Here is a 144,179-nt window from a genome sequence, read left to right as displayed (position 1 = left end):
TTTTTATTATATTATAAAAATTCTAATTTTTTAATTCGAGTATTCATTTTAGTATCAAACCATAAAACTAATTTCGATGTCATCGTATAATGGATCGGAACGTCTGAGACCTCGAAGAAAAATTTAATATTATCTTCGAAGATCTCTAAGGTAAAGAAAGGTACGGAGCGGCCGGATAGAACGAATCTTTAGAATATTATTAACAAAACGACATTTCGTTTTATGGACAACTTTGTTCGTATTTCTAACGCATTGCATTCAGACAATCCGAAACTGTAAATAGATTGTTAGCTGGTATTTGAAGATTATTAGAGCCCATCAATATTACACAGTGAATTTATTACTGGTGGTAGGACCTCTTTTGAGCCGTGGGTATCCGTACTGGTTGGTAGTTATTATCGTTAAAGGATAACATACTCCGCGGTTCTGTACAATCATCGTACCGATTTTAGTTCGTAGTCTGAAGGTGAGTGTTATTTTATTATTCTGTTATTGTTCACTACGTGATATTATTTTGTTGTTTTTCCTTTATCGTATCACTCTTGTCAGAGCGGTCGGGGTTGTCATTCAGTATCATTGCTGTAGGCAGATGTTATATGCCTCATGAGCAATCGCCACTTTTCCCGGTTTGTGGTGAGTCTGGTACACTCATGTAAACAACCGCCAACTGCCGGCTTGACTTGGTCGGTTCATTAACAAAATTCTGTTATTATTCATTTTTAATTTTTTTTTACTTATATGGGTGGACGAGCTCACAGTTCACCTGGTGTTAAGTGGTTACTGGAGCCCATAGACATCTACGACGTAAATGCGCCACCCACCTTGAGATATAAGTTCTAAGGTCTCAGTGTAGTTACAACGGCAACTTTTCAAACTGAAACGCATTACTGCTTCACGGCAGAAATAGGCAGGGTGGTGGAACCTACCCGTGCGGACTCAGAAGAGGTCCTACCACCAGTAATTACGCAAATTATATTTTTTGCGGGTTTGATTTTTATTTGTTTGATTCATTAGAAAAATTGGTACCCGCCTGCGGGATTCGAACGCCGTTGCATCGCTAGATACGAATGCACCGGACGTCTTATTCTTTAGGCCACAACGACTTTAGCAATATTACGATTTCGGTGTTGTTAATCTTCCTGAATCACGCTTAAATTAAATAACTATTGGAACGATTGATAAGACTCATCGCATGAAAGAAGTCGTATCGAAATTTAGGTACATATCAGATTTAGGAAAATCGGATGCGAAAATTGGTGTTTTAAATTCCTTTTTTTGTCGTTACGTTCCATTCTAACTCCCCACCACGATTGTCGTGGGATTGTGAATTGTGAAAAAGTCACGAATCCGAACGTTTTGTCTAGACAAGAGATGACGAGAGAGGCGGCGACGTTGCAGAGGACACTACGCCCGTGTTATTAGATTTTGATGAGTTGTTCACGGCCATTTTTACTTTTATATACACTACATTTTTATTGAGCTGTTCGCGTCGAAGTTCGAATCAATTTTGATCTAATATAACGAAGTTACGTGCGAATTTACATGTTTATTGATCAATTTAAGAGTTTTATTACGATGATTTTTATTTTTATGCGTATTTGACGCATTTTCACTTTCTTATTATGCTTTGAAACTTTTAAACTAAATTGCTGAATAGTTTCTACCATCGTTAGTTGTTAATTTTAGTTTTTCGCAATTTGTATAGTTCTCAATACTCCCAAATACCAATGATTATTATGCAAGGGAGTTGAGACGACTGACTTAGGTAAGGAAACCAAATGTCAAAATATATAAAAATTGAGACGGTGAGGGTGGTAGTATCTGGTAATAGCTGTTCACAACTGCGAGCCCGATAGGCAATAATTTTTATACTAATAATAATATGATTGCTATAAAAACTCAGCCTATTAACAATTTATGTAAAAAAAATGGATAATATGACACACAAAAAATATAAACTAGTTATCGCTTCAAGATATTTCTTCCAGCAAAATCGCTAGAGAAGTATTAAATTTAAAAGCGTTGACTGTATATTAATTAAAGCTTAGTTACACACAATAGTAAATGGACCGATGCAAATAAATAAATGCATAAATTCATGTTTATGTTATTGTTAAAAGGTTAACTTACAGAAAACTCCAAGCACCAAAGAAGTGTCGGGAGATATCACTGAATAAAATAAAAAATTGACCTAAAACCGGTATTATATTAATGAAAATTTCAAGATAATCTATTCTTTAATATCTAGCAAACGCTCCAAAGAACAGTGATCTGAAGCGACTATGAGAAGCAATAACGCCCGCTTGATTATATACATTCGTTTTTCCATTCCCTGTACCAGTTAAGTTAAGCTGCTACGCATTCCTTGGACAGCTATGAGAACTAATGTCTCCATCCTCAAAGAGCTGAAGGTCACCAAGCGCCTGCTGACTACGTGCCAGGAAAGGAACCGGAGTTTCTTTGGGCACATAATGCAATCCCCATTGCACAGCCTGGAGAAACTCATCACTCTCGAATAAAAGGAGGGGAAGCGCGCTAGAGGAAGAGCGCCAATTAGATGGGTGGACCAACTCAAGAAGGTGACTGGAGGCCAGATACGGGGAGCGGTACATATGGCGCAGAAGCGGACCGAGTGGAGAAGATTGACATACAGTCACGATCCTCAGCATTGAGGGAACGACCGAAAAGAAAAAAAGGTACCAGTTAACATTGTCACTGCAGATGTCAAATTTAATTAATATTAATACGTTATCAATTTCCGTAAAAGCCCACATCATGCAAACCCATTAAACCAGCGGTGACCTGTAATTATTTTTTCAATAACAAAACCGAATCCATCAAACGTACGATCCCCTCGTAATCACGACGTTACAAATCATATCAAAGTAAAAGCGTTCGAAGCACGTACATGTATTCGTCTAATACTCGAGGCCGTAAACTTTCCCTGGCCCATGAAAAGTGAGCTTAGTCACGAATGGGTCATTAATTCTATATAAACCTGGCCACTCTGAAGACCAAGCTTGTAAGTCTTGTGAGGCAGTAATCGGTTGGACGCGATCGGATTTTATGAGTCTGAGCTTCTTTACACACTCGAGTAAAGCTTTTGATATTATATCATATTGTGAGCCCCACGTGTAGCGTTGTCGTGATACAAGCTTAATATCCACGTATTTTTGTCCAAAATTTTTTTTATTGCTTAGATAGGTGGACGAGCTCACAGCCTACCTGGTGTTAAGTGGTTACTGGAGCCCATAGACATCTACAACGTAAATGCGGCACCCCCCTCAGGTATAGTTCTAAGGTCTCAAGTATAGTTACAAATGAACTGATTCTTGAACTCAAATCGCGTAGGTGAAGTATTTGTGATTTTCAGATTTCAGTCAGACACAAAACGCTTCTTAATGCCTTACAACAAAACCTCCAACATTTGATGTCGGTAAAAGCGAGGCGAACTGTCTGTCCCAACTCCGCCGAGCCGAATGTTTGGAGAATAAAATAAACAGTGAGCGCACTAATACGCGAGTGGATGTTAGAGAGCTGCGCTGGTACCCGCATTGACAAGTTTTTGAACGTTTATGAATAAGTAATCGTCTCCCGTCTGCAGCATCAATAGTCGTTCCTGAATACCGCTGAACGCGGTCCGTGACATATTTCACTTTCGCTATATTTTTTTAATTTTTTTTTTTGCGAAATCCGCACACGTTTCGTTTCGTGTGGCTTCTAATTTCCGCGCGAGACGGGAGGTCGCGTTTTTTTTTTTTTTTCATGTAACAATTTAGTTATTGGCAGACGGAAATAGCACAGCCCCGTTTCAATGCAAAATGGGTTTTTTTAAACGGAATTTTTAATTATTATTATATAAGTGGTTTTTAGTTCAAATGCGTTTTATTAACTCTATACTTATTTTTAGGGAATAAATACCGTGTGGCTAATTTCCGCGCGAGATGGGAGGTCGCGTTTTTTTTCTTTTTCATGTAACATTTTAGGTATTGGCAAACGGAAATAGCACAGCCCCGTTTCAATGTAAAAGGCTTATTTAAATGCAATTTTTTTATATTATTATATGGGTGGTTTTTAATTCAAATGCGTTTTATTAACTCTATACTTATTTTTAGGGAATACCGTGCGACTAATTTCCGCGCGAGACGGGAGGCCGCGCATTTTTTTTTTCATGTAACATTTTAGGTATTGGCAAACGGAAATAGCACAGCCCCGCTTCAATGTAAAAGGCTTATTTAAATGAATTTTTTTAATATTATTGTATGGGCGGTTTTTAATTTAAATGCGTTTTATTGATTCTATACTTATTTTTAGGGAATACCGATAGTTTGTCGTTCGAATCGCAAACTTTTGCATTGAAAGTTAATTTTCGGTAATGAATGTACAATGACCGTTAATTAATGATCAAATACCGAAATATTAAGACTCTGTCTAATCATTAGGGTTTCCAAATTCAAAATGAATCCTGAAATAAGTGTCAAAACTTGCTATATTCGAAGTAGGTACATATTTAGAATGACTGCATTAAGCGCATCTCCCTACCCGCAGTCGTCTGCAGGTCTGTTCCCATTATATCACACTAAGTACTTGACACCGAAAATGCAGACGACTTGTAGGGAAAACCATTTAAATAATGGATGCTTTCAAAAAAATGTAGTATGTTTTTCTAAAAAGCAGGAATGTACTATCTATAACATAAATAGTACTTTTGAAAAATCGTTAATAGTATATGGATTACTTTGAATTAGATAGTTGTTGTAGTAGAGTCTATTAATTTCGTACCTAGTGGTGTCGACAACCATGTACTACAAGGCAATCATGTATTCCAGTTTAAAGGTTATCACAGCTTTGAAAACTTTTTTTTGTGCTGGGTATGTGATGGGTATGTGAACTTACGACTCATCTATTTCCGGCTCCGACTACCGGAGGTCCAAGTCTTAGTTTTTTTATGGTACAATAGCTGCCCCACCCTTGAAATCAAAACGCATTACTGCTTCATCGAAGGAATTGGTAGGGTATTGGTACCCGAGCGGACTCAAAAGACGAACTGCCAACAGTAAGAAGACTTTTTTTTATTGCCCTTGTTGGCAGACGAGCATACGGCCCACCTGATGGTGAGTGGTTACCGTCGCCCATAGACTTCAGCAATGCCAGGGGCAGAGCCAAGCCGCTGCCTACCGCTATTATATAGACTATTGAGAAAAAAAGTAATGAAACTACTGGGACATCAATCTAATGTGCCAAGACGAACGGCGGTATTCGCGTGACGGTGTTCATAGGCTTATGAACTGAGGAATCATTTTAGAGTTTAGAGCAAAGAGTTTGGGCAGTTTTAGACGAGAAGTCTACAACCTTGCTCAATGAGCTTTTTCAATTAAAGTAATAGCGTATTTGGTAGTAAATGTGTAATAATGTAAGGTCTTCATGTGATGTGTAATTATGTTAGCATTTAGTGTGAAATCAATGTATATGATACCTGTAATGTTCTGTGCTGATGTATAATATGTTGGTAACTAATAAATAAAATAAAATAAAATAAATAAAATGGACCGGGAGGAAGGTTGATTTATTTCTCGATCTAAGAATGCACAGCAACTAACACCCACTAACACCCATCCTAAGCTTTGGCTGAATCGAGAACGCATAGAACACGAACAAACAAAATCACAAATCTTCATTTTATAGAATTTATAGAAACAATTACAATAAAATAAAATATCTATATTCTCCAGTAATAGTGTAATATTTGGTTTTGTGTCTAGCAAATTCCATTAAAAGAGGATCCAATTCAAAAGGATTTGTTTTCAATTTTGAGGCTTAAAACTCATAGCAGAATCTTTGGCCGGTCTAATTCGAATTATAAATTGATTGTATGTGTATTGTATGCTGAATTAATATAAGTTTGAAATTAAACTTGAAATGAAAATTAATGTATTAAATTTTTTAATATTTGAATCCAATGCCGTCTGGAAAGTTTTCAACTTTTAAAAATACGCTCTTAATTTATTCAGATTTAATCGTTTTCTAATTGCTTTTTTAATGACATTCGAATTGACAACGGATCTATTTTTGAGATTGCTATTTAGCACTGAAGTATGAAACTATTTAGTCGTTGCCATTTAAATTATGGTAATTAAAATGTGTCTGACACATACTCTTGATACGAGAAGTGTGTTTATGGTAGGCAACAGCTTGGCTCTGCCCCTGGCATTGCTGACGTTCATGAGCGACGGTGACCACTTACCATCAGGTGGGCCATATGCTCGTCTGCCTACAAAGGCAATTAAAAAAAGTGTGTGTAAAATTTGATGCTGTTCATAGAATAATATTCATTGCCTTCATAGGTTATTTTGGCTGACAAGGGCTAAGTTAAGAAAGGTAGGACTTGCTTACTGCCCCAACGCCTTAGAAGGAGACTTGACAGCTCAAAAATAGCTGCTTCGCGAATACAACTACTACCGGATTGGAGTCGCGACCCGCTAAGTCGACCCAATGAAACTCAGCGACTATGGCTACTGCTATGAGCTGGTTTCGCGTTGAGCCCGTGTTGTGCCTAGTAGCGATGAATTGGATTCCGTGAGGGCGTGTAGTAGGCATTAATGGTGACTTGAGCTGGAATAGGTAGCTCACAGCTACTTCTAAGTGACGCTTCTACACTAATTTTGTTTGTTCCCTGCTGGGCTGGAGACCTATCGTGAAAATTCAACCTCATAGGTTTGCGATCTGTATACTTAAATCTACGATAACGAATTCCCCCTCTTTCATCCGACGTAGCTCTACTCTAAGTAGGTCTTACTCGTGGTAGGACCTCTTGTGAGTCGGCACGGGTAGGTACCACCACCCTGCCTACTTCAGCCGTGAAGCAGTAATGCGTTTCGGTTTGAAGGGTGGGGCAGCAGCTGTAACTATACTGTCACCTTAGAACTTATATCTCAAGGTGGGTGGCGCATTTACGTTGTAGATGTCTATGGGCTCCAGTAACCACTTAACACCTGACTGTGAGCTCGTCCACCCATCTAAGCAATAAAAAAAAATAAAAAAAGGAATTCCTAAAAATAAGTAAGTCCAAGATCAATTGTCGAAGTTTTTCTTGGTATTATATAACACACTTGAAAAATAAAACGTACAAAATATCCTCAAGTCGAGATTAACGGACAAAGTAGATGAAAATAAAACGACAAGCTTTGTGTTTTGTGAAGTTGATACCGCTTGTCCTGACGTGGCGGTGCACGTCGTAGCCTCGTATACTTTGTCGTAAAGGGCTCCAGTTACTTTGTCGTTTCGACTGACGGTCAGTTACTTTGTCGTACAAACGAGTTACTTTGTAAAATACATAGAAGATCGCGCTAAATTATTGTAACGGGTACATATTATGTTGTGTGTTTACAATTCTTTTTGTATTGTTGACGTAATGGATAAGACGTCTGGTATTCTCGTATCTAGTGACGGAGCTCACAATCTGGGTGTTTTTAATTTATAAACGTGTGGAGTGGCCCGTTTGGTGTTAAGTGGCTACTTTGTCTGACCGCAACATGAATCCCCTAACCCAGTTTGAGACATAAGCCCAAATCTCAATTGTTTAGTATAACAGCTGCCCCACCCTACAAACCACAACACATTACTTCTGCGCGGCAGAAATAGTAGGGGGTATATATTTGTGCAGACTCATAAGACGCCCTAACACCAGTTAGCAGACATCAAGTTTGCTGTAAATATGTATCTAATACGGTGTGTTTATATACCAATAAAAATATAACGCATCGCGTCCACATACAGGGTGTCCTAAAATTCAACGATAAGCCGATACCAGTGTATGGTCGGGTAAATAACTATCCATGGAAAAATTATTAAAAAAATCCAGCTCTTTTTTTAAAGTTAATGTAACTTTGAAAAAAAAGCGAGATTTTTTGTAACTAGTTAATGTAACTTTGAAAAAAAAGCTGTATTTTTTATTTCATTTTTCCATGGGTAGTTATTGACCCGACCATACACCGGTACCGGCTTGTCGTTGAATTTTGGGACACCCTGTATATCTGGCTCGAAGCAGTCATGCGTTCCAGTTCAAATAGTGAGACGGTCGTTCCAATGCGTTTAAGACTTCGAGCTCAACTTAGAAGAATTTAGATACTTAAATATTTTTTAGAAATATATATTTTTAAAGCCACAACGCATCAGACGAAACCTAACTTTAATATCCACTGAAAAGATAACCAATAAATTTAAACACTGTTTATTATTCGCGCGGTGGCTTCGAGAAAAACATTTAAGGTTTAATCGTGTTAGTTTTTGAGGAGAATAAAAAAAAATGCATCACCTGAAATCTAAATTTAACTCAAAGTGGAAAACCGAAGTTTATGAATAAATAAATCGGAGCAAGTCTCGCTTCGAACGATCGATAGACGTTAAACTCTCGGCGGGGAACTCTTTCAACGTTCTATAAACTCAATAAATAAAAAAACGTCATTTATTACAAGTATAGAAAACTAAATCAGACTTTCACGTCTGTGTGAAATAAAAAGGACTAGAGGTCCCGCAGTAGTCGAAATTCGACTATAATTAATTGGAATAGTAAGTTTGTACACTATTACGATACAATATTTAATCTATTCTCAATTTGACCACAGATGTCAAGAACAAAAGTTTGAAAATAAATAGTATGCATGCGTGTGTGCGTCAAATACATGGTATGTAGTGTGTGTAATGTTTTCTTTATTGATTTAATGTATGTTTTATGCATTATTTAAAAAAAAATTTAGCATTGTGCACTTGTTCTCTATATCTATACTATCTATACTAATATGATAAAGAGGAAAGATTTGTTTGTTTGTTTGTTTCGAATAGGCTCCGAAACTACTGGACCGATTTGAAAAATTCTTTTTCCATTAGAAGCCGACATTGTCCCTGATGAACATAGGCTACTTTTTTTATTTTTTTTTTATTTTATTTTTTTGGTTTCATGTGTGTTTTAATGTTTCCGAAGCGAAGCGAGGGCGGGTCGCTAGTTCTTTATAAGTGTGGAAAATTTCATACTCCTCCGTCCGCGCAATTTTCGTGAAAAGGGATACAAAGGTTTTGCTTCACGTATTAATATATAGATTAAGACATTGTCTGACTCGGTGGTGCAGTAGTCATCGGACCTGTCTATCGCGCCGATGGTCGTGGGTTCGATTCTCACATCGAGCCAACGTGATGAACAGGTTTGTTTGAACACGAAATGAGCTAATCAGTCCGCTTAAGAGACACATAAAAAATATTTACACGATTGAGAGATATGCGCATTCAAAAACTACATTTATATTCACTACAATTCATATTTCTATCATAAATCTTTTTCAAAATAATCATTTCTAATAACCGTAGCATTTTATAAGCAGATTCTTATCTAATTGCAGACGTTTGGTTTGACGCAGGTAAAAGTTTCGAAACATTTGTTAGATGAAATGATAAAACACCCCACAGTCGCACAAACACTCGTTATTCTTCTGCATTTCAGTTTTTTTCTTTGAGTTCATTTACAAGAGTTACAAGCGCTTTCAGTTATGAGAACTATTCGCTGTCAGTAATAGCAATAGTAAACAAAGTTTTTCCATTTAAACGCGAAACGTGAAAGCTGTAGTAAAATTTGTTTAGTGCTTTCGATTCTCCAATAGCAAAATTGTATTGAAGAAGAGTGTGTTAAAGGCCAGTAAATAAATAATAATAAAATAAAATAAAAAGCCTTTTATTTCTCGCATTTTAAAAAAAAGTGACATTGCAAAACTTATTCAAATTGTTAATAAATAGATGATGACCGAGCTATGCTCGTTTTTTTTTTGTAACGCCATCTTGTTGTGTCTTTAAAGCAGTAAAAATAGTATTATTATTCGTCAATAGATGTCGGGAAAAGTCATAAAGTTGATTATCGATAAAGTTGATTATTGAAAACACGAATAAAACAACATTTTCTGAAAATAAATCGTAGCTAGACCGATTTATCAGCCCCGAAATCCCCTGTATGCTTAATTTTATGAAAATTGTTGGAGCCGTTTCCGAGATTCAGATTATATATATATATACAAGAATTGCTCGTTTAAAGGTATAAGATACATAAATAATAATAGATACTAATTAGAATTCATAATATAATGTGTACAGTATTAGTCGCATCGCTTAAATTCATAAGATTATAATAAAATATATAAAAAAGGTTATATTAATTTAGCGTGCAGACATCCAAGAATCCCTCTTATGTGAAGGTGAAGGCCTCCTCCAGACTTTTCCATTTGTCTTTATCTTTAGCAACTGTCTTCGAGTTTTTACCAGCAATTTTTATTATATCGTTATCCCAACGAGTTACCGGTCTTCCTTTCCTTCTAATACCTGCAGACCCCCGCAATAACGTGAGTCTAGAGGTTCAACGGTCCAACGGTAAAGGCTGGTATCATGTTATAATTGTTATTTGCGCATCTGGCATAATATACATATATTATAATATACCTTAGTTCGCAAAGTAAATTCTGCCGCTATGAAGTGGAAAAATAAATTTGAAATCTAAAATAGTTTTCTAATCATTCAGATACGAATGCATAAAGGTTTATAAAAAATTCTAAACGAAATTTTACGACGATTGCTACACTAAAACCGGCTTGTAAAGCGCTCCACTACAAAAAAAATGGAATATGTGACATTGGGGTTCTTCTTCTGTTGCACTGCATCAATGACGATGGTGAAGGCAACACTAATGATATCACGTTATAACCAATAAGTTTTGAATTTAAAATTGGAATGATAGCTAATAACTTTTCCAAGAAACAATAGGAAACGTCCGCTTGACGCATGAATAAAACAAGCTAAAACTAAAACATTTTGAAAATAACATAATAAATTGTTTGTTTTATTAGTAAATAAGAATTTCGTTCAGATAAAGTATGTACAATTTGTAAGTATAATGAACATGTAAGAAGTTTGTGAATAAATTCAAGAACTTTGTGAAATACAAGAACAACCTCCATATATAAGTTTAAGTTAAAAAGTTTTCATATAAACTAGCTGCGTACTTAGATTTCGCATAATTATAATGCTTTAATAGTTTCGAACTATGTTCTAGCATCTCAATTATGTTTCCAATTGGTTTATTTCAATTTTATTACTCTACACTTGGTATTTTGAAAATAATTGGAATGCTTGAAGACGTGGCGTAGCTTAGGAGTTGTTTTAATGAAAACCTAAAATATTTTTTCTAAAATGTTTTAAAATATTTAAAATTTCAAGCCTGTTATGAGCTTTATATTGATGCTCACACGTCTACGCTTATTTTTTTTAATACTTTTTACAATATTCATTTTCATGTTACTAAAATATAATATAATGTAATAAAATTACCATTTTATCTATTAATTTACTTTACATTAAACATTACTAGTATTAATAAGTAAGGAATGTACTAGACTGTATAATAATTGATGGCGAATTAAAACAATTATTCAAGTGTCATTTTCCGGGGGCAAAAAGCGCAAAAACTTTTCTACGAACTAGTGCTAGCTCACGTTTCTTCTAAAACAAAGTACAAAATACTTTGTTTTTTTTTCTTATATGGGTAGACGAGCTCACAGCCCACCTGGTGTTAGGTGGTTACTGGAGCCCATAGACATCTACAACGAAAATGCGCCACCCACCTTGAGATATAAGTTCTAAGGTCTCAGTATAGTTACAACGGCTGCCCCACCCTTCAAAACGAAACGCATTACTGCTTCACGGCAAAAATAGGCGGGGTAGTGGTACCTACCCGTGCGGACTCACAACCTACCACCAGTAAAACTCGACATTTTTATAATTAATTTGCTAAGCAGAGTATAGTATTGCACAAAATGACTTGATGTTGAATAAGAACCACAGAGTCGCGTTTCACGACGTTGGGAATTGAACATTCGGTATGTCAGGCAGTTAGACAAGATTTCAGACGCATTGTTTAAGTTATTCCCGGCATCCGACCGGTCGTTTTCCCGGGAAAACTGTTCTTAGGGCTGTCTGACTAGAATTTAAAAAGGCGTAATTTTAAATTTGTTTGTTCTATGCACTTAAATACCTATCTTGAATTTACTAATGTATCTCTCATCGCAAGTTATACATAATATTATGTTTTTCGTTAATAGAATTATGTTTATTTGATAAAATACATTTATGTGTAATATGTCATTCATGCAGTTGCGTTATTTGAGTAATAAATTGAATATTTGAACTTTTGTACAGTTTTAAATCCAAAAATATAAGAAATGTTAAATCTCATGTTGATTTAATATATTTTTTCTTGTAATAAAACTATTATACCCACCAGTCTACTATATCTACCAATATACGCCCGCAAATAACTTACTTATGGCTATTTTGAAAACATAAGTAGCAAAAATCACATTGAAATGTAAATGAATGTTCATTGGAACTTTTTTTTATTGCTTAGATGGGTGGACGAGCTCACAGCCCACCTGGTGTTAAGTCGTAATTGGAACCCATAGACATCTGCAACGTAAATGCGCTACCCACCTTGAGATATAAGTTCCAAGGTATCAAGTATAGTTACAACGGCTGCCCTACACTTCAAACCGAAACGCATTACTGCTTCACGGCAGAAATAGGCAGGGTCGTGGCACCCACCCGTGCGGACTCACATGAGGTCCCACCACCAGTAAAAAACGAGGTTAAATCTATGCGTTAACATAAACACAGCTCCATCTCGAATCTTCGGCATATTTTTGGTTTGGTATGAATATAAAAACCCAATCGTTACAACCATTTAAATTTCAATTGAATCCCTGAAGTGTCCATTAAATGATCAACAAAGTAAAACTAATGATAATTCCAACACAAGCTTATCCAAGAATAAACACTAAAACAATGTATAATATTAACATTAAAAACGAACGTAGTTTAAATTACGCCGTATTCCATGTGTTTATTTTCTCGAATAATTCGATGAGTCAAGCGACGTGCGACGCTATCAAACTTGACCTCGGGCTTCCGATGATTCACCGGCGATAAGCAACTCGTGAATCAGACGACAAAAAATACACACTCAATCTTCATTTAATGCAATTTCAAATGTCTCTTCGTTATTTAGTGCTGCAGAAGAAAATTGTTGAGGCTAAAAATGAACGTGTAATTGATCTCAATTTATTTAAAAAAAAAACCGCTTCTCTAAAAAAAAATGCTTGCGAGCAACTTTATTTCCGTTCTTCATGCAGTAATATAATTAGAAACATCGAAAAGATTAAAACTATATGTACGAAATTCGTATAGCGTCTTCATTGAGGACGAGGAGTGATTGCTTTAACTTCCTTGTCTATTTTGAAGCCGTCGCCTCTCGACTGATATCGACCGTCAATTCAGCGGACCGATTGATTCCGAATGTGGAGGAGCTCTTTACCCTATTGCCTATGCATAGTTGTCTGGTCAATGAAAGGAAACTTCCATTCAACACATCAGACTGACCCGTCTTACTGGTGGTCATATCGTAACCGGTGACTTGATTAGCGTTCCTGAGGGCTGGAGTAATAATTTATGCTAGCGTTAACGGACTTTTTTACTAGTGGTCGGACCTCTTGTGAGTCCGTACGGGTAGGTACCACCACCCTGCCTATTTCTGCCGTGAAGCAGTAATGCGTTTCGGTTTGAAGGGCGGGGCAGCCGTTGTAAGTATACTGAGACCTTAGAATTTATATCTCAAGGTGGGTGGCGCATTTACGTTGTAGATGTCTATGGACTCCAGTACCCACTTAACACAGGTGGGCTGTGAGCTCGTCCACTCATCTATGTAATAAAAAAAAAGGATCGTTATCTTTGAATCGAAGCTTTGCTTATGTCAGATTAAGCATATCATATGTCATATGAACTGATATTAATTATCGGCTGCATAATCTATTCAGTTCTCTTGCAGCCATCCCTATGTGCTATTCCGGAGTTTGCCACATAAACGCTTTTGACTGCGGTTTTATGCTTCAAAGCAAGCTTCAAAAACCTAAGATAATCTATTGATCATATTAAAACAAAAACAAAATCTACACGTAGTATGATAATAATAAGAGTACAAAAAGTAACTGGTAAAATACACTATGTATTAAAAGCTTAGCACACAGCTAATAAATAGTGTAAGTTAAACAGATTCTAATTTTTTATTGGCCATTTTAAGCATTTTGACAATACGTATTATAGCAATACAGGAAGTAAAAACACATAGAATCAAATTATTCAACATTTAGAAAATTAAGCCTGTAACTATCAAGTGTTTTTGGATTAATATAACTCTTAACACTTATCTACATTTAGAACAAAAAAGGCTAAGCGTTTTAAGAATAAAATATGCAACCAAATTAAAAAAATAATTGTCAAACCAGCTTAATCTCTCGTTAAATTTCCGGAATGTCTCTATGTTTTTATTTTCATATAACCTTGTAATACTTTATGTTCTTCTTTTAAACAGTTCAAGTTATAATCTATACTAATATTATAAAGAGGAAAGATTTGTTTGTTTGTTTGTTTCGAATAGGCTCCGAAACTACTGGACCGATTTGAAAAATTATTTTTCCATTAGAAGCCGACATTGTCCCTGGTGAACATAGGCTACTTTTTTTTTATTTTTTTTATTTTATTTTTTTGGTTTCATGTGTGTTTTAATGTTTCCGAAGCGAAGCGAGGGCGGGTCGCTAGTTACATAATAAAGCTAATCTGGATTCCTAGTCACCAAGGCATATCTGGAAATGAAAGAGCTGACACAGAAGCTATGAGAGCCACAAAGCTAGCCCAATGTAATTACCTTATTTCTAATATACAGGATCTTAAAAAACACATTAAATGGAAGACTCAAACACTCTGGAACAGCTATTGGGTAAAATATAATAAAAGTGCTTTATATGATATAAGAAAATCAGTTTTTGAAAGAAGGAAATTTCAGATTAATATTAGAAAAGATCAAGTAGTTTTAAATAGGTTAAGAATAGGTCACTGTAACATTACTCACATCCATCTTATTACAAAAGAAGAAATAAAGAAATGTAGTCGATGTGATAGCAATATATCTATTAAGCATTTACTAATTGAGTGCCCAATGTTTAATGCAGAGAGACACACTGCTGCCTTGCCTAAGTGTTTGTTTGTCTCTTTAAATAATAATGTAAAATGTACTTTAAAATTCCTGAAAATTATAGATTACCATAGATTAATTTAATTATAAGGTTACAGTGGTCGTTAATGAACATTGCTGTTAAAAAGCGACCTTAAATAAATAAATAAATAAATAAAAGTTCAAGATATACAATTGAAACGCATAGTAGCTAATTAAACGGTTTCAGTCATAACGCTGATGCGTGATCCTATTTCATTGTCTCGCGCCCAGCGATATCTTGCCGATCCCAAAACAACCAAAAAAGGTAGCCACAAAGTTCAAGATATGCTGTGAAGGAGTGTTTGTGTGACGCTTTTATGAGAAAGTACCAAACAACCAATGCTACGTTTTGTTCAAATTTAATTCATATTTTTTTTCATTAGAATATGGACTTGACATTGGACTAAGTTCACATTCCATATTTTATTGGTGTTCATAGAACTCTTTCTTCAAGCCTGAACGGATGAGTGCCTCGCAGCAGATATAGGTGCCACGGAGTCACCTACTCATGCCAGTTCATAAATCCACCCTAGCAAAAGTAAAAATTCAATTCTGTTTTATACATTTTTCAAAACATTAAAAAAAATGAATGAATGCACAATAAAATTCAACATACAAAACTCTTATAAATGTTTCTTCAATCCACAAGGCACAATGAACAAAGCCGAGCTTAGAGTTTCTTCAGTATTTCTTCTTTTTACACTGTATACTAAATAGTGTTTGGGAAAATAAGGCTTCTGAAATGTAAATAAAGAAGAATTGTTCACAGCGATCAAAGGAATAAATAGACACGAATTGAATAAAGCGCTATACGAATGAACTCTGTTTACTTTCAGTGTGTTGTTACACTATATTCATGTTTAATATCGTCTTCTTATTGCTCTTATCCCATATAATGGGGGTCGATGATGCAGCATAGACTCTGATCATGCTGTAGAGGGATTTGGCATGGGTTTTACCTTCATATTAGAGGTTAAAGTATGAAATTGCCGATTTGTACTGACAAATTGAAATTCGTTTTTTTTTTCATTTAACACGTTTATGATGTATGAAGATTCCGCAGGACGTCGTCTTGGGAGACACATCCTGAGCGGAGCACAGGAGCCACCTTGCGCCGCCTCACCACCGGACCGATAGCCAAGTACCGGGCGCCCCCGCACCTGACACCCGACAGCCCCTACGAGAAGCCACCTTGCACAGCCTTACCACCGGACCAATAGCCGAGTACCGGGCGCCCCCGCACCCGACACCCGACAGCCCCTACGAGAAGCCACCTTGCGCCACTTCACCACCGGACCGACAGCCGAGTACCGGGCGCCCCCGCACCCGACACCCGACAGTCCCTACGAGGAGCCACCTTGCATAGCCTTACCACCGGACCAATAGCCGAGTACCGGGCGCCCCCGCACCCGACACCTGACAGCCCCTACGAGAAGCCACCTTGCCCCGCTTCACCACCGGACCGACAGCTGAGTACCGGGCGCCCCCGCACTCGACACCCAACAGCCCCTACGAGGAGCCACCTTGCGCCGCTTCACCACCATACCGATAGCCGAGTACCGGGTGCCCCCGCACCCGGCACCCGACAGCCCCTATGAGAGATGAACGGGATCTTCGCGCCCATGCCGCCCACTCCACCTTCTTCGCTGAGGAACCGAAGAGGGATCCCACTCCCTTTCCATCCTGCTTTTATTATACTAATTTATAACCAACTACATTGTAAAGTTTTATGGAAAATCGTCCAGTGGTTTTTGTTTGGAGAGTTACAATCTATGAGCTCACAAGCTTTATAATAATAATAAAGTCGTTACCATTTATTTCTTAGTAAGTTCTGCTACAAAACTTGATTTAACCTGTTCCAGATAGAATATAAATATGTTGTTATGATATTACAAGAGTTAGTAGACATAACGTGAATACCGCCACATAATTTGAGACAAATCACGCGAAAATTACACTGGTATAACGATTAACCTACTCTTTGAACAGGGATGCACGATTGTTGTTGTATAAATTCTCAAAAAACATTTTATTCTCACAAAATTTCGAAGTTATTTTTAATATGTGTATGCGTTATTTTTATACAACACCAATGAATTTCGGCCAGCTTTTGTACTGATTGTATGCAGCATTGTTTTTATGGTCAAAAATACTAGCTCTCCACCTGATGCAAGTTGATATTGGGACAAAAACCTATCCTGTAGCGCGAAAGCATAGATTACAAGCAAAAAAAAACAACAAAAACCCTTTATTTCATATAAAGAATTTAAGAAAAAATTCTAATGCTTAGATGGGTCGAGTGCTCACGCTCCACCTGGTATTAAGTGGTTACCGGAGCCCATAGACATCTACAACGTAAATGCCGCCACAAACTCGAGACATGAGTTATAAGGTCTCAATTTTTTCAGTACAACGGCTGCTCTACCCTTTAAAACGAAATGCATTACTGTACCTACCCATGCATACTCACAAGACGTCCTACCGTCAGTAAATAAAATAAAAATGTATATTAAATTCAAATGTTTAATTAAAATTCACTACACTTCTATATTATTACAGACATTTCAAATACTTTACTAGTTGACCGTGACCACCGTAAATTTAATTATATTTACAACCCGCGAAAACCAGAAAGAAAATACTAAATAAAAATGTATCTTAGCCATATAATGTTACAGACAAAAAAAAAACGAAAACCAAACCAAAAGTATGAAAAGCATAGCGAGATAAAGAGCAGACGGTCAGACTGTAATCATAACGCCTGTATTACTGATATAAATTAGGATGTTAACGCGCGTGTCCACTCAAATAACCGTAAACCCTACGTAGTGCCTACTGAGTACTGGTCATTCTGCACACTTGCCATCCGCTAACTTACGTTCTGCATTATCCACTTTATTTTTCTTTTGTCTGTATAATATGTATTATTATCCATAAATTCCTTTTTATTTTTGCCTGATGTCAATTGGAAACTATAGACATCACATTTAGAAATCTCAATATATTATAATGTATTTAAATTAACAGAACCGGATAATAGGCATTGTCGCGGCAGATGTAGGTAAGACGGTGTTACGCGTCAGTGCGATCTTTTACTGTGCGGCAGAAATTATTCGGAAAAGAGAAATTGATACAAAAGGGTTGCTGCAATTATTTAGTTTTTAATCTATGTAATGTATTTTATAAGTCATCTCTTTGATATTTTGGTTGTAGCCTTGTGTCATTAAGTTAAAAATAATTTGTTTTGTCATTATTTGATAAGCCAATATGTGCTCGTATTTTACTTTCATCCCAAACTCGCATCCGGTAAGCCATTCAATATCTATTAACTCACATTGATATTGCCTTATACAAATAGAAAATACACGTAATAGAAGTGGTAGTAATGGTATTGAGTCTGGCTAGACATCTCGGCGAAGCATCAGCCGCAGAACCTAGGTATGTGATGCATACTTATTGCACGATTTTCCACTGAGCTGTTTCAATTGTCCCCGCACATTAGTAGAATGCGATCGCTTTGTGCTGTAGCTGAATTGGAATTCCTTTAGATGACGCCACGACCATTTTATTTTATTGTGTGATATTAGTTTAGACAGCTATATATTATACAAAAATTGCTCGTTTAAAGGTATAAGATAGATGACTTTATTCTATCGTCAATAGTTTTCGCAGCGCACGCGATGTAAAAGAATATTTTCGTTAATTTTTTTTAAACCTTGCGTTACATTATTGGAGTTTTAGCACGGATCCCTAATTAAAAAAAAGGAATATAGCCTATGTCACTCAGGGATAGTGTAGCTTCCAAATAGTGCAAGAATTTTTAAAATCGGTTCAGTAGTTTCGGAGCCTATTCAATACAAACAAACAAACAAATCTTTCCTCTATATAATTTTTTTTTTATTGCTTAGATGGATGGACGAGCTCACAGCCCACCTGGTGTTAAGTGGTTACTGGAGCCCATAGACATCCACAACGTAAATGCGCCACCTACCTCGAGATATAAGTTCTAAGATCTCAGTATAGTTACAACGGTAACCCCACCCTTCGAACCGAAACGCATTACTGCTTCACGACGGAAATAGAGGGGGTGGTGGTACCTACCCGTGCGTACTCTCAAGAGGTCCTACCACCAGTGGAAATAGTAGTATAGATAGATATTTTTTATGTTCTATAGTTTCTTCGTTTAACTTTTCAGTGAGTAAACTTAACTATGAGCTATTATTAGCTATAAGAAAAACCTCTTAAACAATAATGAATACAACTAAATTCAGTGCATGACAAAATTACATTTGTCAATAAATTGTTTGATTACGATTTCGGAGACTACATCTATTGCCATTGTTATAAGTTAGTCTTTTGGTTCGAAAATCTTCAAATGACGCACGTTAAAGCCTTTTGTATGGAACGCAATTAGCACCGTCTGGGTTAGCACGAGTTGAAAGCAATACGGAGGCCATAAAAATGATAGTTTCTAATAAACACATATATATACCTACATACATATACCTTTTATAAATAAGACGTTTCACCTTTGATGTCGGGTTCAGATTCACGTTATTAAAGACAAGCCATACCCGAGACGTAGGTATGCACATAAAGCAAAGCCTTGCCCCCTTGATTCTTTCTTTTCTTGCCAAGCTCCTTCTCGATCTTCACGAATAACAATTAACTATACCTAATATGCGATTAACTAACTATATAGTAACAAGCATAATGGAGATTTGTAGCAAAGATCGGTCTCGGTATTCGGTCTAAGCCATGAGCAATTTGCAACAGACTGAAGTACCCTCGGCCTTGTGAAATCTTATCTTAATCCGAAATAAATTATTATAACAACTTTACTACTTACATTGTTTTCTTCATGAAATATATTTTGGACTAGATTTTCCGTGAAAACGAGTGTGTTGCGTTGTGTAATTTTATAATTTCTTTCTTACTGGTGGTAGGGCTTCTTGTGAGTCCGCACGGGTAGGTACCACCGCCCCGCCTATTTCTGCCGTGAAGCAGTAATGGGTTTCGGTTTGAAGGGTGGGACAGCCGTTGTGACTATACTGAGACCTTAGAACTTATATCTCAAGGTCGGTGGCCCATTTACGTTGCAGATGTCTATGGGCTCCGGTAACCACTTAACACCAGGTGAGCCGTGACCTCGTCCACCCATCTTGCAATAAAAAAAACCCTTTATCGTATATCATTTTTGATTATTGATAAAAAAATTATATGATAATTATGGCAGAACTTCCAGGGCGCGATAACCGAAGAAAATATTGTTTATTTCTAAACTATTCTATTTTTCGCGAGTCGTAAAGATAATATTTAACACAAAAATTACACAAACTAATGAAATATCTTCGAATAATAATATTAGTCGTTGGTGACCACGAAAGTTCTAAAGTATTCGAAACATTATATAATGACAGTAAAAAGATAGGGTTCCGAGAGGGCCGCTCAACGGTGGACGCGATCCTTCGCGTGCGGGCCCTCTCGGAGGAGGCCATCTCCAGGGGCGGGGTGGCTTTGGCGGTGTCACTCGATATCGCCAATGCATTTAACACCCTGCCCTGGTCCGTGATAGGGGCGGCGCTAGAAAGACACGGAGTGCCCCCCTACCTTCGCCGGCTGGTGGGTTCCTACTTGGAAGACAGATCGGTCACATGTACCGGACACGGTGGGATCGTGCACCGGTTCCCGGTCGTTCGCGGTGTTCCACAGGGGTCGGTGCTCGGCCCTCTTTTGTGGAATATCGGGTATGACTGGGTGCTAAGGGGTGCCCTCCTCCCGGGCCTGAGCGTAATCTGTTACGCAGACGACACGTTGGTCGTGGCCCGGGGAGGGAGTTTTGCTGAGTCTGCCCGTCTTGCCACCGCTGGGGTGGCGCATGTCGTCGGCAAAATCAGGAGATTGGGCCTCGACGTGGCGCTCAGTAAATCCGAGGCCATGTGGTTTCACAGGCCCCGGAGAGTGCCACCTGTCGATGCCCATATCGTGGTTGGAGGCGTCCGTATCGGGGTCGGGGTGCAGCTGAAGTATCTCGGCCTCATTCTGGACAGTCGTTGGACCTTCCGTGCTCACTTTCAGAACCTGGTCCCTCGTTTGTTGGGTGTGGCCGGCGCGTTAAGCCGGCTTCTGCCCAACATCGGGGGGCCTGACCAGGTGACGCGCCGTCTCTATACAGGAGTGGTGCGATCAATGGCCCTATACGGGGCGCCCGTGTGGGGCCAGTCCCTGGCCGTGGGGGTGGCGAGGCTGCTGCAAAAGCCGCAACGCACCATCGCGGTCAGGGTCATTCGTGGTTATCGCACCATCTCCTTCGAGGCGGCGTGTGTACTGGCTGGGACGCCGCCTTGGGTTCTGGAAGCGGAGGCGCTCGCCGCTGACTATCAGTGGCGGGCTGACCTTCGTGCCCGGGGCATGGCGCGTCCCAGCCCCAGTGTGGTCAGAGCGCGGAGGGCCCAATCTCGGCGGTCCGTGCTGGAATCATGGTCCAGGCGGCTGGCCGATCCTTCGGCTGGTCGTAGGACCGTCGAGGCGATTCGCCCAGTCCTTGTGGATTGGGTGAATCGTGACAGAGGACGCCTCACTTTCCGGCTCACGCAGGTTCTCACTGGGCATGGTTGCTTCGGTGAGTTCCTGCACCGGATCAGAGCCGAGCCGACGGCAGAGTGCCACCATTGTGATTGCGACTTGGACACGGCAGAGCATACGCTCGTCGCCTGCCCCGCATGGGAGGGGTGGCGCCGTGTCCTCGTCGCAAAAATAGGAAACGACTTGTCGTTGCCGAGTGTTGTGGCATCGATGCTCGGCGACGACGAGTCGTGGAAGGCGATGCTCGACTTCTGCGAGTGCACCATCTCGCAGAAGGAGGCGGCGGGGCGCGTTAGAGACGCGCAAGCCCGCCGCCGTCGAGCGGGGGCCAGGGAGGCGGATATCGCCCAAGCCCTGGCCCTCTAAGTGTTTCGGGTCCCCCTCATATGTCGGTCTGGGGACCGGCGAGGGGGACCTAAGAAGACGTCGTGCAAGCTGCTCTGCACGCGTTTTACGCAAGAGCATCCGGGTGATGGAAGGCCGGCTATCCTGGACCCACGCTGGTTCTGACCCAGCGGGGTATTCCGTAGGATAGCTCACTCTAACCGGCGCCATCTAGGCGGGCTCCGGATAGCCTGCCGACCGAGAGGGCTGGTGGTCGTGGCGCCGACGACCGCCAGTCCGGCGTCCCGAGGGGGAGGGTGATGGGAGAGATGTGCTCCGCACTAAACACTTCACTTTCCCCCCTTTGCCTTTTCATGAGTTCTGTCTCATGTGAGGTTTGGACGTTGGTTGTTGAGCGACAGGAGGTTTTAGTCGGTTCGACTCCGACATGCTCCGCCCGCCGTCCCCAGTGGAGGGCGGAAGTCCGGCGATTTCCTCCTGACAAAAAAAAAAAAAAAAGGTAAAAAAAGTAAAAAGTAAAAAGATAGGGTATTAATCCGTGAAAGTAATCTTATAAATATATAATGTACTAGCTGACCCGGCAGACTTCGTATTGCCTCAATCGATAAGTTAAAGACCTAAACCTTTGTATAAAATAAACATAAAACAAACAAAAGGTATTCGTCCGACGGGGGATACATCAAAGGGAAACAAAATTGTTATTTTTATTTAATTCCGAGCATTTTCATATTTATTTACCTTTTAAAACTTCTCTGGACTTCCACAAATAATTCAAGTCCAAAATTAGCCAAATCGGTCCAGCCGTTCTCGAGTTTTAGCGAGACTAACGAACAGCAATTCATTTTATATAAATACTAGCTGACCCGGCAAACGTTGTTTTGCCATATATGCGCCATCTATTGATTACTTACTCAACCCAGTCGAAAGGTATCGACATCTGTTAGAATCATTTGGAGTTAACAGATAATTGTGACTGTCAAATAATAACAGACAAATAATTAGCAATAAATTAAAATTGCGACTATAATTTGAGATTTAAACTATCCTATCTCTCAAGTTGGATCGAACTGCACATGGTGTGCGAATTTTATTATAATCGGTTAAGTGGTTTAGGAGTCCATTGAGGACAAACATTGTGACACGAGATTTATATATATTAAGATATTTCATGTCATTTTTAACTAAGAAGATTTTGACGTGGTCGTCGTGGAGTTGTCGACGTCATATATGCGTTCGACAACTCAGTGTCGAAGGCATGAATCGTTAAATTGTAAATGCGCTGACATTAAGAATAAGCGGAATATAAATTTGACGCTACTGGGTTTGATGAGTTCGCCAGTGTTCTCAGTTCTTTATGTAATCTTTTGGAGGAATAATAATCCTCATATAAATACGCAAACATAAAGGGTTCCGTTTCTAATTGAGAGTTGACAAGCGTTCTCCCGAAAGAAAATTCCTTTAGTAAATATTTATTTCAATTAATGACACCCCTTCTGTGTTTGACGTGAAAGAAACTGTGACATCCGAGAAAAAGGGGTGTGCTGCTAAAAGGAGAATCAGTTTGATTGAGTGACACTTAAGAAGTACCTATACAACCTTTTTAAGTCGTGTCTAATTAACAAGGTAACAAGCTAATTGAGAACGTATCTGAGATAACGTTATTTCCAAAGCAAATAACACCAAATGCTTGTTGTGCTTTTGAGAATTTTCGAGAGAGAGAGAGAGAGAAAATATTCTTTATAGCACACCAAAGAACAATTAACATTAAAAAAAGTCAACAAGCAGATATAAGTAGTTGTATAATAGGCTCTCTTATCACTAAAGGCGATCTATTCCAGACAACCATTTTATTTACTGATACTCTGAAAAGATAAAGATTTTAATATGTACTTTGTCTACTGAAGGTTTTTTTTCTGTCAGGGGGAAATCGCCGGACTTTCGCCCTTAACTGGGGATGGATGGCGGGGCATGTCGGAGTCGAACCGACTAAAACCTCCTGTCGCTCAACAACCAGGATCCAAACTTCGCATGAGACAGAGCTCATGAAAAGGCAAAGGGGGGGAAAGTGAAGCGTTTAGTGCGGATCACATCTCCCCCATCACCCTCCCCCTCGGGACGCCGGACCGGCGGTCGTCGGTGCCACGACCACCAGCTCTCTCGGTCGGCAGGCTATCCGAAGCCCGCCTAGATGGCGCCAGTTAGAACGGTCTATCCTACGGAATACCCCGCTGGGTCAGAACCAGTGTGAGTTGAGGAAAGCCGGCTTTCCATCACCTGGATGCTCATGCATAAAACACGTGCAGAGCAGCTTGCACGTCGTCTTCTTAGGCCCCCTTCGCCGGTCCCCAGCCCGACATGTGAGGGAGACCCGAAACACTTAGAGGGCCAGGGCTTGGGCGAGATCCGCCTCCCTGGCTCCCGCTCGACTGCGGCGGGCCTGTGCGTCTCTCACGCGCCCCGCCGCCTCCTTCTGCAAGATGGTGCACTCGCAGAAGTCGAGCATCGCCTTCCACGACTCGTCGTCATCGAGCATCGATTCCTCAACGCTTGGCAATGACAAGTCGTTTCCTATTTTTGCGACGAGGTCACAGCGCTACCCCTCCCATGCAGAGCAGGCGACGAGCGTGTGCTCCGCCGTGTCCAAGTCGCAACCACAATGGTGGCACTCTGCCGTTGGCTCGGCTCCGATCCGGTGCAGGAACTCACCGAAGCAACCATGCCCAGTGAGTACCTGCTTGAGCCGGAAAGTGAGGCGTCTTCTGTCACGATTCACCCAATTCACCAGAACTGGGTGAATCGCCTCGACGGTCCTACGACCAGCCGAAGGATCGGCCAGCCGTCTGGACCATGACTCCAGCACGGACCACCGAGATTGGACCCTCCGCGATCTGACCACACTGGAGCTGGGACGTGCCACGCCCCGAGCACGATGACCAGCCCGCCACTGATAGTCAGCGGCGACGCCTCCGCAGCAATACTCGTAATACCTACATGCATTTTCAATGCAAAAGTTCAAAATGGGTCGTTTGACCCGTTATAGTATATTTAATGTTAAGGAATACGATACGAAACCAGTGGAGTTGCGAATTAAATAAGTATTTACATAAATTTAAGTATATAAGCAACAAAACCTTTGCTTGATCAATTTTATGGTTGACCGCATTTGAAACGAATAACGCCTTCGGCTCTCTCTGGTCAATGAGGCAGGGTTGTTATCCATGTGAACAGTTTTTGTATTTCCACAAACCGCTTTGTTACAAACGTGCTGTGTTTAAATGGAACTGAAAAATATTCACATTCGACAAATCATTAGAACACTAATGAGTTACGGAATGCTAAGCGTGTTTCATTTTTTAAGCCAGGCTATTTATTCTATAACTATACTTGAGACCTTAGAACTTGTATCTCAAGGTGGGTGGCGCATTTACGTTGTGGATGTCTATGGGCTCCAGTAACCACTTAACACAAGGTGGGCTGTGAGCTCGTCCACCCATCTAAGCAATAAAAAAATAATAAAAAATCCAATTTATACGCGGTAATATATGCTCATTCATTATTTATTTATTTCCACTGCATGCAAATGTAATTTTACATTTATTACTCAGGAAATGAGAAGTCAAATGTAAAAGCATTTTCGAGCATTCCCGAAGCGTAGTGATAACTTCATAAATATAACATTTTAAGGGCACACATAGTTTCAAATTCAGTCGCATTCTGGAAGGTATATTGAGGATTACACAATTAAAACGGGCGGCGGGCTGGCGCGATGCCACGTCACCAGACTGCGGTTTACTATTTTAGTGAAATTGGCACCCATTTGTAGGGATGGTAAAGATTTTTACGCAAACGATTTACATATTTAATCAAATCTATATATATAAAAATGAATTGCTGTTCATTAGTCACGCTAAAACTCGAGAACGTCTGGACCGATTTGGCTAATTTTGGTCTGGAATTATTTGCGGAAGTCCAGAGAAGGTTTAAAAGGTCGATAAATATGAAAATATTCGGTATTAAATAAAAATATCAGGCACTAAGAAATCTATCGGGTCAGCTAGTATATAGTAAAATTTCATTGTCTCGTTGGTCTATTGGCGATACGGAATATAAGTTTGAGGTCTAAGTTCGGTTTTCTAACGTAGTGTAAGCTCTGTAAAATTTTTGATATTCGTGATCGATACATGTACTTATGTGTGTTTCCGTAGTACATGAGTGACTCTTGGATTGGAGGCAGGAGGCATTGATGTAGGAACGATTAATATTAATGCAATTATGGAATATATGCCGAAGATGTGAACTTATAGAATGTAAGAATCAAACTACAATCCTAATGATGTAGTCATGTCCGACTATCTATACCATAGCTATTTCATTTGGAGATTACAAGCAGTTTATAGAAGAAAAGTTTCAATAAATTTATTCGATTTAATTGTGTAAAATGTGGAGAATGAAAAAAAATCGAGTACATAAGTTTGTGAAGTATTAATAAGCACAAAGTGGATCTATGAGATTTTTTTTATTATTGTGAATATAAAGATTTTTGTAATATGCTCTAAACGGCTCTCAGAACAATCATGGCGTTTCGACACCACATTTACATAGTTCGAGAAGCACTTTTACATTAGAAATTTGCGGACCGGAGGAGCTTGACTTCATCAAGTTAGTTAGTTATTAGTTTATTAATGGAAAACGAATTATTTTAATGAACAATTACATGTATCATTCTATTAAAAAAAATTTTATTGAAGATTTGCAAAAAATATAACCTTGTGAAGAGCGGGAACTGTTGGCCTTAAAATTATTCTACCTTTGTTATAAATAATAATGTTTTGAATTTCTCAAAATACTTCTTTTTTTGTAATAATTGTAATTAGTTTTTTATTGTTGGAAATAAATATATAAAGTTTTGGTATGATTAGAATTCGATATTATAACATAACGACATATGTCCATTACGTCCACTAAGTCTGCGAGGACAGAAGTATATATTTAATTAGTACCTACAAACATCCTGACCGCAGACACCGGGTCCAAACTTAGCAATTATTCTTGGAGGAGGGTTAAAGAAGCTAGGCTGACCCCTGATAGACCCTTCCTTCACCACACTCGTCTTGGCAAATGGATTCTTGTGACAAGTCAGTCAGTTATCGGACAAGAAGTCGTGCGAAAACGGCGTACGTGCAGTAATTACGCAAATTATAATTTTGCAGGTTTGATTTTTATTACACGATGTTATTCCTTCACCGTGGAAGTCAATCGTGAACATTTGTTGAGTACGTATTTAATTACAAAAATTAGTACCCGTTCAGATTCGAACACCGGTGCATCAAGTGCCGGTGCAACACGAATGCACCGGACGTCTTTTCCTTTGGTCCACAAATACTTCATTTAATTTTAAATTTGGCGTTTTTTATTGTCTATTTATTTTGTTTTTTATGGCTCTTGTAGGCAGATGAACATCAGCAATGCCAGGGGCAAAACGAAGCCGCTGCCTATCGTAAAAATGAGTAATTGTGTAATTATGAATACGCTTTTATTAGCTTCAGACGTATGTATGTTAGTATGTATGTTTGTAACGGAATCTTTGAACATGATTTTGGCCCCCTTCAAAACGTCGGATTAACTCGAAACTTGGTATACTTATTAAGGATCCACGACAATTCAATATTTAACAAAAAAATTGAAAAACATGTGTTTGAAAAAATAGGAATTCAACTAAAAATGAAAAATAAATAATAGATAAAAAAAGCTAACAAAATACGCTTTTACAGAAAATCCAACTAAAAAACAGAATTTTTTTTTAATAAATTTGAATTAAAAATAGTGTAAGAAAAAATTATTTTATTGTAAAAAAAGCGAGGGGTGCATGGTATCAGTAGTTATAAATATTTTATGAACAGATATGAGTACAAGGGTCATTTTCATCATATCCTGAAAAGCACGCCACGCTTTTTTACAATAAAATCATTTTTTCTTACACTATTTTTAATTCAAAGTTATTAAAATTTATTTTCTATTTTTTAGTTGGATTTTCTATAAAGGCGTCTTTTGTTAGTTATTTTTTAAACTATTATTTATTTTTTATTGTGGTGACGGACGACTAGTTAGTCGGTTAGTTATGTCTACTGTTTAAATACTATACAGTATGATGTTTTCCACATAATTATACAAAGTTCTTTTGACTGTCGGCAGAGCTTTGCGCGTAAAATAAATAACGTCGTTTTCCAGGTGGCAGACGGCACTAAGCTTAATTTGAATGAGGGTAAATCCGTTCGTTTACGACAAATTTACATAATCGCCGGGGGCTGATTAAATTTGTACGAATACTCCTGAATCTGCGCTTAGCTGTTTGCAGAATTGTAGTTGATTATTTAAAATGTAATAACTATCAGAAACATTATAGGGTGCACGATCGACAGCTCGAACTTAAACAATTAATGTACATAATGTACATTATTTTGAAGTCGTTGTGGCTTAAAGGATAAGACGTCCGTCCGGTGCATTCGTGTTGAGCGATGCACCGATGTTCGAATACCAGGCGGGTACCAATTTTTCTAATGAAATACGTACTCAACAAATGTTCGCGATTGACTTCCACGGTGAAGGAATAACATCGTGTAATAAAAATTAAAGCGGCAAAATTATAATTTGCAGAAGTACTAGTGGTAGGACCTCTTATGAGTCCGCGCAGGTAGGTACCACCCCCTGCCTATTTCTGCCGTGAAGCAGTAATCCGTTTCGGTTTGAAGGGTGGGGCAGCCGCTATAACTATACTTGAGACCTTGAACTTATATCTCAAGATGGGTTGCGCATTTACGTCGTAGATGTCGATGGGCTTCAGTAACCCACTTAACACCAGGTGGACCCATCGTCCACCCATCTAAGCAATAAAAAAAACTTCGCTGAGATAGTTCTAGGAAAAGGCTAGGTTGCCCTTTACTATCTCATCTCACACAAGCAGTGGTGAGTTCCTGTTTAATGGCAAGGACATTCGTACATGGGAATGGAGTAGACTTCACGTACACTGTGATATTACCTACATTAACTTCGACTATGATCATTTGAATTTAATATAGGTAAGGTCACGTCATATCAGTCATATTAACAAATTTCAAAATTGCAAAATAATAAATGTATATACGTACTTTGTATTCACGCAATAATCAGTTTTCGGTTGTGTACGGAGATTAATTTCTGTGGTTCGATAAGGGCCATTTAATTAACAAGCTCTTGTTGACCCTCTTCGGAATAGTTCCTGTAAGGTTTCTTGGGTTTCGGACAAGATTTTTGCAGAGCCGTGGTTCAAAGTATAAGAGAATGCGGGTTTCGCTGCATTTAACAGACGTAATTAATTTATTGTAAAACGTAGATTACGTAAAAAAGTTTTTAAATTTTTAAAGGAATTTGATTGAATAATCTCTCTGCGAATGATAAAAAATCCATTATCGTCTGATTTTTAGTCTTTTATGTTCGCGTATTTTTTTTCAAGTAAAACTAGTACTGAGCTAGCAAAATGTCAGGAAAAGACTTATATAGCTGAGTACATATTTTGGAAACCTATTTGTAATTTTAATGGAAGCACAGATTAGTAGCGTTTTTATTTACAATGCCCGTTTGTTCGTCTCTTTAGATAATTGCGATCGAATATTCCTAATATTACTATTTATCGATTTCTTTTACTACTTACGTTCATATTTCTGCGCGCGTTCTGATGTGAAGGTTTGTTCAGCTGTAGTAATAGAATCGGGATTTTTAAGTCTCCTAAGTCTTCGTATCTCAAATCGAGGGGCAGCGTCTACAGTAGATATTTAAAAATTCAATTAATTGTGGGTCGTAAGCTCGTTTTCCAATCCATGTAAACAAAATCGATAGGGATGTCTCATTTTCAAAACAATAACTAATAAAAAATGTTCGTAATGATGAATTATTCGATATGGTCCCTACATTTTCTTATATAGCAGCTCCCGCCACCGATGGAAAACATGGACGACCATAACATCTAGAACCCCTGCGTTCATCGGCAGTGCGTTTCCAGAGATCTTTTTTCTCCGAACCATTCGGTATTAAAACTACCATCCGGGGTGTTTCCCGAGCGCTGTGACGTATACTTCTTCAAATGAGAGTTGCGGGGAGAACTCAACGTCATACAGCCACTTGACTGCTCCCTTGGTATTGCTGAATCCATGAGCGACGGTACCCACTTATCATCAGATGGGCCGTATGCTCGTATGCTTACAAACGTCATAAATAATAGCAATAATAATAATAACACCAATTAAATTTTCTATTTATGGAATGGCAGGAAAAATCCTGTAAATACACAAAATACCTATTATTAAATGAAAACGCTACATGCTTTTCTATAGACCAAAACACAGGGTGTCGGAGCCGACACCTCCGTCAGTGGTCATTGAGGAATTATTCGCTCTGGGCCAAACTGAAAGGGAAAAGGTCGTGATCATTCAGACTGTGTTAAATTGAGTGACCTCGTCCAAAACTATTTCGCTTATAATTTTTTATATTCTCATTAAATTACGGACTAAATATATTTTAAAACTTTTTATGATACAATGGATTTTGTAACAAAAACTACTAATTTTAATTCAAACGTTTGATTACTATGATAAAATTTCGCCATTACTAAAAAAAGCACTATTCACATATGTTTAAAAAAAACAGAGTTTATCGATCGAGATCTTATGTATATCGAGAATATATAGTGTATATAATTGTAGAATAGTAGTAGTAGAGTCATGGTAGTATATATAAGAAATATCTATAGACGAAATGAAAATAATGTATGTACATACTCAATATAATTGGAAATAAATGTTTTATGGAACTAATAGCATTCTACAATGCTAACGGACTCGCGCGACAACGCGATCAAATTTACGAATTCCTCCGCGACAATCTTGTAGATATTCTGCTAGTGCAGGAGACCTGCCTGAAGCCCTCGCGTCGTGACCCGAAAGTCGCGAATTACGTCATGGTTAGGAATGACAGACTCACCGCCTCCAAAGGCGGGACTGCCATTTACTATAGGCGGGCCCTGCACGTTGTCCCTCTCGATACCCCCTCGCTCTCACATATCGAGGCGTCAGTGTGCCGTATCTCGCTGACGGGACACCAGCCGATCGTCATCGCATCCGTTTATCTCCCCCCGGACAAGCCCCTTCTGAGCAGTGACATCGAGTCACTGTTCGGCATGGGAGACTCCGTCATCCTGGCAGGCGATTTAAATTGCCACCACACTAGGTGGAACTGCCACAGTTCAAACATAAACGGTAGGCGTCTCGACGCGTTTATAGACGACCTTACCTTCGAAGTAGTCGGTCCCCCAACTCCAACATGTTATCCGTATAACATCGCGCTCCGTCCGAGCACTATAGACCTGGCACTGCTGAGGAACGTAACTCTGCGCTTACGTTCCATCGAAGCAATGTCAGAGCTCGACTCAGACCACCGACCTGTCGTTATGCAGCTGGTCGCCCCCACAACCCAGTCACAGCTACGAGGACCATGGTGGACTGGAAGAAGCTGGGCAAATGCTTAGCCGATACCGCTCCACCAATCCTCCCCTGCGGCCCGGATTCAACTCCATCCCCCGAGGACACAGTCGAATCCATAAACATCATCACGGATCACATCTCTTCCGCGATCATAAGATCCTCAAAAGAAGTCGATGTGGAGGATAGCTTTCACCGCATCAGACTGTCCCCCGAACTTAGGAACCTCCTAAGAGTTAGAAACGCGGCAATCCGGGCCTACGATCAACTTCCCACGCACTCAAACCGGATTCGGATGCGTCGACTACAGCGGGATGTAAAATCTCGCCTAAGCGACGCCCGAAATGAGAATTGGGATAGTTACTTAGAAGGACTCGCGCCCTCTCATCAAGCATACTGGCGACTAGCAAGGACTCTCAAGTCCGAAACTACCGCTACTATGCCTCCTCTCGTACGCCCTTCAGGCCAACCACCGGCTTTCGATGACGATGACAAGGCAGAGTTGCTGACCGATGCACTGCAAGAGCAGTGCACCACCAGCACTCAATACGCGGACCCCGAACACTCCGAGGCAGTCGACAGGGAGGTCGAGCGCAGAGCTTCCCTGCCACCCTCGGACGCGTTACCCCCCATTACCTCTGACGAAGTTAGAGAAGTAATAGATAACCTTCAACCTAAGAAGGCACCCGGCTCCGACGGCATCCGCAACCGCGCGTTAAAACTCTTACCAGTCCAACTGATAACAATGTTGGCTACCATCTTAAATGCTGCTATGACGCACTGCATCTTTCCGGCGGTATGGAAAGAAGCGGACGTTATCGGTATACACAAGCCGGGCAAACCGAATAATGAAACCGCTAGTTACCGTCCGATTAGTCTCCTCCCAGCGATAGGCAAAATTTACGAACGACTCCTTCGGAAACGCCTCTGGGACTTCGTTACCGCGAATAAAATTCTAATAGACGAGCAGTTTGGATTCCGCGCCAAACACTCGTGCGTACAACAAGTGCACCGCCTCACGGAGCACATCTTAATAGGGCTAAATAGGCGTAAACAAATCCCGACCGGCGCCCTCTTCTTCGATGTAGCGAAGGCGTTCGACAAAGTCTGGCACAACGGTTTGATCTACAAACTGTACAACATGGGAGTGCCAGACAGACTCGTGCTCATCATACGAGACTTCTTGTCGAACCGTTCGTTTCGATATCGAGTAGAGGGAACTCGTTCTCGTCCCCGTCATCTGACTGCCGGAGTCCCGCAAGGCTCCGCACTCTCCCCGTTACTATTTAGTTTGTATATCAACGATATACCCCGGTCTCCGGAGACCCATCTAGCGCTCTTCGCCGATGACACGGCTATCTACTACTCGTGTAGGAAGATGTCGTTGCTTCATCGGCGACTCCAGACCGCAGTAACCACCGTGGGACAGTGGTTCCGGAAGTGGCGAATTGACATCAACCCCACGAAAAGCACAGCGGTGCTATTCAAAAGGGGTCGCCCTCCGAATACCACTTCGAGCACCCCACTCCCCAATAGGCGCGTAAACACCTCCGCCGTTAGCCCCATCACTCTCTTTGACCAGCCCATACCGTGGGCCTCGAAGGTCAAATACCTAGGCGTCACCCTCGACAGAGGGATGACATTCCGTCCCCACGTAAAAACGGTACGCGATCGCGCCGCGTTTATACTAGGACGACTCTACCCAATGCTTTGTAGACGAAGCAAACTGTCCCTCCGTAACAAAGTAACCCTCTACAAAACTTGCATACGCCCCGTCATGACGTATGCAAGCGTAGTGTTCGCTCACGCGGCCCGCACCAACTTGAAACCCCTTCAGGTTATACAATCCCGATTCTGCAGGATAGCCGTCGGAGCACCATGGTTCCAGAGGAACGTGGACCTCCACGATGACCTGGAGCTCGACTCCCTTAGTAAGTATCTACAGTCGGCATCGCTGCGCCACTTTGAGAAGGCGGCACGACATGAGAACCCTCTTGTCGTGGCCGCCGGAAACTACATACCCGATCCTGTAGACCGTTTGGTAAACCGTCGACGTCGCCCAAAGCACGTCATCACGGATCCTCCTGATCCATTAACGGTGCTTTTAGGCAATACAAGCACCGGTCGCCGTCCTCGCCGAACCCGTCGCTTGCGACGAAGGGCTCGACGAGCGAATTAACCCACAGACACAGCCCACTGAGTTTCTCGCCGGATCTTCTCAGTGGGTCGCGCTTCCGATCCGGTGGTAGATTCTGCGAAGCACTGCTCTTGCTAGGGCGGTGTTAGCAATTCTCCGGTTTGAGCCCCGCGAGCTCACCTACACAAGCTAGGGTACGCTGAAATAGCCTCTCAAGGCTATCAGCATAGGTAGGGAAAAAAAAAAAAAAATGGAACTAAGAAGTAATATTGAACTATACTCGATGTTTGAATTATACTTTTTTTAATACAAAATATTGTCTAATCCGATTATCCAGAAACAAGACATTGAGCGGACCTTCACCAAATGTGCACGAGATCTTGGATTTCACCGGTCAACAGTAATTCAGTACAAGTCAAACTGCGTGCAGTACCAAAACTATAAAAGGCAACTTGTAAAGTATTTTCAGTGTCTCTCTAAGAACGATTTTCTTACACCATAATAATTAAATATTTTTTTAAAATTAAAATACCTATCATAATTTAAATACTTATACTTACAGTGTTTAAAAAATCAACAAAATAAATCCATGGAGACAATTTAAGCAAACCTTTATGTTGCTCAGCTTTTTAAAGTGACAAGTGACAACAGAATATTAAAATCGTCTTGAAGTTTAGACCAAATCTACTGCTCACGCAAGAAATTAATGGAAAAAATGCGCAGGTAATATTATCTGTTTATTTTCCTTTCTAAGTTTGCATATTTTATTATTACACTTGTAGTTGCATTCTATTAATCATTAGTAAGATATAGTACAGATATGAAATAGATACATGTACAATATTTCATTCTCAGTGCTAGAATTTCCATATTTGTATCAAATGGTGATATTTAGTCGAAACATAATGAACAATATAATTATAAAAAATCGCCAAGTCTTAGTTCCTGCAAATGACGTTGGTGATTACAATTTAATAAGCTAAAGCTTTAATTTCATTTTGGTTTAAACGCAGTTGAGTTTTAAATTTTATAAAATATTTATAGGCTTTGAGACTATATTAGGTATACAATAACGTTTATGACCAATAGGCTAACAACGGATGAAATCTACAAGAAGCGCTTAGAAAAAAACAAACTACGGGCTTTATCAGCAATTTGCAGTGATGAAAACGAAAAAGAAAATGAAAATCCGAAATTCAAAGTTAATAACACCAAGAACGCAAAAGTCAGCGAACAGGAAATCCATAAAATTGAACATAACCCGTTTAATTTGGCTAGTCATATGCGACTTTTTACGTTAAGAAAAAGTGAAAAGAAATCAAGTATGCCAGAACCTTTCATCACCAACGATCCAAGAACAATATGTGATATTGACAAAACTTTTTATAAAATAATCGAAGGGAGGCCTCTGAGACAGTTCAGTGAAATAAAAGTTTATATGAGGAATATAAGGGACATAACATTATTCAGAGCAAACATTGCTTATCGGAGAGATCAAATAATTAAGATAGATACGGCTTTACGAGATGAATATACTGAATACGAAAAAATTGAGACTTTTTTTACTGAAACAAAATCTAACTTTGTTCGATTCGCCCAAGAATGCTATGAGAGAGGAAAAATTGTTGAAGCCTTGGCCAACGCAAAGTCTATTGAACTAGACAAAATGGTCGATCAATTAGAAAATTACAGCTTCATTTGCGTTAAAATACGAAATCAGTTGTCTGGCTTACTAGCAACGTTTGAAAATTTAGATAAATATCGCGGATTCTTATTTTCGCTGAGCCCTATGTCTTGGCAAAATAAGTTCATGTCACACTTTAACGAAAATATTATTGACGTAAACTACCTACAAGAAAATATTACATCAGCAGAAACAATTGATGGTTTAAAAGTAACACTTCTCAAACTTCAAAAAGTAAGTCCGGAGCTATTTTTCGATGAACCTAAACAACTTATGACTATTTGCGATGATTTGGGTAAACAATGCTTAAATTATATGAAAATAAATGTTTTTGCAAATAACATTATTGTTCAGGTGATGAAATATCGTGGCTTTTATAGAAAGATAGTACAAGATGAAGTATTTGAACTAGAAGAATTTATTGAGATTTTCCAGAAATATGTAGTTTGGATGGAAGACAAAGAAAAAGAGAACAAAGCTATTTTTGAAAGGATATTATTAAATGAGTTCCATGAATTGTTCGCTTCATATGATACCGCTAAACTTTTCACTTGTGTACAATACGTCAATACCCGTCTCTTTGAAACGCCAGAAGATCCAAAAGACAGTCTGTCACTTCTAACGGGTCAATTAGAACTACAATATTTAGAACTTACATCACAACTGGACTGTTTAGATCAAGAAATAGTAAAGGCAGCAACGAATGAACTCTTCGCTGAAGATATAAAAATGATGAAGATGGCACACAAGGCGCAAAGGGAACTCAAAGAGTGTGATTTACTTAGTAAAGCTTTGTATACTAGTTTCGAACCGCCGCGATATAAACGTAAATAATTGTAATTCCAAGCACTGTCTCAATAATTAAATCATATTAGCTGCTTACAATAGTGTGGTAAGAGTATTTTGCTTTGGGCGGTTTACTCCGAATGTAATTATCATAAGTTAAAGCATACGCAGCTGGGCCAATTCCACATGATTATTCTCGCCCTTCGAGACTCAACGTTTACTTTCATGAGCACCTTAATATAACAAACGATACGGGGCTACAACTTACCAGCGGCAATGTGAATTTAACCACATTTCTCGATGTGAATTTGTTGTTTCATCTTAATATGTAGAATTACGTCAGTACCCACGTGGGACATTTAATACTCACTTAATTTTTTATTATGTTCAAATGTTTAATCTTATCTTTTGTTTGAAATAAAATGTTTCTTTTTAATATCGGTGTTTTTTTTATTATCAAAATATCTGTACACTCAATTTGAAGGTTTTTTTTCTCCTACCTATGCTGATAGCTTTGAGAGACTATATCAGCTTCTACTTGACGTGTAGGTGAGCTCACGGGGCTCAAACCGGTTTTGCTAACACTGGCCCTAGCAAGAGTAGTGCTTCGCAGAATCTACCACAGGATCGGAAACGCGACCTACTGAGAAGATCCGGCGAGAAACTCGGTGGGCTGTGTCTATGGGTTAAATAATAATAATAAATAATGAATATTTTAATAACAATCACGCCACGTTAACTGGTCCCGTGCTAAGTTCGTAAAGAACTTGTGTTACAGGTACCAGATAACGGAAATAAATGTAAGATTTTTATTATACACGTACATATATTTAAAATACATCCATAACCCTGGAAAAGACATTTGTATTTATCATACAAATATCTTCCCTTGGCGGGATTCGAACCCGCGACCCCCTTGTGTAGTGACCATGTCACTTACCACTACACCAGACGGCCATTGTAAATGAAAGTTTAGTATTGGATCCTGGCACACAAAGAGCTGGTTCCAAAATGATTCATGTTTAAAGTTGTTTAAGCAGATAAATATTATCATTAGAGGCTGATCGGTAAATGAATTCATACAAAAGTGATATTATAGTGGTACCATTTAGAACATTAATAATAAATTATTTATAAACATAATATGCACCAGGCTTCGAATCGTTGATTTAGTCACTTGCGTTAAGAATTCGTAATGAAAAACGATTTATCTCGTTTCGATTTGTTGGGAACGCAAAAACTTCATATTGTGTCAATTTAACTTCTAATCACTTTTTAAATACGTTAGCGCGCCCGATCAACGAATAAATTTGAATTTATTAACAGACTGAATCGCTCCGCCCTTTTCTCTGTCAGTCCGAGGGGAAATAAATTGATTTTAGACGAATTTCTATTCACTTTTATAATACCGTTTTTTATCACAATGAATATTTCTGGGATACTATTAAAATTTAAAATTCAATAGATTCATTGACGTAATGACACAAAACAATATTGTTATAAACGAGTATGAATAACGTGGTCGCATTTCATTATTATTCTAAAATGAACTGAGACATACATACATATCGGGAAGTCGAAAAGAAAAGCGTTGTTTTCATGTAGTGTACTCCTTTTAGACAGAAGTACCGTTTCTCTAGTATTTGGAATAGAGATGTGTCATTCTAAAACAGACTTTTTTATTATTGCTAAGATGGGTGGACAAGCTCACAGCCCACCTGATGTTAAGTGGTTACTGGAGCACATAGACATCTTTTTTTTTTTTTTAAAACAATCACGCCACGTTAACTGGTCCCGTGATAAGTTCGTAAAGAAATTGTGTGACAGGTACCAGATAACGGAAATAAATGTAAGATTTTTATTATACACATACATACATATATTTAATATACATCCATAACCCTGGAAAAGACATTTATATTTATCATACAAATATCTTCCCTTGGCGGGATTCGAACCCGCGACCCCCTTGTGTAGTGACCATGTCACTTACCACTACACCAGACGGCCGTTAACAACTACAATCTACAACGTAAATGCACCACCCACCTTGAGATATAAGTTCTAAGGTCTCAATATAGTTACAACGGCTAGCCCACCCTTCCAACCGAAACGCATTACTACTTCACGGCAGAAATAGGCAGGGTGGTGGTATCTACCCGTGCGGACTCATAAGAGGTCCTACCACTATTAAAAAAATACTAATATGATTTGGCATTATTTTCCAAAATATTACAATAAAATAAAATCTTATTACATGAAGCATTATACCACGTACACACTACACGAAACAACTTATAATAATTCCTGCTAAAACGATGCCCTCGCAATGAAAATGCCTCATTGTTCTGCTTTGACTGCTAAGCCTCACAAAAGACGCAACGAGCTGTCAATTGGTAATTAATATTGTTTTATTATATTGCTCGGTATCTCGACGAGGCACAACTCTCATTCTGAACCAACGGAGCATAATAATTCTCTAATGCTATTAGATGTTTATATAGCTTTTAATTAGGAATTGTTGGAATATAAACGGAAGCGAATCCCCCATGGTATTTTTACACTCGCTTGGAGAAGAGCTTGTTAGTATGAAGGATATTAAATTTATTAATATCCCTTTTTATTCTGATTTTCCATTGAGAAATATAATTTAGAAAGGCATAAAAAACTTTGATAAAAGCACAAATCTATGGCAAGTAAATCGCAAACTTTTTTTATTGTCCTTGTAGGCAGACGAGCATACGGCCCACTTGATGGTGAGTGGTTACCGTCGCCCATGGACTTCAGTAATGCCAGGGGCAGAGCCAAGCCGCTGCTTACCGTAAAGTAACATTGTTCCAATATTAATAGAGATGATCATTTTGTATTACGCTTTGATGAAAATAAATAGATGTGCTTTACTGATTTAATTGTAGTTCGGTCAATTTGGGAGCGCATAAACATCACATCGTATACCACTACCAGCCAACCTGGGAACGTCGAGATCCAAATCTCAACTATATTGTCTAACGTTCCAACTTTAGACAGAAATGCACTGCTCATTACATGTATGTATTATTAGTTACAATACAAACGCATGAGTGTTGTTACAATAATATGTCGAAATAGAATAAATATTGGCAACAGTAATTTATTAATGTACAGATTTTATTTTAAGATATGCGCTTTTGATTTGATTTCTTTTTAATTAATACCAGCCTTAGTTTCTTAATCACGGCATCGTCGCAATATTTAAAAGATTTTAAATAAACAAGCTAGTCTTATTAGATTAGATATCTCAACCGCCTCACCCAGAGTCTATAGATACAATAACGTCACAGTCTACTATTAGACGTTTGAAGTGATATGTGTGATGTACATTTCCATTTTATTAGAGAAAAACTCTTGTACACTTAATTAGTTCACGATCGTTTCGCGATAGAAATTGGTTTGTTTGTGCGTTATTTATAGAAGTGATGAAATGAAATTACTCTTAAATACGTACCGTACATACGTATATTATTTCTTCGATTTCCACTTCGATAAAGCGGCACGACACGAGAACCCTCTCATCGTGACCGCCGGTAACTACATTCCCGATCCTGCGGAAAGAATGGAAAGCAGTCGACGTCGCCCAAAACACGTCATTTCGGATCCTCCCGATCCACTAACGGTGCTTTTAGGTACTTCGAGCACCGGTCACCGTTCTCGTCGAACCCGTCGCTTGCGACGAAGGGCTCGACGAGTAAATTAACCCTCAGACACAGCCCACTGAGTTTCTCGCCGGATCTTCTCAGTGGGTCGCGTTTCCGATCCGGTGGTAGATTCTGCGAAGCACGGCTCTTGCTAGGGTTCGTGTTAGCAACGTCGTCAGGTTTGAGCCCCGTGAGCTCACCTACTAGTTAAGGTTACGCTGGAATAGCCTCTCAAGGCTACCAGCTTAGGTAGGAATAAAAAAAATCTTCGATTTTCTGATTTATGAATAATAAATATTATCTGAACATGCTAACTGTAATAAAACGATAAAAAAAACAATAACATAAATTTTCTCATAAATATATATTTCTTAAAATCTGTGTGTACAACAATTTGATTTTCGGGACTTCGAATTAATTTTGAATATAGCTGGTAAGATACGTGCGAAAGCCCGTTCATAATGAATTAGGGAGACGATCCCTTAGCGTCGGGGGCAGGTCGGGCAAGCACCTATGTGGCTACTTGATTGATTGAAACATATACTTCGTCTAAGTTATTACTTTTTCAACAATTACATTTCAGTGGTAATGTATTTTGCTAATGAACACATATTTAATCTAAACTTATGGATCGTTTATGATATGAAATATATTAATAAATTAAATACATTTTTTTTGGTTAGGTGGGTGGACGAGCTCACAGCCCACCTGGTGTTAAGTGGTTACTGGAGCCCATAGACATCCACAACGTAAATACGCCACCCACCTTGAGATACAAGTTCTAAGGTCTCAGTATAGTTACAACGGCTGCCCCACCCTTCAAACCGAAACGCATTACTGCTTCACGGTAGAAATAGGCAGGGCGGTGGTACCCACCCGCGCGGACTCACAAGAGGTCCTACCACCAGTAAGCAATTGTTTTAAATGCATATTTTTACGATCCGCTTTAACCTTAATGGTGTTCTCCTTGGCGCTTGTTATTGTTTAATTTTATTATTAGTTTAAAGCTGATCCAAGAGTTGACAACACAATTATTGTCGTCAGTACTCGCTCATCACATTTCGTACGTTGAAAGTCAATAGGTGCCTGCGTATAGCCGTTGGATCGATATTAGCTCATTTCCAAAATCGCAGTATCCTTTAATTGTTCGTTTTTTTTTGAGCCTACTGAGTTTCTCACCGGATCTTCTCAGTGGGTCACGTTTCCGATCCGTTGGTAGTTTCTGCAAAGCACTGCTATTGCTAGGGCCAGTGTTAGCAACACACTCGGCTTGAGCCCCGTGAGCTCACATACACGTCAAGGAGAAGCTGATATAACCTCAAAAGGCTATCATCATAGGTAGGAAAAAAAATATCTGAAATTCGAAATAAATTAGTAAATTAGTAAAAATAAATTAGTAAATAAAAGCCAATTGAACATTTTAAAATCATGTTCCACCAGATTTTAATAGTTGTTGTTTCGTTACTTCTGATTTAAATAACAACAACAACACAAGACGAATTTGTTTTCTTCCGTTATTATTCTGAAACAATAGCTGCGAGCCACCGAAGCAATAGCTACCGAATGCGATTTACATATTAACCCCGAGGATCGCGTTCGGTAGACTGATACCACGATACTATTGGTTTAGCGTTAATTTCTAGAGCTTTGTACGTCTTAAGAATTCCCATGAATACCTTTTTGGTGTTTGATTTCACAATACATTTGGCCACTGCTGTTCATGACCAGTAGAAAAATACTGGCTTGGTGTGGTTTGTAAATTATTTATTTGAAGTAATAAAATGCGTGTTCACTCACTGAATATTTATTGGCAAGCAAAAGAGTACTTACTACACATCATAGATAAATTATATGATATAAACAGGAAGTCGTAAAAATATATATGCACAGCGTAAAAATAATCTAGATCAATTATTGTTTGTAACAACTAGCTTAATCAATTATGTCGGATGGTAGATTGGTTTGATTACATTGTGATGAATGATTGGCGATCAAATACAATTCTTTTAGTGTCTCTCAATTATTTTTTGTTGGAGACACAAAAATATTTGATTGTCGATTTGTCGATAAAATGAACTTTATGTGAACTCATTAATGTCTCCGATATTGAAGACCGACTATATTTTATTTGGAGACAAATTTTCAAATATTGTTTTTGTTCAGAAATCTTCATTTTGTGTTTCGGTATGGCTTAAGTCAGGTAGCAAAGCTCACGGCCCACCTGGTGGAATGTTGTTACTGGAGTCTATAGACAGAGACTGAAGTTTTACTGGTGGTAGGACCTCTTGTGAGTCCGCGCGGGTGGGTACCACCGCCCTGCCTATTTCTGCCGTAAAGTAGTAATGCGTTTCGGTTTGAAGGGTGGGGCAGCCGTTGTAACTATACTTGAGACCTTAGAACTTATATCTCAAGGTGGGTGGCGCATTTACGTTGTGGATGTCTATGGGCTCCAGTAACCACTTAACACCACGTGGGCTGTGAGCTCGTCCACCCATCTAAGCAATAAATAAAAAAAACATCATGAACATACCGCCGACCAGAAATAGCTAGCTGGTGATACCGTATATAAAATACGCCGCGCCTCCAATATTGTTTATATCTTGCTTATATTTTTTTGAAAAATTGTTGGCAATATAAGTTCATTACGTACACACATGACTGATGATGTTGTCATAGTAACGACACAATGATGGGACACGGCCTTGCTCGGATTTTGTATTTTTTTTTTGAATTAAACCTTAGGTCGCTATTAATCTCGAACCCTTGCTTGAATTGAGGCGCAAAATTAACTTTAGGGAAATGTCTCTCAAATTTGCACAGTATATTCGATTGCCAGCTAATTTTTCATCATGATAGATGGTTATTAACCAAGATGAAGGTTAAAATCGTCGTGACCTGCAGGATAAGACGCCCGGTGCATTCCTATCTAGCAATGCGACTGTGCTTGCGTTCGAATCCCGCAGGCAGGTACCAATTTTTCTGTTGAAATACGTACTTGACAAATGCTTACGAATGACTTCCGGTGAAGGAAAAACATAAGGTACTGAAAACCAAACGCGCAAAAATTATTATTTGCGGAATTACTGATGGTAGGACGTCAAGTGAGCCCAAACGGGTAGGTTCTATCAGCCGTCTTATTTTCGCCATGAAGCAGTGGTGCGTTTAGTTTTGAAGGGTGGGGCAGTCCTTATACTGAAAAACTGTGACTCAAAAGTCACGTCTAAAGCTCGGTGGTTGTATTAACGTGGTTGATATCTATGGGCTTCAGTGACCACCTAACACCGGGTGGGTCTTGAGCTCGTCCGTCAATCAAGTAAGTACAGGTGTATACATTATTTTTTAATTATGTTTGTTTCATTCACGATTAGGTAAAAGAAGGAAATAAGGAACGGGAAAAGGACACTCAATAAATACAGTAGAGCAGAAAACGTGTTAGCTATTTTATCCGAACCTCAAAAATTAAATCTTCTTTTGCTAGATAAATTATTGAGAGATAAACGATTGAAGGATTTCTTTGCGCATCATGGGCAGCGGCTTGGCTCTGCCCCTGGCATTGCTGAAGTCCACGGGCGGCGGTAACCACTCATCATCAGGTGGGTCGTATGCTCGTCTGCCTACAAGGGCAATAAAAAAGTTTTTGAAAAATACAATACGCATATTCAATATGCAGGAATTTATAATTTTTTTAAACTTTGTGAAGTGCTGGCTTGCTTTAAAACAATGTTGAATCGAAAACAACTCATCCCAATTTAGTAGGTTTGAAATCGCTAAAAAATTGATACAAAGCGACTAGACCGCTTCGAAACATTACTTAGTGACAGATATAAATGGTTTCTGAATGTATTCCAGAAAGGGCGATGCGCGACATACGATCATTCATACGTAAACTTAATATGATATTGTCTGTCACGTCTCAACGAGAAACAGATTCTTAAATATCCCTAAAATTTAGTAGTGGTAGTGTTTTAGTATCTTCTTGGGTATTCACGAGTCAAAGGCATAATTAAAACTATTTTTTTTTACAGTTTAAGTTCACGTTTTTTAAATGTCATTATATTATGACGTTTTGAATATTTTACAGTTTCTGTGGTCATGGCCGTCGGTGGTATTTGTTGTTCGTCAACACTTGAATATTGTACTAATTGTGTAATGGGAATAAGTGATTTCAATTTTATAAATAATAAATGAATTGATTAAATAAATTTGTAATTTTCTTAGTTCTATTTTGTTATATTGGATACACGCAATCTTCATTGGTACTGCAAAGTTAGTGTAAAAACTTGAGGCAGTTTCTCAAAAATGAATCCTTACTAAGATTTGTTTCGAGTAAGTGTTTCGAATTAAAAGTACCTAAGAGTTTTAATTTAAGTTTTCTCAGTGGAACGGCACTTGAGAACCTAGTTACCTTAGCTCGGATTTGCATACGCGACCCGCGAACCAGTTTAATTTATCCTTAATGGGTTTAGAACGAGTCGCGAGTGTTCGCACTGATTGCTAGACGCCCCAGAGACTCTACGTTCACATATAAACACGGTATGTTACTTAAACACTCCTATAAATAGCAGTGCTCGGATTGTGAAATTCTGAAATCATAATAGTCTATTCAAGGATATTAATTTTATTGACTATCTAGCAATGAGTGTCGTTAAACTGAATGTATTGTGTATTTTTCTGCAGCCAAACCACAATAACTCAACGATAGTTAAGACATTTGAAATGTGACTTTCCTTATAGTGAAGCATATATTTTTAGAATCTCTAATCGGAGTGAATGTATTTTTTTATTTTTCAGATTGCTTTTCCGTTACTGGAGGTATGCCAAGGGAAAGAGTTGTGCTGGTGCGCTGGCTATTCCTGATTCACTGATGTTCCTAAATCACGCTTCTTTCGGTACGTCTCCTGTTTCCAACCTTGCCCTTCGTGCTCAGTTGAAGAATAGTTGATATCTACCATCCGAAAACACATGCTCAAGTTTTTTTACTTTGCATGTATCAACAGTCTTCAACAATCCGCGAGACCTATTAGCCCGACAAAGTACGGTAAATTTAATAATTTTTTAGTAGTTTTCTTTTGGTCTTCGATAGTAATTAATTTGAAAGTAGACGAACCCACTTCTAACTGATGATAACCGTAACCGTTTAGTAGGCTAAAGCCTATTTATTATTAACAACGTAAATGTTGATAGCACCTATCTTAACATTAGTAACAAACTTAGAGCTAAGTACTTCTCATTACGGATCCTTCCGATCCATTAACGGTGCTTTAAGGTACCTCAAGCCGCCGGTCACCGTTCTCGCCGAACCCGTCGCTTGCGACTAAGGGCTCGACGAATAAATTAACAACATCGGACAAACATTCGTGTGACGAAAAAGTTTAGTCAATAGTTGCTTTTGTTTGGGTGTTTATTATTTATAGGTGTATAACAACCTCTGGTTTCTATTCCTATCCTAAATCCTATCACAAATGGCCATGTGTGATTTGTTCGACATTATTTATTTGATGAATCGATCATTTATTCATTTTGCTTTTCCACGCTCAAAACATTTTAGTTTGGCAAAAGCAAATAAATACAACAAGGGTGCATCGCTCCTAATAATTTTGTGGAGATTAACGGATAGAACGAAAGATACATAAATTATAGACAAAGAACTGCTCCGCGACACAGCACTTTACTCGAAGCTCCATAGGCAAAGTAAAATGCTAATCACTTATTTACATACAACGTATTCTCAATTAGTCCCCGTCGCCTTAATATCACTTGTTTTATACGTTGCATTGTTATATAAAATACATGGTTATAAATATTCACTTCTGTCATAATTTAGAGTCTGCTTAGATGAAAACCTAAAAAGAAGTTTTAGAAAAATTAAAGACTTGCGTAATTTGTTCAATCTCATTTTTTTCTTTTATGTGTTCTTCGCAATTTAATATGTACACTAATAATCTTAAGCACACATAAAATTCAAAAAAAAATCTACACGTACATATTTCTAGCATCCAAAAGAATATAAAAATCGAAAGATAGGCCCTTAACCGAATTGACCACATAGAGGTATTTTTATTACTTCGATGGTATCCTAAGGTACGGAAAATCACGTATTCAAGAAATCTCATTTCGTTCAGTCAAAAAAATACGTGGAATAAAATTCACTGAAAATACTAAACTCGATAAATATAAATTCCATTGTATTTGTGATTGGATCTGAATACAAAATACACTGATTCTGAATGAGCATGACGGTATCAACCAGTGCACGTTTGCATCGTTCTAAACCACGAGTACTCCAGATAGGAACTGGGTGGTTAGGAATTATGAAAGTATGTAGGAAAATACATGAGGACAATTCTATTGTGCAGCAATTGTAATAGTAGCTTAAGGAAGACGGGTTCGCGTTGCTGTCATTTATTCTCATATGCTGCTCTCTCTCTCATCTGATCGGCCGTTATCTTTAACAATACAAGGACTACAACCAAACCGCTGTCTATCGCCAGGCATTCATCTTGAATATCACAGCGATCAAGAAGCACCATGAAGCAGAGCTCATTTCAGAGGCCGGTGGCACGTCCCAAATAGATCCCTAGAAACGCACTTTGGATGAGCGCAATCGGTTTACTGGTGGTAGGACCTCTTGTGACTTCACACGGGTAGGTACCACTATCCTGCCTATTTCTGCCGTGAAGCAGTAACGCGTTCGGTTCGGGTAACGGTTTGAAGGGTGGGGCAATCGTTGTAACTACCTAGTCAGGTCATAAGTATTGTCACACAGTAAAAACTTTTCTTTTAGAATGCTGGCCACAAAAAAGTTTATTGAATTCGAATTTCGAATTGTTCATGAAAATAAAAATGTGTACTTTTAGAATTTTACTCATTTTTAAATATGGAGTGGACGCTTAAAGAAGACCGTGTTGCAGTTATTGCGTTGCATCGTTGCGGTTACGCGCCAACTCAAATTTTTAACATACTGAAAAATTTTAATATAACCAAAAGATTCGTTTATCGTACCATCAAACGATACAATGAAGACTCTAGTGTAGATGACAGGTCAAGAAGTGGTCGCCCTCGGTCTGTTAGGACTCCAGCAGTGATAAAAGCTGTGAAGGCACGAATTCAAAGAAATCCCAAACGTAAGCAGAAACTGTTGGCCCTTCAGATGGGGTTAAGCAGAACCACGGTGAAAAGGGTGTTAAATGAAGACTTAGGGCTTCGGGCATATCGAAGAAAAACAGGACATCGTTTGAATGCTCGTCTAATGGACCTGAGACTGAAGAGCTGCCGCGCTTTGTTGAAGCGGTACGCGGGAAAAAAATATCGGGAAATTCTTTTTTCGGATGAAAAAATTTTTACCGTAGAAGAGAGCTACAACAAACAAAATGATAAGGTGTACGCACACAGTAGTGAAGAAGCGAGCAACCGTATTTCGCATGTCCAACGAGGTCATTTTCCATCCTCGCTCATGGTATGGTTGGGAGTTTCTTATTGGGGCTTAACAGAGGTACATTTTTGTGAGAAAGGTGTAAAAACGAATGCAGTTGTGTATCAAAATACAGTCCTGACGAACCTTGTGGAACCTGTTTCTCATACCATGTTCAATAACAGGCACTGGGTATTCCAACAAGATTCGGCGCCAGCTCATAGAGCGAAGAGCACACAAGACTGGCTGGCGGCGCGTGAAATCGACTTCATCCGGCACGAAGACTGGCCCTCCTCCAGTCCAGATTTGAATCCGTTAGATTACAAGATATGGCAACACTTGGAGGAAAAGGCGTGCTCAAAGCCTCATCCCAATTTGGAGTCACTCAAGACATCCTTGATTAAGGCAGCCGCCGATATTGACATGGACCTCATTCGTGCTGCGATAGACGACTGGCCGCGCAGATTGAAGGCCTGTATTCAAAATCACGGAGGTCATTTTGAATAAACTTTAGTGTCATAAGAATCTATGTTTTGTTAAGTTCATTTTGGTATATGAATGGTTACATAATGAATAAACTTGTTTCAATTATTTTACATTAAACATGTGACAGAATTTATGACCTGACTAGGTATACTGAGACCTTAGAACTTATATCTCAAGGTAGGTGGCGGCATTTACGTTGTAGATGTCTATGGGCTCCGGTAACCACTTAACACCAGGTGGGCCGTGAGCTCGTCCACCCACCTAAAAAAAGTTTCAGGTTGTGTGGTCTCTGTTTCTATTGCCGAGGGTGCGTTGTTAAAATGGACATGACATAATCACTCAAACCATATTCGTGTATTCCATAGACCTATATAGTAGGGACACGACATATTGTTCTATACGTACAATTGCTTATATAAATAGCACCCATTTTGAAGGCACATACATAAACATTATCTATCTCGTTCTTACTCAGCACTTTAACTCGCAGGAAAACAATATAACAGTATTTCAGTGCGTACATAAAATGAAACATGAATATACGTAAATGTCTCCGTCTCCGTCTAATGCAATGAAGTAGGAAACCTATGGAAACGAAACGTCAACCAAAATTTCGTGCCACTGTGACGTCATCTGGCCACAAAACATGGCGGCTTTAGTGCTGTTACAAAAGATTTCAATGTTATCAGGTTTTATCGATAAACGTTCTTGGCTCATTTTATTTTAAATATTGTTGAGTATTATTTATTTGTAGAATTTATACTTTAATGGGAAGTAAGTAGGTATATTGTTATGTGCAAATATGATATGATTTAGATGGGTGAAATCTAAGACAAGTTCGTCCTTCGAATTTGCCAAGTAAACGATATGATGATTTTTAAAAGTTGCTACACTGATTTTATAAAGTTGTCGTTTCTCGCAAAACATAAAGATATGGCGTAGTTCAAAGCCATCAGCCCATTTCTAGCATGCTAAATGTTATCGTATTTGAGTACGTGTTTTTCTTAGACTATAACAATCTATTTTAATTGTTTTGCTGACTCTAAAGTCCGTAACATACTACCGCAGCGCACTCCAAGGAAGGTGCGCCGCACCATTTGAATCACTTTCGCTTGAGAGTGATTAAAATTTTAAACTTATCAAGGGACCGCGTGAAAAAAAAACACCTACAGAACATTTATTCATTAATTACAAACGTCATTCCTTGTGATTTCCTCTCTAAAATCACTTAATTATTAAATATTTAACAAATTTACAATAGTGTTTTACTCACTGCGGAATAAAACTATTTTATTTAAATAGTTCCGAAGAGATTTTGTCGGTAGCCTTTTTCCCAAAATATCTAAACAGAATGTCTAAATATGTTTTGATGACATATTTTAAAGTGGTATTTATGATTAGTGTCATGATCAATAGATTCCGACCGAAAAATGGATTTTTCGGATGAGGGCTCCATAATGAATTTAAATACATATAGATAATAGTTTTAGGGCATCGACTTTCTTGAGATCCTATAAAATACGTTTTAATGATTATTTTTGTATGTTTTAAGCATGATAAATTATGAAATTTTATATAATCAATCATATTAAATCGATATCAAAGTCAATAAATAATGTACAACCCAAAACAGACGGCTGAACTGACGTAACAATGACATTTGGCGCGCTAAACATGGCGGATTTTCGGCCTCATTAGACCATAGACCTATATAGTAGGGACACGACATATTGTTCTATACGTACAATTGCTTATATAAATAGCACCCATTTTGAAGGCACACACATAAACATATATCTATCTCGTTCTTACTCAGCACTTTAACTCGCAGGAAAACAATATAACAGTATTTCAGTGCGTACATAAAATGAAACATGAATATACGTAAATATCTCCGTCTCCGTCTAATGAGGCCGAAAATCCGCCATGTTTAGCGCGCCAAATGTCATTGTTACGTCAGTTCAGCCGTCTGTTTTGGGTTGTACATTATTTATTGACTTTGATATCGATTTAAAATTATTGCTTATATAAAATTTCTTATTTTATCATGCTTAAAACATACAAAAATAATAATTAAAAAATATTTTATAGGATCTCAAGAAAGTCGTCGGAACTATCTAAATAAAATAGTTTTATAACACTATTGTCAACTCGTTAAATATTTAATAATTAAGTGATTTTAGAGAGGAAGTTACAAGGAATGACGTTTGTAATTTTATTAACGAATAAATGTTCTGTAGGTGTTTTTTTTTATCAGGCTAGGCGGTCCCTTGATAAGTTTAAAATGTGAATCACTCATAAGTGAGAGTGATTCAAATGGTGCGGCGTACCTTCCTTGAGGTGCGCTGCGGTAGTGTGTTACGGACTTTAGAGTCAGCAAAACAATTAAAATAGATTGTAATAGTCTAAGAAAAACACGTACTCAAAATACGATAACATTCAACATGCTAGAAATGGACAGATCATTCCAATAGAGGCACCCGTCACGCGCGGACGTGCTCATCGACCACTCGATCGCCCGGCCTTTGTTCGCCCGGCTTTTGTTAGCCCGGCCATTGTTCGTGCGGCCTGTGTTCGTGGTACATCTGCCGACCAAGTGTTTTTTCTGGAAGTTTTTATTTGTTTTGTTTCCTTTTGTTATTTCTGTGTTCGTGGTACATCTGCCGACAAACTGTCTTCCTGGAAGTGCTTAATTGTTTTGTTTCTTTTTGTTATTTCCGTTTTGTTGTGTTTTTTCTTTGTCCTGTAGTAATCGTGCCGCATTGCCACCTGTGTTCAATAGAACCGCTCAGGTCCGAGAAGTTGGGGCCTCGCCGCAAGGCGAGTGTTTTCTAAGACCCAGGGTAGCCCCACCTGGGCACGTAGACATCATGGACGCTGTATTCGCGGAATTCCTCCGACTTCGCCACCCACAGCTCGCCTCAGAGTTTCTGGCCTTCAAGGCCAATCACACCGCGAGCCCTCTCGTGGACTCCGCCGAGCTCGCTGCTCCTGCGTCACCTGTACCTGCGTGCAAAGCTTCTGCATCGAGCACCGCAGCCTCCGTCGTGCCTGCCGTTCCCGCGTCGCCTATACTGGCGAGTAAAACTGCTGCGTCGTCCGCCGTGGTCACCGTTCCAGCAGCGCGATCATCCGCGGCCTCCGTCGCGCCCTCCAAAACACCTACTCGTAGGTCACCTGCGCCCGCCTCCTCGTCCTCCGACTCTGACTCGGAGATGGAGGTCGACCTCGCCCCCGCCTCGTCGACGGATGGATTCACCCTGGTGCAAAAGGGTAAGAAGCGTGCCGCGGAGTCTCGAGCTCCCGCGGCCGCTAAAATTAGCAAAGCCGCGAACGCGTCGCGCCCCCGCCCTCAGACTCCCGTTGCGCCTCCAGCCCGTGCCACTCCGTCGCTGCGTCCGGTGGCACAAAATAAAACACAGACCCCTCCCCCGGTAATCCTTCAAGAGAAGGCAGCTTGGGAACGAGTTTCCCTGGCCCTTAAGGCCAAAAATATCAATTTCACGAATGCCCGTAACCTCGCGAACGGCATTCAAATTAAGGTTCGAACACCCGACGACCATAGGGCCCTCTCTTCTTACCTCCGTAAGGAGCGTATAAGTTTCCACACATATACGCTCCAGGAGGAGCGCGAACTCCGTGCCGTTATACGTGGCATCCCTAAAGAGTTGGATGCCGAGCTCGTCAAGGCCGACCTTCTCGAACAAGGCCTACCGGTTAACTCCGTACACCGCATGCACACAGGCCGCGGAAGGGAGCCATATAATATGGTTCTTGTCGCCCTCCAGCCTACCCCCGAGGGTAAGCAAATATTCAACATCCGAACGGTCTGTAGCCTTTCCGGAATCGCAGTCGAAACCCCACACAAGAAAGGCACACCTAGCCAGTGCCATAACTGCCAATTATACGGGCATTCTTCCCGTAACTGTCACGCGCGCCCCCGATGCGTCAAGTGCTTAGGCGATCACACCACGGCCCTATGCACTCTCGATCAAAAAACCGCGACGGAACCGCCTAGCTGCGTCCTGTGTCGAACACAGGGTCACCCCGCAAATTACCACGGATGCCCCCGAGCCCCTAAAATAAATCGCCGCGTCGCCCGCCAAAACCGCCTCCGAGCTTCCGGCCCAGACATCAAAGCCTCGGCACCCTCTGTGTCGCAGGCTAAGCAAGCGTTCGTTCCGGCGCCGGTGCCCAGTGTCTCGGCCTGGGCGAAACCGCTGCCGTACACGAACACGGCTACAACTCCCTCCTCCGCGATTCGTCCCGCCCCCGCGACTCGTCCCTCTCCCGCGACTTGCCCTCCGACCGCGTCCGACAATCTCGCTTTAGCGATCGACTTCTTTCAGTCGATCAACTTTGAGCGCGTTAACGCTTTGGGCGACGCCATTCGCGCTGCCTCCACCGCACAACACTTTATCGCCGTTGTGCAAGAATACGCCGACGTATACGCGTCATTAAATACGTACGTCCTCCCCTCACTCCGCCGGTAATCAATGGCGTATATACGTAGAATAAAGCCCCTATCCGTAACGATAGGATTTTTTAACGCTTACTGTCTCGCAAATCAACGTGATCAGGTTTCTGACTTTTTGCGTGACCATCTAATTGATATATTTTTAGTGCAGGAGACCCTACTTAAGCCCGCGCGCCGTGACCCTAAAATCGCGAACTATAACATGGTCAGGAACGACAGGCTCTCTGCTCGTGGTGGTGGCACCGTCATTTACTATAGAAGAGCCCTGCATTGCGTCCCGCTCGATCCTCCCGCGCTCGCTAATATCGAAGCATCAGTGTGCCGAATCTCACTGACGGGACACGCGCCGATCGTTATCGCGTCCGTTTATCTTCCACCGGATAAGATCGTTCTAAGCAGTGATATCGAGGCGCTGCTCGGCATGGGAAGCTCTGTCATTCTGGCGGGCGACCTAAATTGTAAACACATCAGGTGGAACTCACACACCACAACCCCGAATGGCAGGCGGCTTGACACGTTAGTTGATGATCTCGCCTTCGATATCGTCGCTCCGCTAACCCCGACTCACTACCCGCTAAATATCGCGCATCGCCCGGATATACTCGACATAGCGTTATTAAAAAACGTAACTCTGTGCTTACACTCGATTGAAGTAGTTTCAGAGTTAGATTCAGACCACCGTCCCGTCGTTATGAAGCTCGGTCGCGCTCCCGATTCCGTTCCCGTCACGAGGACTGTGGTGGATTGGCACACGCTGGGCGTCAGCCTGGCTGAATCTGATCCACCATCGCTCCCGCTTAGCCCGGACTCTACCCCGTCTCCTCAGGATACCGCTGAAGCCATAGACATCTTGACGTCACACATCACCTCGACATTAGATAGGTCATCGAAACAAGTTGTAGCGGAGGACTTCCTTCACCGCTTCAAATTGTCCGACGATATTAGGGAGCTCCTAAGAGCTAAGAACGCCTCGATACGCGCCTACAACAGGTATCCTACCGCGGAAAATCGTATTCGAATGCGTGCCTTACAACGCGACGTAAAGTCTCGCATCGCCGAAGTCCGAGATGCCAGATGGTCTGATTTCTTAGAAGGACTCGCGCCCTCCCAAAGGTCTTACTACCGCTTAGCTCGTACTCTCAAATCGGATACGGTAGTAACTATGCCCCCCCTCGTAGGCCCCTCAGGCCGACTCACGGCGTTCGATGATGACGAAAAAGCAGAGCTGCTGGCCGATACTTTGCAAACCCAGTGTACGCCCAGCACTCAATTCGTGGACCCTGTTCATGTAGAATTCGTAGACAGTGAGGTAGAACGCAGAGCCTCCTTGCCACCCTCGGATGCGTTACCACCCGTCACCCCAATGGAAGTTAAAGACTTGATCAAAGACCTACGTCCTCGCAAGGCTCCCGGTTCCGACGGTATATCCAACCGCGTTATTAAACTTCTACCCGTCCAACTCATCGTGATGTTGGCATCTATTTTCAATGCCGCTATGGCGAACTGTATCTTTCCCGCGGTGTGGAAAGAAGCGGACGTTATCGGCATACATAAACCCGGTAAACCAAAAAATCATCCGACGAGCTACCGCCCGATCAGCCTCCTCATGTCTCTAGGCAAACTGTATGAGCGTCTGCTCTACAAACGCCTCAGAGACTTCGTCTCATCCAAGGGCATTCTCATCGATGAACAATTCGGATTCCGTACAAATCACTCGTGCGTTCAACAGGTGCACCGCCTCACGGAGCACATTCTTGTGGGGCTTAATCGACCAAAACCGTTATACACGGGAGCTCTCTTCTTCGACGTCGCAAAAGCGTTCGACAAAGTCTGGCACAACGGTTTGATTTTCAAACTATTCAACATGGGTGTGCCGGATAGTCTCGTGCTCATCATACGGGACTTCTTGTCGAACCGCTCTTTTCGATATCGAGTCGAGGGAACCCGCTCCTCCCCACGACCTCTCACAGCTGGAGTCCCGCAAGGCTCTGTCCTCTCACCCCTCCTATTTAGCTTATTCATTAACGATATTCCCCGGTCGCCGCCGACCCATTTAGCTTTATTCGCCGACGACACGACTGTTTACTATTCCAGTAGAAACAAGTCCCTAATCGCGAAGAAGCTTCAGAGCGCAGTCCTAGCCCTAGGACAGTGGTTCCGAAAATGGCGCATAGACATCAACCCAGCGAAAAGTACTGCGGTGCTATTTCAGAGGGGAAGCTCCACACGGATTTCCTCCCGGATTAGGAGGAGGAATCTCACACCCCCGATTACTCTCTTTAGTCAATCCATACCCTGGACCAGGAAGGTCAAGTACCTGGGCGTTACCCTGGATGCATCGATGACATTCCGCCCGCATATAAAATCAGTCCGTGACCGTGCCGCGTTTATTCTCGGTAGACTCTACCCCATGATCTGTAAGCGGAGTAAAATGTCCCTTCGGAACAAGGTGACACTTTACAAAACTTGCATAAGGCCCGTCATGACTTACGCGAGTGTGGTGTTCGCTCACGCGGCCTGCACACACATAGACACCCTTCAATCTCTACAATCCCGCTTTTGCAGGCTAGCCGTCGGAGCTCCGTGGTTCGTGAGGAACGTTGACCTACACGACGACCTGGGCCTCGAATCTATACAGAAATATATGAAGTCAGCGTCGGAACGGTACTTCAATAAGGCTATGCGTCATGATAATCGCCTTATCGTAGCCGCCGCTGACTACTCCCCGAATCCTGATCATGCAGGAGCCAGTCACCGTCGACGCCCTAGACACGTCCTTACGGATCCATCAGATCCAATAACCTTTGCACTAGACGCCTTCAGCTCTAGGAGCAGGCTTAGGGACCTCGGTAACCGTACTCGTCGAACTCGACAAAGAGTTCGCCGTGCAACCTAACCCATGAATCAGCTCGCTGAGTTTCTCGCCGGATCTTCTCAGCGGGTCGCGATTCCGATCCGGTAGTAGATTCATTCGCGAAGCAGCTACTCTTGAGTTGTTAGGTCTCCTTCGGAGGCGCTCGGGTAGCTGTTAGCAAATCCCACCCCTCCTGGCTGAGCCTTTGCTCGCCCACCTGTCCTGGTGAAACTGGAAAGGCCTCTAGGCCACCAGTAAGCCTTCAATCATAAAAAAAAAAAAAAAAAAAATGGCATATGGCACTGTACTACACCATATCTTTATGTTTTGCGGCAAACGACAACTTTATAAAATCAGTGTAGCAAATTTTAAAAATCGTCATATCGTTTACTTGGAAAATTTGAAGCACGAACTCGTCTTAGATTTCACATAATATCTAAATCACATTATCTTTGCACATAACAATATACTTACTTCCTATTAAAGTATAAATTCTACAAATACATTCATACTCAACAATATTTAAAACAAAATAAGCCAAGAACGTTTATCGATAAAACCTACTAACATTAAAATCTTCTGGGCAGCACTAAAACCGCCATGTTTTGTGGCCAGATGACGTCACAGTGGCACGAATTTTTTGTTGACGTTTCATTTCCATAGGTTTCCTACTTCAGAGGTGTATTCTGATTAAGATTAGGATATACTATTATCGTACAGACTTCATTATACTTTTTGTGATGTCAAAGTGTATTTTGTGTTACGATTTTGCCTGTTTATGTCGCCAAGTCAGTCATAAGTTTCGGTTTCAAAAGTTTGATAGCCATTATACAATATAATCGAAACTTCATGGCTCAATACGCCGTTAATTTGTTTGCCAATCCACGGCAAAAACAAGACAACACACATAAAAAATAATTGATGCTACGTTTAATTACTCATTATAAACATATTTTTTTAATCTATTATGATTTTGTCAAGACTACATGAAATTTATGCGTATCGTCTGAATAACAATTTGCACAAATCGAGCCAATAAATTCTATCGTACAACACGTGGGCCACACCCTCGTTCAAACCGACGTAATTTCATCCCGGGTCACACATTACACCAAAATTAAGACAGCTTGCTACGCCAAAATGCAAATTGGTCGCCCACGACGTATGTTTTAGTCCTAAACAAACATCGTTCTTTGTACAGATTTTGGTATTGTAATAAATTGACAATTTAATAGCACTAGAGGTCCCGCAGTAGTCGAAATTCGACTATAATTAATTGGAATTGTAAGTTTGTACACTATTATGATTGTATTTTATACTTCTATAATCACAAATTTCGCCAAGACTACACTATAAAAAATATTAACAAAGACAAACAATATTTAATCTATTCTCAATTTGATAACAGACGTCAAGAACAAAAGTTTGACAATAAATAGTATGCATGCGTGTGTGCGTCAAATACATGGTATGAAGTGTGTGTAATGTTTTCTTTATTGATTTAATGTATCTTTTATGCATTATTTTAAAAAAAATATTAGCATTGTGCACTTCTTCTCTATATTCTCTATAAGTGTGTAAAATTTCATACTCCTCCGTCCGCGCAATTTTCGTAAAAAAGGGATACAAAGTTTTTGCTTCAGGTTTTAATATATAGATAGCTCTCAATTGAAGCAAATATTTTCTCGAAACTACAAATAAAACGTACTCCTATTTCGACTATACCTAACATAACTTGCTTTTGTATTACTTCAAACGCCCCAAAAGGGCCTTTAAATTGCTTAGATACGATTTTGCGTTTCCGCAACGTATTTGTTACTCGTTTGTTCAAACAAACAACGGAATCCCTGAGTTCCTTTCTATCCGCGATAAAATATCACAAGCCAGTCGTTTCGCATTCTTTCCATTCCGTGCCCAAACCAGCGACTTGGAAAAGATATTTTGTGTTTAACGATACTACTACCTTTAAACGAAATACCGGAGCGGCAAAAAACTAAAGATGCGTTTGCATAAATACTATCATATAACACTTCTTGCAAACTAGTACGATCGAATTGATAGTTCAGTCATAAAAATTTAATAAAAATCCGCCCGAGATTTCCCTCCTTGGCACAGCGCTCCCGTAGCAATTTCCAATACACAACGGATATCTGAAACATCCGAGAGGCAGACATTTTACAAGCTGAATTGATACTTCAGACACGCCGTGAAGCGCCATTCTCTTGAAAGCTTTTATATTATATTATCTAAGACCTTTCAACACGTGGTGAAACCGTCTGCCGTTGCAATCTATATATTCGAATTCGAGAGCACGACGCATCTCAGGTGCCGCATAGGGAGCGACTTATAAATTTGTAAAAAGTTGCCATTGAAGCAATACATATTTAAGATACTAGACGATTTCAGTGCTATAAACTAGAATATTCATTTATTTTTCTCTTGTTTCATCTAGTCGAAGTAATTTTCAACTTCGTAATTTGTAATTCACTTGTGGTGACTTCTTGCGAGTCTGCACGGGCAGGTACCATCACCTTGCCTATTTCTGCCGTGAAGCAGTAATGAGTTTCGGTTTGAAGGGTGAGGCAGCCGTTGTAACTATACTGAGACCTTAGAACGCATATCTCAAGGTGGGTGGCTGCATTTACGTTGTAGATGTCTGGGCTCCGGTAACCACTTAACACCAGGTGGGCTATCAGCTAGTCCACCCATCTATGCAATAAATAAATAAATAACTTTTTTTTTTATTGCTTAGATGTGTGGACGAGCTCACAGCCCACCTGGTGTTAAGTGGTTACTGGAGCCCATAGACATCTACAACGTAAATGCAGCCACCCACCTTGAGATATAGTTCTAAGGTCTCAGTATAGTCACAACGGCTGTCCCACCCTTCAAACCGAAACGCATTACTGCTTCACGGCAGAAATTGGCGGGGCGGTGGTACCTACCCGTGCGAACTCACAAGAGGTCCACCACCAGTAAGAAAGAAATTATAAAATTACATAACGCAACACACTCGTTTTCACGGAAAATCTAGTCCAAAATACATTTCATGAAGAAACCAATGTAAGTAGTAAAGTCGTTATAATAATTTATTTCGGATTAAGATAAGATTTCACAAGGCCGAGGGTACTTCAGTCTGTTGCAAATTGCTCATGGCTCAGACCGAATACCGAGACCGATCTTTGCTACAAATCTGCATTATGCTTGTTACATTGTTTTGGTTCACTGCCAACAGTCTCCTGAATTTATGTGTAAATATCTTGTTAATTGTACAAGACAAAATCAAAGAGTTTTCTTCTGAAGGTACATAGTTTTTTATTAATGCTTTTTTTAAATATAAATACATTAATCAAAGCGTTATCATTGATATTAGTACTTGTTCACTAGTACTGCTAATTCTCGTTCCAATTTGACAAACTCAAGCCTAATTTTCGCAAAGCCCTAATGTCTGACTGCATTCAAATGTAATTGTAAATTATTTTAAACTAGCTGACCCGGCAAAATTCGTAGTGCTTCAATCGATAAATAAAAGACCTAAATTTTTGTATAAAATAAACTTGAAACAAACAAAAGGAATCCGTCCGACAGGGGACACATCAGAGGAAAAACAAAATTGTTATTTTTCTTTAATTTCGAGCATTTTCATATTTATCTACCTTTTAAACCTTCTCTGGACTTCCACAAATAATTCAAGACCAAAATTAGCCATATCGGTCCAGCCGTTCTCGAGTTTTAGCGAGACTAACGAACAGCAATTCATTTTTATATATATAGATTTGAAATCTACCTGCTGTTTTGATTACATGTAGTACATAACAGTGAGGTTATTTATTTAATTATTTTAAATACTTAACATTCTCAAAGTATTTACATTTTAATACATTACAAAATCATAACAAATATATATAATTTTATTATCGGTCGCTCCAAAAGGAATCCCATTGTAATTTATTCTTTTGAAAATCTGCAGGGGATCAACTTATTCGTAGACTTGTAGTTCGTAAAAGACAATTTGGTGTAATCAGCATTCTGATTTACCAATTTACATTAAAAACCTGTGGGCGAGTCTAATGAAATTAACTGTTCTTTCGTCCGTCTGACGTCGAGCTTAAGATCGAATTGAAATTCAAATTCGAAGTTTCAAGCATATTCTAATATAATTAAATCTCCACGCTAATTGAGTAGACATCCACCCTGGAATCGACTTTACTGAGCTTGTAAGAATTAAAATGTAATAAAATTCGGTTTCTACGAACCGCTGTTTTCCAACCAGAGTACCCGTTGCACTTCCAATATCTCCAAAATTGATGTCATTTTTTAATTTATTTCAATTGTTTTACTTTGATGCATAACGTAGAAATTAATGAACTTGTAGTAATTTTTTTAAGTTTGGGTACTTATTGCATAAGACTGCGTGGCCTCATCAAAGTCATTAGTGGAAATTGATTCTAAAAACTTCTAAATTTAATATTGAGAAACTACGAAATTGTTTACAAAGAAGTTTCCAAATTCCATTAGCAGCAAAATTCTTCATCGCTAAGTGACTGAATGCAGCTACGTCAAGACGTCAACATTATAATACAGAAACACTACATAAATGCCATTAGAGATACGCAACTCCGTATGCAAATTATAGCAGACGTAAGCCCGCAAACATTGGGTGAATTAATGTCGTACGAACGAACATCTTGTGCGTCCCTGGGGGAGCACGTCTCGACAGTTACTTACTATTTATGTTGATTAATAAATGTATAAGGCACATCGATTTAGAAACATGTTTGAATACGATACACGCTGAGATATTTTTTCTTCAATTTGATTTTATTCTAGCTACAATTAATGTAATCGGCTTAGCAATATTTTCTAAGCAATTCTCTCATAAAAGTATCGATAATAATGCTGAATATTCACTGCTATCTTATCATATGATAATAATGTTCACAAAACAAGCACAGCACAATAATAAAAATAATTGATGTGTTAATCTTGAAAAAATTCTTGTTGTTGCTTTTCATTATTTTTTTATTTCTTTTTTTAAATAATTGTTTAAATTTTAGCCCCTAATTTGTGTTTGTGTATCAGAATTTAAGATTGCCACGGAAATGACTATGTATTAAAAATATTAATTTAATAAAATCAGTGTGGTTGACAAAGAGTCAGACCGACGCCAATTAAGGGTTTTTAATTCATAATACACCTTAAACAAAGATTGCAAGAGAATAATAGATTATTATTAGTAGATTATTATCTATACAAAAATAAATTTGGTGGGATCCAAAACACTTAATCTATGTATCTATTGTAATACTACAGATGTGAAAGTTTGTATGTTTGGATATTTGTTACTCAATCACGCAAAAATGATGATGAACGGATTTGCATAAAATTTCGTACAAAGACAGCTTATAACCTGGTTTACCACGTAGGATATTTATTAATCATAAGAATGACATAGCTGGGCAAAGCCAACAATCTACTGTAAAAAGTACGAGTGTGTTCGCTTTATCGTGGTTTTACGTATTAACAACGTATTATCAACTGATGGTATAATCAACGTATTTTATTGTGTTTTTGAATTCCGAATTGAGCGGTGTGACCGCTCTAGCAAAATACTACTCTATTAAGAAAATATCGGGAAACGATACAAAAAATATTAGTTAGGTAGGTATTCATCCAAATTTATATTAACACATCCAAAAGAATACGATACCAACGAATAATCCAACCATCAAAACATGTAAACGTTTGTTCCGGAATCAAGTTCAGTTCTCAACGCGAATTATTCTTTATGTCTTCTACCTAATAAAAATTGGTGCCACGAAATGGTAATTGAAATTTATGAAAAACTAAAAAGAATGTAGTCGGGTACATATCTGGTGAATAAGGTGGTTGTTCGATGGTATTTATTGTGTTTTTGGTCAAAAATTCGTTAATAATATTGGCCTTGTGCGAAGGTGCACTATTGTGGTGCGAAATCCAAGTTTTTTTTTTCTTTCCGCATATCAGGTCTTTTTCGTCGAATTTACTCTCTTAAATGCCACACGCAATGCTCACATAATATTCTTCAAAGGTCGTGTCTAATTTTTAAATGTGGACCACACGATGCACAATGCTTCCCCACGTCTTCCTGTCCTCGGCGGTCTTTATAGCCTCGGTTATTTGCAGGCCGGTGAGCGTCTTTACTAAATCAGACCAGCGGGTAGGTGAGCGTGAGGTCCGCGTGATCTTCTCCCGTCAACCTGACCAGCTACCATCAGCTTCTCTAAGTTATCGGGGCCTCTACGAGCGATGTGACCAAAGCACGTGAGAATACGTGGGAAGCAGATAGCGGAGCCCTGTGGCAATACCGAGCTCCTTTCATGGAATTCGCAACATCCGCCTCCAGCACCACATTTCAAAATCGTTGTCGATATTTGTCTCCTCACTTCGTCTTATCGTCCAAGATTCGGCGCTAGGCGCTATAAAGGAAAATTGAGAAGACCAATGTACGTACCAGCCTCCGTTTGTTTTTGCGGGACATATTGCGGTCTTTCCAAATTATTTGATAGTGGATTTGATTATAAAAATAATTCAATCATCATGTTTGCAATATCAGTTATGGATTACTAGCATTGAGTGCTGTAGACTGCATACACCTTCGATTCTTCGACAATGTCATACCTAATGCAGAAAATAATTTTGACTTAACATAGAGCATTTTAATTAACACAACTGAACAAAAAATTATACTATAATTTCAAATGAATCCTAATCCTATTGTTCAACTTAATACATTTCTGTGTTCTCAAATAAGACGCTTCCAGAAGTAGCTAGTTGTCGTCGTGATCCGATGGCGCCTGACAACAACACATAATACATTGAAAGCAAAAGATAAGCCCTCTGGTAGTTCATTAATTACAAGCATTATATTCCACAATAATTAGAAAAGCATAATACTGATTGGAACGAAAAGATAGTCGCTGCAAAGAAGGCACTGGAAAATTATTTGAATTTTCGAGGAGTAAATAAAAAAGATTTTGATTAAATAACAACATATTTATTCAATTACTTTTTTATGTTATGTATTAAACAATGAAAACTTAAATTTATAGTAGAATATTATGATTAAACACGTCTTCAACTAAAATGAACGATTACGGTATTAATATTAGTTTCTTATTTGTACTTCACAACGTAATTATTGAGTATTGATTTATTACAAAAAAAAAATATTTTTAAAGTAATTGTTGTTATGCAAGACATTAGAATAATTCAATCCTAAAACCGTATATAATAATTCTAATTTAAGGCAGATTTGTATATATTAATAATTTCAGTTTCATCTGATTTTGCAATCTAAACTACAAGAAAATAATGAATCCCATTAAAGCTTGACTAAGTTAATCGAATTATTGAGAACACAAGCAATTGAGAACAGCGGCACCTGTATATTGTTTTAGTATTTTGGAACGAAGTTCCTTATGGGGCGATGCGGAGGGGTACCCTATCCGGGAAAAAATGTCCGTAACGTAAGATTTTTATTAGTAATGCACACAGTGTATGACTTAACTTTGTAATAACGTACAAATTAGTATTGCACACAGTGTACGACTTAACTTTGTAATAACGTACAAAAAATAACATATTTTTTATCATTCATTGACCACGATCTCAGAGCGTTCGTTTGCGCAATACACTAACTCTTATGCGAACAACCGTGAATGAAGTGTACCACAATAAGTTCACACGTTACCGAATGATCGTGGGTTGTTGCGCAACCTCCAGTTTTATTTTCTTTATACTTTGAATAAAACTTAAAATTAATATTTTTATAATAAGGAACTTCGTTCCTATCCGGTGTCCCACGACACCACACATCTTTTTTATTCACGGACAGATAAAGCTGCGTTCTATAAAAAGGTTAGATTATAAAGGGGTAAAGGTAACAGCTCAATACTTGGTACTATCGACCAATGGAAATTCTCGTATGCTCAATTTTATTAACTAATAAGTTTAGTTTTTAATTAGGTATATATAACATATCGTGTTCACTGCTTTACGTACGGAGATTTTGTTCAACGATCAGCGTGCTTAGTGCGAGTTTTTTAACGTTCTCGATAACGTAAAAGTTAACTCAGATTTGTATGCAGTTAGAACAGCGCCCCTAGCGGCAAACGCAGGCAAACGTTCCAACTCCATACAAATTGGAGTTAACTTTTACGCTATCGAGAATGTTAAAACACTCGCACTACGCACACTGCTTGCTTATTGCTAAAATAAAGCAATTATGCATTCCAGTCTGTTGAAGCGAGGTAGCCATTATTTTAATGCTTGGACTCGGAACTAAATTGAGGTTTTTTTTTTTTTTTTGGAATTATACGTTGTAGTTTTCACGGTATGTTTGGGAAGGCGTCTACTGAAACGATAACGCGGTTCGGATTAAAAGTTTCAGTTATACATTACAATTGCGAGTTCGGCTAATGCAAGCAGTTGGCCTATGTTTTTTCTCAAAACTTTGAATGGAGCCCAAATGGCTCCAGCTAAATATTTCATTTCGATCTTCTTTTAACATCAACTTCCACAATGCCCTTCATGAAGCTAAGGATCGCAGCAGATGGAGGGAGATCGTACGGGAGAAACTGATGCAGCGGGGAAGTCATGACCCTCAGTAATGAGGAAAACGACGCGAGAAGGAAAGTATTTCAAGATGAGCCACCTACGCCCAAATCAATTTTATTTTTTTGTATCAAGTTTGATGGCCTCGTTCACATTATGATATTCATGGCATCAAGCAACCACTTAACACAGCTTATCTGTCCATCTTTAAAAACAAAAGGATACGTAATTTCTAGAGTGAATTTTCACAAGCAGTGACCTAAGTGCTTAGATTAACGCAACACATTCCTTGTGTGGTATTGTGACCACAAATTTGTAGCCAGTGAGTTTCCTCTTTGGCTTAAATAAGTGAAGCCAGAATAAGCCCTCAAGGCTACTGGCAATTAGATAACAGAAAAAAAAAATTGTTTTCGAACGCAAAATGACGCGTATAAAATACATACATCGGTAACGCGAGAACAAAATTCATTTTATTTAGATTTTTACAAGATTAAAACAAGTCCCCCAGAATCGGAATGGTCGCGTTCTGAATAATAAATATGGTCACTCTACAGCATCAAGTGCGACAACGCGTGGTCACTCAATGTAACAAAATAAAAGTTGGTTATCGTTGGAAGCACATCCTATGACAAATGATCAGATCATCCCAATGAAACCGTTGTGTACTACATATTAGAAAATATTAAAACTTAACTAATACAATAGAAGATACATTATATGTATACATATGGCACTCGTATTTTGTATAATTATATATAAATGTGTATACGAATCTGATATACGGAATTTCAAAAGTACAATTTGTAATTGTTATATTGTCTCGTGGGGTGGAGTTATGAAACGATATCTTTAAACAATTCATCTATGATTATAGTCTAGATGTCCAGACTCGAAAATAGGAAGACAAAACGCAACAGCAGAAGTGAAGCCGTTTTTTTTTTGGATAAAAGTAAAATCGACTTTATGGCTCTGATCTCAAGGAATAGTTTAACATTTTTAACAATATAAACAAAATAAAATAGATTATTATAAATTGTAAGCAGATTTAATATAATTATTTATTTTGAACATCACATGTTTATAATTATTTTTCGACAGTTATCACCCAATTCAGTTTGCTTTCGAAGGAAATTGATAAATTCTAAAGCTTTTCGTGTGATTTTTTTTACTCAACGTTGAAAAACTTTTTGTTAGCATAAAATAACAAATTCCTAAATACATTCATACCAAAAAAGTGATGTCAATTTAAATTCTATACAAATAAACATGTTTATTATGTAATTATTTAATGTAATTCGTTACAAGGCACAATTTCTTATAATCACAACGTGATAGCACCGATAGCATGTTTGTGCTGGAAAAAAAAAAACCACTTATATTATGCATTCATTACAATGAAAATATTTAATATTTACAAAGACTAGTTAAATTAAAACACTACCAAAATAAATACAAAGTATTATGATATAAAATATAGTACAAGATACGGATGTTTAAGTAAACACGGATGACACACTCAAGGCCCCAAGCGGTTATTTATAGCTGTTATTCAAAGCGGTTATAACACACGAAACATTCGTTTTATTTAAAGCTTTTTTTTAAACGTTATTTGTACTCTATGTAACTAAAATATATAATAAAAAAAAAATTTAACGTTTTTTAAGTAGCAACCTATTATTGTGGTAAGACTGATGAAGTCTGACAATGCATTTATAATCGTTTCCAAAACTTATCTTTTATGTACGTGAGTATACAATCGATTGGTAAATATGAAAGTATTGTTTGTTATATATCTTTGAACGAACTAATATATGTATTTTTATTATTATTCTAAAATGATATATGACAACCCTAATTTTTTTTAAATCGTGGTATATCAGACCGGAAATTTTCGTCACCAGCGAACAGACTTCAACTAATTAACACGTTATTTGATCGACAATAATGAAATGTTAATAGATGCTCATTATCGTTTTCGAATAAAAATTAACAAAATACAATTTCGCTATATAGAATTAAAATTTTATTCACTACGCTGTAGTGGCTACAGCGCAGTAGTGAGGGTAATAATAAACTATTGTATCCACTGAGTTTTTTGCTAGATCTTCTCAGTGGGTCGCGTTTCCGATCCGGCGGTAGATTCTGCGAAGCACGGCTCTTGCTAGGGCTAGTGTTAGTATTTCTTTCAGGTTGAGACTAGAGGTAGATATTGCAGGTAGAGATTAGGTAAGGAAAAAACAAAAAAACGAAATAGCGAAATTGTTTCTTTCGAATGTATCGAAAAGACATTATAGTTGAATTAGTCGATCAAATTTCGAATTCTATTACATGTAAGGCCCAGGACACGCGGTCAGGTAACTGCAAATAACATGGCTATAAATTCTACCAAATTAGTAGATGCGTTCAACGTTTGTATCCTATTTTAATGTACCTGATCAGTTTTACGAAACATGTTCAAAATTCGCAGTTACGTAGTGTCCTAGGCCTGACAGAACCGCCTCCGAGTGAGGGCTATTGTAGAGTGCACCATCCTCGCAGTAGTCAGAGGTTATCGACCCCGTTCTCTCCGTACAGTTGAGTCAGCGGACTCTCCCCGTTGACCTGGTGTTCGCGGATGACGACCGTCGGATTGTTCGAACAGTTTGAGTTGGTCGACGTAGTCCGGCGGATCGACTTGCACCGTTGACATTCGACCACCACTATTGAGTTCGTGTCGATGTCCGTCTCGGTGCTGCTCGAGCGACGCAGATGGGTCGGACCGGCGTGCAGACGGTGTTCTTGAATGGCGCGCCACAAACGAAGCTCGATGCCACCGCTGAAACACAATCGCAACGATCAGGAAAGGCTATTTAAGTGACATTTCGTCAAACCCGTCGCTCGTCGACAAAGGGCTCGACGAGCGAATTAGCCCATAGCCCACTGAGTTTCTCGCCGGATCTTCTCAGTGGGTCGCGTTTCCGATCCGGTGGTAAATTCTGCGAAGCACTGTACTTGCTAGGGTCAGTGTTAGCAACTCTCCGGTTTGAGTCCCGTGAGCTCACCTACAAAAGTTAGGATGAAGCTGAAATAGCCTTTCAAGGCTATCAGCATGGTAGGAAAAAAAAAAAAAACTCCAACTTTACAGGAGAACCATTTGAGGGGTAAAATTTTGAAACTTCTTTAACTTAATTGAATTTCTGTAACTATACTGAGACTGTTGTCGTCGTGGCCTAAAGGATAAGACGTCCGGTGCATTCGTATCGAGCGATGCAGCGGTGTTCGAATCCCGCAGGCGGGTACCAATTTTTCTAATGAAATACGTACTTAACAAGTAGTGTTCACGATTGACCTCCACGGTGAAGGAATAACATCGTGTAATAAAAATCAAACCCGCAAAATTATAATTTGCGTAATTACTGGTGGTAGGACCTCTTGTGAGTCCGCACGGGTAGGTACCACCACCCCGCCTGTTTCTGCCGTAAAGCAGTAATGCGTTTCGGTTTAAAGGGTGGGGCAGCCGCTGTAACCTTAGAACTTACATGTCAAGGTGGGTGGTGCATTTACGTTGTAGATGTCTATGGGCTCCAGTAACCACTTAACACCAGGTGGGCTGTGAGCTCATCCACCCATCTAAGCAATAAAAAAAAATTCAAAACATGGAACTGTTGATGTTAATACCAAATGAAACAGACATTTGATTACAAAGATCAATGACGGGTGTTAAGCGAAATGTCGCTTAAGATAAATAGCCTTTCACCCCTCGAATCATCATCATCATCATCATTCTCCTGCCCTTCTCCCAGTCACGTGGGGTCGGCGCAACATGTTTTCTCCTTCCATACTCCTCTATCGTACACCATTTATTCGCTCAATCCCCTCTTACACTTATGGTCTATCACGCCTTGGAATGATCTTCAAGGGTTGCGATAAACGTTGTCACGATTCGCTATAATACTCCTGAATTTAGATCGTAGTCTTTAAAGAATTTTTATTTTTTTTCAATTTCCTAAAAATTGTGATGAGTATAAGGTTCACTTGTTGCATAAAAATGTCTGTGTATCTTTTTATATTAAAATGCTAGACGAACCACTTCAAAGCGCTACAAAATGGTCCGATGGTTCGGTTACTCTTCATATGCAAACTGATCGTGACCTAGCCGTCAAACTGGAATGTTTAAGTCACAATATTAACAGCATTAGGTCGGATAGCCTTGATTTAACTTTTATAAATTGCGATTTGAAACTTGATGAGATGGAAAAGCGAAATTTTTGTTCTTCTCGAGTCTATGAGACGATGTGGAGGGGTACCCTAACCGGGAAAAAACGTCCGTAACGTAAGATTTTTATTATTTATGTATAGTCTTAGTATGATGGCTATACAGTGTCTAATGTATAGTCTACGTAATGACGGTTATTATTATTCATATAAATAGCCGTTTCTTTGTATACTATTATTATATATTTTTTATAAATTATTGTGAATAAAATAGTTTTTTTTTAACAATTGTATTTATGAAACGCGGCCTGGGTTATATTACTAGGTCTATAACGCGCGTGCCTACCTGAGATGAAGTCTGGAGACGTCTTCTCTCTGCGCGTGCAGTAACAGGTCCGTGAGCGTGTAGTGCTGGCGGGAGAGGGCGCGCGCGACGGCGGCGGGCAGGCCGCGGGACGACACCCACTCGCGGACGCGCTCCACCTCCTCGGGCTCCGGGGGCTCCAGCTCGTCCGGTTCCGACCTGTCCGCCAAAGATATTATTCTAGACTTTTTAACGGGAACGCGAGGAGTCAAGTCGTGTGGTTTGTTTTATATTTTCTATTTAGCGCCTCTTCGGGATAAAAATGTGTAATAACCATGGTTTATTAACCGTTTAGTATCTGTGAAAGTGCACAAATGTGGGAAAACGAAACAAAGCCGTAAGCTGAAGGTAACTTCTCGGGATCCCCCAAAATATTATTATATTTCATCCCATATCATCTCATTTCATTTCATTTTACTCCTAATTATCATTTTAAATAAAAATAAGAACGTAAAATAAAATAAGACATGACTTAAAGAACTTAGTTACCAGGTCAGAAAATCCCTTAAAAGATATAAAGTTATTTTGTAAACTGTACTAAAAACACTTATGAAAACATCTGATAACCTTAATGGAATTAATGATGGTGTGATGTGTTCTGAGTTATAACTGTTTTGAGTTATAATGATGATGATGAGTTATAATATAATGATGATAATGAGTTATAATTGTGTAAAACAAAAACCTTTTTGTTCGCGAACACGCATACAAAGCGATGTGTCAATATGTTTTTGTATCCTTTCATTTAAATAATATTAATAAATAAAATAATAAGACTATGTTAATAGCTTCAATTTCGTCTACAATGCTGGTTCAACATCAAATATTCAAACAATTAAGACGGTTATAAAAAAAAGGGGTCGGATCATCTCACTGCTATTGTGCATGTACACCTATCTTGTTACTCTTAATTGGGGAACGAGCTCACGGCCCACCTCTTATTAAGTATTTACCAGTAAACCAGGTGAGGATATCAGAAAGAAGGATGAATGATAAATAGCATCGAGAGATATTATATCGCGTTGTCAAAACCAAAATTGCTATGTGCACTTTTTGAGATTTTTACTTTTTGACCTTTTCGTATAGTTTCACAGCCCTATCTACCATATAAAAAAACTGTTATTTATCTATAGCTTTCATTTGACATAGTTCTTAAAAATTCACTTTCTTATAAAATTTTATACGAAAATGTTTTTACTCGTTAATTCAAAATAGAGTTTTTGCAAATAGCAGATTTTGGTTTTGAAGCGATGACATATCCGTTGACAGACAATATTTGCCAAATTGCAAAATAACGCTTGGGTATACAACCATCAACGACTATTAGTCATTAATATTCAAATACGGATGATATATTCTAGGATATACTGGTGGTAGGACCTCTTGTGAGTCCGTGCGGGTAGATACCACCGCCCTGCCTATTCCTGCCGTGAAGCAGTAATGCGTTTCGGTTTGAAGGGTGGGGCAGCCGTTGTAACTATACTGAGACCTTAGAACTTATATCTCAAAGTGGGTGGCACATTTACGTTATAGATGTCTATGGGCTCTAGTAACCACTTAACACCAGGTGGGCTGTGAGCTCATCCACCAATATAAGAAATAAAAAAGAAAGTTCTAGGAATGTAATAGTAAAAAAACAATGTAGGTATGTACAGCTAGTTGACCGACACTTTAAAAAAAAGCAGTTTGGAGAACGCTTACCGATTCCTGCTCTCGACCAATTCACGAATGATCTGCGTCTGTAGCTTTTGCTCTTCTAACATCTGCCGAAGCAATGCCTGGTGTTGCTGATAGCTTTCAATTAGTTCTTGTTGTAATCTGTACGGAAATTAATGAAATATTTAGCACAGAAAAAATACGCACAACGAATCAGGACAAATTTGCTAAGTAAACAAAGTTCATTACAACTATAGGACAACCTTTATAATTAAAATGGCTTAATCCTAAATTCTTGTTTTTTTTGTTAACGCCAAAAACGCTATTGATGAATTTTAATTTTTCAGGTTCGATTTTAATACTTTAAGCCTTAAAGTTAAACGTATACGCTTGATTTAAAAGAGACGGAAAGTGTACTTTATCCTTTTGTAGACTAAAATTTAAATTTAATTTTGAATTTTAAAACTTTTATTGTGTAAACTGATAGTATACATGTTTATAAGTCGTTTAAAGTATAAAAATCATTTTCTTCAATTTTGTAGTTACGCAACTTCAATTCTAAAGGTGCGATATTATTATTGGGTAGCTCACTTGTGGTTCTCGTGTCTGATTTGATGAGTGGATGTTGCAGTGGAAAGCGCCGAAGGAGTTCCAACGTCGGGTCCGCCGGCTGCGACCCCGCCGGCCCGCCTACCCTCCTGCCCGGCTAGATTCGCTCCGAGCTCTATCGGAAAACAATACAAATTGATTTTTTTTTTCACTTGGGCCATTACGAACGTTTTTTTTTTCAATTGGCTTTGTAAGCAGACGAGCATACAGCCCTCCTAATAGTGAGTGGTTACCGTCGCCCATGGACTTCAGCAATGCCAGGGACAGAGTCAAGCCGCTGCCTACCGCTTAATACTCTCCACAAGCCTCGTTTGAAGAAGGACATGTCATAGCGCTCGGGAAACACCGTGGAGGCGAGCCCATTCCATAGCCGGATGGTACGTGGCAAAAAGATCTCTGGAAACGCACTGTGGATGACCGCAGTGGCTCCAGGTAGTATGGATGAACTCTACTACTACAGCTATTGTGTGTAATCATACCTGGTGATAGAACTGTGATGGCGGCCTGCACCGCGTTCCGCACTAAGTTGTCGAGCGCGAACATCCAGTGCGGCTTGATGCTGTGCATCCGCAGCACGACGTTGACGGCCTCTTGGAACATGTATATGGCGGAATGCAGCTCGTTGATGGCGTTCGAATCGAAATCTAGTTCCTCCTTCAAAGTGGTCATCGCTTGTTCTATGACGTTTCGATTTTGATCCATTATGTATTCTTTTAGTGCGCATCGTAGCGTCTCCAAGTGATTCTGGAAATATACCGAATTTACTTCAACTTATGGTCTCATCAAAATATCTCTACCACTTTCTATATAAAACTACCATTACTAGTTTTGAATATTTTGTATTGAAAATTTACATTGTAGGTATAGGATTTAATATCGATAACATAACATGTCCCTCCCTCACTATCGTAATTGATTGATATGTATCTAAAAGTGTTAAAATTCTCAACGAGATTAAAATAATTTTTATTTCTTATTATTGAAACGCAAACAAGTTCAGAGCGTACCTGACGGTAATGCGTATAGTGGGCGAATTTTTTTATTGCGAAAACATTCATAAATATCAGTAATGACACGTTTATTGAAGTGATACTTCTAATGCGACTTCCAACAAGGTTACGTTAAACGTTTAACTCTACCATACTAGAGAGAGACAGAGTGAGAGTGAATGCGTGGCACTCGAACGCATGCGCGTAGTATACTTTTTATAGGCCAGTGCGAGCATTAGCAAAGAGTGGCTTAGTATTTAAAAAAAAGATTTATTGGAACGAAATTCCTTACGGCAGGCTTGGAGAGGATAGGGATTTTGCTGCGCGACCGAACTGAAAAAAATGTGATAGTAAAACCGTAAGAAAAAATCCGTGGAAAAAAGTGCGTGGAATAAAACCGTTAAATGAGACGTGCGCAGGCGCGAGCGCGAAAGTCGTATACACAAGCGAGTAGTGTATAATACCTTTCTCTTTCTCCTTCTTTTTTTTGCAAATTGTGTCGATTCTACATTAGCCGAAGGAACTTCGTTCTTACCTGGTGTCCCACGACACCACATTTTAGTTTTATTTTTCTATCTATCTTTAAAATATATATGATATAAATGTTGAAGTTTGTCGCATCTCTTATACACATTCCCTATTCCCTATTACAAGAGCAATCTGATTTAAGGATGAAATATGAAGAAAACCACAATACTACAATCGAAAAAGAAGTATCACTTCATTCACGTGCACCAAGTTGCACGTGCACCGTTTTCTAACATGCCTATCACCGATATAAAAAAATACAATTGCGATTTAAAAAGTACAAGCCTTTTTTTTACCATAGTGAGAACAGTATTTCCAAAATCCTGTTGAATGCTAAGCATCCACTTCGAGCAGATCTTCTCGCTATCCTGCTCTAGCACCCGGGAGAGAGTGAGACGTCGCTGCGAGTCCTTCTTCAATAAGTAGAAGCCGTCGTGTTCAACGTCTATTGAAGAACGAGGCACGTTTGTCATGTCCACCTGAAAAATTAGAGACTAACAGTTTCTCTACAAAATATTTATATCTATGGTGTATTGAGCCAATATATTGGTTGGCACCATAAATCGTATCCAGCAATTGTGAACACGCTTTATTAGCTTGATCTGTATTTATCTTTTGACATATAACAGCATCTTTTAACTTCATTTTCTTTAACTACTTTAATCAAGGACCGTTACGGTAATTTTATCTTAATATTATTTCATCAGTACAAGAAAAAATATTATTTAGATTTTTAGTTAGGCTTATGTACTATTAAAAATTTTGTTTTTTTTAGTTCTTAAACTTATTTTTTTAGTTCTTAAACAACAAAAAAACGTATCTTCACGTCGAAAAGTGGTTACGAAAATTTTATGGGACCTAATGTCGTTGATATCTAGAAATATCATGTTCAATTCTTACCTCTGGCGATAACAAGCCGCCGGAAGAGCTTCGCCTGTTCAAAATCGTATCGTTGCTGTCCATATCATCAGTGGACGGCGTGTTGGGCATTGTACTAAAAAAACAATATCATCACTCCGGTTTTCTGTTTAAATATAAATCCTATTTTCTGTGTATTACAAATAATAAAGTAAAAAAAACAAGGCTTTAGAATTGCATAGTGCTTTAAAAAGAGTGTTTCGTGTCTATAGAAACTAATGCTATATTATCTATAATTACTCGTATCTTTTGCTATATGCGAAGAATCTAATTGCTACTATACGAATACAAATATTATTCAAAGTTAAAATTAATATTTTAAAACGAATGAAGATTATTCCAGTGGTCACAATATAATAATAAATGCCTTTGACTGTTAATGCCTTTATTAGCATTAACCTTAAATCTAATGTATTTATGTTAATATGTAGTTCATTTCATTTTTTAAATGATAAAATAACCTTATTATTGAGTTATATAGCATTTACAATCAAAAACCACTCAATAATGGATCAGTTTTGTGATTTCGGAGATGCACTTTCCTCACATGCCCTATCAATTTGGACACGACTTCAAATCAACGTGTTCCGCCAACATTTTTATTCATAGAATCCAATATTTTATTTTTATTTATAATATATAAGATGTTACAGCTCATTAATATTCACCATTGGTAAAACATTTTAGCATTAAAAAAATGTTATGTCCAGTAAAATTCTTTTCCAAGGTGCAATAAATATTACAAGCCCCAATTAACTATCATGCATTTAAAAGAGAAGAAAATTTTAATAGCAAATAATTATTATAACTAGTCCGGTCATAAGTATTGTCACACAGTAAAAACTTTTCATTTAGAATGCTGGCCACAAAAAAGTTTATTGAATTCGAATTTCGAATTGTTCATGAAAATGAAAATGCATACTTTTAGAATTTTACTCATTTTTAAATATGGAGTGGACGCTTAAAGAAGACCGTGTTGCAGTTATTGCGTTGCATCGTTGCGGTTACACACCAATTCAAATTTTTAACATACTGATAATTTTTAATATAACCAAAAGATTCGTTTTGTCGTACCATCAAACGATACAATGAAGACTCTAGTGTAGATGACAGGTCAAGAAGTGATCGCCCTCGGTCTATTAGGACTCCAGCAGTGATAAAAGCTGTGAAGGCGCGAATTCAAAGAAATCCCAAACGTAAGCAGAAACTGTTGGCCCTTCAGATGGGGTTAAGCAGAACCACGATGAAAAGGGTGTTAAATGAAGACTTAGGGCTTCGGCCATATCGAAGAAAAACAGGACATCGTTTGAATGCTCGTCTAATGGACCTGAGACTGAAGAGATGCCGCGCTTTGTTGAAGCGGTACGCGGGAAAAAAATATCGGGAAATTCTTTTAGCGGATGAAAAATTTTTTACCGTAGAAGAGAGCTACAACAAACAAAATGATAAGGTGTACGCACACAGTAGTGAAGAAGCGAGCAACCGTATTCCGCGTGTCCAACGAGATCATTTTCCATCCTCGCTCATGGTATGGTTGGGAGTTTCTTATTGGGGCTTAACAGAGGTACATTTTTGTGAGAAAGGTGTAAAAACGAATGCAGTTGTGTATCAAAATACAGTCCTGACGAACCTCGTGGAACCTGTTTCTCATACCATGTTCAATAACAGGCACTGGGTACTCCAACAAGATTCGGCGCCAGCTCATAGAGCGAAGAGCACACAAGACTGGCTGGCGGCGCGTGAAATCGACTTCATCCGACACGAAGACTGGCCCTCCTCCAGTCCAGATTTGAATCCGTTAGATTACAAGATATGGCAACACTTGGAGGAAAAGGCGTGCTCAAAGCCTCATCCCAATTTGGAGTCACTCAAGACATCCTTGATTAAGGCAGCCGCCGATATTGACATGGACCTCGTTCGTGCTGCGATAGACGACTGGCCGCGCAGATTGAAGGCCTGTATTCAAAATCACGGAGGTAATTTTGAATAAACCTTAGTGTTATAAGAATCTATGTTTTGTTAAGTTAATTTTGGTATATGAATGGTTACATAATGAATAAACTTGTTTCAATTATTTTACATTAAACATGTGACAGAATTTATGACCTGACTAGGTATTTATTTAAATTATAACGTAACATAAACTGTTGACTACAGAATAATCTGTTTTGTAAAATATATGTATAGGCTATTAATAATAATCTATGATAGTAATTTATTTTAAATTAACGATATAAGATTATATAATAATTTAGTTTTCATGTTTGTGGATAGTGTACATCCTTATAGTGTTTTTCATTTATTGTATCGGTTCGGTGAATCTTGTACGGTAGTAATATTTCAGGCAGCTATTAACGATAAAACGTTCTATTTGATAATCTCTAGTAGCTATCTCTAGTATTTAGGGGATAGGGAATTTTTGAAGGAATTCAAATAAAATTATTAATTATAAAAATAATGTCAAAATAAAATATAGTATTCTATGATTGATTTATTCGTGTGTTCGTGGTGTAAACATGTTTACCTGCTGTTGGACAGGTCCGGTGGGTATATCAGAATCGGTGAGAGCATCGACGAAGCCGTCCGGGTGATTGTGGGATTAGACCGGATCGTTTTCACCCTTTCCACGGGAAAACAAAACAGGCTTAGGTGCAAAGCAATCGACAACGTTATAACGGATTTAAAATTGTCAACTATTTATTATTTATTTATGTGATAGTTACGTTATTCGTTGATTCGTGAATTCGATTCTATTTTCAAATAAAAGTGTTATTGTAGGTATTTATTAATGAATTGCAGATACAGTTAAATAGCATGCTTATATTTTTATCTGCTTACACGATTCATAAATAAGGGTGTTTCTAAATTAATATCGCATTCTAGTATTTATTTTAGAATCAAATTACTTGGTAATTTAATGCAAGGTGTAATATTTTAAAGGAACTTTATTTTCAATTAAACAATGTATTTTTTTAAACAATAACACTTTTATAAAACATTCATTGCTATAAGAACAAAATTGTTGATCTTTGCACTTTCTGTGGTGATTCGCAAGAAAATGAGTTTATGAATTTTGATTCTTAACACAGGGACAAAAACACTATAGTTCAGCGTCATTCTAGGCCTGATACAAAAGCTCCCTTTCACCAGGCAATTTATGGACCAAAACAGTCACACAACAAAAAAATGATTAAGTACCGTGTTAAAAAATGTGATTCATATTGAAAAAAATGTATCTAACAAATCAGAAAATGTTCATGTTATGGAATAAAACGCGGCCTTATTTAAACATATTCTATACAAACTTATATGAAATCAATAATTTGATATTATCTTGTTTATCACATCGCACCTTTAGAATTATAGAGACATATTTCGAAATTTTCGGATTTCGAATTTAATTCAAAAATTGACCTAGAACAATCTCTTTCAGGGACTCTTAACAATCAAATGACCAAAAGTAGCTTAGAAAGGGACAAACTTATCCAATGGTCTCTTTCACACCGTCCCCTTCCTCTACGTCTTTTCGGTTTAAAAACTTTATTCGACGTTTTCCAAACACACATTTTTTGGGTCAGGTATCTATAATTCTAAAGGTGCGACATGTACTATCTTCAACAAGAATCACCATAACAATACAAATTCGTCACTAATAAAGCCATGCACTAAACAATAACTGAAAGTAATTTCCGGAGCCATGCGTTTTTAAAGCATTATCGAAGGCAAAATCACTCAGACGCATAGTAACGCGTTTACGTGTGAGCGGGACGGGTAATCAAATTCCTTACTGTTTCAACTTACTCTATGTCGGGTGAAGTAGGAATGTTTCCCGGAAGACTGGGTTCGGATATTTTCTTCTGGGCGGTTATCGGTCGCGCTTTATCCGCGGGAACCGATATACTCCGGCTGTAGTCGATACTGCTACCGAGACGGCAGGTCTGTTTCTTTTTTCTGTTCATGTACAAAAATATTCAAGTGATTAATTTTTTGTCCTTTAATTTTTCATGTATAGAGGAAGAGGTAGACTGACTGAAAGAAGGGCAGGAGAATGATGATAATCTTTCATGTATAAGACTCATGTTGAGATAGTACTGTTACGTAGAAACGCGTATCTCACACTAAGCATTACACATAAAATTTTATGAGTATAATTTCATACTTATTACAATCCAACAGTTATACCATCAAACAATAGAATTTACTTAGGGCGCATCTCGGTATACATATGTTCGCGAATCATTGATTCAAACGAATTTTTGGTGTTTACATGCGAAATACGTATTTAACAAATGTTCACTATTGACTTCCACGGTGAAGGAATAACATCGTGTAATAAAAATCAAACCCGCAAAATTATAATTTGCGTAATTACTGGTGATAGGATCTCTTGTGAGTCCGCGCGGGTAGGTACCACCGCCCTGCCTATTTTTGCCGTGAAGCAGTAATTATCAGTGTTTCGGTTTGAAGAGTGGGGCAGCCGTTGTAACTATACTGAGACCTTAGAACTTATATCTCAAGGTGGGTGACGCATTTACATGGTAAATGTCTATGGGCTCCAGTAACCACTTAACACCAGGTGAGCTGTGAGCTCGTCTACCCAACTAAGCAATAAAAAAAAACTTCCCGATATACCGCCATTAAACAAAAACAGATGTCGCTAGTGTCGTTTAAAAGAATAAAAATATTCCATGTGACCGATATAACTAGGCACTTGTTAAACATGTTCTCGAGCGCTATGACATGTCCTTCTTCAAGCGAGGCTTGTGGAGAGTACTCAACGGTAGGCAGCGGCTTGGCTCTGCCCCTGGCATTGCTGAAGTCTATGGGCGACGGTAACCACTCACCATCAGGTGGGCCGTATACTCGTCTGCCTACAAGGGCAATAAAATAAACATTATAAGAAATAATTCAAGCACATACTCGCATAGAAACGGATCTTCTAGTAGTTCAGCGGCCGTCGCCCTCTCCTCGGGCTCCGGTATGAAGCACCGCAATATAAAGTTCTTCGCTCTCAACGATAACTCACTCGGTATCTCTGGATGCATTTTATAATAGCCCACCTGTACAAACAATATAATTGCAACGTTTAAGTAAATAATATCAAATTAAATCACAGTACAGTATTTAATATCGACACGAAAACATTTCGAAAATTGAAAATATCTTTTTTAGGCAAAAGGATAACTATATAAGACTACGATGTTCCCTAAAAAATTAAAATGAAATTTAAACCAAAAAGGTAAGCTAAGTATAAATTACTAAGATGCTTTTAAAAAATTTTAAATGAAATTTAAATGCAAAAGGATAAGTTTATAAGACTACGATGTTTTTTTTACAAGAACGTTAGTATGTTTAGTATTGTATGAATTTGAATTAGGAACACGATTTATAACAATATAGTTACATAGGTACTCATTTCTTATCATTATATTAACAGCATGCACCATTTAAATTAGCATTTGAGCGGATTAAAAAAGTTCAATGTACCTTAAAGACGGCGGCTTGTGGTGAGCCCAGCTCAATGAACGGAGGATTCCCGGTCGCCATTTCAACTACAGTGCACCCGAGTGACCAGATATCCGCCTGTTAGGTGATAATAATACAAATTATTTTAATCGCGAAAAACATTGAATCGTATTTTAACGATTTTATTATATTTGTCTATCTAAGGGAATCATGCGATGTAATCATCACAAAAAAAAAACAACAAAATCATTGAAATAATCAATTTCATTAACTATTTTTTTACTGGTGTTATTAGAACGTCATGTGAGTCCGCACAAGTAGGTAGCACCACCCCACCTGTTTCTGCGTGAAGCAGTAATGCGTTTCGGTTTGAAAGTCGGGGCAGCCGTTGTAACGTAAATACTTAGATCTTAGAAATGATTCCTCAAGATGGGTTTATTACGTATCAATGGGCTCTGGTAACCACTTAACACCAAGTGGGCCATAAATTTATTTTCATAATAAAATCATCAGACACATCTTACTATATTGAATTGTCTTATGTTACCAATCTCGACTGGTAATTTTTCAATTCAGAATAATACTTGTCGTTAATAAACATAACCACAAAAAAAAAAAAACCACATAAAATACTCACGGGCGCTCCATAGCCTCTCTGTCCTTTGTCGATAACTTCAGGAGCCATGTACTGCAAAGTTCCGGCGAAAGTCTCCGTGGAAGGGCAGAGTCCGGCGAGGCGCTTGGACGTGCCGAAGTCAGATATCTTGACGACTCCACTGTACGTGTTCACCAGAACGTTGTCGCCTTTAATGTCTCTGTGCACGATTTTCTGATCGTGTAAATATTTTAGACCTGGAAATTTGCTTTCATATAAGAACGTTTTCCATTTTTTTTAAGAGATATTATGACCTGGTAACTAAGACCTTTAAGGTCATGTCTTATTTTAATTTATATTCTTATTTTTATGAAAAATGATAATACGGGGTGAAATGAAATGAAATGAAGATGATTAATTTGAGACATTTAATCAACTGGGATGAAATTAAATGAAATGAGATGATATGGGATGAAATATAATCTCAGTAAAATGGTGGTAATTTACTGAGATTTTTTCAGTGGACTTTTTGGACGATCGCGAGAAGTTACATCCAGCGGTTTTGTGTCATTTTCCTATTGCTCGTTCACATTTTTTCTTAGTTATAACAATATATTTAAATATTAAAAAAACAACGGTAATCAGTAATTAAATGACAGTAATAGTTTTTAAATAACCGTAACAAAAGTGGCAGAAAAAAAAACTTTCAAGGTTTCGTTGGCTTAAAATACGAATACCATGGTTAGTAGGCATGGTTTCGGTAGGCAGCGGCTTGGCTCTGCCCCTGGCATTGCTGAAGTCCATGAGCGACGGTAACCACTCACCATCAGGTGGGCCGTATGCTCGTCTGCCTACAATGGCAATAAAAAAAAAACCTAAGTTTTTAGCAGTGATGTCAGATTTATATGATGTGTCGATAGTAAACAATAAACGATAAAATCTGACAAAATATATTCGAAAATATTTATATCTACGCTGGTGGTAGGACCTCTCGTGAGTCTGCACGGGTAGATACCACCACCCCGCCTATTTCTGCCGTGAAGCAGTAATGCGTTTCGGTTTGAAGGGTGGGGCAACCGTTGTAAATATACTGAGACCTTAGAACTTACATCTCAAGGTGGGTGGCGCATTTTCGTTGTAGATGTCGATGAGCTGCAGTAACCGCTTAACACCAGGTGGGATGTGAGCTCCTCCACCCATCTAAGCAATAAAAAAAACCGCTATGTTTTTTATATTATGCAATGTACTACTAACCTTCAAGTATTTGTTTGGTATAGTACGCTATGGTGGCCTCATTTTCCTTCAACGGCCCCCATTTCGATCTTAACAGAGCTGACAGCGAGCCTCCCGGCACTTGTTCCATGAATATTTTGAAGTAATTGTCTTCTGATATTGAACCTAAGTACTGAAAAATATTTTCATGTTAACCAATAAAAAATTACCACAATACATTTTATTATTATTTAATGATGCATCAACAATTGTTAACGAGAGATATTATGATTATGACGAAAGCTTACAATGAATAAAAATATAATCGAGCTTTACTGGCCGTTTTAATTTATATATCCTATAACTGTACGTATATTTTTATTTCAGTGATAAACATTGTCTGTTTCTCAATTCTCAATTCTCCACCCGCGCGGACCACAAGAGATTCTACTACCAGTAAAAGTTTACGAATAAAACGGCGCCTACACACCTGCACTATGTTCCGATGTCGCAGCTGTGAGTGCAACAGTATCTCCTCGTGTAATGGCTGAACATCGCCCAAATTCTTTTCGGGTATTTCCTTCACTGCTATCCGTACTTGCGTGTTGAGGTCTCTGGCCGCGTAGACGACGCCGTACGTTCCTTTGCCGAGCACCACGCGTTTATTGTTGTCGTCTAACTCGTATTCGAACTGAAAACGAAATGCGACCTTATTGTCATGCTCAATTCCTATAAACTAAATTAATTAAATGCGTCGTCGACAAAACAAAAATGTGAAATTTAATGTGAAAAAAATTCACTTCAACATTTGTCGATAATCATCTTATGACTTAAAGTTAAAAACCGTAAAGTATACGGCGAAACATCAGAAATAAAATAGTGAAAATTAAAGACAATTAAGATTAAAAATGCAAATATTTAATTATGTTAGTTTTCATTTAGTTTTAATTATGTCTAAGATTCGCTTATGACTTGTTTTATTTAGCTAGTGTATTTTAAATAATGTCAGAAAGATGTCGTACTACACAATGGCCTCCCTCAAGATTTACCAAAACGACGGGTCCGGTGCAAAAGTCTATTAACTCAAAGGAAACAACATTTTTTTAAATATTGAGTAAGCCTTCAGAGGCGTTTTTAAATTATTATACTATCGATTCGCCACGCAGTCTCATCATTGAGAAGAATCTGCCATTACAGGTCGTATAACTTTACAAATCATTATTAACTCAGTACATATATTAACTAGAGCTACCGCTCTACCTAAAGCTCAACTTAAGACATCGACGATGTTTTGAATGATAATATTATTTTAAGCATTGAAATATCATGAAAATCTTTACATTTTAATTAAATCTACTAGCATTTTATTGTTAACAGTCACCTTTAGCTGATCCTGCATAACGCTTGTGTCCAAATCGGTGACTTTCTCATGGTCAGCTGTTAGTTCGCCCAAGAGGTCGTGTAAATGTTGCCTACATGCTTGGGACGGTAAGAAAATTTGAAAATCATCTGAATTCTCGCTCACGTACAAGAACAGGCATCTTTCGTCTCTTTTGTATAAACTGGAATCATACAAATTGTTTTTTTTTACTAATGAAGGTTTTGAGAAGTATCCTTAATAAAAAGAAAAATATTTTTTAAATAACCAAGAAATGAATGTCAGTTGTCAAAGTAATTAACGCCATTGTTTGAAGTTATTTTTGAGCGTTTTGATGAATTTTTTTATTTGAAATAATAATAAATTAAAAAATTTAAAATAATAATCAATAATTTATTTAAATTTAATTAAAAATAACAAAAGTTTGTAATACCTGTAGCTGCGTATCATGTCAGAGGTGAACAACCATCGGTGCACTTGTCTGCACTGACCGTGCATGGCGTCGAGGCAGAGGTTCAGTATTTCAATAGACTTCTGTTCGGCACCCATGTTCACATTTACGTACGACGGCATGTATATCTTCGTTGTTTCCAGTATTACTACCTAAAATAAATTGTAATTACATAAAAAAAAAAAAAAAAACTTTTTTTAATCCTACATATACTGATAGCCTTAAGGGGCTATTTCAGCTTCTCCTTGACGTGTAGGTGAGCTCACGAGGCTCAAACCGGGAGTGTTGCTAACACTGGCGCTCGCAAGATCAGTGCTTCGCAGAATCTACCACTGGATCGGAAACGCGACCCACTGAGAAGATCCGGCGAGAAACTCAGTGGGCTGTGTCTATGGATTAATTCACTCGTCGAACCCTTCGTCGCAAGCGACGGGTTCGGTGAGGGCGGTAACCAGATTTTTTTTTACTACAACTGTTGTACTGTAAAACTGAGACTTAGAGCTCATGATCAAGTTGAGTGGCGGCATTTGCGATGTTAATATTTATGAGTTGTGATAACCATTTAATGCCAGGTGGATCGTGAAGTAGTCTACCCATCTAAGCAATAAAATAGAGTATAATAATTTCATAGATGAAGTCAGTTGAACACTTGTAGGAAGATCTGGACACTCACTGGAAATCTAATTATATTCTCGCAGCTGCTCTTTGTGGCCTCTACAAAATATTCCATCCAGAAGGAAAAAACTTGTTGCTCCGGCGATGTCTCTTCCGTTTTTCTAAATCTGTAAGACAAAATAAAAATTCACATAAAATTAAAAAAAAATGTTTGTTTACTTTATATTTTAAAGGATTTTTGAAATATTTAATAATTTTGAAGGATCATAAATAAATATTATGGAGTGAGAAATGCCACGCAAAGAATTTCACGGAACAATGTTTTGGACGCAAGACGCAATGGAATACAAATAGCAACCGAGAGAACCGGAATCAAAGAAATCGTACAATGCAGATTCTATAACTACACGTTGTTTTACGGACTCGACCACATCATCGCGACTTGGATATCTAGCTTTTGAAAAAACACATTTATACAGCTCCGCGTACGAAATATAGGTTATTCAAAATAATTTGCATCTTCAAAGGTACATTTTTTTTATTGCTTAGATTGGGGTACGAGTTCACAGCCCACCTGGAGTTAAGTGGTTACCGGAGCCCATATACATCTAAAACGTAAATGCGCCACCCACCTTGAGATATAAGTTCTAAGGTCTCAAGTTTAGTTACAACGGCTGCCCCGCCCTTCAAACCGAAACGCATTACTGCTTCACGGCAGAAATAGGCAGGGTGATGGTATCTACCCGTGCGGACTCACAAGAGGTCCTACCACCAGTCGTCAAATGGTTCCTTCAAAAGTTTTAAACGAGTAAATTATTTAGGATTGTGTGAATGATACCTGTTTATTAGTTCAATGTTGCCTATAGTCGACTTGAGATACCAATTAGGCGGTTTCAACTTGAACATGCATTCGGCTGCCTGTATGGCTTTCACGTAGTCTTGAGCCAGCACTGATATTTCGAAGAACGTGGCCACGTCCCAATAGTCTTTCAGAGATGACAAGCTACCCTTCTTTCCGATCAGATGATTTAGTACCATTCCTGAAAAAAACATGGGATTTTATGTTTCCGGTCAGTGTTTTTAGATTAATTACTAATTGTATTAACAAATTTGACTGATGACCGAGCGAAAGTACATTGAATATATATATATTAATAGCCTCTCAAGGCTATCAGCATAGGTAGGAATAAAAAAAAATATATTAGTAGTAAGTAAGTATATGTTTAAAAAGGCGGAGGGCGAAATCTAACTAAAAAAACAGATTAATTTGGAAAACAAATCTTCTAAATACATCCTTGCTTATTTACATGATAGAAAAATCGCTCCCGGCGTCATAACACTCGTTTATGTTGTATTTAAGTTAATCGGAAAGTCACACATTTCTTCTTAGGTGAGTAATAATATACTTTTGGATTTTATAAAGCTTACTTTAAAAAAAACGTTCTAATATAATTCAGACTTCTACTCTAGGCCTCACAGTTTGCAGTATTGACATTGTCCATGACCACGTCTATTATTGTACAATATTCGTAGGGCGTGTTTTGAGGCCACACGAGTAAGTGCCATTGTTTTGTCATAAGGCGAATATCTATTTGCAGACTAATTGTGCTGTCAATGCAATTTAGACTTCGACTTGAGGCCACAAAATTGACGGTATCTGAACATTTACGCTGTAGTGTGACCCGAGAGTTCGCTTATCGAAAAAAATAAAACGCATTACCGATGTGCTGAAGTTCTTGGGAATTTTTGAAGTCATTGCCCGCGATGACGAGCAACGTCGCCAAATTGATGCCCGCATACTCATTCGGCTGAACTTCGAAACCCTGTCTATACCTTGAAATAGAATACATTAAATTTTACTAAGGTGCAGCAGATTTTTTTAGGAAATCAACAGTATACAAAGCTAACTTTCCTTTTACTGTTTGATATTATAAGTAACTAGCCGTATTCGTCCGCTTCGCTGGGCATTTAAAATTAACATTATTATTTATTGTCATTATTATTAGGGAGTCCAACACTCATATAAATATTAGCCTATCCACTAAGTACGTGTATTTTCTACATGGATACCAAGTTTCAAGTCAATCGGATGTATGGCTCAGTAGTTATAACGGAACATCCGTAAAAACCACTATAGATTTTTATATTAGTATAGATTGTGGATAAACAAATATAATTGCTCGAGGTCATTCGTGCTCTTCATTTAAGATGGGCACAGTAATGCCTTATATGACGTACTATATTCACGAATGTCGTAACAGTATATGTGTTATAATTAATTTTACAATTTCTCACCAGTGTATAGCGCTATTCAAACTCTCCTTGTCTGTATGTTGAGATTCAACGAACTTATCTTTATATATACGTCCGCAAAGACAAAGCATATCTGGGAATCGGTTTTCCTTCTTATCCAAAGCTTTGACGCACACTTTCAGGGCATTTTCTCTGTCGCCTTCTTTGTTGCGTCTGGAAAATATATTATAGTTTATATTTAAAGGAAAAAAAAATTTTTTTACATATATATAGCATATTGGCATTAAATTACGCTGTGCACGGGTCGGTAATACTATTATATAGAAATTGTCTATCAATAAAAAAGTTCTTTCTAATTATGTATGAGGCAATTTTTCGAAGATAAAAAAGTTACGCTATACACTAACAGTACAAAAATAAAGTAGGTTTTTTTTTTAACAAAAACAATTCGTAACACATGACTGCCATTTAGGTCACCGGTGCCCTACGTGGCGCACTGAAGTAATTATGTCGATCTCTCTCTTCGATCTTCTTACTAAGACCCCGGAATATCTACTAGACTCTAGTAAAGGTGAATCCGAACGATGCTGACAAATAATCTATTTATATGAGACCTAAAAGACTAAAACATACATTAACAAACAAAATAAGGCAAAGTTAGACAATCCAGGCGCTTGCTAACAGAAATCGACATATTTACTTCAGTGCGCCGCGTAGGGCACCGGTGACCTACACGGCAGTCGACGTGTTAAATTATGTACAGCATTGAACAAACCAAATGTTCTATAGAAAGGTCATGGAACAACAAAGCGTCAACACAAATAAAATACGCCAAACAAAATAAACAATGTCACAAACCCACCTGTTCATAGCGAAAGCGTACAGGAACCTAATAATGGGCATGTTGACGTAATTTTTTCGATTCATTATCGTTTTCAGATCGTCGACGACTTGAACGATCGCGTCGTAGTCCTGGATCTCCCGGTACGATATCAGCATGTTCAGTATCGTGTCCCCGGACAGCACCGCCGGATCGTCTAGTCTCCGGCGCATCGCGTGCAGAACATTCGCGAGCTCCAGGCCGCTGTACGTTTCGCGGGCCTTGCGAAGATCCGAAAGGAATTTCTCCTGTAGATGAGCTCTGGAATTTTCCATTGAGACATTGAAAGTACTGCGATGTATTGGTGTTTGAATCCCGAAGGCGGGTACCAATTTTTCTAATGAAAGACGTACTTAACAAACGTTCTCGATCGACTTCCACGCTGAAGGAATAACATCGTGTAGTAAAAATCAAACCCGCAAAATCATAATTTGTGTAATTACTGGTGGTAGGACGTATTGTGAGTCCGCGCGGGTGGGTACCCTGCCTATTTCTGCCGTGAAGCAGTAATGCGTTTCGGTTTGAAGGGTGGGGCAGCCGTTGTAATGTAAAAATTGAGACTTAAAGCTCACATCTCAAAGGTGGGTGGCGTAATAATGCATTATAATATAAATCTATTAAGTATGTCATTCCTACCCGGAGGTATTACATACTTTCCAGTCAAACGTTAGTCAAACCCTATCTATTCTATAGTAATCCTCATTCCTACCCCCCAAAGGTAGTATAAGCATTTCACAGCAATTCCAAGTCTGAGGCGGCTCTTATTGACATTAAGACCTCATGTCTAGTTAGAGATTGATGTCTTCGGTAACTTTTTAACATGCCAGATGTGTTCTACACATCGAAAAACTTTATATCTACACAAAAAACACACACACGAATAGTGTACATAATGTTTTAAATTTTCACAATAAAATTCAAATGTACAAAAATTTAAGCCGTGTTTCAATTCGTTTAAATATTAAAAGCCCTTAACCACTGTCTTCTGGCTCATTAGCTGAGATGACTTTAAGCTTAGAGGTCGAAATAATCAACTAAATATAAAATACCAACAATTTAATTGGACGCGTTAGTCATTATACACGGTCGTACAAAACAAAAACATTCGCGATTCTTTCAAAGTAAACATGTGTTATACGTTTGAAAATTACTGTTGCAATTCAAACAAACGTGATCGTTTTGTATCCAACGGCTTATTGATCATCATTAATAATAATAAGCCTTTTTTTATAATGAAATATTCTTTTATATTTTTAAAATGCGTAATTTCTTATTGTTTGCTTTAAATTCGTGAACAAGGTTATTTACTGGTTAATTGTGACCCACATTGTGACATGAGGTCGAAATATTTGTAATAAGTCCCGGCTATAACTAGTTTATAGCCGAAACTACGTGCAAAAAATTTATTTTTTTAGTTTTGTTTTTATAAATATTCATGTATTGTCTTTTTCTTGGAGCATCGACATTACGACTAAATTTTATTAATGAATTGTTTAATGAAACTTTATACTAATAAAAGGACATGGCACAGATATATCTATAACACATTACAGTTGATATCGTTTTTAAATTTTTTTAAAGAGTGATATGTTACATAATTATCTAATGATTGAGAAGTCTAGATCTATTAGCTCCTCAAACTAGTGCCTCTTATAATGAGGCAAAGGACGCACAATTCTTAAGGTTGACTTTAGGCGTGAAAATGTAAAATAAATCTATATATTAATAGGTGAAGCAAAAACTTTGTATCCCTTTGTACGAAAATTGCGCGGACGGAGGAGTATGAAATTTCCCACACTTTTAGAGAATATAGAGAATGAGAGCAGAAAGCTAATATTTTTTTTAAATGATGCGTTAATAATACATACATTAAATCAAATCAATACAAAATAACATACACACACACTACCGTGTATTTGACACACAGATACACACTCTGTTTATTGTCAAACTTTTGTTATTGCTTAAAGCCTGTGGTCAAATTGAGAATTGGATTATTGTTTATCTTTAATATTATTTGTCTATAGTGTGGTCTTGGCGAAATCTGTGAATAAAGAAGTATAGTAGTCTTTGACGATAGAACTTTAATAATGTTCAAACTTATAATTTCAATTAATTATAGTCGAATTTCGACTACTGCGGGACCACTAGTTAAATTAAACATGCATTGTGACGACATCTAGCAGAAAAAGCTTTGTTTACTTACTTTGTTTGAACCTCGACATCCTGTAGGATGTTCTTCAATCGCAAAGTCAAATGTTGTTTCGGATCGGCAGAGTCTTCCCCTTTGAATTTAGTGGCCGCCGGATTTGTCGTCACGCATGTTCCGACGTCCGTCAACTTATAGGATACGAATAAAAAATTCGGCAGCGAGATCTGTAATAATAACGGACGTAATCCAACCCTTACTTAGATATATTAATTACATGTCTTGGCTTATTTACCACCTATCAAGACGAAAATCAAACAGCTGTGTTATAAAAGCGTAAGTTTTATTACATTTTTTAAAAATGAAATAAACAACACATGTTCAATTTCTTCTTCTAGATGCATAACAAAGTTAGTGAAGTTTGAACATGCTATGCTACATTATTATTATATACGTTAAGTAATATGTATATACATTTAGCAAGGAAACCTTTTTTTTTAATGCATGGACTGATTTCATCTGTTGTTCTGTGTTTACCGGAGCCTTTAGAGGCCACAATTTGGATGCCGTCACACACCGGAAACCTAATTCTTGACTGTCGCCAAACTACTGCGAATGACTGTTTTACGGCTAAAGGGTGGTGGTACCTAACCGTGGGAACATATTATAAGCGGCCTACGACGCAATTTAAAAAATTTGTAAACTTGATTTTTATAGGACGATGTTATCCTATCATCCTGCAAGTGATTCGTGAGCTTTTGTTGAGTATATATTTAATTGGGAATAGTAGTTTCTGTTTCCGGGATTTGAATTAACCCTCGTTACACTATGCTACTGATCATTAAGACGCAGCGAGTTCTTGACAAGGTTCTTGGGTACTTCAAATACTTCATGTTCAACACTATTGGTAACGAGATAAAACGGACAATAACATATTATGTAATGCACCTATACCCAGATTTTTTAACTAAATACCTCAAACGAACCAGAGATCTACTTGATCGTAAGTACGATACACTCTTCTCTCAACACTTCAGTCTACGATGCTAAGGCTGGCGCAGAAAAATCCATGAGAAAGTTATTAAAGGAGGCAACGACCCTCAGCATTGAGGATTAACGACGCAGGGAGGAGGAGGAGCATACGCTATCACTCTGCCAAGCCTATCGCTAAAATTCCTCGCATAATTCGTTTGAAAAAGAGCACATTATATTAGTACCATTCGAAAATACCATGACTGGGGAATTCAGTATCTCTTTACCTCATGATAGGGGTAAAATGGTCCCTGGATGAGCACCAATTTCAGTTAGTCGGACTGTAAACTAATCTGGAGGTGGCTGTCATGATCCACATAAATGATTTTGGTATCATGTTATTTCTTAGAGTATTACTTAAAAAAAATCTCTATTAACCAAGATCATGAGCACGTCTAACAATCTACTTATTTATTTGATAAAAACGCGTGGTTTCTTTACTAGTCGGGAAGAGTTCACTAGGTATGTGTGAATTATTCGAGCGTATAGCCTTCCGATATTTAACACCGTCCTGACTTACTGTCAAATTATTAGCGAGTTTAGATATGAGCTCTGGAACAGAGATTGGATCTCCCATCTAATTTAGAACAGCTAAAACTTTAAAACTAAAACATAATACCTTTTTATAAGATTTTAACGTCACTTCGCTGGGTATTTTATATATTAAATAAGCATTAGTGTATTAATAACTTATTTATTATACTTTCATTTATTACAGCATTACTATTGTTGGACTGGTTTTTCCCACAACATTAGTACATATTATGTTATCTGCGGTCAACAGGGAATTAGTTTATTTCTCAACATCATTAGAACATTGTATTTTTTCTGTTCACTAAAAGGACAAATGTACATGAAAACTTATTCTACTACATTAAGAGTCGAGTTTGCTCTTTATCTGGGTGCTTAATATCTCTATGTATGTATTTAAAAGTATATAAATATAAGTCTCAAATATATATAAGTAAGTCTGGTTCCCATAATATATAGAATCCTGCTTAAGATCTAGATGACCGTGTGTAATTTATCTCGGATTGCTTATTATTATTATTAATTAAGATTTGTGTCTTAATTACGATAATATTGTTTATTTTTTAGGGTGCAGTAAAATAAACGAGCAATATAATCCGCATTTTAAATTGAAAATTCAATGGAAGACGATATCGGTATCCGGGAAGCTTATAAATTTGAATTTCGGCAATATTTGTGATGTTCTACAAAACAAGAGATATTTTTACTATTATTTCTTAGTTGTGTGAATGAGCTCACGGCCCAACTGGTGTTAGTTAGTAACCGGAGTCTATAGACAACATTACGTAAATGCCGCTATCCACTTCGAGATACGAGATGTGTGTTTAGTGCGAGTTTTTTAACGTTCTCTATTGCGTAAAAGTTAACTCAAATTTGTATGCAGTTGGAGCAGAGCCCCTAGGAGCAAACGTAGACAAACGTTTCAACACTATACAAATAGGAGTTAACTTTTACGCTATCGAGAACGTTAAAAAGCTCGCACTAAGTACACTGTCTCCGTTGTATAGTACAACGACTACCTTACCCATCTAACAAGGACTCATTACGGCTTCGCGACAGAAATAGTTAGGGTTGTACGCTTTCGGGGTCATAAGACGACATATCAAATATGTAATCCCAAAATAAAAAAAATTGCGGGTTTGATTTTTATTATACGATGTTGTTTACTTCATCGTAGGAGTCGTTCACGTGTTAATTAGGTATCCTAGATAGCAGCCGTTCAAAGTGAAAAGTTCATTTATCAAAGTAACTTTATTTAAGTAATGCGTTTCGGTTTGAAGGGTGGGGCAGCCGTTGTAACTGTACTGAGATCTTAGAACTTATATCTCAAGGTGAGTGGCGCATTTAAGTTGTAGATGTTTATGGGCTCCAGTAACCACTTAACACCAAGTGGGCTGTGAGCTCGTCCACCCATCTAAGCAATAAAGAAAATATTATAGTAGAACAACAGGTTTTTTTCTTCGTGAAAAGCTAAGCATATAAAAATATTATACCTACATTGATGCACCATAATCTAGGAGCTAAGCGGTAATTCAATTATATACAGTATTTGTGCCGTCATTGTAGTATGATTGGGGACAGGGGCAGGACAATTTGACAAATTGAGAGTAATGACTATTGGAATACGTTGGCAGACGTCCTCAAGGCATTGAAAGTGATTTATTTATATTGTCATGGGAAAGATATTTTTTTATTTTTTTCTTAGATGGGTAGACGAGCTCACAGCCCACCTGGTGTTAAGTGGTCACTGGAGCCCATATACATTTACAACGCAAATGCGCCACCCACCTTGAGATATAAGTTCTAAGGTCTCAGTATAGTTACAACGGCTACCCCACTCTTCAAACCGAAACGCATTACTGCTTCACGGCAGAAATAGGCGGGGTGGTGGTACCTACCTGTGCGGACTCACAAGAGGTCCTACCACCAGTCAAATGTTACTTTAATTTAGTTTTTCTGGTGAACAATGAACTTAGGTTGTGTAATGTAATTTCTTATTACCCTTGTTTTATGGTCTAGATTTGAAGTTCCACTACTTATGCCCATATAATAAACATTACTGTGATAAGTCAAGGGAGACCAAAGTCTCATAAAAATAGAGTGAATTAGAGAGGGTTGAAATCAGGCAGTCGGTTATTCGCTTAGTCCCAGACTAAACGGTGGGACCGTTGATTACTTGGAGGAATTACGGGAGACACTGGTGAAATTTCCACTAAGACACAATATATTGTGATCATTAAGCTAAAGAAACCCACACACAAACAATAATCACTACAGTTAAAATCAAATTATCATATTTGTGTTTGTTAAAGAGTTTGTTGTTGAAAAGATATTGTTGGAATAAATTTAAGCATTTGTAGGTATAGAATGGCATACCTTAAGCCGTAAAGTGGAGTCTGGATCAACATCATTGTATAATAAAACATTTTCCTTCATATCGAAGCTTTCACGCACACCGAGGTGATACAGCAGCGAACTCTGCTGCAGTTGCACGCTAAGGTCCACGAGAGCAACATCGGCATTGTAGAATGTGTCCAGAACGTTTGTTTCACCAAAGTCTAGCTTTTCAAACTGCAAAGGAATATCTGATTTAATATTTTATAGATTCTTTCTAAAATACGGTTCATAAATTTATGTGTGATAATATTAGTTAGTTGATGTTATTCATAAACTATTTTAAGACTTATATCATTCCCCGTTTGGAATAATTTGGGAATCATTATTTTAAAAGATATAAATGTCATTGTTATTCTCGTGATTTCAGTTTGCTTTCGGTATAAACGGAAAGTCCCTACTATATTTAGTTTGTTATTGATAAACTTGAAATAATAAAATACAATGCAAAACAAAATTCTTCTGTTGATTCCAAAAGGAGTCAAGTTCAGAGAAAAATAGTAATTCTGAAATTCCATTTTCTTTTTAATCTTAGAACACATACATGTGTGATGGAAAGTTATCAACTTCACTCACGGACAATAGTAATAGCTGAGCCATTGTGATAGTCTCCAAGTATTTGAATAAGACATGGTCATAAATGTTATGGAAATTCCTTTTTTTTAAGTCAGACACAATAATCAATACAACTATAAATTTATGAACAGTGGTTTGCAGAAGCTACGGAAACATTCTACTTGATAGTAGGTAGTAAATCAAAGGTAACAGGATCATCCCAAACCCTCCCAATAGAATATACTGTATCAAACCAAGGAATTCAAACAATCTGTGATTTCAGTTTAATTCAGTTTCTAGACAGTCCAAGCCGCAACATAAATGTCTAACTAATGATATTACATCTGGACGTGACAGTCAAATCAAAGTGAACAAAGTTTTGTTTATATATTTTATCATGTTTAGTATGTTTACAAAATAAAACTAAAATGTTCTATTCGAAGTATGTTTTGGTTTGGCGAAGATAGCTTAAAGATTTCAAGGTAATATCAGTTGTAGTTTTGGCAACTGCACATATTTTTTATTTAATGTTTTAAGTCTCTAGCTATTGCATTTCACATATGTATATGTTTTTTAGAGTAATTAATGGTTACTTATCGCTTAATGTTTGATTTTGATACGTAATTATGTTTGATCTTAGACAATCCTGTTATCTACCTACACATTTATGCCAAAATTTTAGGTTACAACACTTAACAAACTTACGTGAATATGATGGAGATTCGCATTAACCAGTTCAGCCGCCAAACGAACTTCTTCAAGGGCCCTTTTGCGGTGACTTATATTGGAAGTGTGGGACACATCCAACACACAGGCTATATCCATTCGAGGCCGTTGGTTCGAACCTCCTGGTTGAACAGTGGCATTCGAACTATCGCTACAAACACTTTCACAGATGCTTCTGACTTCGCCTAAAATTTATTTCGAAATCAAAACAAAACTTCAAAACAAAGTTGATTTGAAAACAATTTCCACTGTACGAACCTGTATCCTCCAGCGCTGAGGAAGCGTTTGTACCGCTGAAGGTTATCATTTTCTCACGTATTTATTATCATTTGGACGGTATAAACATAAATTTCATGCTTTAATTTACGCAGCACAAAAAATAAATTCCACAAACAAGCACTACGGGTCCTCGGCTTATGTTATTTAATATTAGTGATGCCCTACTCACTCGAACTTGGCGTACGCGTAGTTTATATATTAGGTACTCTGTGGGTAATACAAACCATTCAGTAGATGTTCCGAATGGTAAACCGTCGACGTCGCCCAAAGCACGTCATTACGGATCCTCCTGATCCATTAACGGTGCTTTTAGGCACCACAAGCACCGGTCACCGACCTCGTCGAACCCGTCGCTTGCGACGAAGGGCTCGACGAGCGAACTAACCCGTAGATACAGCCCACTGAGTTTCTCACCGGATCTTCTCAGTGGGTCGCGTTTCCGACCCGGTGGTAGATTCTGCGAAGCACTGCTCTTGCTAGGGTCAGTGTTAGCAAGTCTCCGGTTGAGCCCCGCGAGCTCACCTACAAACGTTAGGGCGAAGCTGAAATAGCATCTCAAGGCTATCAGCATAGGTAGGAAAAAAAAAGTAGATGTTCGACATCCAAAGCTTCAACGAACCCTGTATTATTGGGGAACGACTTACATGTCAATGTTTAATCAAACAATGCAGGCAAACATTTGTACAGTTGTAGTTGTAGTTAATTACCAATGTTGTACTCACTGCTGTCGTAGAACTGACTATCACCCTCTACTCAAGGCCTCTGGACTAGAGACAGCGCAGTGGAAAACGTAACGTGGGATGCTCCCTGGCTAGGTGATGCAATGACCTTCGAAGAGTGGCCGGCAAGAGGTGGATGAGGAGAGCCGAAGACCGAGCTCAGTGGTGTATATTGGGAGAGGCCTACGTCCAGCAGTGAACGACCGTGGGCTGATGATGGTGATGATGAACAACTACTGTGTACGCAGTTAAACTCAGTGCCCTACTCAGTACTTAGTACAACAGTCCCTATGACTAGCTTACTGTTCTAATTCGATTAAGCAACACTTCGCAATAAATATAATATATGTATGTACGACGGTGGTAAAAGCTAGCTTGAACCCAAAATAAGTTTACCAATTCAATGAAAGTTTAAAAAAAACGCTAAGAGTGATGGGCAGACGCATTTATGTCAGTGGTTTGACTGATAATATAAGTATCGGTGATTATCTAACATCAGGCAGGCCGTGGTTTCATCTGCCTTTTAAGGGAATAAATAAAATTAAGTAGGTGAGTCAAATGATTGTAATTTAAATTGTCCACTATTAAGTGTCCTATTATGATCAATAATAGTTTTGTTGATTAAAATACATCACTAGCGGGACCTTGAATGTAATTGACATTTTAACGCCATCTAGTAGCAACTATGAGCGTTTTTAAGCCTGACTGAGAAATGTTTTGTTTACAATATTAAATTTAGTACTTATGTAAAACACAAGATGACGCATAAAAGAAAGAAATCAAGTCAAATTAAACTTTTTGGGACACGAAGCAGAAGTATGTAATTATATTATTTTGATTAAATATTGTAATAAAAACGACCATACATTATATTTCAAATTTTTGTTTACAAATAAGATGAATTCGTCGTGGCCTAAAGGATAAGATGTCCGGTGTATTCGTATCGAGCGATGCACCGGTGTTCGAATCCCGCAGGCGGGTACCAATTTTTCTAATGAAATACGTACTTAGCAAATGTTCACGATTGACTTCCACGGTGAAGGAATAACATCGTGTAATAAAAATCAAACCCGCAAAATTATAATTTGCGTAATGACTGGTGGTAGGACCTCTTGTGAGTCCGCGTGGGTAGGTACCACCGCCCTGCCTATTTCTGCCGTGAAGCAGTAATGCGTTTCGGTTTGAAGGGTGGGGTAGCTGTTGTGACAATACTGATACCTTAGAACTATATCTCAAGGTGTGTGGCGCATTTACGTTATAGATGTCTATGGGCCCCAGTAACCACTTAACACCAGGTGGGCTGTGAGCTCGTCTACACATCTAAGCAATAAAAAAAATAAAAAGATGTATTTGATTTAAGTGCGTGTTAATAATATTAACTTAATTTGTAGGAATAGTGACTTTCAAGTGTATACCTACATAAATTATTTATTAAACCTACGACAGACATCTGTGGGATTGAATATTTTTAAAGAGACTATAAGAAAGTACCTCATCATCGCTATTAAATACCTACCTAGTTTAATTTTTATTATTATTATTTATTTATTTATTCCGTAGATCATTTGGAGCCCTCTCTTTCTATCCGGTACGTTTCTTAGATTATTTGATAGAAAAAAAGATGAAAAAAAAGTACAGTGTTATCGTTCAAAGCAATTTATTAGTGACTAAACAAGATAAAGAAAAAGTACTTAGACTACAGAGCAACAAAAATTATAATCAAGTAGGTAGGTTAGTTAATAAGGGAGTTTGGAACCAATTTGAAAATCAGTATTAGGCTCGTGTACATCAACTATTCCGGGGGCACAGCTGAGATGCTGCCTAACGCTCAGTGTGCTTAGTGCGAGTTTTTAACTTTCTCGATAGCGTAAAAGTTAGCTCATATTGCCTCATATTTGTATGGAATGGGATCGTTTGCCTACGTTTGCCGCTAGGGGCGCTGTTCCAACTGCTGACAAATTCTGGACTATTCGTTGTCCGTAATATTATTATATTTGATGAAACGATGAACTCAGAAAGTTCATTAACGACTACAATTAAAATAAAAACAGAGTTGTATGTAATTAAAAAAAACGGGCTATAAAGATAATGCATTTCCTCAATTTAATTCATTTTATTTTATATATTTATTTTATACTTTTAAATGATTGCTTGAAATTAAACTTATTAAACTTATATGAAAATTGAGTCAATGGCCTCGAGTTCGGGAAAATTAACCAACACCTCATCATTTTTATTGTTTTTTGTGAATGAGGAATTACTGGGGTTCCGGAGGCTTTTCCAGTTTCACAAGGGCAGTTAGGCGAGCAAAAGCTCAGCCAGGAGGGATGGGATTTGCTAACAGCTGCCTGAGCGCCTCCAAAGGAAACCTAACAACTCAAGAGCAGCTGCTTCGCGAATGAATCTACTACCGGATCGGAATCGCGACCCGCTGAGGAGATCCGGCGAGAAACTCAGCGGGCTGATGTTTAGATAAGGTTGCACGTACGGGTACGGTAACCGGGGTCCCTAAGCCTGCTCCTAGTGTTAGAGCTAAAAACGTCTAATGTAAGGGTTATTGGATCTAATGGATCCGTAAGGATGTGTCTAGGGCGTCGATGGTGACTGGCTCCTGCGTGATCAGGGCTCGGAGAGTAGTCAGTGGCGGCAGCGATTTGGCGATTATGATGATGCATAGCTTTTTGGAAATACCGTTGCGACGCAAACTTCATGTGTTTCCGGATTGATTCGAAGACCAGGTCGTTGTATAGGCCAACGTTCCTACGCACCACGGAGCTCCGACGGCTAACCTAAACCCTAAAAACGGGATTGATATATGTATATTGTAGGGATTGCAGGGTTTCTATGTGTGTGCGGGTCACGTGAGCGAACACCAAACTCGCATAAGTCATGACTGGACAATACAAGGGCGAACAAAATCAGTAAAAAAATCCACGCGGAGAGCTCTGCGGATTTATTTTAGGATGAACTCATCGTTTTCAATTTATCATAGCAACACTTGCCACGGGAATATAGTGCATAAGTATTACTTTGAACCACTGTGATCTTTTGCTTTGTATGATCTCCACTCCTGTTTTCTGTGACCCTCTTTAAACCATGCTTAAAAAGTGTCCTAAGCGGCTCGGCTGGACCTGTCCTTGAGCATTGGTGATCGTATACCGTTAGATGGGCCGTATGCTCATCTGACTTCAAAGGCAAATAAAAAATAATCTAAAGTGGCTTACCTTTTGCTTCCGGATTTTAGAGAAATTAAAAGAATTTTTAGTCGCATTAATTCTTTAATTGTAATTGTATGCAATAAACCTTGTTATTTCGTTTTACAGATTGGAAATAGAGACATTTACTTTGTACTACATAGGTACTGTTTTTTAAGGTTAATATTAATAAATGACAAATATTTACTTTTAAATTGAAGACAGTAGACAAAATGTATAAAATTATTGACAAATTACCATACAATTATCTTATTATAATAATCATAATCATCGTCATGCTATTAATTTAAATTTAATTATGTAATATGCAACAGACCATGATAAAATATAATAGAATATACATATAACAAAAGCTAAAAATATAGGTATAAATTAAAACTAATCTATAAGATCACCGCGTGATGTATTTTATTAATTGACCACAAAACCACATAGGCACTAAACTACGCAGTCCAGTTCAATGAAATGAAAAACAAATATTCGCAATGCTTACATATTTAAACCAATCACAGCAAGAATATAAAACTAGCTGTGTACAATAGAGTATATATACTAGACAAAAACGTATGAAAAACTATGTAATTCTTCGAAGATATAGTTTCCTGGTACTTTACTTCCCAAGAATAATTTTACGTGAGGCTCCAAAGTTTTGTCCAGACTGTGAGGCCAACTTGTTTGTACCAGCCTGAAGACCGATGACGGACTCGCCAGCTCGAAGAACATCCTCGCTGAAGGCACGTTTGTTTTCTTCAGCAGGCTTGGGTCCGAGGAAAGGGCCGCGCCATTCCGGGTGTTTGTATGCCTGTAAATAGAATGATAATTTGATATAATTTTCTTATTTATTTTATTGTTTTGATGGGTGGACGAGCTCACAGCCCAACTGGTGTTAAGCGGTTACTGGAGTCCATAGACATCAACAACGTAAATGCGCCACCCACCTTGAGATATAAGTTTTAAGGTCTCAGTATAGTTACAACGGTTGCCCCACCCCTCAAACCGAAACGCATTACTGCTTCACGGCAGAAATAGGCGGGGTGGTGGTACCTACCCGTGCGGACTCACAAAAGTCACAAGAGGTCCTATCACGGAAACGGATTGATTAAAATTTGAAATTTTCCCCAAACTAAACTAAATAGAGCATTGTGATAACGATAGTAAGCTGTACCTTTCATGCAGGAAACTCTATATTGTTTGTGTTATTACAAATGGTAAAGAGTATTCTAAATTTGCATGGATACCATACCGCTCTGCTCATTTATATAGCGTAGCAGCCATGCGTTCAGGTTTGAAGGATTGGAACAGACGTTAAACTATTCAGCTGAGACTTAGATGTATGCAGTGTGGGTGAATAAAACATTTTTTGATCCATGAACAATAACCTTTAACAGTAATTAATTAGTTACTTTAACATTTTTTGTGGAGAAGCGTTTTCTAAATGCAAAGACTTAAACTTACCGTTCTACCAATAGCAAAAATAGTCTGTGTGACTAATACGATATTCTTTTGATCCCACAAATCCGTAGTTTGGAAAAGGTCGACATCGGGCACACCATATTTGATGCAAGCCTTTTGGAATCTGAAAATTAATCGATTTGTAAATGAATATCAAATTTCTTTCAAACAATTCATCAATGTCGACAATTAATATTTTTAAGAATACTCACTGGCTGATGTTATCCATGAACTTGTAGTCTCCTCCAGAGATGTTGACTTTAGGAATAATACCGGGTTGGAGTCTGTTCATCAACTTGCAAAGGATGATGCCGTCACGGAGAGCCAGCTCGTAGGGAAGGTCGGAAGGGAACCGCTCACCGATAACCGATTCAATCCACCGTTGAGCTTCTGCCTCTTTTTCTGGTTCGCGTTTACCAGCGCACTAAAACAAATGCATAACTCTTGACAATTTATTCACCTTCATCTTTTTTTTATTGCCCTTGTAGGCAGACGAGCATACGGCCCACCTGATGGTGAGTGGTTACCGTCGCCCATGGACTTCAGCAATACCAGGGGCAGAGCCAAGCCGCTGTCTACTGCTTAATACTCTTCAAAAGCCTCGTTTGAAGAAGGACATGTCATAGCGCTCGGGAAACACCGTGGAGGAGAGCTCATTCCATAGCCGGATGGTACGTGGTAAGAAAGATCTCTGGAATCGCACTGTGGATGTACTACTCTTAGTATACCAGACTCGTCCGAACATATATTAATCAGTACCCATTTTAGTAGTGTACTTTCTAACCTCTTAATGTCTAATTTACACTTCTGGTGCTATAGTATCTGCTATATAATTATTTGGAGGACGTCCGTAGTATCAGTGTAGTTGAGACTTTAATCTTATGTCACAGGTAGGTAGGATTCAGGGGTTATAAGATTCAATGATCACCTTACACTAATTATAGCTAGCCCTTTTTTAGTAATTATTTTATCACGTTCTATAGACCTCTAAAAAAAAACTCCCCTCTATAATTTTTCTTGAACACTGAGGACTTCAAACGAGGCTTGAAAAGAGTATTCAGTAGGTTAATGACATTTAGTTCACCTTGTGCTATGAAAATTACCGAAGGAGATCATGAATATTATTAATAATAATAATCATTATAATAATAATAAAATTTGTCGGGCATGCCAACGTCCGGGAGAATCTATTAGACATATATTTCTGGCCGTTCTCGTTTTGCTAATGGTGAGACTACCGCCATATGGCATGTTGATTCAACTATAATTGTGCCAATAGTTGTATCAGTACATGGTTTGATAGCGAGAAGCTTCGAAAAACATCTTAAGGAACTCTCGTTATCCAACTGGGTTAGGGGACTGATACAAAAGGCAGTTATACTGGATACGGCGCGTATTTTGAGAAGGTTTCTTACTCTGAAGTCCTAATCACTGTTGGCTTGTGTCGTAGACACCGCCATCTGCGGCAATCAATTTTTTTGTATTGTGTTTTAAAAAAATAGTATTTTTGATAATAATAAATAAACTTAGGTACAAAAACATGTTAAAGTGATACATCATTGTTTAAAAAACACATATAAATATCGTGGCTTTATTGCATAAAAAACAGAGAAAAAATATTAGGTTTTAAAAGTAATTGCATTTTATTTTGCTTAGTAATACAAAAAAACAAAAATTTTGCACGAAGATAGCGAAATTTATTACATACCTACGTATGTTAATTTTAAAAGGAAGTCTGAAGATATTTGTAGCATTTATATTTGATTTCTTAACTAGAAAATTCATTTGTTTGCCATCAGTCAAACGTAACGTTTCAAGAAGAAGTCATGATAACCTTGTTATTATTTTTGTATATTTTATTTTCAATCCTGAAAACACATACTTTTATCGTACTATTTCTTTTCTTTTATATTCCTAAGCAACTTTCGCCGCTAATCTAGATTGGGATTCTAATGAAGCAAGTAAAATACGGTTTTCTACCCTGTGCTCTATCTAAAAATCCTGGAGTGGTTTTGGTGAGTAAACTTTGTCCAATTTTACTGTTAGTTTATTGTGGCCGAACATGTGGCACACCTGTCTGGAAATGGCTACCGGAGCCTATAGATATCACAAAGAGAATATCTCCACCCACATTGTGCTCGTTTGGATTATGTCGATTGGATTATGAATGGAAATGTCGGTTGGATTATGTCAAACTTTGTGTAACGGCCGACCGACCAATACCAGTATTACGAAAACATATCTATTAAATAGGTTTATTTTTATTACACAAATTATCGTGGAATGTTCCAGAAATTCCTTTATCGTGGAAATTGTTCGAAAATCATTCTGTTATTTTGTATTAGCGACATTGTTCTACGTATTTTCTTATAAAAATAGTAAATACCGTTCTGTGGTCTTCGAGCCCCGTCATATTAATGCAGTCAAAACAATCACATAAACAAAAAGCACTTCTAAACGAATTTCATTGAAATTTATAGAATTTAATAAAAATTCTGAAGAACTGAGTGATTATAACAAAAACACAAATTCACCTAGTGACGTGTTTGTTAATCTATCATCTGCTTGATACTTTATAATTTATTCGTTTTTGATATTTCATTTCAGGCTGTCCAATTTCTGTATTCACATTTTTAAATCCATCATCCAATATAAAAAGTTGGACTTTAACACCTCTATATTAATTATTTATTTGAGATGGAGACATAGTAACATAACATTCACGAAATAAGTGACTTATTTATTAAAAAAAAGGTAGCAATAGTATAAGAGCAAAGACCTAATTGATTGACAGCATGCGTAGAAGTAGTTATTAAAGAGAAAACAGGTTTACCACATTTATACGTTAACACCAAATTGATATAGATGAAAAAAAAGCAGTAGATAACGTCAGAAACGATTGCGCGCAATGTTTTAAGGTCGATAGGACGTCGGAGTCAAGTTATAAATTTGGCAGGAAATGAGCGAAGACGAACCGCAAGAAGCAACTATTAACTTGAGAAATTGTTAAAGTGTTTGAATGTCAAATGTTTTGCCAAACGCTTAAAGAATAAAGCCTTTTCGTTTATTAATCGACTGTTTGATATTTTTAAACTCATTTACCATATTTTTTTATTTACAAAAAAAGCTTCTTGTATTACATTACGTTAATGATGAAAGTGATCTACCAAAGTATTTTTCTGCTTCTAATTTTAAAACGTACACTTCGTTGTCGTTTAAATTTGAAACTACAAAATATTTAGAATTTACTAATTTCCGGTGGACTTTTTTGAGGACAAAAAAACGCTAGCTCTCATATATTTTAGTTGTTTAAATGTGGTTCTAATGTAGTCAAACGTCTGCTGTTTTGGTCTGTACTCATTTTATATTGCATTTGTGGCAGACAAGGAGCATACGGCTCAGCTGATCATGAATGGTAACCGTTGTTCATGGACATTCGCAAAGTCGGAGCAAAGCTAAGCTGCTCTACCTACTGTTAAGTAATCTCCACAAGCCTCGTTTGAAGTAGGATATGTCAGTAGTCTGCCCTCTCTTGTTTGGTTTGTAGCAGAATTGTGACCAGATCGATTCATAGTAAAACCAATAGATACTAGTAGGTTTCTAATTCCAAGTTCTATATTTGTAAAAGACAATTACGAGACTCTTCTGAAAGATTCATTCGGTACACATAGAATACTGTGATAGTAAGCTCATTTTAAACAAGGATTATTAGATAGAAAATGCACAAAATAAATGTTTTTTTTAACTTCCACGGTACTTTTCCTATTAATTGCAATGGTCCATCAGTTATAATGGATCAACATTGAAAATATTTACAACAGTGAATTAGCTTTATCTGATCTTTCTCATTTTCTTTTAACGTCGTTTAAAACGTTGACAAATTATAAATAATATATTATTTACTTGAACACTGTCAAAGGTATGGTAGCTAGAATCTGGATACAATTTGAGATAGCAAAAATGTTTATTCATTACAAGTGTGTACAAGTAGACAGTGTTGAAAGGTTTGGAAATATTCCAAATAATAATGGAAAAAGGCACGTTTATTAAATAGCAGTCAATTGGAGTCCAATTGCAAGTACCAAAGAGTATGAAAACAACAACGAAGATACCACTGAGCTTGTATGTTATATGATAAATGTATAGAAAAAAAGCTCTGCGATCTGTATCTCAAATGTTCAAGCTTAGAGGGTGGTACTTGAAAGGGGAACTTTGCCGCAAAGTGAGTGTTATTTTATACAATTTGTTTGTTGTATGTAAATATTGACATGAGGTACATTTATTGGAGTAGAGTGTATTTTCTGTTCAGCAATAAATCAAAACGACTATAACTGTGGGCTTTTTATGGGGAAAAAGGCAACACACGATTTACATTGGCTTGATGCCTGTCCAACTCTTCAAACCGGAACACATAAATGAATTACAGCAATAAACTTTTTAGGTTTTTGAGATATCAAATATTAGTAGTGATAGATATCATAGTACAGATTGTTGTTTATGGTTCATTGTTGTATAAGCTTTAGCTTATATAACGGCAAGGGTATCTTGAAATCGTAGTAAGTGCGATTCAGGGTTTTATCGGATTTTTTTCTATTCTTTTCAAGCTAACGACTTAATTTTAGATATTATATGCATCGCATGAACTGATGTCAGGTCAAGTAAGAGTACTTGTGGTTAATATGCAACTGTTCTGCTGGGGTCGTGAAACAACAAACCCAAAAAAATCAGTACCTACAAAAATACTAATCTGTATATTCCACCCCATGAAATAATTACAAAGAGAGGCACAGATACAACTGATATGGTTAATAGTGATTAAATTTAATAAATTCACTCAACTCAAATTTTTCGTTCGGAAAGTTGAAATAATTCTAAAATTCAAAGCTACGTCGTTATAAGCCGGAACAAGACAAACATTACCGCTTGGTGATGTAAATAAAAATGACGGCACATTTTACAATGTTTATACTTGTGTTATATTACGAAGATTTCCCGCCCGCCCCCGCGTTCTGAAGGCGGACGAACGCATCCACACTGAACGCAGTTCACTTGTTGATACCGCGGTGGAAACCCGCCCTAGAAACTAGTTTAGAAACCAGATTTCGCCTGCACACAATGCCTGTACGTAAGCATTATTTAGAATTATCTAACAAAGGCGAGCATAAGCATTATTATAATCGTGTAGAAATAAAATATTTTTGTTTTATTACAGAAAATACAGTTTTTTACTTCGTTAGATTTTCCTTTTTCAAAATGCTTTGCTTGTGGTTTCAAACACATCAAAGAGTATGTAATTGGTTCGTGATCGTGTTAAGCTTTGATTGATTTTTAAAACATTTATAATTAGCTTTTAATTTTTTATCATATTTGATAATTATAAGATTTGATGAAAGATTGAAAAGGCAATTTTAATCATTTTGCGTAGAAGCCAAATTGTTTCATAACAATGTTAATGCAGCGTAAAATATTTAAGAGAAAGTGTAATAAATAACAATACTATTTTGATAAAGTCGAGTGCTGTTTGACGTCAATGATCATTGGATACGCATACACAGCTGCCCGCAGTCATTATGAAATGCCTAATACATTACAACCTATTTTCTTCCCAAAGATATTTATTCTCTAATTAATTTTCTTTGCGAGGAGTTTAATATAACGAATGTTTATGTTCGATAATATGGATAGGGGACTAGAAATTAACTTAGTTTTAGTTAGTACGAGAACCCATTGACGACACAAAGTGAATGAACTCTTGATATCTAAAGACCAATCATTTGCATCAGAAGATAGGACACCTTTGAACTGAAACTGAATATTTTCTCGGCAATGAGAGAGAAAACGGTGGTAACTACTGCTCACTCATAATATGTTTACTGCGGTTGCTAATATCGGTCCATTATTTATGATGTTGTTATTAATTTTAAGGATGCGATGTTACATCTACGACAGGAGTTGAATCCGCTTTATAAATGAGCAGTTGATTCAATTATTTTTAATCGAAATAATGGGAAAAAGTACCCGATTTAGTGACATTACGAAACACTCCAGACGCAACGCTTAATCGTACGGATTACAGCAATATGTTTACGTTAACGATCGCGTTATTTCGGGAGATGATGCTGGAATAAGCCAACTAACCATCGCACGAGTTGGCACTGGAACGAACGTTTTATGGCCAACGTTCAAGACTTGCATGTTTATGTTTCTAGGAACAGAAAAAATATTTTGTACCTACTCACTTAGTGACAATTCATCTATACTTCTAAACTAATATTAAAAAGAGGAAAGATTCGTTTGTTTGTTTGTATTGTGAATAGGCTCCGAAACTACTGAACCAATTTGAAAAATTCTTTCACTGTTTGGAAGCTACACTATTCCCGAGTGACATAGGCTATATATAATCTTTTTCGAACAAAATTATGGATCCTTACTAAAACTCCAATAATGTAACCCAAGGTGTGAAAAAATTATCTAAAATATTCTTTACTTCGCGTGCCCTGCGAAAACTATTGATGATAGAATAAAATAATGTACTACGACTTTGTAGAACACATTATTATTTACAAAAAGTGTCACGACAGCATATGTCAAACTATTATAGTTATGCCGCAATAAGTGTTCTTTTATTAAAAAAAATAAAACAACGTCAAATATCGTTGAAATTTTTGTTAAAGACACGAGCGGAGCCGGAGCGGGCCGCTTGTTTAAAATATGTCATTCAAACGACTTTCAAGGCGATTGTTTTGATGAGTGTAATGCCAAGATTTTATTTCATGTATATTTATATAAAATTGCTAAATTTTAGGCCAGAAACAAGGACCAAGAACAAGAGGTTCTCACTTGGATCTCTGATGTTTTGGGAGAGCCGCTTCCAAATGGCGCATACGAAGATGTGCTAAGGGACGGTGTGATCCTTTGCAAATTGGCCAACAAATTGGCTCCTGGATCAGTGAAAAAAATCCAAGAGAGAGGGACCAACTTCCAGCTCATGGAGAACATTCAAAGGTAATTGCAAAGAGGTGCAATGCCAAAAAATTTAAATTTCTAAGTAATTGTACCTAAATGATACAATAAAATATTATAATTAATGAATTCACATAAATTTGTACATTAGCGTAACCAATCATCGAGTAAATAAATCGAATAAAAATTAATTTTAGTCGTATTAAAGCGTTTGATAAACTCATTCAAATACATACATTGTAAGAAAAATGATTAAATCATTATTTCATAATGTAGCATACGCAGAATCATTATACCAAATTACATATGAAAATCAGCGTTGTATTTGTATCATTCCAGGTTCCAAGCGGCAATCAAGAAATACGGAGTACCAGAAGAAGAAATATTCCAAACCGCCGATCTTTTTGAGAGGCGTAACATTCCCCAAGTAACATTATGTTTGTACGCTCTGGGAAGAATTGTAAGTTCAATTATTATTGTGCAACTACAAATATTTGTAACTTTGGGATTAAATTTGATATTTATGTTTTTTGTTCTAGACTCAAAAACATCCCGAGTTTACAGGACCTCAGCTAGGACCTAAAATGGCTGATAAGAACGAACGTACCTTCACGGAAGAACAACTTCGGGCCCACAACGCTGAACTTAACCTCCAAATGGGCTTCAATAAGGGCGCCTCCCAGTCCGGTCATGGTGGCTTCGGTAACACCCGCCACATGTAAATTGCTTCTAAATTTTTCCCAATATTTTCCACATTGATATCAGTATTTGTGCATGGAAGAATTTGGTTGAATGATTTTTTTACTTTCAAAATTATCTTGCCGATTACGCTATGTCAAAGATCGTGTGATAGATTTTACCTAATATATTTTAAGTATTAGTCAACGGCTTTTGTTACTTTAATTTTCGTTTCTACACTTTAACTTAATGTAAATATTTAACGTTTTAAATAAAGGATAATTTCTAAATAGAAGTTTTTATTTTATTTGTTGAAATTTATTGCAGTTAGGTCTTTTATGTGATAAAGATAGCAATGTCTACTTCTCATAATTTATATGGTAGTCAGGCTCAACGCTTCTAAATTACACTAATCATGTTCATTTAACGTGCAACAGCTGTGTCCAGTCTTTTATTAATGAAAGTACAAAAATAATCCATTCAATTTACCAGTACCACGCCACTCACACGATTAACATGCCGCTGTTTCAGTATTAAGACAGTCTGCTATTTAAAATTGTTATTACAAGTAGCCGAAAAGGAATTCATGAAATATTATTTTGGTAGGTACTTAAAATAATGGAATACTACACATGATTTGTTTTTTCTTCTCACTTTATGAAACTACAGAAAAAATTGTAAAATATAGTTATTTTTTTTTTCTTTTTGATATTTGAAAATCTAAGTTGTAGTGTAAATATTTATAATGATAAAATGCAAATCATAGAACCAAAAATCGATGACGTAAAAGAAATAGCAAAAGAAGAAACAGTCCCTCCTTATAGCACGTCGCAATGGATACGAATAAAATGGTAGCTAAAAGTGTTTGGCACTACCTATTTATAAATAGATTCTGTTTGATTTACATTTCTCATAATCAAATAATATAGGTATAATGTGACAAAATACAAACTTTATGATGATCTACGATACGTGATATATTTATTATTCTAGTTCCAAAATAGATGAATTGCATTCAAGGAGTGCCAAAATTAACTATATTTATGTTATTATTTATGGCAGTATGAGGACTGTAACATTCGATAAATCAGTACAATTAGGACGCATTAAGAATTAAAGGTTCGCGTTGCGTCTAATGTTTTATGAGATTATTAGGTAACTTCTGTAATGCGTTTGGTGATGTGAAATGTGCTCACTAAAAATAGCACATGAGCTTTGAAATTACACGCCTGAGGTAGGTATAGTTTGATCTCCGCATCTGCTTTTTACATAGGGACTACTCGCCGCCGAAGCAGGTTTGTTTGCATGGTGTCTTTTGAGCAATATGACGTGCTCTTCGAATGAGGTTTTAAAGTAAAGACCCCTCTACGATAGGCATTAGGTAGGTATACATGAAGGACGGGGAAATTTAACCCACGACTTATTGATCCGTCGACGACGGCAGTAAAAAACAATATTTTTGAAGGATTCTATTTTAGCTGTCTTCAAGCGGGTACAGAGACGTTTAGGGTCATATTATGTTTTTACATGAAATTGTCTATATGTCTCGGAGTGAGTGTTGTAACGTATATGTTGATATTTGAGAGTTTCCAAGCCATATATATTTTCATAACACGATGGCAACGCGTTGTGTGTCCGGTCACCGTCGTCGCCAAACCCGTCGCTTGCGACTAAAGGCTCGACGAGTAAATTAACCCATAGACGCAGCCCACTGAGTTTCTCGCCAGATCTTCTCAGTAGGCCGCGTTTCCGATCCGGTGGTAGATTCTGCGAAGCACTGCTATTGCTAGGGCCAATGTTAGCAACACGCCTGGTTTGAGCCCCGTGAGCTCACCTACACGTCAAGGAGAAGCTGAAATAGCCTCTCAAGGCTATCAGCATAAGTAGGAAAAAAACGCGTTGCACTCTATCTCTGAACTCATATTGTTTCGTTACATTGTATTTCCATCGAATCTTCTTTATTAATTACATTTTCTTCTAATCAAGCAATAATTTCAAACCGATTTAAACCTTGAGAAAATAAGTGCTACTTGTAATAACAATTTTAAATAGCAGACTGTCTTAATACTGAAACAGCGGCATGTTAATCATGTGAGTGGCGTGGTACTAGTAAATTGAATGGATTATTTTTGTACTTTCATTAATAAAAGACTGGACACAGCTGTTGCACGTTAACTGAACATGATTAATGTAATTTAGAAGCGTTGAGCCTGACTACCATATAAATTATGAGAAGTAGATATTGCTGTCTTTATCTAAAGTGGTTATCAGTGGTTTTTACGGATGTTTTATTAAAACTACTGAACTATGCATCGATTGACTTGAAACTTGGTATCCATGCTTATCTTGGTGTGTCTAAATAAATAAATAAACAATAAGACCTGTGATAATCGTTTTTGCGATGTAGCACTTAAATAATACAGCAATAACGACAAACAAAAGTATATTTTAGTCTGAAATGTGATAAGATTTTTTTAAGAATTTAAAGAATATTGAACGAATTTTACAAGAAGAATTTTACCTAAGACTGTGTTCATACTTAAATTAAACTATTTAATATTAAACCAATTCTAAGCCTGAAAAAAGGATATTTTTTATTTAGCAATCATAAACCGTAAGGTGCAGCGTTGTATGTGTATTTGTAACTGTATTCTAGTACCTAAATAAACTGGAGTCTAGTTAAGTTGCGAAGAAAATATTTCGGCTTTTTCTCAATCGTGTCACTCTTGACAGAGTGGTCGTGATCGTCATATAGTATTGGAGGGGGTAGACTAGATGCTCTCACGATATCTCGCCACCTCTCCCTGCTCGAGGCCATTCTACTGCACTCATTTAGGGGACCTCTCACTGTAGTTTTAACTTAGTCGGTCCACCGCATTGGTGACCTCCCGCGCGGCCTTGTACCATCCACCCTTCCCTGTACAACAAGACGTTTTGTGGATCGGCAATCTCGTCGCGAAACGTGTCCGGAGAAATCCACCGTTCGAGACTGTACTATAGCAAACAGACGCTGCTTGATGCCAAGCTTGGTGCCGAAAAATGTATATATGAGTCGACTATTATCAAAGCCGGCAATCTGACTTTTGAAGAATGATTGGTAAATCAGAAAAACGAATTATTGACTTTGTATTCCATTGGCAGTCACAAAACTCTTCGGAACGACATCTTAGATAAATTACAGGTTAACTATTAACCTTTATTTAATGCAGGTTTTGAACCGTATTCTTTGAAGGAGACGATTATATTCAAATCAATCTGTATTGACATATAAATAAAAAAAAAAATTCCAAATGCACAGATTGCCGCCTTTGATAATAGACGACTCATATATAGTTATATAATATAGACAGCTGTAATAACTTTGCGGGTTTCCGCAACCGACCAACTGGAGCACATAACTATTCAGTGGCAGATATAGCAGAACAATAGTAATTTTAATCAGACTGGTTATATTACTTACGCCTTAAACTAATATCATTAAAAAGTTACGATTTCGTAACAGAAACAGAAATATCACAGGCGCATGTGTTTTGTTACACACCACCTATGTTCGATTTTTGTAATATAAGCGTTGAATTTGCGTGAAATGTTGAGTCTATTTGGTTATGATACAGTATTTTTCATAGTTTTCGTAAAGCTTTTAACACATTTAAAAGTGAAACTTATTCTTACCACTGAGCGTCGTCTGTGACCAATAAAAATGTCAAATATTGTAGCGGTCGGAATTAATTTCAAGAAGATAAAAACGCGGCATTTAACCGTAAAATCAGTTTTAAATATGGTCATGGTACATATAATATGTCATTTTTTATTTTTATTTTTTTTATTGCTTAGATGTATGGACGAGCTCACGGCCCACCTGGTGTTAAGTGGTTACTGGAGCCCATAGACACCTGCAACGTAAATGCGCCACCCACCTCGAGATATAAGTTCTAAGATCTCAGTATAGTTACAACGGCTACCCCACCCTTCGAACCGAAACGCATTACTGCTTCACGGCGGAAATAGGCGGGGTGGTGGTACCAACCCGTGCGGACTCTCAAGAGATCCTACCACCAGTAGGCCAATTCATTTTATTGCCTAAATCGCTGAACGATATCGCGAATCTTCTGGTGTTTAGTGGTTGCTGGAGTTTACAAATACCACAATGCCACCACCACCGCTTCGTATGTGGTAGAAATGTCATTTGTATTAAACTATAGTCTATATGCAATGGTTGTCGTACCATTGGAATTGGAACGCATAATTCGCGTTAGAAATCAGGCAGGAATGAATATCTAAGTTATTAACATTTATTTTTTAATCATTTAATCATTTAACTATTCGATTAATGGTACAGACCAGATTGGAACGTCAATCGTATTTGTATCACGAGCGATGTAATACGTACATTGAAATAGCAGCTGATGCGCGTGATTTGGAGTCTCGAATGCATGCAGGTTGTTTTTTTGTTTTACATTGAGAACTGAAGATGAAGAAAACACATTTGATTCAGTAAAAAATAAGCACGTCATTTAAATGTCACGTGGCCTGTATACTTCGTCTGTTTACAAAGGAAATAATACTCAAAAGGTTAGTTAATTTGATTTGCGGTATATATGCGGTATATTATATCATCATCATCATCATCATCATCAGCCTTTATCTGCCCACTGCTGGACATAGGCCATATATTATATGCGATGCTATATTCTTTAAGTGTTCATCGGATTGTATTGTAACTTGGTACGGCACACCAAGAAATATTTCTGTGTCTTAGGTTTTAAGCAATCTTAAGTTTTAACCAACGATAGGTGACGCTCAAGTTCACTAAAGATATTGACGTTTAACATGCGATTATGCATTTTCTCACTGGTGGTAGGACCCCTTGGGAGTCCGCACGGTTAGGTACCACCACCCCGCCTATTTCCGCCGTGAAGCAGTAATGCGTCTCGGTTCGAAGGGTGGGGTAGCCGTTGTAACTATACTGAGACCTTAGAACTTATATCTCGAGGTGGGTGGCGCATTTACGTTATAGATGTCTATGGGCTTCAGTAACCACTTAACATTAGGTGGGCTGTGAGCTCGTCCATCCATCTAAGCAATAAAAAAAAAAGATTTGCTATACTCGTAGTTAGCTACAGCAAGCGGTAGTAATTTTTTTTTAAATAGCAACAACCTCCGTTTCGTAACGTCAATCCACGCAATATAATTTATGAGGGACGTCTTACGGTCTTGGCGCAGAATATAATTTTATTTCAACAAAGTCATATGTAGGTCATTCAACTCGTTCATTCTTAAAAAAATATCCAAAGCATAGGAACTACATTAGTAGGCAGCGGCTTGGCTCTGCTCCTGGCATTGCTGAAGTCCATGGGCGACGGTAACCACTTACCATCAGGTGGGCCGTACGCTCGTCTGCCTACAAAGGCAATAAAAAAATAAAATAAAAAAAACTACATGTATATAAATGAAACGAGCACGAAATTTTGTTTATGTACCTAACATTAAGTATGTTGCAACAAAGTATCAACTTTATGAAGAATTGAATTTTGAACAGTCCAAAATACTGTAGGTAATACTATTTTTATTCTATTTCTTTTTTTATTTTATCAACGCCGTTTATCACTTTTGCCTGTCAGCTTCTACTACTTTAGGTCTTTATCTTATCTTATACCTTTAAACGAGCAATTCTTGTATATATATAATCTGAATCTCGGAAACGACCAACGATTATCATAAAATTTAGTATACAAGGGATTTCGGGGGCGGTAAATCGATTTATCTACGATTTATTTTCAGAAAATGTTGTTTTATTCGTGTTTTCAATAATCAACTCTTCCCGACATCTATTGGCGAATAATAATACTATTTTTCTTAATTGAGGGCAACTAACCGCTTTAAAGACACAACAAGATGGCGTTATCAAAAAAAAAACCGAGCAAAGCTCGATCATCATTTAGTAATGTATCTATAGTAGTTACGACATCTAACATCTTCGGCTTGCAGAAGCTTCTAGCGATCTTTAAAATTGCTTCCAATTTAGAATCGAATTTTGTTATTGCAACGTTTCAAGTTTTGTGAGTAAATTAAAAAGCCTCGGCAAACTTGTGGTTTCGCGAGTTAATATAGTAAAAATTTTTCAATTGTTTCGAACGAAACACATCTTACCATAGCACCAGCTGGTTATATTTTGAGGTGAGTAGCCAGCTCTACTGTAAGTAGGTATAAAAATAATTATAAAAAATCTTGAGCTCTCTCCAAAATTTATAATTTCATCCAACCTTTCATGTTAGCATGGATTTTTCTTAGAGCACTTTGTTTCAATCTGAGGCCGAACTTTCATTTTCATTGACGAAAACTGACTATTCTCTTGGTTCTTCACAAAATTTCTAAACATATTTCATGTACAAACGTAATGAAATAAAAAAAACAAGTGGAACCAGGAAGGTATTACCTGGTACTGAGGAATCATATACTAAAACACGGACGTGTAAATAAAGCAGATAAATTCAATTTAATTTAGTATTACTTAAAGCATTTCAATTGTGAATCTTATTTCAATCGATACATTCGATATTCGGCTGTGTCGCTGTCGGACAAGAATAGCATTTCTCCATCTCTTCCTGTGAGTGTCGAAAAAGATTTGATCGAAGAATAGGCAGGGAAGCGTTCTCTGCGTGTGTTACTAGGGTACTAGCATTGCCAGCAGACATCTGCTGGTGATAGGGCGTGTTGCAACACGCACGGCTGAGTACCACTTGTTAGCCTACTAACGCAGCGAACCAGTCATCTTTGCACTATTATAGGCTAGAATTCTGTTATAAAATACAATAGAGGCTTTGATTTCGTGCTTCAAGAGGTGTGGCGGTTTTTTTTAATTTCTTTCGTCACTGAAATTTAAGTTATCTAAAACACTAGACGTAGCTTAATTTTTTATAATTCACGCACGAAGTACAACTTCATACATACAAAATAAAAATAAAAAAACCATATTAGAGCACTATGAAACTACAGAAATATCCAATGCTCAAGATCAACAGACGAAAAATGTTATAATTATATTGAATCTGTACAGTTGGTGTTCCAGAAAGAACTCTTCCATCATCCGAGCGTGGGTTCCTGCGTGGATATAGCGTGAATATTGTTTATTTTGAACCATAGCCAAGAACTAGCGCACAGTGCCGTATTGTGAGTATTAATGTCGGGGGGTCGAACGGGTTTGGTTTAAAATTAAGGTTTTAATTATTTTGCATAGATGTGTGATTTAACTTACGGCCTACCTAGTGCTTAGTGGCTACTGAAGCTTATAGATATAACATGTGAATGCCGCCACCCTCCAAGAAGCACGGGTTGGTTTTGTAAACTATTTTATTTATTAGAATATGTGACACTTCAAACGGGAATGCCACTGAGTTTCTCGGCGAATCTTCTTAGTGGGTCGCGATTCCAATCCGGTGGTAGATTCTGCGAAACACTGTTCTTGCTAGGGCTAGCAAGCCCTTGTGTTAGCCTGAGAGAATTCTCAGGTTCAGCCCGTGAGCTCACCTATGCATCTGCGAATACATGGAAGAACTCCTTAGGCTACCAGTGAATAGGTAGGGGAAAAAAATTTAACGAGAAAGCATGACTTCAACGCCTAGGAAATAAGCAGAATGGTGGGTGGTACACACTCGAGATGTACTTTATAAAACGCTTTTAAACTTATATCTTTAATTTTGTAATTTAGCCTGTTACTTAAACAATTTAACCTTTAATTTAAAGAAACATTAGGAACGTCAATAGTTATTACGATTTCAGATTTATATCTTTTATTTTTAGTAATTTAAAAATAGACTATTCACAGGTACACCCTCGTATTACATACCTGTAATTTGTGTACCTGTTCGCCTTCTCTACTGTGACAGACCAGACCTTGACATTACAACGTATATTAGACGCCTAATTACATGTAATTACGAGGTGATTACAAACGACAAGGGCAAGGGAATGTTATTTTAGAAAAAAACGTGCGTCATATTTTCTTCGCCCTTTCAAGGTTTTTTTTAAAGTTTTTAACTCATTCTTAGAAATTCACTTGTAAACATTGTATTATTAAATAATAATATGTGTGATAGTTATATTAATCCTTTTCCAGATACGGAAACCGTACGTGACATGGCAATTCAGTTTGACGTTTTCTCTAGTGTTTACCTAATTATTGAAATTCGTCATGAATCATTCACACATCAAGGCTTAGGTTCGTTTTATAGATTACATTTTGTCTTTTGTTATGATAGTTAATAAATATAATTTACAATTATTATTTTTGTTTATCTACAAAAATAATACATAATATAAAGAAATTGGTAAATAAACACAAAAGTTTTTAACTATTTTTTTTACTTTATACTCCTCATTAAATGTTCAACAAAACAGAGAATGGTTGAGAAACAGATGAAAAAATATCGCTTAATTATATTTTCCGGTGTAAATCTATATAATAAAATATAATAATATAAAAATGAATTGCTGTTAGTTAGTCTCGCTAAAACTCGAGAACAGCTGGTCCGATTTGGCTAATTGTGTCTCCCGTCGGACGGATACCTTTTGTTTGTTTTAAGTTTATTTTATACAAAAGTTTAGGTCTTTTATTTATCGATTGAGGCACTACGAAGTCTGCCGGGTCAGCTAGTATATAATAAATATTCTACAAAGAATATAATCACGGGCTGTAAGGAAGCACTGGAAGATACTACTGTCTCACCTATTTCTGTCGCAAAGCAATGATGCGTTCAGATCTGAAGGCTCAGATATAAAAGTTGACCATAATGTTTCGACCACAAGTATCTAGGTGAGTTGCGGAATTCTCGTGATAGTTTTTGTAACCACTTAACACTGAGCGGGCCGTAAGCTCCTACGCCTATCAAAAGCAACAATGAACTACCTCACTTTCGCAATAATCTGGTCCCATTGTAAATTTTCATTTACACATTAGTACGTATGTATGTAAACACGTTTTTTAACTTGAATGTTGAAATTACATAGTAGAGCGTGAAATCTTAATTACATTAGGTACTTGTACATAGAAGCGTGTTCACCTTTTAGGGATTACTGGGTTTAATCTAATTATCTTAGATCAAAGAAAGTATTTCACGAGAAATCATTTAATTTGAATACAGCTCGCCATGGATACGAAAAAGGAATTTATTTAGAATAAGAAGTTGTTATACAAGTTCCGTTTTTCTTTATTTTTTTTTAAACATTGATAACTGAATAGCAAAGTAATTAAATTAAAAGTATTTAAAATAATAACGACGTTCTCAAACTTGAATAAGTGAGAACAAAATAAAGCTATAAAGGAATCGACATAAGAGTAAAACAAAATTGCTATTGTTGGAATCTTAAGACTTTGATGTTTATTTAAATATATATTATAGTCACCATTAGCTTAGAGAAGCTTATAGAAGCTAATGGTGACTGGCAAGGTGAACAGAAGAAGACCACGAAGTAGAGGTCCGACACGTTGGACTGACTAGATCCGCACAACCCTCGACACCACAGTTCACGATGCTCTACCCTCGGCGGCAGATAAAGGCAAATGGCGTGGAATGATCCGCAATAAACTCTTGTTGCGAGGAGGTGGTCACGACCCTCAGTATTGAGGAAACCGAAGCAAGAAGAAGAATAGATATATCACGGTCAGGTGACATCGAAATCTTTAATCTACACTTTTAGTGCAATATTTAATATTGATTTATTCTGTTATAACAAAATTAATGCTCTGTAACATTTAATCTATGTAAATTATATAGGATCAAAATAGTAGTCTGACCTAAACGCAAACTATTGGGAAACGAATATGAGCGTTGAAATAAATTACTTTCACTAATGTACCTGTAATATTCCATAGTACTCCGATGTATCGATACCCATACGCTAAAGCATATACCAAGTATGAGATACCGTATTAAGCAAGACGTTTCGTCAATTTGAGTATCAAAAATAAAAGATACTGGCTCAACCAAAAGACCGATTGCGATGATCAGGATCGTTCGGTCGTGTTATGAAATGTTTTGCAAAATAAAACGCGTCGCGAAATGACCAAATGCATGAAAAGAGCACGCTTAGACGTAGAACGATTAAATGTTTAGCTTATTGTGCACTTTTGAATTCGTTTAACAGTTTTAGTCTAGTATTTTCTTCGGTTTTCGCAACTAGTAGACATTTATTTTACTGTTTATGATCAGAACAGTCAACCCCATGCCTGCGTTAATTAGCAGTAGTCAAAAAACATTTAACGTTAGTGAGTCTTGAGACGCAGCAAGGTTACTAGAGCAAGAAGGAAGTGGCATTTTTCTAATTTCATTTTATACTTGTTGACCCGGCAGACTTCGTAGTGCATCAATCGATAAATAAAAGACCTAAACTTTTGTATAAAATAAAACTAAAACAAACAAAAGGAATCCGTCAGACGGGGGACATATCATTGTTATTTATATTTAATTCCGAGCATTTTCTTATTTATCTACCTTTTAAACCTTCTCTGGACTTCCACAAATAATTCAAGACCAAAATTAGCCAAATCGGTCCAGCCGTTCTCGAGTTTTAGCGAGACTGACGAACAGCAATTCATTTATTTATATACCTATATATAGAAGATATATAGATTTATTTAATTCCGAACATTTTCATATTTATCTACCTTTTAAGCCTTCTCTGGACTTCCACGAATAATTCAAGACCAAAATTAGCCAAATCGCTCCAGCCAAATCGGTCCAGCCGTTTTCGAGTTTTGGTGAGACTAACGAACAGCAATTTATTTTTATATTTACAGATTGCGTAAAAAGAAACATAAACATACATACCTTCTTCTCAGGTCTTTTGGTGACTGTTTCGTTTGCATTATGATGATATTTAATTTTACCATTTTTGTATTTAATTACACAAGAAACACGCGAAAAGTTTTAGAAAATGTAATTTATAGATCGCGGAAAAATTTATAACAAAAAATCAGAAAGGTAATTTTTTTCGTTCATAAATGTCTGAAATATATATATATAGCACGAAGAGAGGACGGTCGATGGGGCAGAAAGATCCTGGAGTGGCGACCACGTACTGGCAAGCGCAGTGTGGGACGGCCACCTACTAGATGGACCGACGACCTAGTAAAAAGCGCTGGGTCTCGTTGGATGCAGGTGGCAATGGACCGGTCGCACTGGAAATCTATTGGAGAGGCCTATGTTCAGCAGTGGACGGCGATAGGCTGAAATGATGATGATGATGAAATGTCTGAAATTCTGTTCGCTTTTTGCTCACTAATGTATTATGCTTGTGTTATGTAGTATGTATTATGCTATTAATGCTTACTGACTTGTATTTATTATTTTATTAATGCTTGTTTATTAATTCAAGAATACTTAACATGTGTTATCTTTGGCTGGAGTTTCATGCAACATAAACCAATATAACGGATTGAAAACGCTCAACGTATGTCTGTGCACTTATCGAATCTCAGCACCATTTCAAAATCATAAAATGTAACTAATGAGCAACGCTGAACAATTATGTAGTGTAAATTTTCTAAAAACCTTGAACTCTACTAACATATACGTCTTAATACATTTAGCTTCTAAGGGCTACTAAAATTTAATTAGCTAATAAATTTGGAAGACTGCAATTACATTATACAGTATACTTAAGTAGTATAATTCATATAACGAGCCACAAATACCATATACAAACGAATAACGCGAACTAATTTTGAACATGGATGATTAAATAGCTAAAAGAACTAAACTCCAAGCCTGATTTAAAGTTGTCAAAATTGATCATAAATTAGTGGAACACATTGGAAATGGAATACCAATGATACAAGGTCGATGTTGCAATGGCCGATATACTATTATTAAAACCTAGAAAAACTTTAATAAAAAAAAGACGGTGATACTAAGTCTTACTCACAAATATGCTTTAGATATTACAAGTTTCACAAAATATGAAGTGGCAGCCCTATAATTCGACATTAAACTGTATTGTAGTTAAAAGGTATTTGGTAACAGCATCCTTTGGCATTATTAGCTTCGGTACAGAAGTATCTAAGAACAAACAAATTACGTACCAAGAGCGATGATCTCGAACAAGCATGATATTTCATTTTCCGTGCTCAAATTTTAAACAATGAATACGATTACCAGTATTACAACAAGCATGTGTTTTATTAAACAAGGAATTGATGTTACGGAACGAATGTAACAGTTACGAGTTAGGTACTAATTTACTCTACTTAATAACTGGTTTTGTGTGAAATTGTGCCAATTTGTGCTCACTTTTTTGTATGCTTTTTTTTTGTAGTTGTTTAAATAGGTATTCGGATTACCAGCAGATATTATGAATCTCTTTGCTGTGACGGAAATAGATTGTCATTTAACGTACCTATTCTTGTTATTTTTTTAAGATTCAATTCTTTCAGAATCGTGCAAAGGATCGTTTAGGGGATGCTTTTTTAGAGGTCACTTTTGCAACGTCCCAACAGGACCTCTGGAGCGCAATCCTCTCAGTGTCCCTTGAGTGATACGACATGCTCTTTTTCAAATAAGTAGTGAAAACTCTTGAGCGGTAGGCTTAATTATACTTGTGGTATTGGTGATGTCCACGGGCGACAGTAACCGCATCAGATGGGACGCTTTCTCGTTTGCCGTCGAAGATAATAAAAAATAACAAATAATATAATTTCCTTATCTGAGAATGTTAGATACATTCGATTTACCAATGATTCGAACTAAAAAAAGTATATATCTAGAAACGAAATGAAAGGTGTCGGAGAAGCAAACCTCAAATTTCGAAGCAATCTAAAAGTGGTAATCCGTGATCATGAAATTTGAATATTAAAACGACACTATTGAACGCCAAAACAAGTTTGTTTACGAGATTATTAGCAATATTATCTTAAGCAACGCAAAGTTTGAGCTTTATTTACATAGTTAACAATTGCGTACGACTCCCCTCCCGGCGGACTCTTGCGTGATATCGGAATCGGCGACGCGAGCTCTTAGTATCGAAATACCACCTCGAGTTGTTTGCTCGAGGCAGACTCGACACCTGGTTCAATCGACAAAATGCAGCTTATATTCATCATAGTGACATTAGTGATCCATCATGCAAGTGCTGATTATTTCCGAACTCAACGTAAGTAGCTCTGGTTTCATTTTACGGGCGTCCTACATTACCGGCACCGGGATATAAACAAATACGATACCGAACTGCACCGGTTCGAATCGATTTCATAAGCTATTGGTGTTGCATAAATCGATTATTGCCGTTATAGAATTTAGTGTGTTGCAATCGAGTGCCCGTTGTGAAAATTTGTATCTTATGAATTGATCGAACGCTTTTGTTTGTAATGAAAACCCTGATTGTTACCTTATCTTAATAGTTTGCACGAAAATCTACTACATATAACCGATCAATAAAAACATGGAGTGGTCTTTCGTTTTCAAAACTTCATAGAGGTGGCCTAGTCTTTAAATAGTAATTTTAAATACACTATTGAAATGAGACAAATAATAATTACGAATAAGCGAATGAAAATTTACTTTTAGAACTACCATCATACATATTTCCATAAAAAAAAGGAATGGAATATTTCGTGAACTACATACCTAATTAATTTTTGCTCTCACTGCCTCAATCTTACATCTCTTAAACTATTCCAACTGATCTATTTTTGATGATTGAATTTACTCTTGATACAGCATCAAGAGTCAATTCAATCAATACTCCAAACAGATGCATCTTTGAATCTGGTTTAGATATAGGTAAATTTGGTGTAATTTTTTTTCCGTTATATCTGTTGATTGAACTATGTATCATCAGTGTTCAAACATTATATTCCTTTTTATGGATTTATATCCATTATATAGAGAAGTCAAGCTAACTCCTAAGTAAGTAAAGCTATTGCTCCATACACAGTTCCAGAACTTTTAATTCGACCAAACTCGTAATAATTCAAAATAAAACTGATTTGAGTTCAGAATAACGTTTTCCCCCGAATCTTCGTGTTCTTCGTGCTCTTATAATTTGAAATTGACATGTTCCAGAAATATCATAACTTATCGTTCTAATGTGTACATACGTTTATCTAAATAGGTTATTGTGTCTAAATATTTATGTGCACGATAAATTGGCCAGTAGCTAATTAATACCTGATAAACAATTGTGACCTTACGTTGTGTAAATTTTTATGTTGATACTTTTATTGAATCTACATAACAGTCAGGTGAATGTCATGAACGGCTATCAAAGTTCTATAGTATCTGAAGTACCCGTTATCTTGACGACCGATCTATACTAATATTATAAAGCCGAAGAATTTGTTTGTTTGAACGCGCTAATCTCAGAAATTACTGGTCCGATTTTAAAAATTATTTCAGTGTTAGTTAGCACATTTATTGAGGAAGGCTATAGGCTATATAACATCACGGTAAGACAAATACAAGTGAAACACCAATAAAGAATGTTTCAAAATAAGGGTTTAAATAGCTCCCTAACATTCTACAATCCAAAGATATGTTCACTTTTACGTAAATGAAGTGGGGAGTAAAATTTTGCGTTATGCCAAAGTAACTATTCCACGTGGACGGAGTCACGGGCAAAAGCTAGCTACGTAATAAATCAAACAATTGCCGTTTTAGGTTATGACATGTCTCCTATTTTCTGTTAATGTACATTATTTTTGTTCACATACTTATCGTTCTAATTAGTACAATTATTAGTAAATTGGGCATTCATGGTTACTATTAAATATGCATTTATGTTCGCTTTGGTAACAGCGGTGATATTTTGCAAAACTGAAGCCAGAACATCGAGGGGTCGTTAACCCTTGCGATGGTCCGACCAAATCCGTTCTGCGGTTAGCATTGCTTGTGTTGCAAAGTGCACTGCGAAGACAGACCATTATGGCGTAATGTAGTCCTAGCGGAAAATATCTGGCAGAGGTCATGACCATTATAAATAGAATTAAAATTGAAAACTCGACTTATTACTCAAAATATGGATTTTTATTGGTAAAAAAATAAGAATCGTTTATTTTTATTATCTAAGCTTTTATTTATTATCTAAGCTATTTAGGGATCGAAAGTATTAACCATAAAACAATTATACACTCTATGTATAGGGGTAAAAAAAACCATCAAATTTGTTGTGATAATTTAAGTGATTTAAGTATAAAATTATCAAAGCAACATATTACTATAGTACACAAAAGTACAGATTATCAATGATCTTTATTTTTCTTTGTTAATTTTCCAAGTATTTGTTTTAATAATAATAATAATAATATTATAGCTTTGTTTTAATAATAAGTTTTTGTTAATTTTCCAGCGGATTTCGTGAAAACGTGCTTGAAAAGTGACCCCGAGTTCGATGATTGTTCCCGTGATGCTGTACAGAAATTGTTCGATGCTTTGGGGCCAGGTATGTGTATAGTATTTAATTTTTATTTATTTATTGCTTAATGGGTGGACGAACTTCACAGCCCACCTGGTGTTAAGTGGTTACTGGAGCCTATAGACATTTACAACGTAAATGCACCATCCACCTTGAGATATAAGTTCTAAGGTCTCGGTATAGTTACAACGACTGCCCCACCCTTCAAACCGAAACGCATTACTGCTTCACGGCAGAAATAGGCAAGGCGGTGGTACCTACCCGTGCGGACTCACAAGAGGTCGTACCACCAGTATTCCTACCAGTAATCCACCTACCATAATTCGTAATGAAATCTCATTGAAATGCTTAGTGTTTCAAGGAAGAGTAGACGCTCAATGCTCTCGCGGCCAATCATCCACAAAGTGGACAGACGTGATTAAGTCATCTACAAAGTGTTCCCTTACTGAATGTACACGTACCGTCACAAATAGGGAGAAATGGAGAAGTCTCTCAAAAGCCGCAGCCAAGCATTAAGACATACGTAACCACGACCACTCCGCCAGGAGTGTACGACTAAGAAGAAGAAATGTGTATAGTTGAAATGGACAGATCGCAATATCTCTTCACACACCCAAATGAAAAATTTGTGAGAAATGATCTTCAGGATATCTTTTCTTCATAGAGATAAAACGGATTAAAGTTAATTGGTTATAAACATTTTATGGAATAATTTCGGGTCCACATTGTTCTTGTAATATCTGAAAACTATTTGTTTACGACTCGAGAAAAACTCCAAATAAATGACAAATTTATTTACTATTAGTGTGGTAGAAAATATTCACATTCACAATACACATTTACATTAGAAGCTTAAGAGTCAAATATTCTCTACTGGTCTAAAGTCGCCTGGTGTTGCACAAGACGAAACGGGCGGCAAACGACTATTCTAAATCAAGAAACTAACCTCTTTGATGATGCTGCAATCCTATTACTATTTAGTAGTCAAAAGATCTTCTTGACTATTTTCAAACATTTAATTAAACTGAAGTTTTTATTTTTATGTATTAATGAATTTATTTATCTTATTGTTTAGATTTGTACTTTCTGTCTGTCCATTAATATTTTCAACATTATTATTTATAACTTTATATACTAGACAGCTTAAAGACGGACTTAATGCCATAGGCATTCTCTGACAGTCTACCTTAGGGGAGTGCAGAGATGAACCTTGGCAGGTGTAGTTTGGTAGTGATATTACTTAAACATATGTGTATATATAACATACATATTATTTATAGATACAAATACTCCTGCTTAAATAAATACATATACATAAATATATATTATCAATTAGATGACTCTGCTAACTCTCTGAGAAACATCATCTTGGTAGTTATTCTTTCTGGCCGTCACTAGGCGACCAACGAACCAATGCGAAGTCATTTTGATAACACTTTCTCATGATTTTTCAAAATATCAATCATCGTATTGACAACACAGCTACTTTAAGGATTAAAAGCGATAGGTTCACAATCCAGCGGGCTAGCCATGTAGCCTCAATTACGAAATGTTTGTACATAACTTGCGGAAAGCGAAAGCGCTATTTCTTCATCACACCGCGACGACTGCAAGAGATCAGATAATATGACACAGTTTCTTCCTAATAAAATTATAATTCTATAGCCTATGTTATTTGCTTTGATTTTTAAGTTAAATAAAAATCAAGTTCAGTATTCAAAAAATGTAATTACGTACACACAATGTGTAGTCAGTACTTGATCAAATTTGTAGCCTCAATTTGTTCCATAATTTACTATGTTGATGTTGAATTACCGTGACCTGAATTCAGATCTCAACAAACCGGATCGCCTTTTATTGCTGACCAGTTTGTTCAACAATGCTGATCGGTTTTGGACCATTGCTCTTGTCATTTGTATATCATTTATAAACTATTTTATTTAATTGTATAGACAGACGCAACACAGTTAAAACTACAGCTCTTCACAGAATCGTCAACTACAATAACTCATCAACCTGTACAAAACATTGTACAGTCTAAAATACATTTACCGATCAAAAAATATCTTCCTATGAATATCAAATATTGAAAGTTAAGGCTTGCAATACACGCATAAAAATTATCAAAATCGCTTTATACAAATATAAGTTTATATTTGTTTATAAGGAAATGTTTTTACAGATAATAATCATATGTTTATGTGTTTTTGTACTGACAAAAGGGTAAACAGCATCTAATAGTTGCTTAACGTAAGTTATTATTAGTTTCCCTATAAATAAAACAACTTTTAAGGCTTAAACTCGGGTTTTTTATTGTCATTATATAATTTCTCACGCTTAAAAATACTATGCAGTTTTCGTGGTCAATGACCCCTGTCCGTAGATTATACCGTAAAGAAGTTTTAAGTATGCATACGACTTGCCTCCATGTTTGGAGTCCTATTAATTCAAAGTAAACCAGGAGATGAAATGTCTAGAGCACTACAGTAACCTACGCTCTTGTCTTTACCTTATGAATATGCAATAAATAATAAATAAATAAATGAATATTTACTAACAATCACGTCACGTTAACTGGTCCCGTGATAAGTTCGTAAAGAACTTGTGTTACAGGTACCAGATAACGGAAATAAATGTAAGATTTTTATTATACACATACATATATTTAATATACATCCATAACCCTGGAAAAGACGTTTATATTTATCATACAAATATCTTCCCTTGGCGGGATTCGAACCCGCGACCCCCTTGTGTAGTGACCATGTCACTTACCACTACACCAGACGGCCGTCAATAGCAAAACAAATATGCATGCTAAAACTAAAAAATATACATAGCGATAAATGTATAAGGCGATTTAGTTAGTTTTAGTGCATGTAACACAACCGTATTTTTTTTTCAATATGAATGATTGAATTATAAATTAGCCAAATTTCTCTTTCCGTTTACAGGTCTACCGGAAATAGGCATGCCTCCACTAGACCCATTAAATATTCCAAAAATAAGAATTTTGCAAGGAGATGGTCCTGTAAATGTCAATGCAGCTCTGGATAATGTCACAGTCACTGGATTCGGAAAAACGGAAGTATTGATGAGTCAGTGAGTAATAACTCTTTCTAATTATGTGTCCCTAGTACTTCGGACGTTTGTTTCAATGGCTGAGTCAAAAAAAAACATATTGGCGTTTTCTTATTGCTATGGAAGCAGATGAGTGAGCGTTGCCAACAGTCCCATAATAATGTGATGTTGTATTTTTTAATACAAAAATTAACATAACTTCCCGTACGTTTGAGCTCTTTGATTTTACAATGACTGTAATATGCTTCAATATAAATGTATGTATGTAATTTAATAGGTGATTATGAGGTAACAGTAAATATGTAAATTTTTGGAGTAAAAGTAAATTTTTAAGATATTGAATCTACAATTAAACTGTTATATTGTTTGCACTAAACGTATGCAAACATGTTTTCTTAAATAGTGGGGAAAAAACGTGTATTTACATAACGAAGTGGGGAAAAAACGTGTATTTTTCCCGCATTTATATTCTTCTTTATTCTTCATTGTTTAAAAATGTTCATTACAAATGTGCCCCAAATTATTATTAATATTGCCCAACTAGCGACTTAACGGCCTACACGGGACTTAGTTGTTAACGCTGTATCATTTATTGATTGTGTTGTTTTAGAAATTTAACTGAAAATTGAAGATTAATTAACTCTCGACATAGGTATGTCTTTAAAGAGCGTCGTCAGTTGTCCTTGACCACGAAAACTAAAGTATTCAAAACATCTAAGATAAATGCAAACAATAAACCCGAGATTAATTTATATTAAAAATATTTTAGTATATTGTCTGTGGCTTGTGACAGGTCTAGATATTATTGAGTTTTTTTTTTCAGGGTTGACAGCAAAACCTATGACTTTTATACTAAAGTACGTGTGCCTAAAATTAGAATAGAAGGCACGTATGATTTAAAAGGAAAAATTCTAGTAATACCTTTGGTTGGTCGAGGAAAATGCTGGTTTGAACCAAGTGGGTAACATAGCAGTTAATAGAAATTGTTAAAAAATTTTGATATGAAAAAATAAGCTTTTTTGTTTTAGGTAACATGACAATAGACATCGTGAGTGATATCAAATTGTATGAAAAGGACGGCTTTGTATTTTTCAATGTCACTGCAGCTCACGTTAAATATTCAATAGGTGGATTGAAGCTGCGCATGAATAATCTCTTTGACGGCATCCAATCTTTGGGTAAATTTAATTTATTAGATTTATTGTACATAGTTAGAAAAAAATATGCATTTAAACAACTATCGTTTGCAAGAAACGGCGGGAGACATCTATTATCGAGTAGGAGATATAACCAAATAGTTGACGCAAAATAATCACAGATGGCACTGTATCGTTGCAGCCACATCTTGTATTATATGGTCTCCTGGTACTAGAGTGTTACAAATTGCAACGTTGAGACGTTAAATGGAACGGACATTCATTCATTCTTTACCTCCGGAAAAAAGCAAAAAGAAGTTATCTAGCTGATTTGGGGTCTCCTAATTACTAACCTAAATACTTTTCAGAACAATCAAAGAGTTTTATCGTTAAAAAGAATTTACTCAAAACCTACTTTTGTGAAAATAAAAGAAAAACATTAATTTTAATAAAACATTTGACTGTAGTGAATAAAATTTATTGATAAGTAATATTTTTTTTTTGTAGGTATATTGATTAATAATAATGGTAAATAAGTTTTATGTAATCAATCATTTCAATTGTTAAATTAGGACTGATAGCTGAATTTTAAACGTTTTTAAGGAATCGCTAGGAATACATTATCTATATTAATTATTACTATTAAACTTATTTTTTAAACTAAACTGATCCCTATTGATGTTCTTTTGTTGAAGGGTTGTTGTTTATTTTTAAATAATTCTAGCATAACGTAACCTTTTATTATACTTTTATATTTTCAGAGGAAAGCACCAATGCATATCTTAACGAGAACTGGAGGCCTGTTTCTGAATCTCTGCGGCCAATCCTATCAAAAACTATAGAAGACATTCTATTAGGTTTCACGCAGACGCTGTTCCACAATTTACCGGCCAATTTTTTGATCGGCGACGTGAAAAACAAAAATAAAAAACTCGAAGACGCTTTCTAGTTATAATGCTAAATTAGAAATTATTTAATTTGAAAATAGGAATGTAAATATAATAATAATAAGTTTTTCTATTATTTTTTTACTCCTGACCTTTATCCTAAAATGATACTACAAAAGTATTCTTATTGTATTATTTTCAAATCTATTTAGTTGAATCTACATCTATACTAATATTATAAAGAGGAAAGATTTGTTTGTTTGTTTGTTTCGAATAGGCTCCGAAACTACTGGACCGATTTGAAAAATTATTTTACCATTAGAAGCCGACATTGTCCCTGATGAACATAGGCTACTTTTTTTTATTTTATTTTTTTGGTTTCATGTGTGTTTTAATGTTTCCGAAGCGAAGCGAGGGCGGGTCGCTAGTAATAATATATTGGCGTGGAATGAAAAACACTGCTTTTCCTTTAGTTGTATTACGTTATAGCGTTTGAACCGATTGTTTTTATTTATCAAATAAACAAAACGCTTTCCCCTAATGTCGCTAGAGAGAATAAAAAGTGTTAATCCACGCCTGCTTAAAATAAAATAATTTACTTCTTTTGAGCAATGAAACGTATTTATTCGTCTTTCAAGGTTATAACAAAATAAAACAGTAGAAAATTATAAGTACAGCAAACATTTCATTGATTGGTAATTATTATAAATTTATTTATTCATTTATACACCCGTTGTGTACTTATACCAAACTGTCAAATTGTCGAAATAGGAATTAAAATTAGAGGCACGCTTTTTCAGTTTATAATAATTTCTGTCAAATAATATCAGTAGTATCTTGTTGCTGTAGTTTAAAGATGTAGCATATATTATTATCAGATTTATAACATTCTAGAAAAATGTTTGATAACAGAACATTATACAGAAGTGAAATAATACGGTTTGGCGTATTGCCAAAACGCAAATTTTAGAAGAGCGTTGTTTATCACACCTGTTATTTCAGGTACCTACCTACGTTTAATATTGAAAAAGTGAGTCAGAAGCATTGAAAATTTTAGAATCTATTTTATTTTTAAAGCGAAGTACTATCAAACCGAATCGTAATAGATAAAGTAGAATATACTGAAGATGTTTTTCAAATTATGCTTTAAAGTACCTTTTGTGCAAAGAAAAATGCTAGAACTTTCTTGTTACATGAACGAAAATATATTTAAAGATTAATTGGCATAATCTAGAAGATTAGTATACTACAGTAGTGTCAACTATAATCTTAAATTGAAAGGAATATGTAGTTAATTCGACTTTATGGAAACGAAAAATAAAACTGACACCGATTATCGGTATTATGGACCTACCTGCCAAATAGGACGTCCGGGCATTTTGATAGAAGAGGATTTTTCAAATTATCACAATATATTCACAATGAACACACACGCTGGTGTTTCGCGCTGTTTTCACTAGATGGCACTCTCACCAAAGTTGAGCACAAAATAAGCTCTTCTCACTAGAATGACGTGTTTTATACACCAGCAAATCTCTATTGGCGTAAATACGAGCGCGAACGAGATGAAACAGAGACCTGCAAACTATACCGACCGAAATATCCCCTTACGTGGTCTTTCGGCTATTTTAAAATGATTCCTTCCATGTCTATAACATGTACGTACTTACGTAGGTACTGAATTAAGTGACGTTAGAGTGGATTGCGGTGGCTCTACTCAGTTTGTTAACTATTTTCGCGTTCTATGTTTATTTCTTTATATTTGTCCACTTTTAAAAACATCATGCTGAAAATGCCTATGAATTTTTTGTATTATTTATTATTAAAAAAAAATGTTAACTATGAGGTTTGTTCAATTATAAAACCTAAATTTTGCATCGTGAAAGTGTTCACAACGAAAAATGTAAAGAAAAAGGCATTCTTTCGAAGGAGTAATCAAAAATAAAAAAATAAAATTCCGAAAATTATTATTGCTGTTTTGTTGGTTAAATAAATATCTTATGTATGTTTTAATAGAATTTCTTTGTCTTTCAATAAAACGAATACACCTCAAGTAAAACCGACAATTGAAAATTAATTCACAATAAAATTGGAAATATTTAAATTTAAAACCTATCACCAAAAAGCTTTAATGCAGAAAATACTTATATCTAGTTACCCATTTCTGTTAACTTGTTTATTTATTTTTTACAGTTAATTTTGCACTAAAGATTATACATTTAATCCTTTAGGTTTTGGTATCAACTAGTCATTCATTGTACGTATGAAATTATTCGCTATTTTCTAATTCTTATTTGGAAACTAAAGCAAAGTAAAAGTCGACACCCGATGATGTGATATTTTACCAGATCGAGTTATTTATAGTCAGCAAACGCTTTGTAACTGGAACGAGGCTAAACATTTTCATGTTCGTCGTTAAAACTTCACGCCGGCGCTTTTATATAGTAGAACTAGCGACCCACCTTCGCTTCGCTTCGGAAACTGTAATTTATTATTGGTTTTTATGGATATTATTATACATATAAACCTTCCTCTTCAATCACTCTATCTATCAAAAAAACCGCATCAAAATCCGTTGCGTAATTTTAAAGATTTAAGCATACATAGGGATATAAGGACAGAGAAAGCGACTTTGTTTTATACTATGTAGTGATCTGTTCACAACGGCTTTAAATTTTGTAAAGAAATTTCTAGTAAACGATTCAATTTGATCACAACGTTACATATAGTTAGATAATAAAGCAATTAATGTTTAGTTGAACCCGGTAAAAAATATTGATTCCTAAGCATTACTCCATAGGTTGGGGAAAAAGTCTTTTCGCATTATAGTGTGTATCAACTTGTAATAAAATCTCTTTGGCTATACTATTAGTATCTGGCTGGTTTTGGTATCATTAAAAGTTTAAATTTTAAAGAAGATAATTCCAAATTCAATTTAGGAAAATGTGTGATTTTTTTAATTTTTCGTACTGTCAAGATGAGTGAATCTAACAAATAAATTTGATACATATTACTACAAAAAAGGTAAAAATGCAACGCAAGCCGCGAAAAAAAATTGCGATCTTTATGGACCTAGTGCAGTGTCTGTCAGAGTAGCATAAATTTAATTTTGGTTTAAGCGTTTTCAATCCGGAAATTTTGATGTCAAAGATGCACGTCCCTCTGGTCGCCCTATTACGGATAAAATGGATGCCATTGGAGCAAGATCGGCATATCAGTAGTTACGACATAGCTGAAGAGCTGGGAATTGACCACAAAACAGTTTTGGCGCATTTGAAAAAAACTGGACACACAAAAAGGTGGCAAATATAAAACTTTTTTTGTTTGTTAAAACAGACACAAGAGATTTTATCATTGATCATTTTATTATCAAGACTATTGAAATTTTAAATGGTCTTAAATTGCGAATACCGATCCAGAATGAAAATCTTCATGCCTATAGTATATACATTTTATCCTTGCGTATTCAATATGCATATTCCTATTTTTATATTTCTAATCAATGTTTGTACAGTACGGTTTTTTTTTGCTTAAATGGATAGGTAAGCTGAAGATCCACCTGGTGTTAAGTAATTACTGGAGCAAAGATTATACACTTCATATTTGAGATACTGGAGTCTATATAATAATATACATATTAAGAATCTTTTTATCTTCTTAATTTTAAAATCGCACCACCATCAGACGTTTAAATATTTTGCATTAGGTTATGAGAAACCGAATCGAAAACTACTTTTATTGCTATCCGATGCTATGAGAGCTTCCTGAAATAGTAATAATACTGAGGGTGAGGAGAGATTAAATAAAAATGAGCACTTATTACACAGCGACCATTGAAAAAAAATTCTGACAGATAACCTAATAACAGTTGGTTGCTAAATTTTCTAGAAAATACTCGTCAATGTCAAAGAACAAACTTTTTTTTTGAGATTAAATGGCCTGGTAATGAGATATTTAAGCCACACCTACTTATCTATATATTAATACGTGAAGCAAAAACTTTGTAACCCTTTTTACGAAAATTGCGCGGACGGAAGAGTATGAAATTTTCCAACTTATAGAGAATACAGAGAAGAAGTGCACAATACTAATATTTTTTTTAAATAATGCATAAAAGATACATTAAATCAATAAAGAAAACATTACACACACTACATACCACGGAATAGATTATTTATCTATTCCGTGCTACATACCATGTATTTGACGCACACACGCATGCATACTATTTATTGTCAAACTTTTGTTCTTGACGTCTGTGGTCAAATTGAGAATAGATTAAATATTGTTTGTCTTTATTAATATTTTTTTATAGTGTAGCCTTGGCGAAATTTGTGATTATAGAAGTACAAAATACAATCATAATAGTGTACAAACTTGCAATTCCAATTAATTATAGTCGAATTTCGACTACTGCGGGACCTCTAGTTCATTTTTAAAACAAGAAACATATTTTCGTTTCTCTAAAATAATTATTATATATCTCTAGTTTACATACGCTCCGCAGCTTGACTGACAATGTGATTAATGGCGATAAGATATTATATATGTATAATACATGTATCCATATTATTATTGAGAGCGTGTAAATGTATTTGAATATTGTTATAGCTACTTATAGTATCAGTTGCATTATGCACTGCATCGTTTAACCGCTTGCTTTTTCTGATATCCTTGTACCACGAGTTCCTGGTAAGATAACTTGTTGCACCGCCTTGCAAGTGCAGCTAGCTCTCTCTGAACATTTTATAAGTCACTGATAATAAAATGTACATATATTTATAGAGATTTTCGATAAAAAGTCTTTTCGTATTTCTGATAATAATCGATATAAAAATTGAAGATAACAAATCTGCATTTTTTTTTATTAATGCACAAGCCACTTTCCATGTGTGTTGGTTGAGGTTTAAAAAAAGCTTAAAAATATGTAAATTCTAAACTTGCATTGAATTGTGTTTATAAAATAATACGAGTAATAAATAACAATCTAAATTACATTAATGAGAAGTATTAAATGTATGTATTAACAAAAATATCACTTAGAGGTCAGCGCAGTGAATGACCGTGTATGCACAATGAATGACCCACAGAAGGGTGTGCTCAAAGGGGATAGGGCCTCTTTGGTGTCGGCTGCAAAAGGAACGCGCACCAGGCTGTCATAAATACTAAGAGGTTGAGCTGCATACATGCACTTTGCACCGAACGAGTGTGACGTCACTCAACATTTCTGCATTGTTTGTTGCAACACGTTCGTACATCGCTGTTATTGCGACCGAGCTACTAACTACTGTACTTCATTCGTTTTTATTTACCACAGCGCAAATTTTATGAAACTATGAAACTTATGAAGGTTATTTTCTAAATTATTGTCTATAATTATTGCTAAGGTTCACCGTTAATGTTTCGAGTTTTGAATAATATTTTTTGCAGAAAAATTTATTGTATTTAAATTCTGGCCACATCGTTTTTGAAGGACATATGACTCGTGTGTTATCTTGTTTCTTTTACTCAGCGATCAGCCTCCACGGTTCAAGATTGCTCACGTTATTTGACTACAGGAATAGAATATGAGTAATCTGGTTGGAAATATCTCCGTCCTACAGAAAATCATTCAATACGTTCGAGCGCTTCTTCCATCGTCACTCTTAAACTCGTCAAAGTTCGTAATTATCAGAACGACATTGATGATCTTATTTTAAAAAAAAATTAAAAAAATATCATATCATATTGTCGGTTACGTAAATTTCTAGAATGTTTGTATGTTTTGTTCATGCATGTCCTGTTATAGTGTTATCAAGGTATGAGAAGTGGCGCTGGAGTTAAGGTTAACAGTTACGCGGCTTACGATTTTATGTTGTGTTACGGTTACTAACATACACGTCTGCCGGGTCAGCTAGTACACAATACAATAAAATAGTAGCATATCGTGAATAAGTAGATTGAAGAAAAGTAATAAAAATAGAAAGGTAATAGAACATAAATAATCGAATCCAAAATTAATTTTTGTCTGTCAGTTTGTTTGTTAGCACACATCTCCGGAAAGTATTGGCAAGTAGACACAGAGAGACAGAGATTTTAGAGAACACAAAAGCTATTTAAAGATTTTCGGAATTCACTCTTACACTGTTGAATTACGTTAGAAGTTGCATGGCAAATATGTAAGTATAGTAATTCTGTCTGTCTGTTACGTTTTTACGCCCAAATAACTAAACTGATTCTAACGAAATTCGGAAAATAGTCTGTATTATGAAAAAATATAGGTTACTTTTCATGCCATTGCTAACCACGCCAAGTTTTTTATTATTTTTTGTTATAGCATAGATGGGTGGACGAGCTCACAGCCCACCTGGTGTTAAGTGGTTACCGGAGCATATAGACATCTATAACGTAAATGCCGCCACCCACCTTGAGATATGTGTTTTAAGGTTTAAAGTGTAGGCGAAGCGGCGAGTGAAAAGCTAGCCCGTAATAAATTAAACGACTACTTTGGTAAATAAAATCTATTGGCGCAAATCCATTAGTGGACTTAAAATATAAAATCTTGTGGAAAAGGTTCTTGGAGCAAACTTGAATAGTCCAGACCTGAAATGATTAAAAAAAACAATTTATAGTCCATAGGAAGTTGAATCTCTGAAGCTCTGTGATGAAGAGTAGAGTAGAATAGCACTGTCCAACCAATTCTAGTGAGTAAATAGGAAGTGGTCGGTGGAATTATTTGAATTCTTTTTCGTTACTTATTTACCATTGCACTGCTCGCCACAGAAAGAGCATCCCCGATCCTGTGGACCGAATGGTAAACAATCTGAACTAAGCACGTCATTACGTGTCCTCCCGATCCGTTAACGGTGCTTTTATGTACCTCAAGCACCGGTCACCGTCCTCGCCAAACCCGTCACTTGCGACGAAGGGCTCCACGAGTAAATTAACCCATAGACACAGCCCACTGAGTTTCTCGCCAGATCTTCAAAGTGGGTCGTGTTTTTTTTTATGATTGAAATATTACTGGTGGCCCGGAGGCCTTTCCAGTATCACCAGGGCAGGTGGACGAGCAAGGCTCAGCCAGGGGAGGTCGCGTTTCCGATCCGGTAGTAGATTCTGCGAAGCATTGCTCTTGCTAGGGCCAGTCTTAGCAACACTCCCGGTTTGAGTCCCGTGAGCTTACCTACTCGTCCAGTTACGCTGACATAGCCTCTTAAGGTTATCAGCTTAGAAACGAAACAGAGATTTACTAGCTAGAACTACTGCGAACATCCACGGTCTTCCAGAGGCCCTTTTTGCCAAGTACCATTCGGCTTTGGAATCAACTCCCCTCTACGGTGTTTCCGGTGAACCATCGTTACCACTGTTACGCTCGTCTAACTACTAAGACAAAAAGAAATGGTTAAGTGAATTCAGCCGAGAATGGACAACAGTGCTATCTGAGTATTGTACGAGTAATCCATAATCAGAATTTAGTGGTGGTACGTCGTATTGATAGCCCGCACGAGTGAGTACCACCATTCTCTTGTGTACTGGTGGTAGGACCTGTTGTGAGTCCGCACGGGTAGGTACCACCGCCCCGCCTATTTCTGCCGTGAAGCAGTAATGCGTTTCGGCTTGAAGGGTGGGGCAACCGTTCTAACTATACTGAGACCTTAGAACTCAAGGTGTGTGGCGCATTTACGTTGTAGATGTCTATGGGCTCCAGTAACCAATTAACACCAATAAAAAAAAATACTACCTAATTTTGCCGCGAAGTTATCTTGCGTTCGAGCTGAAGGATGAGGCTACCGTTATACGACACAATGGCGAGCTCAAAGGACTTGAAATGGTTGGTAGCAGTCATATCATGTTATCTTTGGACTCCGATATCCAAATATTACTAAGTGGGCGGTAAGCTCGTTTGTCCATAATGAACAATCAAAATGGAGAAGGTACTAAACGGACTTTTAGATTTTGACGCCAAACCGACAAAGTTACTGAGACGAAAACGTAATCTAAAAGCATTCTTTGGTAAAAAATTGTCTGGGCAATGAAAGTTTTGCCAAATTCCTTGTGTGAGCTGTTTTGGTGATTATTGCGGACAAACAAACGGACCAAAACTAAAAATAGTTACGTTTTCATAAATAAAATAAAAACAATACCCGTAATTCATTTTTGTATGTTGCCGCGGAATTTTTTTTTTTTTATTTATTTTAAATATTAGGTATCCATTTTGAGTTTATATTATTATGTTAGTTACACATCGGTAAATTATATATTTTTATTTAAAAAGAATGTTATTTATTTTAAACAAATAAATCGGTACATTAAAAGTATGCAATATCAAACCTCCATTTTCTTTTCTTAGTACGAGCAATTCGACGAACAAGCCATTCTATGTTCCTTGCATTCTTGTCATACCGATGATAATAATAGCAAGTGCAAAAGAGTGAGAAAGAAAACATGGGAAACGGTAGAAAATGTGCCGGTGACTCATTGTAGATGTGGGTTTTGTTTGGAATGGAACGTTTGGAACGTTGGCCGGCTGGTAGAGAATCTGGAGCAGGCGGTTGTGATCGCCAAGTACCAGGATTACATGAGTGCGCTAGAAGTTTGTATTAAATATTGTATTACAGTGTCATCTTACAGATAACGGGCGAACTGCAATTTACGAGTGGATGTATTATTTGGACTATTCATCAACAGATGTCACTTAATACGAAAATTTTGTAAAAATAACAACAATTAAACGATAAGAGAAGATATTTTCAATTTGAGGAAAGACGAGTTAGCTGATAATTCTAGATAATAATTTCCTTTTTTAATTACATGTTTTACCAACCGCCGGATGCTTAGAGCATTAAGTGTGTTGGAAATTAAATAATTTTTTTACTGGCTCGTCTTGTGAGTCCGCACGGGTACGTACCACCACCCTGCCTATATCTACCATGAAGCAGTAAAGCGTTTTGGTTTCAAGGCTGGGGCAGCCGTTGTATTATACTGAGACCTTAGAACTCATATTTCAAGGTAGGTGGTGGCATTTACTTTGTAGATGTCTATGGGCTCCGGTAACCACTTAACATCAAGTGGGCCGTGAGCTCGTCTACTCAGCTACGTAACAACAATAAAAAATTGAGTCTGAACAAAATGATAATCATTTTCGTTCAAAAAAAAGGCGCATACATATTTCTTTCGTAAAGAGTAGAGTAGAGTTGGTATTATAAACAAAATTAAATGACACGAAACAATCCGTATGTTTTATTTACAAAAAGACAATACGACTAATTTCTTAAATGATGAATAAAATGTAGAACCACTAAAAATAATAATTATGTAATCTAAGTTAAGAATATTATTGCTGAGACGATAAACGCCCGATATCCGGATCTCATTATTGTAACGATAGAAAGTGTAACTTTCAAGACTAGACCTTAGTAACTAAACTACTACATGCATAATACAATACCTACTCCTAAATTTAAAAATTAGTATTGCTTCGTACACGTAAATTTATTCATAGTATTTACATAGTTAATTACTGGTTTTTAATACTAACGTGACTAGTTGCTTACACTACAACATTTTTTAAGAGTACAAAATTATTAAATAGCAATGACTACTAAATTTGGGACGAAAAGCTAAAGGGTCACATAGTTATGATAAAATGAGGCTAATGCGTCTTAAATAAGCTTATTATTACACCAAATCATCGTAACTATCTGTAAAACTTTGTTCGACAACACTGTCAAAACCGAGAGATTTCTTTTGGCCCGAGTCCTTTTGGGCTAGCAGTCTATCGCATTCATTCAATCGGCCATGTAACACTTCATAAACCCGGGTCATAGATACCACTTTTTCTTTGCACGAGGGATCCGTTTCGATGGCGAAAAGACGAGAATCCAGTAGCTTTATCGCGGCAACGATGTAATTTCTTAATGTCTTCGTCTTGTGCTCACTGCTGATCCTTTCCAAGAAGGCGCTCACTTGTCTTTCTCCGCACAAGAGCACGTCCACATCATACGCTAGCGGAGAATGTTGTCTATGAAGATATGCGATGAGCCTTTTTGCGTATCGTCTATAAGTTCGATATGCTTTCCGTTTCCGTGCGCCAAGAGCTCTACCATTTGTCATGCATTTCTTCATATCATCGATGACAGCTTTGTAGCCGGCGTCAATTTTTGAGTCGAAAATATTGTCGCGCAGCCTCGTTTCTACGGGTTGCAGTTCGTAAGGGGCTGGTGACGGCGGTAAGGAAGGTGACGAGGGGGGCGGAGATGGTGGCAAGGGATTCCCAGTGTTCTCTTCTTCGCTTGATTCGCTTGACGTTCTACATTCTGTTTCGCTTCTTTGCGGTACTGTGTATGGTCTTGCACGAGTTCTCTGTCTTTGAACTCTTACTGGTCGAGGAGCAGTCCTCGCGTTGTATGCGGTAAGCACATTCGCATCTTGTTCAGTGAGCGGTCGAGCTCTTTGTGTGGCTGCTAATGGTATGATGCGTATCTTGACTAGCGAAAAACTTTGGTGTATTTTAGCTCTTATGCGCGGGTCTTCGTAGTCCGATCCCCATAGATCTCTTATAGCGGATTCCTTCAGATACCGTACTTGGCATAGTTCTCCATTAAAGAACCGTTTTCTTTGTTGTTCGTTCAGTGCGTCCCTCTCGGCTCCGGTTAGTCCGTGTATTTTAGTTAAATGGTCCGGTAGTTTACCGTACGTGAATCTAGCGCAGTTTTCAATGGGACACGGTATGTTTGCGTGGTTCTGTTTCTTTGTACGTGTGACGGGAGCCTGAGGTCGAGTTGCCATATTGGTTGCAGCCCTGAAGCAAAAGTAATAGGTTAGTTATGTGAGCTAAACAAAATAATATTGTACCTATAAGGTTGGATATAAAACATCGCATAGGCCCTGGTGAGGGTCTATTTGGGCCGCAAGGCATTAAGAGTTCCGGCTTAAAAGACAGATTTTAACTAGACTTCAACATTACCCTCCGGGCATCTTAACCAATTTAATATTATATAACGAAAAAAATAAAATCACATTAGTTGATAAATCATCGATCGATAAATTTAAACAGTCGATAATTAACATTATGTCGACTAGACAAATTAATAACAGTTTAAAAAACTAACAAAATACGCTTTTATAGAAAATCCAACAAAAAAATAGAAAATAAATTTTATTATATTTGAATTTAAAAATAGGTTAAGAAAAAATGATTTTATTTAAAAAAAAGCGTAGGTTGCTTTTCAGGATACCTATTATCAAAATAACCCTTCTACTCATATCTGTTCATAAAATATACTGATACCATTTTTAAATTCCAAATTTATTAAAATTTATTTTCTATTTTTTAGTTGGATTTTCTATAAAAGCGTATTTTTTTAGTTTTCTTAAACTATTATTTATTTTTCATTTTGTAGTTTAATTTAAATTTTTACAATGTTTTTTTTTATTTTATTTTTAATATTTAATTGTCTTCGGTCCTTAAAAAGTCCTAATACCAAATTTCGAGTTAATCCGACGTTTTGAAGGGGGTCAAAATCATGCTCAAATATTCCGTTACATACTAACATACATACGTCTGAAGCTAATAAAAGCGTATTAAAAACCGCTTTAACCGATAAACGACTCCATTTAATTAGCTTTTCGTGTGTCGTGTACAGGAATGTTCTCGATAGAGTCCAGATAATTTATTTAGAAGATGTTTATCGACGCGGAGGGTGGCTGTCCGAGTATAATAATTGTGTTGACGTACGCCGTTGGCTGTTTGCGAAGACCCTGGGCCTTGTCCTCTTGTTTAATTTATTGAAAACAATGCGTCTCCTGTAGGTCCGGCGGCCGCCTTCTGTTTGCTTTAGTATTGGTGTTTATTGAAGAAACACCAGTTTGATGTATGTTAATGGATACGCGTTTGTAGAATACAGTTTGAGATGTACGGAGCGAGCTAATGTGTGACCATTTAATAAAAAAAATAACGTTAGTGTTCGAAGGATATATGTAGGAACGAAGATGATTATTATAAAAAAGGAATTCACAATTAAAAAGGTGAGAACAGTTCGTATTGTAGAAACTAAAAATTTTTCTTCGATATTGTTAAAAGGCTTACGTTAAATAATGACTATAATATCCTGCCAAATGTAGAAACGATTCAAATTAAGAAAATATATTTTGGATCAGAAATATCTACGCATAAAAAGCAATTAAATTATATATTCACAAATATTACAATTTCGAGAATAATAACAAACTAAAAACTGAAACATCATTTAAGTCCTGGTTTTCTTGTTACGATTGAGCTAATATTTATTTTGTAAATTAGCTCGTATCGCCGCGAGTCTTCAGGCCGGCTCCTTACAATAAATATTGTAAATGAAACAATCCCCGAGGGATTGGGCCGTTGCGACGATAACTTGCTATTGTTTCGTCTACTTCAATTAATAATTTTGATTAGCCTACGTTTTTGTTAATGAATTATTTGGACGGAGGGCACTCGATTTTTTTTTAAATTGGTTAACCAATGCTAGGGCGTGTTGTGAGCTTGCACTAGTAGGTACTAACAGCCTGCCTATTTCTGCCGCGAAGCAGTAATGCGTTCTGGTTTAAGTGGAGCGGCAGATGTAGTACTATACAACTGAGAGCTCAGGTCTTAAAGTGGGTGGCATTAAGCTTGTTGACGTCTTTGGCCACCAGCAACCACTTAAGACCAGGCCGTGAGGTCATTCGCCTATCGAAGCAATAAAAAAACTGAGCAAAAAAAAATGATTCTCCCGGTCAGCGTATTATATGATAATAGTTTAGCCGGTCGTTGTGAGAAAACAAAACCAAAGAGGCGAACTACCCACTTGGTATACTCGTCAATTAAATACCAGAGCCTGTACACATCACAGCATAAATGCCGCCATCACCATCCATGTGTCAATTGTAGGCAGTAACTATCACCAAACTGCGTCACGGCAGAAAGAGGCTTGGTCCATCCAATGTCCATCTTGTTCTATTTCTGAAAGCTCATTTTCAATCGTTTCGCTTTTAAGGACAATGTGGTTATTATTGAAACTTCCTAAAAACTTTGTTGCCTGAATAACAACACATACAAATTTCGGCATTTATATCTTATATATAAAATTCTCGTGTCACAATGTTAATTACCATACTCCTCTGAAACGGTTCGACCGATTTTTATGAAATTTTATATGCATGTTCAGTAGGTCTGAGAATCGGCTACTATTTATTTTTCATACCCCTAAATGATAAGGGCTGTCCACCCCTAACTTTTATTTTTTATTTTTCGGTAATTTTTTTTTGTTATAATGAGGCATTATGTGGTTGAATGAGGTTTTGTTATTTTTATATTCCCTCATCGTTCACAGCGGTACATGCCTCTTTCACTCATTTACCACATCCTTACACACTTACAATAAGTCAGTTTTTTTTTCTACACTAGAAATTCCCTAGAAATCTTATATATGGCAAAACAACGTTTGCCGGGTCAGCTGCTTATATTATATTATTGTGTAATTAATAATTTTTCAAGGTTAACGCGTGTCGTGTGTTTATTAAGGCGACACGCCAACAGAACCTCTATGCGAGTCTCGAACCCTCTCTTAGAGCAGTCGTAAGATTTGAATAAATAACTAATTTGCATATTTAATAACAGGTATCGCGGTTGATCCAATTGTTTTATCTGTTTGAATTATTAATAAGAGACTTCAGGTTATTAGCCGACGGTCTTAACGTTGTAAAATTCAGTACGCAGCTTCATTTAATATGCTCGACGTGGCAATCAAAAATTAATTACGTAAATTTTGTTGCAAATTTTCTTATTAAATATTATTGCGGAAAACCAGAGCGCAGACTGTAGATTTTATAAGTAAAAGCATTTTTTTACACTAAATTGTTTGACAATTTCACAGCTAACTTAGTGTGAATTATAATTAAAACCGCTTTTACAGTTTTACAGTTTTATCCCGCGTTTATTCTTTTAGTTTTGTTAGATATGACCACAAAAATTGCATAATAAAGTATTTGAATTGTCTCGGATTCCCACCAAAACTGTTCGGTTATTGAAGCGTTGGAAGTAAATAAATGAAAAGATAGCACCTAGTTGTATTCACATCTACGATTCGCGAGAACTTATCTTAAGTATTTCCGGATATTATAAGGTGAATGCAATCATTAATAGTAAAACATGAAGTTGTCGAAGTACCTATTGTTTGTACTTTAGACTAGAGATTCTCATTCAGACCATATCACTGATGAAATATAGACCACTATAACACTTAAATAAAAAAAAAATCGTCAAATTTTCTGGACCATAAATGTTATTGTAATTGTAAAAAAAAAAAACATGTACTAATTGCATTAATTGAAAGTTGAATGGATGTTGAATGTATAAAAATTCTGCAAAAAAATTATAGTCTCCGCTGACCTATTAATCTATCTGTACACTACAGCCCGTTAACAAATGAGTAGCTAGCATGGTTATTTTACCTTAGCAATGCATTAGAAACTTCAAAGCAGCCAAAAGAACGTCAAATAAAGTGTACGAAATTATTTTTATAATTGATCGCAAATAGATCGCAAGTACTGGTAGGACCTCTTGTGAGTCCGCACGGGTGGGTACCACCACCCTGCCTATTTCTGCCGTGAAGCAGTAATGCGTTTCGATTTGAAGGGTGGGGCAGCCGTTGTAAATATACTCAGACCTTAGAACTTATATCTCAAGGTGGGTGGCGCATTTACGTTGTAGATGTCTATGGGCTCCAGTAACCACTTAACACCAGGTGGGCCGTGTGCTCGTCCACCCATCTAAGCAATATGTTCAGTAAATAACGTAATTAGATTCAAATAGAAATCCGCTGTTATGCTTCTGATATTCCTTTAGTTTTTTTACTAACGGAGGGACGCTTCTTTCCACGTAAACCAAATGCCAGTACCGAATAGTAGTACATTTAACTCTGACGTCATATGCTGTTAAAATTTATTTCCTGTTGAGATTGAGATACGAATTTTATTAGCACTTTTTTAATTTTATTTTGTTAATTGTGATAAATTTGAATTGATCTGTTACTATAAGCTAAAATCTAATTATTAATTGTTTACTTATATACTTGCACTGAAATACAGATTTAGACCGGGAATCGAACCCCTTGGTATCCAGAATTATTAATTATTAAATCGACGATTGATTTAAAAATACAACCTCATGTTAGTAAGCTTTTATATTAGTGTACATTAAATGTATAAATAAATTTTAACCAGGAACATCTTATTTTTTGTATTCGTTTTTCATTTTTATCTCAAAGTACACTTGACACCATCCAAACGTCATAACATATACGAATACGATTTCGTTTTTAGTGATGCATCCAAAATTATCAAATAAGTACTTAATGAGCAGAAATGATTTCCATAATGAAGGCATAAGACCAACTAATAGAAATCAAATCAACATTTTTTTTTTATTTCCACGATAAATATTGTTATTTATTATTAGTCCGCGTGATTAGGTGCCACAAACCAACCTATCTCTAACTAGGAATATCAAAGAAATCATACGTATCGGCTCGTTAGCAGAATAGCCGTTTTTTGTGAAATTTAAATATTAGCCTCGACGCCTCAAAGATAGATGTGATTTGTATGAGTTACGGTAACTTAATTGAGAGAAATATGATTATTGCTATCAAGCACAATCAATAAACTCTGTAATCAAATGATATAAAGATAGATATTCAATAAATTGAAGATTAAAGAACTGATTCATGAGAGCTTTTTGCTCAAAACAAATTAAATTGATGCAAAAACTAAAATTTCACCTCGCTTGTGATTAGATTCGAGTATTGCTATGTATTTCAAGTGAGTATATTATTATAGATTTTAATTTTTTTAGCAATTTCAATACAAAGGATTACAGTTTGAATTTTTATTCCTTCTTTTGATTTACCAAACAGTATTCCTAAAATCGACAAAGTTATAGAATAGGTGATCGTTTTTTATCTAAATAAAATATAATTAATAGTCAATTTGATGCCTAAAACAAAAATGATAAACCGGCAAATTACAAGCAACAAAAAAAAATTACGTACCTTGTAGCTTCACACAGCACCGCAACAAAGTTCGTCTTGTTTACGTCTGTAAATACGTTGTTGTTGTTGTTTATGCTAGCCTGGTACTACAACAGACGCGTGCATCCCCTTCTACAGCCTCCGTACAACTGACGTTACGTAACGATGTCCTGGCGATTCTCTTCAACCCCTATTTCCATGCATTTTCTCGGACGTCGACCATTTTCACTTGAACTACCACACCCCCCTTACTACGTTTTCTATGAAATCGTTTCCCTGCTATTATTCGCAAGCTGTAGGGCATTGTATTCTGGTTGACTGTGCTCGGAAATTTTCGTGGGAAACCGCGTTAAGGCTCCGCCTCGCGCAGAAACATTCTTACAGGCTCGTCTGAGATATCTCTTTGAATTAAAGTGACGTGTTCGAAGTGAGTGCAGTATAAAACAATTGGGTAAGATACTGAATGTGCGATTTCATGCACTTTTACAAAATACATTTAAATTTAAATTTGTGTTGAATTTGAGAAATACTTTCTCTTATCCAATTGACAAATAATGGAAAATTCATCGAGATATTTTAAACTTATTAGGCTAAGGCATACATTACATAATTAACATAAACAAAATCTGCGAACACAATTTGCGAGATCAAAATCGCTACGCAAATACCGGAGCGCGTAGATTTAAAACCACTATTATAAATTTCGCGACCCATTTTTAATCAAGTTTTAGTTAGAAAAACTGCTAACTCGCAATAAGAGGTATACGCACAATCGTTAGCGTCCGTAAACAAAACTGCAATAGGAAATTTTCTGGTTTTTCTTCGCCGTTACAATATTTTGTAATTAAGGTATTCAATGCAAATTGTTAATTGCCTGATCCAATATGTTTACGTTATTATAAAATAAAAATTGCTATTGATTGCCTTTAACGATACCGTAAGTTTTAGTTTCTGATTTGTTGTTAACTACGAAAATATTAAAACAGGTAATTTGCTAATCTTCTCGACTGTACCATATAAGTACGACATTTTATTATGAATTAATTTTAATGTCTCATGAACCACGCCCAATGCGTAGGCGTGTCCTTAGACACGCCCACACGCCTCCTGAACAGCTCGAGTCCTGCTCTTTCAGACAATGTCCTTTATAATCCTACTCATTTCAAAATCA

General features: G+C 37.2%; 6 protein-coding genes across 7 annotated transcripts; 3 read left to right on the top strand and 3 right to left on the bottom strand.

The window, feature by feature from the left end:
• Positions 1-34,063: 34,063 nt before the first annotated feature.
• On the top strand, positions 34,064-36,542 carry LOC114248832 (uncharacterized). The gene is made up of 2 exons (XM_089731862.1): positions 34,064-34,432; positions 34,799-36,542. The coding sequence occupies exons 1-2, from the start codon at positions 34,416-34,418 to the stop codon at positions 36,225-36,227; spliced, it is 1,446 nt and encodes a 481-aa protein (XP_089587988.1). The 5' UTR covers positions 34,064-34,415; the 3' UTR covers positions 36,228-36,542.
• Positions 36,543-63,441: 26,899 nt separating this feature from the next.
• Positions 63,442-93,613, bottom strand: Ask1 (apoptotic signal-regulating kinase 1). 2 transcript variants are annotated; one of them, XM_028182210.2, is made up of 25 exons: positions 93,430-93,613; positions 93,151-93,356; positions 91,873-92,067; positions 87,991-88,160; positions 85,767-86,045; positions 84,947-85,117; positions 84,372-84,484; positions 83,490-83,691; positions 82,710-82,818; positions 82,019-82,188; positions 81,589-81,769; positions 80,698-80,898; positions 80,250-80,400; positions 79,038-79,252; positions 78,422-78,517; positions 77,855-77,994; positions 76,736-76,885; positions 75,459-75,554; positions 72,917-73,010; positions 72,313-72,495; positions 70,979-71,243; positions 70,482-70,614; positions 69,936-70,052; positions 68,217-68,393; positions 63,442-66,491 (listed from the first exon to the last, which is right to left on the bottom strand). In XM_028182210.2, exons 1-25 carry the CDS (start codon positions 93,476-93,478, stop codon positions 66,218-66,220), a joined length of 4,137 nt encoding a protein of 1,378 aa, XP_028038011.2. In that variant the 5' UTR covers positions 93,479-93,613; the 3' UTR covers positions 63,442-66,217. The 2 variants fall into 2 exon arrangements, with proteins under 2 accessions (XP_028038011.2, XP_028038012.2); XM_028182211.2 differs by lacking the exon at positions 75,459-75,554.
• Positions 93,614-97,427: 3,814 nt separating this feature from the next.
• LOC114248837 (muscle-specific protein 20) lies at positions 97,428-128,552 on the bottom strand. Its single transcript, XM_028182250.2, has 4 exons — positions 128,341-128,552; positions 99,049-99,260; positions 98,840-98,960; positions 97,428-98,186 (listed from the first exon to the last, which is right to left on the bottom strand). Exons 1-4 carry the CDS (start codon positions 128,362-128,364, stop codon positions 97,995-97,997), a joined length of 549 nt encoding a protein of 182 aa, XP_028038051.1. The 5' UTR covers positions 128,365-128,552; the 3' UTR covers positions 97,428-97,994.
• On the top strand, positions 103,823-106,660 carry LOC114248838 (myophilin). Its single transcript, XM_028182251.2, has 4 exons — positions 103,823-103,957; positions 105,642-105,841; positions 106,139-106,259; positions 106,339-106,660. The coding sequence occupies exons 1-4, from the start codon at positions 103,952-103,954 to the stop codon at positions 106,519-106,521; spliced, it is 510 nt and encodes a 169-aa protein (XP_028038052.1). The 5' UTR covers positions 103,823-103,951; the 3' UTR covers positions 106,522-106,660.
• Positions 119,263-127,139, top strand: LOC114248836 (circadian clock-controlled protein daywake). The gene is made up of 6 exons (XM_028182249.2): positions 119,263-119,623; positions 121,817-121,909; positions 124,837-124,984; positions 125,787-125,920; positions 125,992-126,141; positions 126,861-127,139. The coding sequence occupies exons 1-6, from the start codon at positions 119,554-119,556 to the stop codon at positions 127,046-127,048; spliced, it is 783 nt and encodes a 260-aa protein (XP_028038050.2). The 5' UTR covers positions 119,263-119,553; the 3' UTR covers positions 127,049-127,139.
• A 7,705-nt stretch (positions 128,553-136,257) lies between the features above and the next one.
• LOC114248835 (uncharacterized) lies at positions 136,258-143,315 on the bottom strand. Its single transcript, XM_028182248.2, has 2 exons — positions 143,030-143,315; positions 136,258-137,766 (listed from the first exon to the last, which is right to left on the bottom strand). The coding sequence occupies exon 2, from the start codon at positions 137,751-137,753 to the stop codon at positions 136,644-136,646; it is 1,110 nt and encodes a 369-aa protein (XP_028038049.2). The 5' UTR covers positions 137,754-137,766; positions 143,030-143,315; the 3' UTR covers positions 136,258-136,643.
• Between the last annotated feature and the right edge of the window lie 864 nt (positions 143,316-144,179).

Source organism: Bombyx mandarina, chromosome 12 (assembly GCF_030267445.1).
Source record: "Bombyx mandarina strain Sakado chromosome 12, ASM3026744v2".
Taxonomy (NCBI): domain Eukaryota; kingdom Metazoa; phylum Arthropoda; class Insecta; order Lepidoptera; family Bombycidae; genus Bombyx; species Bombyx mandarina.
Note: the sequence above shows the minus strand (reverse complement) of the source record. Positions and strands in the feature narration are given on the sequence as shown.

Bases quoted from the DNA above. Each gene is read 5' to 3' on its own strand.
- LOC114248835 (XM_028182248.2), bottom strand. From the start codon at position 137,753: ATGGCAACTCGACCTCAGGCTCCCGTCACACGTACAAAGAAACAGAAC.
- LOC114248837 (XM_028182250.2), bottom strand. From the start codon at position 128,364: ATGCCCGGACGTCCTATTTGGCAG. The intron at 99,261-128,340 runs GTAGGTCCATAA...CATTTGTTTTAG, and splicing joins CCGGACGTCCTATTTGGCAG to TGCGCTGGTAAACGCGAACC. The intron at 98,961-99,048 runs GTGAGTATTCTT...ATTAATTTTCAG, and splicing joins TTCATGGATAACATCAGCCA to ATTCCAAAAGGCTTGCATCA.
- LOC114248836 (XM_028182249.2), top strand. From the start codon at position 119,554: ATGCAGCTTATATTCATCATAGTGACATTAGTGATCCATCATGCAAGT. The intron at 119,624-121,816 runs GTAAGTAGCTCT...TTAATTTTCCAG, and splicing joins TGATTATTTCCGAACTCAAC to CGGATTTCGTGAAAACGTGC. The intron at 121,910-124,836 runs GTATGTGTATAG...TTCCGTTTACAG, and splicing joins GTTCGATGCTTTGGGGCCAG to GTCTACCGGAAATAGGCATG.
- Ask1 (XM_028182210.2), bottom strand. From the start codon at position 93,478: ATGATAACCTTCAGCGGTACAAACGCTTCCTCAGCGCTGGAGGATACA. The intron at 83,692-84,371 runs GTAATGCGTTTT...TGTTTTTTTCAG, and splicing joins CCAAGAACTTCAGCACATCG to GAATGGTACTAAATCATCTG. The intron at 70,615-70,978 runs GTATGATTACAC...GTTTTCCGATAG, and splicing joins CATCACAGTTCTATCACCAG to AGCTCGGAGCGAATCTAGCC.
- LOC114248838 (XM_028182251.2), top strand. The intron at 105,842-106,138 runs GTAATTGCAAAG...GTATCATTCCAG, and splicing joins CTCATGGAGAACATTCAAAG to GTTCCAAGCGGCAATCAAGA. The intron at 106,260-106,338 runs GTAAGTTCAATT...TTTTTGTTCTAG, and splicing joins TGTACGCTCTGGGAAGAATT to ACTCAAAAACATCCCGAGTT.